Raw genomic sequence first — 106,078 nt, 5'->3', positions numbered from 1 at the left:
CTTAGAAGAACTTCAAAAAAAAAAAAAAGGACTTCAAAAAACAAATAAGAGACATTGGGGAGAAATTTTTTAAAAAATAAGAACAATCCAAGAAAGCCAAGAAGATTATGAAAAGAAAGTCAACCAACTGGAAAAGGAGATCCAGAATCTTAAGGAAGAAAACAACTCCTTGAAAACTAGAATTGAGGAAAGAAAAGCCAATGACATTATAAGAAACCAAGAAATAATAAAACAAAATAAAAAGAATGAACAAATAGAAGAGAATGTGAAACATCTCATAGGAAAAACAACTGATCTGGAGAACAGATCAAGAAAAGAAAATATAAGAATAATTGAACTACCTGAAAGCTATAATCAAAAAAAGGAATCTTGGTACAATAATACAAGAAATAATTAAGGGAAATTGCCCTGAAGTTTGAGAACAAGAGGGGACAGTAGAAATAGAAAAAATCCACCAATGTCAACCTGAAAGAGATCCCAGGATGAAAACCTATAGGAATATCACACCAAATTCTAAAACCCCCAGGTTAAGGAGAAAATATTACAACCAACAAGAAAAAAATAATTCAAATACTGCAGAGATACAATTAGAATTACACAAGACTTAGCAGCAGCTACACTAAAAGACCACAGGTCTTTGAACACCATAAACCAAAGAGCAAAAGAACTGGAGTTGTGGCCAAAAATAACATACCCAGCAAAGTTAACTATAATCCTGAACAGAAAAAAAAATTGACATTCAATAAATCAACAGACTTTCAGGATTTTGTTGAAAAAAGACTAGAACTTAATAGAAAATCTGACATACAAGATTCAGGAGTAATGTGGGGTAAACATCAAAGACCAATTACAAAGGACTAAATAAGGACATACTGTTTACTTTTTATACATAGAAATGTAAACCATATGCCTAAGATTGTCATTAGTAATTGGGTAGTTTGAATGAAAGACTGGGGTAGAGCTGAATATGATGTGATTCTAAAAAGCAAAATCATGTAGGAAAAGGCAAAAAGAGCAATTATCTCATACAAATGAGGTGAGAGAGGAAGAACTGATACAGAGGAATCAGATGGGGGAGGAGGCCTGGTAGTGCTGGAACCCTACTCACATCAGATCTGGATTAAAGAGAGAGTAACATATACATTTAGAAGAGTATAAAATTATTCTAAATTTATAAAGAAGAAAGTGAGGGAACAGGTTAAGGGAAGGGTGGTATAGAAGGGTACAGGTAGAGGAGGGTGGCGGAAGAAGAAAAAGGAGGGACCTTAGAGGAGTGAGTACAACATGGAAAAGGAGGGTAAAGGGAGAGTATAAGAGATTCTTTTAAAAGGTGTGGAATAGAGAGGTAGTAGAAGTAAACTAGAGGAGGATAAGCCAAAAGGAGAGGCTAAGAAGGACAATAGTGAGGAAAAACAGGATGGAGAGAAATACACAAATAGTCATGGTAACTTTGAATGTGAATGGGGTAAATTCACCCCGAAAACAGAAACTGATAGTAAAATGGGTTAAAATGCAGAATCTGATGATATGCTACTTACAAGAAACACATTTTTAAGATGAGAGATACACACAGAGTTAAAATAAAGGACTGGAGTAAAACGTATTATGCCTCAGTCAATGAAAAAAAAAGCAGAGGGAGCAATCATGATATTAGACAAAGTCAAAGCTAAAATACATTTAATTAAGAGATAAACAGGGAAACTACATTATGATAAAAGGTACCAGATAACAAAGCAGTATTAATAAACTTACATACACCAAACACCAATATTGCATCCAAATTTTTAAAAATTAAATGAAGTGCAGATGGAAATAAATAGCAATACAATAATAATGAAGTTTTTAATCTTCCCCTCTCAGAACTAGACAAATCTACCCAAAAAATAAATAAGAAGTTAAGGCAGTGAACAGAATTTTAGATAAGCTAGATATGATAGCTACCTGGAGAGAACTGAATGGAAATAGAAAGGGATCCTAGAGGTTAAAAAAAAAACCCACTAAAGTTAATTGAATAGAGGAATGACATGGTCAGACTCAAGCTTCAGGAAAATCACTTTGGCAGCTGTACAAAAGATGATAGAGAGGGGAGAACTGAGGCGGGGAGAACAATCAGAAAACTACCGCAATAGTCTAGTCAAGAGGGGATGATAGGGTAATGTTCATATGAGTTCATATGTGAGATGTGACAGATGTTATAGAGGTAGCATAAAGATTTAGCAATTATTTAGGTATGTGAGGTGAGGGAGGGTGGGGTATTGAACATGATACTAAAGTTGTGAAAGAACTCTCCATCACAACCAATCAATGCCTGCTCACCCTGAGAATCACTATCCCATCCAAAGCAGAAAAGGGGGAAGGATTATGAACTCTCACTCGGTAGTTACTGCCCTGGGGCCCCTCCAAAGAGCATATGGACACAAGGTAAGCGGGGAAAGGCTGGACAGGGCAGGGAGAGAAAATTGGAAGGAATGGAAATTTTGTCAATGCCACTGTTGTTTTGGGTACCCAGATATGGTTAGGTTATAACTATGCCTCAGACAGGAGAAGGCTGGGACTTTGCACATCTCAGCAAGTCACCAGAGGGAGGAGGAAGAGTGGGGGTGGGCGGGTTTGGGGAGACAAACTCTATGACTATTGTGGGGAGGGTTGGACAGATCCATCTTCCCATCCTATAGCTTGCTGGTCACATACTCCTTGTCCTGGACCAGGGGCCCCTTGTCATAAGGCTATGGTCACCCAGAGGATTCTGGTCCCCTTTTGGAAACCACTGTCCCATTAAATCTTCCTATAGTTCACTTCCTATTTTCTTTTTTAGGGAATAGCTAAAGCCCCTGCTGCTTTCCACATAACATTCCCTGACTGTTCCTGACCTCAGCAAACCCTCCTTCCTATTAACTCTTATTTGATTTACTCCATGACTGGCCTTTCTCTTCTATGTTGTATTAACTGCTCTCTCAACTGGGGTGTAGTTGAAAGAATGCTGATCTTGAGTAGACACATCTGTATTCAAAACTTAGTTCTGATACTTATCAATATCAGCTTTGCCAAGCCAGTCATTTGTCACCCTTCCCTAGACTCAACTTTTTCTAAAAAGGATATGATGATAATACCAATATTTCCTATTCCATGCGGTTGTTTAGAGTCAGGTTGTAAACTTAAAATATTTTTTTAAAGAGCTATTCCCATGTGTGTGTTCTATATTCTCAACTAGACCATAAATTCTCTGAGAGAATGCCACACAAGACACTGTCCCCGAAACACAATGCCCAGAAGACAATGGATGCTCATCAGATGCTGGCTGATCATCTGATGACAATAGTTCTTCAAGTTATTTTCCTCAATGGAAATGAGTCCCCTAGAAAGAGATAAAACTTTGAAAACAGTTCAACAAAAGAATAACAAGTGAATTTACTCAACAGTAAAAAAAAAAAAGTTAAAAAAAAAAGACTCTACCATCCATTTATCTTGCTCCATCTTTAGAGATTCCAAATGGCTCAGAACCAGTGGAAGTTTCTACTTACCCTGCAGTGCAGAATCTTTTGATCATTTATGTTAACAGCTTATCCCTGGGAAATCCGACATTAGTTCTTCCTCAGCTTAAGGATCTTGGAGTTGGAAGACCAGATTCCATTCCCCATACTGACAACTTCTAGATGGATAATTCTAGGTGATTTACTTCACCAATATAAGCTTCAATTTCTTCATCTGTAAAAGGAGTATATTACATGCTTCTTAAAATGATAGATAAATGTGAGTCATTATCACCAACATTTTTACTAAGTCTCCTCTCACCCCATGAAGGTTATATCCCAGGAGCACTGAAGTTTAAACCAGCCACAGAGAAACAGAAAGGGAAGCTCTGCTCAGACTAGGGGTTTTATATTTAAAAGCTGACACCATCTAGCCACAGAAGGCTAGAAGAACAAAAATAAAGGTGTTATAGGGAAGTCAGTGGAGTTGAGGAAGAGGAACAGATTTCTGGTGTTTTTTTCCCCTTGATCTTGACTGATTTCTTGATTGATTGGTTCGACTGAATTAAAATATTGATTGATTTCTTCCTGATCTGTCTCTTCATTATCTACTAGCCAGTTTTTTAAAAATCATACATCATATGAACTTAAATTTACGCATATAGAAGGCAAAATCCAAAATCTAAGGAAAATGCTGTGTGTTCTTCCATTTGTCATTGTCCATGTGGTGACTCTAACTGCCATACGCATTCAATACAACGAGCATTTACTAAATGCCTACTTGATGCAGAGCACCCCTAGCCCAGGGACACAAAAACAAACACTCAAGGCCCTTCTCTTACATTCCCCTGGGAGATGAGCCTTGCACCCAAGAAATTAACTCTAAATACAAAGTGTTTTCAAGAGGGAAAAATTACCAGGAGAATGAAAAAAATGCCTTAAGGAGCCAGGTGACATTTGAACTATGCTATGAAAGAGGCTAGGGATTTTGTGAGGCAGAGGTAAGACAAGAGCACATTTCAGACATGAAGAACCATCTGTGGAAAAGCACAGAGACAGGAAATGGAATGTCACATTAGGGGAATAGCCAGCAGGCCAGTTTGACTATAAAGAAGAGTAAACGAAGGAAAGTAATATGAAAGATGACAGGAAAAGGGGCCACATCACCAAAGACTGGGAAAGGTGCTAGTAAAATTGTTCAGTCATTTTAGTCACGTCTAACTCTTCATGACCCCATTTGGGATTTTCTTGGCAAAGATACTAGAGTGGTTTGCCATTTTCTTCTGCAGCTCATTTTACAGATGAGGAAACTGAGGCAAACAGGGTTATGTGCCATGCTCAGGGTCATACAATTAGTAAGTGTCTGAGGCCAGATTTGAACTCAGAAAGATGAGTTTTTCTGACTCCAGGCCCACCACTTCATCCACTGCGCCATCCACTAGCGGCCCCATGGTGAAAGAATAGGAGATATTAAATAGACAATTGTTTCAAGAAGTCTCTTTCTAGATATCAGATTTAGAAGAGACTTCAAGAGATCATCTGATCCAGCTCCCTTGCCTTCAGTAGGTAATGTATCCCCATTTTATTTTGTTAAGGCAAATTTTGACTAGTGCTGTATTATTAAATCATCAGGAAACAAGAACTTAACAATGACAAATATTTATGAAAGGAAGCAGTGTGATGTAGTGAAAAACACCCTGGATTTAAAATCCCAGGACCTATGTCCAAGTCTACATGGGACACTGGACAAGTCACTTCCCTTTATGGCCTCGTTCTCCTCATTTGTACAACAAGGTGGATGGATAGGTGTCCTCTCGGGTCATACTAAGCAGTACGAAAGTGTGGAAAGAGCACTTAGAAGGCCTGAGTTCAAATCTCACTTCTCTGATCTCCTTTAAGAGCAGGGACTGTTTTTAGCCATTCTATCTCCAATGCTTAGCACAGCGCCTGGTACAGGGACTTAATAAATGCTTGTTGCCTTGATTTAACTTCATCTGTAAAATGAGTGAGCTCACTAGACGGTCTTTGAAGTCCCTTTCAGCTCTACATCAAAGATCCTTTCAGCTACAAATCCCAAGGGACTCTATGATTCATATTCATATCCATACTGTATGACTACAAATATATGATGTTTTCAATATTGTATAATATGCCAAACTGAACGCAAACCTGTATCACATTCTACATGGCACTCCTATGTTGGTTCTTAACAGACCAACAAAAAAGGTGATGGAATACACATGGTAGATGCATGCATGTATGCATGCAAAGCCTATGTTGGGAAAATCACACTAACAATTACACAAGGCCTCTTGAAAACTACTGATTACAAAAACTGTATTTTGGAGTCAATACAGCTGTTCAAAATAATGTAGTTTGCTTTGACTTCAAATACCTGAAAGACTGCTGAGGCAAAGGAGGGGGAAATAGCAGCTCAATAATCCTAAGAAATTATATGACCATTCTTGCTCTGCCTTTATCTTACAGCACTTGCTAATTTCAGGGAGTTTCATTAGAAGGACGAGGGAGAAAATGCATAGAAAATGGTATTGGGAGCACAAAAAAAGTGTGGGAGATGAGAGAGAGAGAACACAGAGAGGAACACTCTCAAAATTTACAAATGGATGGTTTCTAGATTTGGTTTTAAATTATCATCTGGGGACAGTTAGTTGGCACAGTGCATAAAACACCAGTCCTGGAGTCAGGGGGACCCGAGTTCAAATCCGGCCTCAGATACTTAACACTTAGTAGCTGTGTGACCCTGGGCAAGTCACTTTAGCACACTGCCAAGCCAAAATAAAACAAAAAACATATACATATATGCACACACACATATATATATATATCTATATCTATATCATATGTATCTGTTGGAAGCCATCTAAGAACAGTGGGTTAAACTCAGCTGTGTGTTTAACAACAACCTAGAAGAGGGGGGAAGTACACAGGACACATTTTTAAGTTTAATCTTCTGTATTAACAGTTTCTCTATCTCTTTGTTAAATTTAAACAATCAAAAAACAATAAATCCAGTCCTGACTTGTAGCATTTGTTGATTTCTAAAGTATAAATGCTCACACCGAAAATTTAGCCCACTGCAGGTCAAAAGCAACAACTGAAATAAAAGATAATCTAACAATACGCCATGTTGGACAGTTTCAATTTCAGAAATCTTCGTAGGACTTACCAATCCCGAAACAAATCCCCTTTAAGTTCTCTCTTGCTTACAAATGATCCAAAAGAACACACCTATTCAATGACCAGGAAGGAAGGAAGGAGTGGAGGAAGAAGGGGAGGAAGGAGGAAGCAAAGAGAGGAAGGAGGGAGAGAAGAGAGAAAAAATGAAAGGAGGGGGAGGGAGGGAAAAGAAGAGAGAATGGGAGAGAGGGAATAAAGGAGGGAGGGAGGTAAGGAGACAGTCGAATACAAAAGATGAAGCAAGACAGTCTCTGCCCTCTGCCTTACAACCCAGTGGGAAGAGAGGAAGAATCATAAGATCTTTTACAGTTCAGGGGCAGCTAGGTGGCCCAGGGATAAAGCACCAGCCCTACATTCGGGAGGATCTGAGTTCAGATCCAGCTTCGGACACATAACACTTACCAGCTGTTTGACCCTGGTCAAGTCACTTAACCCCACTGGCTAACTAAAAAAAAAAAAGATATATAGAGTTCAAAGGGATTTAACGTCCCTCAAGTCCTACTTCCTCTTTTGAAAGACGAAACTGAAGCACAGAGAAGTTAAGAAGAAGCCCAGGATCACACAACTAGCAAGTTTTTGAAGCACTGTTTGAACCTAGGTCTTCCTGACTCCAAGTCCAGTATCCTATCCACCATAGGACATGCCTACAAATAACTATGATACAAGGCACAAAGTAATAAAGATGGAAGAGAGATCCAGACAAAAACCTCTAAGAAATCAAAGGAAGGGTAGACTATTTTTAGCTGGCCAGGGTCCCCAGGAGGCAGGGAGGAGGTGGGAGAGGGGCAAGTATAGGGGGAGCCACTGTGCTCTCCAAGAAGGAAGGACAGGAGCTCAGATTCCTTAAGAGTCTGGCAGACAGCATGGATTCTTAAAATCTCACCCAACCCAAACTGGTGTCCTAATAAACCTTGTCCTGGGCTGGGAAAGAAGGAAGAACAGGAGCTGCTAGGTGGTGTACAGCACTGGAGTCAGGAGCACCTGACTTCAAATCCAACCTGACACGTAACACTCACGAGCTGCGTCCCTGGGCGAATCACTTAACCCCACTGCCTAGCCAAAAAAAAACACAAAACAACCCATTAGCCTTGATTTCTCATTACTGCCTTTCCGCTCCTGCCAAAGGTCATCTATTCCCCCACACTTCCCCATCTATTCCCATTCCCAGTGTCTATGCCTAGGGTCACCAAACCACAAAGACGGCAGCCACGCTCATTTCCATTAACATATCACCTAGCCCTAACCCCTTTCCCGGACCAAGATTTGCGGCCATGCGCAGTCCTTCCCACCCCTCACGTCCCTCTAGTTTCCCAGCCAATAGGCCAATCGTCGCTCCAATCGTCGCTCTTACTCCTGGTACAGCACCGCCTTAGCGCGTCACTCCCAGACAGGCGGCCCATCCTTATCCCGCGACTTCTCATACTTCCTCCGTCTTCTAATGCCTGTTCTCCCCTTTGCCTACATCAATTAGTTTCTCCACGTCTGGAGATTTAAATCCCTTCTCCCCACAGCACCGCTTCCCCCCATCTTTTCCTTCCCCAGAAAAGGGTGATTGATGCCCGACGTTATATGATAAGGGACAAGGACACTTGGTAACCAACTTTTTGCAGTCGACTCACCACCAATCCACCAATCATCTCCGCTTCTCCAAGTGTTACCTCCCCAGTAAACGCCTCCCAGCAATAAGCAAAAAATAAGCCTGCAAGACTAGGGGGCTGGCGTGTTGAAGGTTCCCGCTCTATGATTGGTTCTGCCCGAGTCTCCGTCTCCAATGAGAAGCCCATGTTGTTGCCAGGCGGAAATGACGTATCACGTTAGGTTGAACAGTTAAAACCTGGAAAGTCGCTGGTCGATATAAGCCAGGACAGAGCGGACCTTTGCAGGGTGCAAAAGACAATTCTTTCTTCGGACCAAGCACCCCTGCCGTTCTTCATTGCAAAAGCCAATCCCTGTATTTTCCTGTTACTGTGAAACCAATGAATCCCGCGAACCCTTTTAGAACTCCTACTACGGCACCAATGAATCCCGCGAACCCTTTTAGAACTCCTACTAAGACACCAATGAATGCCGCGAACCCTTTTAGAACTCCTACTAAGACACCACGTCATACTATCTTTACAAAATGTACATAACAGTATAACCTGAAAAGAGAAAATGATTACAGAACTAAATTTTGCAACTAAGGAATCCAGCCCCAGAAGGAAATTCCTGGTTCAAGGTCACACAGTAAGTTAGCTCCAAATTCACCACCCCACCTAGTTGGAATTTGCTGGGCAGAGGCAAGAAAGTGATCCTAGGATCAAAACTGGAAGGGTCCTCAGAAGTCCAACCACTTTATTTTATAGAAGAGAAAACTGTGGGGGCAGCTAGGTGGCCCAGTGGATAGAGCACCAGTCCTGGAGTCACAGGGACCCAAGTTCACATCCAGCCTCAGATACTTAACACTTAGTAGCTGTGTGACCCTGGGCAAGTCACTTAAGCACACTGCCTAGCCAAAAATAAAAACCAAAACACATAAACATTTATATATGAGATATATAGATGTGTGTGTGTGTGTGTGTGTGTGTATATACATACATATATATATGTATGTATATACACACACATATATAGGAAGGGAGGAAGGGAAGGGAGGAAGGAGAGAAGAGAGACAAAATGAAAGGAGGGGGAGGGAAGGAAAAGAGAAAGGGAGAGTGGGAAGAAAGAAGGGAGGGTGGGAAAGGGAAGAAATATGGAAGGAAGAAGTAGGAAAAGGACGGAGGGAAAGCTATGGTAGTGATGCCATCCTGGTCTAGTACTTTGGAGTGCTCCTCTCCTTATACCATTTTGTATCTTTACCTTCAAGGACAGGCAGTGTGGTACAATGCAAGAAATCACTGGACACAGAAGTCATCACAAGGCTACTTCGGTCCCATCTCTAGTACTCACTGCTGTGCAAACCTTAGATAAATCATTTCACCCTTCTGAGCCTCACTTTTTCCATCTGTAAAATAGGAATAATAATACCTGTCCTGTCTAGCTCAAATGTAATAATGTATATGAACAATTACATAATGTAGGTTATTACATACTCCTTCTATCTAACTAAAGTCTCTCACTTTCATTTCTTTTATCATTACAAGTGAACCACAGAGGTAAAACTACCCATTTTTACTACCACCACCTTCCCCACCCAAATCCAGGAGTGCAAAATTCACTAAACTGTGCACTTCTCCCATCTCTACTCTGCCAACCCTCAAGATGAACTCTCCATTAAATTCTTATCCATTGTCCATAGGACATCTTCCTATTACCTACCTGTCTCAATTCCAAGACCCATTTCTCTGTCTTTGCCATGACTCTTTAAGGCCTCAGGAAACAAGAGGATCTGGTACTGCCATCTCTTTGAGGACTTGCCACATTTTGTTGGGACCCACACAGGTATATGTTTTTTCCTGCAACTCTCTTTTTTTCTCCATAACCCAGCAAATGTTGGCAATTTGGCCCAGCACATAGTAGATGCTTAATAATACTGACTGACTAACAAACATTTAATAAATACCTACCATATGAAAGGCACTTTGCCAAGACAGTGAGACAGTGAGACTCTTCCAGTGGCTTCTAAACTAACCAAAGTGCTCCTTTTTCAATTAAAAGGATCTATAAACCTCTCTCATATTCCCAGTCCCCAGGAACTATTCTCTTTACTTGACCTCTGAGTCACCTAAGAGTCCATTTTTCTTCAGTTATTTTTCTGGTACTTTGGCATTTTCACTTCCCCAAGGCTCTAAAGCCTCCATCACTGAAAGGAAGTAAATGCCTGGAAGGAAAAGATAAATGACATGGGCAGAAGCAGAATTCTTTTTTAGAAATATTAACAAATATTTTAGAAATATTAGCAAATACTGAGCCCTGCTACGTACAAGACATTGACCTAAGAGCTAAGGGGAATACAAAAGATGAAGCAAGACAGTCTCTGCCCTCTGCCTTACAACCCAATGGGAAGAGAGGAAGAATCATAACATATTTAGAGTTGAAAGGGACTTAATGTCCCTCAAGTCCTACTTCCTCTTTTGAAAGACGAAACTGAAGCACAGAGAAGTTAAGAAGAAGCCCAGGATCACACAACTAGCAAGTTTTTGAAGCACTGTTTGAACCTAGGTCTTCCTGACTCCAAGTCCAGTATCCTATCCACCATAGGACATGCCTACAAATAACTATGATACAAGGCACAAAGTAATAAAGATGGAAGAGAGATCCAGACAAAAACCTCTAAGAAATCAAAGGAAGGGTAGACTATTTTTAGCTGGCCAGGGTCCCCAGGAGGCAGGGAGGAGGTGGGAGAGGGGCAAGTATAGGGGGAGCCACTGTGCTCTCCAAGAAGGAAGGACAGGAGCTCAGATTCCTTAAGAGTCTGGCAGACAGCATGGATTCTTAAAATCTCACCCAACCCAAACTGGTGTCCTAATAAACCTTGTCCTGGGCTGGGAAAGAAGGAAGAACAGGAGCTGCTAGGTGGTGTACAGCACTGGAGTCAGGAGCACCTGACTTCAAATCCAACCTGACACGTAACACTCACGAGCTGCGTCCCTGGGCGAATCACTTAACCCCACTGCCTAGCCAAAAAAAAACAAAACAACCCATTAGCCTTGATTTCTCATTACTGCCTTTCCGCTCCTGCCAAAGGTCATCTATTCCCCCACACTTCCCATCTATTCCCATTCCCAGTGTCTATGCCTAGGGTCACCAAACCACAAAGACGGCAGCCACGCTCATTTCCATTAACATATCACCTAGTCCTAACCCCTTTCCCGGACCAAGATTTGCGGCCATGCGCAGTCCTTCCCACCCCTCACGTCCCTCTAGTTTCCCAGCCAATAGGCCAATCGTCGCTCCAATCGTCGCTCTTACTCCTGGTACAGCACCGCCTTAGCGCGTCACTCCCAGACAGGCGGCCCATCCTTATCCCGCGACTTCTCATACTTCCTCCGTCTTCTAATGCCTGTTCTCCCCTTTGCCTACATCAATTAGTTTCTCCACGTCTGGAGATTTAAATCCCTTCTCCCCACAGCACCGCTTCCCCCCATCTTTTCCTTCTCAGAAAAGGGTGATTGATGCCCGACGTTATATGATAAGGGACAAGGACACTTGGTAACCAACTTTTTGCAGTCGACTCACCACCAATCCACCAATCATCTCCGCTTCTCCAAGTGTTACCTCCCCAGTAAACGCCTCCCAGCAATAAGCAAAAAATAAGCCTGCAAGACTAGGGGGCTGGCGTGTTGAAGGTTCCCGCTCTATGATTGGTTCTGCCCGAGTCTCCGTCTCCAATGAGAAGCCCATGTTGTTGCCAGGCGGAAATGACGTATCACGTTAGGTTGAACAGTTAAAACCTGGAAAGTCGCTGGTCGATATAAGCCAGGACAGAGCGGACCTTTGCAGGGTGCAAAAGACAATTCTTTCTTCGGACCAAGTACCCCTGCCGTTCTTCATTGCAAAAGCCAATTCCTGTATTTTCCTGTTACTGTGAAACCAATGAATCCCGCGAACCCTTTTAGAACTCCTACTACGGCACCAATGAATCCCGCGAACCCTTTTAGAACTCCTACTAAGACACCAATGAATGCCGCGAACCCTTTTAGAACTCCTACTAAGACACCACGTCATACTATCTTTACAAAATGTACATAACAGTATAACCTGAAAAGAGAAAATGATTACAGAACTAAATTTTGCAACTAAGGAATCCAGCCCCAGAAGGAAATTCCTGGTTCAAGGTCACACAGTAAGTTAGCTCCAAATTCACCACCCTACCTAGTTGGAATTTGCTGGGCAGAGGCAAGAAAGTGATCCTAGGATCAAAACTGGAAGGGTCCTCAGAAGTCCAACCACTTTGTTTTATAGAAGAGAAAACTGGGGGCAGCTAGGTGGCCCAGTGGATAGAGCACTAGTCCCGCAGTCAGGTGGACCCAAGTTCACATCCAGCCTCAGATACTTAACACTTAGTAACTGTATAACCCTGGGAAAGTCACTTAACCCCCATTGCCTAGCCCAAAACTTCAAAAAAAAAAAAAAAAGAAAACTGAGGCCGATGTCAAGAGGGGAGATTTCAACCTAGGTCTTCCAGACCCTACACTATACCAACAATTCTTAAACTTTTGGGGATTAGGTCCCAGATACACTCTTAAACATTACTGAGCCCCACCCCACCCCAAGAGTTTTTGTTTATGTGGATTATATCAATATTTACCATTTTAGAAATTAGTATTATGAAGAGTTTTGATCCTTCAGGTCCCCTGAAAGAGATCTCTAGCGGCTCCCAGACCACACTTTGAGAAACACTGTAGTACACCATTGTGCATGTTAAAAATACAGAATATTTTCCAAAGCTCGACTGAAATTACTTTTTCATTACCCAGTTGATTTGACAAATATTTATTCAGCACTAGTAATGCAGTGTATCTAGCACTGTGGATATGCGAAACATGGCCCCTGCCCTCCATAGCTTACAGTCTAGTGGGGGGGGGAGAATATGTACACAGGAAATAATTAGTAATACAAGATACTACCAGAGAAGTGCCACCACATGGTACATACAAGAAATCACGTCAGGACAAAAGAAACGACAAAGTCACTGTGGGCAAGAGTAATTGAAAAAGACCTCTCAGAAGAGATGGGCTCTCAAAGACTTTGACAGGCAAAGGAAGGGAAAAGGACATTCCAGGCCTGGGGGACTACTGGATGGATTAGTAAATAGTGACTCTGGTGCTTCAGGAGGGTGCAGAGACATCAATTAGAGTAATTTGGCCGGAGCAGAGCTTGTTTGGGATCATTAAGTCATGATATTGGGTTGAATAAGCACAAGATTGCAGAAGACATGAATGTTAGATTAAGGAGCCAGGATTTTTCCCCCGAAGGAGGTAGCTAGCCATTTTCTTCCCTTCTCTTGCTGCAGAGAATGGAGATCTGATTGTGGACCTCTGAGGCACCTTGCCATCCTTCCCTTATCCCTTCTTAAGGAGAAGGGAAGGATCTGGACTGAAACTGCATGAGAGGGAACTAGCGGACAAAAAGTTAAGGCCTTATTGGAGGAGCTCAGAGTCAGGGTTGGAAAAGCACCAGAGACCAGGGGCATGTCTATATACAGGCAAAAACAGAGCACTGGCCTTTGAGGTGAGGTGGGATGCCAGACCCAGTCACAGGAATAAGAGACTCTGGGCTCAGTCACATACTCAAAAGAATAGATTCACAAAGGTGATTTATTGATCTTGATAATTTTCCCAAAGTCAAATGGGTCTATGTACACATCAGGACATCAGGACTTGAGGTCAGTACCTTGACAACCATTACGAACCTCACCTGCAAAGCCCAGGACCAGCACAGAGTATGAACTTGGGTCAGGACCTCACTCAAGGGCTTCACATAAATCAAAATGTAGTAAGAGAAATGGATCCCCACTAGCACCTGGGATCCATGGAGTCCCTTTCCCTTCTTCAGACATCTTAAGAGCCCCTCAGTCTGAAAGAAACCCTAGGGACTTTCCATTTTATTCCATACATCATATTTTCATTTACATTTTGAAGAAATTATCTCTTTACTACATGGAGGAAGGCTGACTGGGAGAGAGGTGGGGTTTAGAACCGAGGGATAAGAAGCAGCTAGCCAGTCAAGGGTAAGTGGTTATTATGGGAAAGGGGAGAAAGCACAGTACAGGAAACTAGAGAAATAGACTTTGCAAGACTCTTGGGTTTTATCATCAATATCACCTAGAACTCCAATGGCATTGGGAATGACTTTGGGGGAAGAGATATCGAACAAATGGAATTCATGGCTAGAGTCTTGGTGAAATTTATCACCTCATGGAGAATGGAGACCATCAGAAATGTCATAATTAGGACAGTTCAAGTTGTAGAACTAGCCCTGGTGAAAGTCTACATGGGGGCCATAGAAACTAAGGACATAAGGATTGGCAGTAGGCACAGAGACCCTCCTCTTTCTTACTCCTGATATCCCCCCTCAATGAATCATGTTCATTCCCAGGACTATTTGCCCCCCTGAAGGGGAACCAAAGCACTGAAGCAAGGGAGGGCCAGAGAGAGGATCTATGTATGTGTATCTCTTTCAGGGTTTCAGAACAAGACTTGTTCCTGGCCAATTTAGCCAAAAGAAGGGAACCAAACGCCTTGTAAAGGATGCCGAGAATGTGTAAATAAGTTCCTGTGATTCTGCATTAGTGAAGGTCACTGTACCCCCATCATAATCTAGAGCAATCCCTACTCTTCTGGGTCGCTGGGCAAGGAATAACTCTGCTTCGGGATTGGTGTTAACCCATACACCAGCAGCTGACAGACGCAGAGCCCATACCCCATCCTCAGGGCTTAGGCGGAGCTCCCCCTTCTTCCTCACACTGTCTCTGGCAATACCCACCAGACAGGACTCCTGAACAACGTCATCCTCTTCCAAATCATCTTCATCTTCATCTCCACCTGATTCATCATCCTCATCTGTCTCCCAGTCCTCCTCTCCTTCCCCATATCCATTTTCTTCTTCTTCTTCTTCCTCCTCTCCTTCTTCTTCTTCCTCCCCTTCCTCTTCCCCCCATCCTTCCCTCTCCACTACCACTTCCCAATAGACTTTGCCCCAAGTGAAGCCCTTACTACCCAGAACTGCAGGTTCAGGATCAAACTGCTGGGGGTGTTGGTATAGACTCTGATACATGTTGGTAAAGGACACACACTTCCAGTCCTCAGACAATATAAGGTACCCACTGGCGGTCTGGGGGTCCAAAGTGACGTTCACTGTGGAGATAAGAGGGAAAAATGGTAGGGAAGGGAAGAAAATAAGGAGAGGGGTCTGGGAGTAGCAGTTCCACAAGATTCAAGGCCATCCCAACAAGAACCCAGCAAAAGAGTCAGAGACAGAGATGGCATTTGGTATCTGGCCTTGGGCCAAACTGTCTCCCTTTTCCAGACATAATGATACCATGCAGATTATATGAAAGTCAGAAATGGGGAAAAAAATTAGGAAGGGAGAGGAACAGGAGACAAAAGTCTATGAAGAAAGAAGGGGACCTGAATAATTAAATATGAATAAAAGAATGCTGTGGGCAAAGGGAGATCAGGGTATAAGGGGAGAGCAAATTATGGTCTATATGTTTCTTGGGCAGCAGGATACAGAAGGCGGGATTCACTGATCCTCATCTCAGACTTTTTCAATGGGAGGGATTTAGTTTAAACGTGAATAATGGATTACACTTGTGTAATACTTTACCATTCATGTAATCTTTACATATATAATGTCATTTAATGATATATGTAAGGGCATTCTGAGGAAAGAACTGTTTGCCACAGAAAGGGATTACTAAGACTGGCTGTGGGAGCTTTGTGTAAGAAAAATTTTCTTTATTTGATGACATCCTGGACACTCACCTGTCTTATATTCCAGGACTCTTAGCAGCTTCCCTGGTGGAGAAGAAAGAGACAATGATGAGATTCTGATCCGAGAACTTGAGAATAAGGGAGGAATGAAGGTGGGGGAGGGAGAGGTTCTACAGCAGAGTAATAGAGCATTTAAAGTGGCATAGCCCAGGAACCACCAAAGAGAGCAGGGAAGACATCCTGAGTTTGATAACAAGGCCAGAGAGACTATGATGAGAATCAGAAATCGGTTAAATATCTGGGGGGAAGGGACACTATCTAAGTTTCCCTCCACATCCGACCTTTACCTTGGAATTCCCTCAGGCCTTTTCGCAAGGAATGAAGCTTATCAGAGAATTCTCCAGTTCTTTTCCTAACAGCTGGAGCAACAGGTTTCCCACTCCAGAACTTCTTCCGTGGATACCTAAGAAGAAGATGAACGTAAAACAAGTCATCCCCACTGCTGGTGGAAACTTTCCTGAGGGTTGGGACATTTCCCTCACATCAGGAGTAGTTGGAAAAGGCCTTCTGATGAAACTATTTCAGAAACGACAAGGCCAAATTTCTGCTTTGTGTGGCTCAGGATCCTGGAAGATAGCTTTCAGGGGGTTCTCAGTGCCAGAAGAGTCTTCTTTGTTCCCAGTCCACCAAGAATAAAGCCACAGAGACATGGGATGTAAGAGTAAGGGCCTCCCTTGCACCATCCATACTCTTGTGGCATTTCAAAGGCTTGTAGTTAGACAAGTGGCAAATGAAAATGAGTCAAAGACATAAGAAGGATGTGGGCACAGAGGAATGATGTACATTGTGGAAAATATGTCTTTTTACCTGTTTAGGAAGTCTCTGGTGTCCTAAAAAGAAAGGAGACACACAATGAGAGTTAACTCACAGACAAAGGGGAGAGGTTATGCATGGTTAAAAGAGCAGCCATTTAAAAACAAGAAATAGGGACAACTGACTAGAAGATAGCTCTAATCAACCAGTATTCATTACTGCCAGGTTAGAAGAGTTATGAAATAATCACTGACAACAGTGTGGTATAACAAGATTTAGAATATTCTTGGCTAGGAATTATCAAATTGCAAACTTCATGATAAAGATGGCTTTGGATCTGAATTCAAGTGGTTGGTCATAGCCAAAAAGGGATTTCCCATTCTAGGATACCTCCTTCCCTTGGAGTTTCCCCAGCTATCTCATCCATCCAGTGGTTTTCTTGTTCCATTCTCCCTCAGGCATCAGTAAATTTTGTTGTTGTTCAGTCATTTTCAGTCATGTCTGACTCCTCATAACCACATTTTGGGGGTTTTTTTGGCAATCCTTCATCAGCTCATTTTACAGATGAGGAAATTGAGGCCACAAAGAGTTAAGTAACTTGCCTAGAGTCACAAAGCTAGCAAATGTCTGAGGCCAGATTTAAACTCAGGTCTTCCTGACTTCAGGCTTGGTGCAGAGCTCTACCCACAGGACCACCTAGTTGCCCTTATATGCAAACTAACTCTTCCTAAAGGCGTTAGGGGATAAGAGTTAATAAGATCTCTTCCATGAAATATAAGATATTCCATGAGTCTCAAAGTAAGGTATAGTCAGGGGTTTAGAACCTGGGATCCATGAACATTGGTTTACTTGTATTAATGATAAGAACCTTGTTAAAACCACGTTACAGTGTGCCAGTACAAATTGCTAAAGTGAGTTTCCTCATCCAGAGGCTCCCTACACCAATAAAATCAGAGGTCCAGTCCCTAACCCTTGGCTGCCATTTTAATTTCAGCCCATGTCCTTCTACTCTATGGTCTGTAGACTGGAAACCAGTTGGCCCCACCCTCTACAGTCTGACTGCTCAAAGACAGAAATACAGTGAGCTAGTTTCTCCCTCAACCTTTTCTTCTCCTGACTAAATTATCCTTGTTCCCTTCCCCTTTCCCCTTTCCTCATACCCTTAGCCCTCTATATTATTTCTCTGTCTCTCTTCTGGCCTGGCTTCCCTCTCTCTAGATATGGGAGCAAGAGGTCACAAAAGCATCCTAACTCCTCTCACTACCTACTGAGTCAATTTCCTACTCCTTTGCCTGATATCTATGGCCCTCAACAATTTGGTGCCACCCTACCTTTCCAACTTTATCTCACAGTCTCAGCACACTCTAGATTCCAACCAAAGGGACCTACTCTACCCCCTGAATGGCCCATGCATTCTTCCATTTCCTACATTTTGCTCACATAGTTCCCCATGCATGGAACATCCTGCCTCATCCTCTTAGCTTCTTGAATTCCTACTTCCTCTTTAAAGGAATATCACCTCCTCCTCCATGAAGCCTTTCATGAACCCATTCTCTCAGTTCTATGAAGCCTGCCCTCCCCTGAAAAGCAAAAAAGAATGAATGGCCAAAAGATTCAGGGGACCTTCGTGCCATGGAATGTTAAGGGGAAAATGACACTGACATTTCTACAACAATTTTTGCTTTTTTGACATTAATAGTTACTGGTTTTCTAAAATATTATGCATTTCAAAGAGACTCTAAAATTGAGATTTTGACAATTTTTTGGCAAATCTTTAACTTGTGGATGAATAATTATGATGGTAAGTTTTCATGAGAAATACATACATTTACTCCAAGCAAATGGTTTAAATTCATGGGAACTGTTCCGTGAATACAAAGCCTATGATTTCTCAAAACAAAGAGCATAGTTAAGCAATGCCTACAATATTTTAGTTACACAAAATAAATACTTTCTCTCCCCCACAAGGTAACCCCAGTGCAGCTTCCTAACACAGGAACATGTCAGCTTACCTGGTTAATGACTGACAAAGGGTCGAAGGTAGACTCCTTGGCTATGGATAAGACCTAGTTTTCCACTAATCACAAATGAACAATTTTGGTAAGATGATACATACAAGTGTACTCTGTAACTATTAACAGGTAAAGCAGATGTTACTCACCCATTTTACAAACAGGGGAAACTGAGGTCCAAAAAGCTTAAAAAGATTTTCCAAAGGTCACAGACAAAAGTAGAGATCAGGCAGAACAAGTTTTGACCCAGAGTCTTGTCAATGATAACAATAATAACACCTCATACCTTACCTTTGTATAAAATGAAGTTTATATGCCTTATCTTATTTGCTCCTTACTATAATAACGCTATTATCCTCATTCTATATATAAGGAAACTAAGGCCCAGAAAAATGGAAAAGGAAGGGCTTGGTTTAGAACTCTTGACTCCTGGTCAAGCACTATTTCCATCAGAACAGACTATCTCTCAGGGAACTGAGGGGTCAGCTTTTCTTTAAGGAGTCTCTCACCTGCATGAGCTCTGCCGCTGGCTGCTGGGCCTTCTCCTCCAGTTCTGAGATCACATTCCCTAGCCTGGTGAGCTCCCCAGAGGCTCTGAGATTGTACTTCTCTCTCCCCTCGATAACCTCCCGCTCCAGTCCCTCAAGCCGTTCCAGGAGGTGCTGTTCACGTTCTCTCAGGAACTGATGCCCCTGGGCAAACTCTGAGGCAATGTTCTGCCTCTCCATCTGGAGTTTGGTCTACAGTGGATGAAAGTGCATACAAAGACACTGAGACAATATAAATATGAATGCCTTCCTAGGGATCATAGGATCAGAAATTTAGAGCTAGAAGAAATCTTTTATGGTCATCAAGCCCAACCCCCAATTTTACATATGAGGAAACTGAGGCCCAAACAAGTTATGTCACTTGCCTTGTTGTCATGGTTAGTGTCAGAGGCAAGATCTGAACTCAGATCTTCCTGACTCGAAGTCCAGCATTCCCACCATTATACCACAGTGCCCCACTGGTCTTGGAAAAAAGCTCAGCACAGTTCATGAGACCCTTTGTGCTTAGTCTGGTATTCTGCTTCTTCTGTCCCCACAACGGCTCAAGCCTTACTCACTTCTTTTCTCCTCATCCCAACTCAACAGAGGCAGTAGTGGGAAAAGGACCAATTCTCACATGAGAAGATAGAGGTTTGAATTCCATCTCTGCCACTTACTATCTACATGACCTTGGATATTATTCAACTTCTCCATGCCTCAGTTTCTTACTATTAAATGAGTGGACTGGATTAGATGATCTTCGAAGTCCCTAAAGTCTATGAATCACAAAACATGAGAGGTGAAAGGGGCCTTATGTAATCTCACCTAGCTATTATTATGCTGTTAGACAGAGGAGAAAACTGAAATCCAGAACCTGCCTAAAGTCAAGTAATACCGTTGATTAGTGGAAGAGCCAAGCCTAGAACTCAGGTTGCCTGACTCCTGAGTGCAATGTTCTTTCCATTAAATCTGAGTTCACTACTCTAACCAAACTAATACTCTCCTTGACTCAGATGACTGTCTCATAGCCACTGCACTCTGGCTACCACTGGGGATGCTCTCAAGGATGCCTTCCTTTAAATCAGTCCATGCCAACCTCCTTTCTAAGCAGTCCCACTCAGGTTTGCTCTCTCTCCTTGGCATTATTTCCATCATCACTTATGGCCTATTTGACTGAATTCCCATGCCTGGAATTCTTTTCCCTCCTCTTTTCCATTTCCTGGCTTCAGCCTGGCTTCCTTCAGGTCTAAAGTCCCACCTTTTGCAAGAAGCCTGTCCCAATCTCCCTTAATGCTAGTAACTGCCCTCTGTTGATTATCATCAATTTAGCCTGTAAATATCTTATTTGTATATAGTTGTCTTTACATTGTCTCCTCCATTGGCCTGTGAACTCTTTAAGATCAGAGATTGCCTTTCATCTTTCGATGTATCCCCAGCACTTACCACGGTGCTTGGCACGTAGTACGCACTTAATAAATGCAAGCTGACTGACTGAACTCACTAATCAAATTCATCTTTTCCTTCCTTTTCTTCTGAAATAATTTATTATAAATGTATATTATACATATATTAATCTGACATGTTTATTGTATCCTCTCAGCAGAAACCCAGTGAATGTGCCTAGATGTTTGGCCTGAAGACTTCACTCACCAGCAGGTGCTGAATCTCAGTTTGCCCCTTCATTTGGAAGCTCTGAACCCTCTCTTTGTCTCTCCTTAGGGTGCCCAGGTGACTCAGGATTTTTTCCTGTGGAAAAAATTAGCAGACAAAAGACAGTTGGGATCTAATTTGAGGCTTTAGGGCTAGTCTAGACTATCAAATCATTCTCATTCCAGGCTGCCTGAGTTATTTATGGTAGGGGTCCCCAATTCTAATTTGCTCAAATTCTCAAGGGGAAATACATTTTCTCATCACCCTCCAAGAGGTTGTTTGTGATCCTCCTTCTGGCTAGAAGTTAACTGAGCTAGGGACCACCAAGGCTTACCCGGTGGGGCTGGGCAGCCTTCTCAATGAGGATGGCTGTATGGTACTTGTGCTCCCTGGACTCCCGGCACATCACACAGAGGAACCGCCCATCATCCTCACAGTAATAGTGTAGCTTCTCCTTGTGCCGTTCACACTGCATCATTGTCATTGGCTCAGGTCGCTTCTCCTTAGCATCTCTCCCCTTTTCTACATTGAGTCTCTCAATATTCTGCACAAGGCTGGCCAGCTGCCAAACTGGACGAATATTATCCTTCTTAAATGTCTTTTTACAGAGTGGGCATGATGGGCGGCCACCTGGGGGTGCTCGGATATCTATGACACAGCTTCTGCAGAAGACATGGCCACAGTCGATGGTCACTGGGTCCCTCAGGTAGTCAAGGCAGATGGAGCATGTCACCTCCTCTTCCAAGGTTCTCAAGGGGGCAGAGGCAGCCATGGTGCCTGGTCCACAGGAATGATCTCTGCTCAATGGGTAGGCTCCTTTTTCCTGTATACCAGAGGATGGAATCAAGAGTATGCATGGGAACTTGTTATAGTGGCAAAGACCTACAGGGAGAAAAAGTGGGCCCACAGTGAACAGGGAAAAGCTAAACAAATGGTCATACAGGAATGTAATGAAATATTATCTGGCATAAAAAATTACAAAGATGAGAAATTCTGAAAAATATGATTAAACTTATATGAACCAATGAAGGATGAAAAAAGTAGAACCAAGAAAATAAGCAAGGTGATAACAACCAAACTTGGCCCAAGAAGACATGAGGAAATGTACCTTTCATTTGGAGATATGAGGGAATATGGAATGTTGTATAAGCTGTCAAAAGATTTTGTTCACCTGGTGTTTTTTTTCCTCCTTTGTTACAAGGGAAGGTTCATTGGGATGGGTGAGAAAAGGAGAAGTATGTTTGGAAATGACTGTGATGTAAAAATAAAAGTGTCATGTTTTAAAATTAAGGTTAACTGAGAGATAAAGTTCCAAGCATGATCAATTTGTTATAGTTAGACAAGCAGTCACCAATAAATTAGCTCAATGGCCTGTCTCAACAACCAAAGACTATAAGACAGAGCTTCACGTAGTTTTGGGAAGCAAAAGATAACAAAGAACAGGGAGTATCACAGATGGAAAACGGTAGGATTGGTCACAAAGCCCAAAGTGTGATAGTCAACAAAAACAATATGACTGACTAAACATTTGTGGCTAACAGCCCTTCAATCCTGCTATCAGGAAGGGTTGCTTGAAAGGATCTATCTGCTCATTAGCTGAACAAAGATAACAGACTTCTTGGCTCCCACCTTCATTCTGTAAGGCCTGTTAGTAGGATAACAGATCTCCTTTACTTATATTTTGGGGTGCAAGGTTTATTAGTTAGGTAACAGGCTGCCCTTACGGATACCTAGAAATAATATGTATTTCATGAAGTTAAATTAAATGGCATAAAAATGCCAACAGTTGTCCTAGGATTCCATCAGCATAGCTTAAGGGTCTAAAAGATAACAAGTTTCTTCTAATCAAAGTGACTTAGAGGGAAACTGAACTGTGAAACCTTAACTCAAGGGGCAGCTAGGTGATACAGTAGATACAGCCCTGGCCTTGGAGTCAAGAGGCCCCAAGTTCAAATCTAGCCTTAGATACCTGACAATTACTAGCTGTGTGACCCCAGGCATGTCACTTAACCCCCCTAACTGCCTCACCAAAAAAAACCAAACAAACCTTAACTCAGAATTGAAGGCTGAATTTTTAAACCTATGGATATATGAGCTAATTAAGAGACAAAGAAACTTGGTATAGAGTAGTTATACAAAATACAGAAAAGGCTTAATTACAGAATAAAAACAATTTTCAATTTCACAAAAGTTAGCAATAATTTATTTAAATTAATAAAAAACAATTTAAAATACTGTGCATAGGACTGATAGCTATCGGTCACACTCAAAGGCACCTACCTCTAAGAGTGACAAAAGGAACCAATCAATCAATAGACATATATTAAGTGACTAATATATGCCCAGCATTGTATTCATTTAAGGGTAAACTATATAATGTGTATACACATTGTATACACTTAAGGGTAAACTATATAATGTGTAGAACAGTGTCTTATACATTTAATAAATACTTATTATACACATTAATCAATTAAGAGAACTAAGTGCTAGATTATACAGTACAATCAGTAAGAGCTTCAGGGGTTTGGAAAATAGAATGAGCATTGTGAGCTGTTACAGTAGTCTAGAAAGACTCCACAGAAGAAGTAGGACCTAAGTTGGGCCTTAAAGGCTAGGAAAACTAAGACAGGAAGAAAACAGAGGGAAGGAAATCCTGGTCCTAACACTTCATTCAACATGTATGAATTCATGAAACAAACTTAAGTACTGTGTGCAAAACACCTACCATCTATGTGACTGACTCTAAGTGGATATTTTGTTTGTTTTTGTCCAAACTTGTCATTTTATCCACGTAGGAGTTCTCAGTAAGAAAATTTCCCTTAAATATTTTAATCTATTATTATTCAGTTGTTTCAGCTGTGTCCAACTATTGGTGATTCCATTTCGGATTTTCTCGGCAAAGGTACTGGAGTAGTTTGCCATTTCCTTCTCTAGCTCATTTTACAAATGAGGAAACTGAGGCAAACAGGGTTAAGTGACTTGCCCAGGGTCACACTGCTAGTATATCTGAGGCCACATTTAAACTCAAGAAGATGAATCTTCCTGACTCCACGCTTGGCATTCTATCCACTGTACCACCCAGCTACCTCTCTCCCACATCAAACAATTATAATATGTTTTAAAAAGCTCATAACAAATATGTATGATTAAACAAATTCTCTCATTGGCTATGTCTAAAAATTTACACCTATTCCTTTACTTTAAGTCCACCCCCCTCTCCGGCAGGAAGCAGACAGCATACTTCATCTTCTGTCCTCTGAAATCCTTATTTGTCACTGCATTGATCAGACTTCTTTTAAAGTTGTCCTTGTGTTTCTGTCACTGTATAAATGCTTCTCTTACTTCTGTTCACTTCATTCTGCATCAATTCACACAGGTCTTTCAAGTTTCTTCGGAGATTATTCATTTCATTATTTCACACCCCAAAATACTCCATTACATTCATATATCATGATGTATTTAGTCACTGCTCAATAAGTAAGCACCCCATTAGTATCCAGTATTTTGCTACTACGAAAGGCGATGCTATAAATATTTTTGTACAAATAGGTCCTTTTCCTTTTCCTGGTGTCTTTGGTATGCCTGGTGGTGATATCACTGGGTCAGTTTAGTGACTTGAGGGACACAATTCCAAATTGCTTTAGAAAATGGATAGACCAAGAAATGATGAACAGGCTAACTTCAGAAAAACCTGGAAAGACTTACATGGTCTGATGCTGAGTGAAGTGAGCAGAACCAAGAGAACTTTGTACACAATAACAGCCACATTATGCAACGACTAAGACTGTTAAACTGAACCCTTCTCAGCATTATGAGGATCTAAGACATCTCCAGAAGCCTCGGGATGGAAAATGCTGTCCACATCCAGAGAAAGAACTATGGAAGTCGAATCACTATCACTTATTTTTACCTTCTGTTGAGTTTTGTTTCATCTTTCTGATGGTTCCTCCTATTGGTTTTAATTTTTCCTTACAACTTCACTAATGTGAAAATATGTTTAATGGGTATGTAAATATAAAGCCTATATCAGATTGTGCACCATCTTGGGGAGGGTGGGGGGAGGAAGGGGGAGAAAAATTTTCAACTCAAAAGCATATGGAAGTGATTGTGGATAAATCAAAATAAATTAATAAATTTTTTTTAAAAAACGGATAGACCAACCAAAAAAGAAAAAAAAGAAAGAAAATGGATGGACTAATTCACAGTAAAAGTATGTTAGCATGTCTGCTTTCTCAGAAGCCCCTCCAACAGTTGTCAGTTTCCTCTTTTGTCATCTTTGCTAATCTAATGAGAGTGAAGTAGAACCTCACAGATGCATTAGTTTGTATTTCATTAATTACTGCAAATTATCAATGATAGCATCATGTAAATTAATTATAATTATTATTGCAAATCACTAATTACTAATAATTTGGAACATATTTTCAGCTTCGATTTCTTCCTCTGAAAACTACCTGCTCTTAGGGGCAGCTAGGTGGTACAGTGGATAGAGCACCAGCCCTGGAGTCAGGAGGACCTGAGTACAAATCCAGCCTCAGACACATAACACTCTAGCTGTGTGACTCTGGGCAAGTCACTTAACCCCAACTGCCTCACTAAAAAAAAAACAACAACAAAAAACCAAACTCCCCCCCGCCCCAAAAAAGGCCTGTTCTTACCCTCTGACCATTTATCTACTGGGAAATAGATCTTAAGTCTTATGGATCTGAATTAGTCCCTTATGTAGAAGGTATCTCAAAAGTCTTTTAAGTTAAGCTTTAACTTCTAAGTTTAAGCTTAAAATAGTTCATATGCTGAATCTGAGACCTTTCTCAGTGATACTTGCTACAAAGCCTTTTTTCCCCCTGCTACTTGTTTCTCTTCTAATTTTCACTGCATTTGGTTTTATTTGTGCAAAAACTTTAATTTCATAGTCAGAATTGTCCATTTTATGTAGTTACATAATGCATCATTTTCCAATATAACAAAATGAATCCTGCATAACAACAAAAACCAAGTGAGTCTATCAGCACTGGCAAAATTCCATAGTAATAGGCCTCAAAACTCTAGTGAGAAAAGTACACTTTATCCTCTCTTCTCTGGAACTATGATTGTTCATTGCAATTAATCTGAGTTCTGCTTCCTTTTAATGTTGTTTCTGTTTAGATCATTTTTGCCACTGTCTATATCACGCCCTTAGTTTTGATTTCTTTTCTGTGAATCAGTTCATTCAAGTATTCCAGTGTTTCTCTGAATTCCTCGTATTTGTCATTTTGTCAATAACACTGCATCACATTCATATTCCACCATTTGTTCAGTCACTCACCCAATCAATGGGCACTTGCTTTGTTCCCAGTTTTTTGCTACCATAAAAAGTGTTGGCTAGGAATATTTCTGTACATATGGGGTCTTTCTTCTGTCATTGACCTCCTTGGAGTATAAGTCCAATAGTGTATGAGCAGTTTAGTGACTTTTCTCATAATGAGTGACATAATTCTAAACTGCTTTTCAAGTGTTTGTACCAATTCATAGATCAACCAACAGAAATATTAATGTGCCTGAGTTCCCACATTACCTCCAACACAGAACACTCCATTATGATGGATAGGAGGTAAAAACCTCAAAGGTATTTAAATTTGCAATCTCTTCATTATTGGTGATTTGGAGGATTTTTTCATATGATTGTTATTTTTATTTCTTCTTCTGAAAACCGTTCACATCCTTTGACTGCTTATCTATTGGGGAATGAAATTTAGTATTTCAATTTCCTATATATCTTGGCTATCAGACTTTGTGCTGAGTCATTTTTCAGTCATGTCTGACTCTTCATAACCTCATTTGGGGTTTTCTCAGCAAAGATACCGTAGTGGTTTGCCATTTCCTTCTCAGTTCATTCTGAAGATGAGGAAACTGAAGCAAACAGGGTTAAATGACTTGCCCAGGAATATACAGCTAGTAAGTGTCGGAAGCCAGACTTGAACTCAAAAAGATGAGTCTTCCTGACTCCTGGCCCAGCACTAACTGTTCCCATCAGATTTTAATCATAAGTATTTGATGCAAAGCTTTTTCCCCCGCAACTGACAGTTTCTCTTCTTATCCCAGTTGTATTGATATTGTTTGTACAAAAGCTTTTTCAATTTTACCTAATCAACATTCTATATTTTCTCTTTCATGATCTTCTCTGATAGGCAGGCACTGTAGTGAGGAGGAAAGCAATTCAGACGTGCAGTTTGAAAAACTGAGAAATACAAAACTAGAATTATGCTTAATCAATGGAATCAGACTGATTTCTTGATAAGGCCTGCTATGATTTATTAAACTTAATCAAACTAGCTTGTATTAGTCAAGTTGTTAGAGCTTAACTTCCTTGTTCTCATGAACCTAAGCTCATAGTTTTATAAGACTTTGTCTTCTTTCTGTATGAGTTAAAGTTCTTCTTTTACTGTGAGTTAATTCCTCATTTTGACTCAAAAAAAGTTATAAACTTTCCACATAATGCCGATGTAGTCAACAGCCTATTAATCAATAAAATTCTGTAATGCCTATCCAATCAAAGGGATTCTAATTCCCCATCCCCAGAACCACAGATTTCCTTACTTTTGTCCTTACTCAAGGCACCTAAAGTCTGTTAAGTCTACCTTGTGGTAAACTGATACAATTAACAAACTCTGCACTGACCAATCAGAAATCAATAAACACTCATGTTACTCAAGTTTTGTAATTTGCTTTAGCTCCTCTTTACAGACTATAAGAAAGCCCTATAAACTCTCCAGTTTCCTTGGCTACTAAGAAGTCTTAGACCCCATTTATTGGAAATGCTAGCTTTGCTAATGAATTGATCGTGCTTGGAACTTTGATGCCTCAATTTCTCATTATCACGGATTTCTACCATGACAAAACCTTGATTCATTCTAACCATATGCAAGTCATTTAATCCCTCACTGGCCCCAAGATGTTCCTGGATTTATCAAATACTATGTTTGCTTCCGGTCTTGTTTATCTAGTCTGTTCCACTGATCTATTTTTCTAATTAGCATTACATAGTTTAATTTTTATTATTATCTCACAATACAGGGTGTTCCAAGTCTATTAAATCTTAAAACTGCACCAAGGCTTTTGGGACACCCAAAATGAGATTTGGTAGTGCTATGCCCCAGGCATTCTTATTTTCATAATTTCTCTTGAGTTCTAAGCTTTTTGTTCCTATAAGTGATCTTGTTATTTTGTCTACGTTTACAAAGCTAATCCAATCTCTCAGTGGTCAGATTGATATAAGTTCATTTAGGCAGTATCATCATTTTATATTATATTATATTTATATTATATTAGTAGGACACAATTATGACCAACCCACATTTCTCCAATGTTTAAGTCTTCCTTTATTTGTTTAAAGAGTATTTTGTACTTGTATTTATAAAAAGTCCTATGGTACTGGTACCCAAACATTAGCACCCAAACATTTCAGGCATTTTGTAGTAATTCTGAATGGATTTTAGCAGCATGATGTAATGGATAGAACTCACCTTGAAGCCAGGAAGACCTGGGTTCAAGCGCTGCCTCTGACATAAACTGGCTATATGACTCTGGAAAAATCACTTGGCACCTTCTCAGCAAGTACCCAAGACTACAAATTACTGAGAAGATGCCAAAGTGCATAGGTAAAGGAGGCATCCTCCCATGGGAAGTTTATTGTATCCACAGAATCACAAGTTAAACACCATTTCTTTCCCTTTAAGTAGATTTGTGCATTCTGTCAAACACACACACAGAAAAAGAGAAAATGCATTCAAAATAACTATAAAAAGCATGAACTGTCTGGTTATTTACCTATCAAGTTACCTAATGACTAACTCCTCATTAATAATGTGGGAGGTACCCCTAAATCAGCTGTTGGTGCACACTTTGACTTGTCAGAGAAAAAAGCTAAAATTTTAAGAAAATGATATGGTATACAACTGAAACAATCCTGAACTATTTAAACATGGCAGGGAAGTCAGGCTAGCAGAACCAGGTAGGCATCTTGAGGGTGAGACAGGAGTCAAACCCTCACCCCATCATCTTGACCATTATCTCCCCTCAGACTCTGATGGGGAAAGCCTAGGACCCTGAACCCAAAAACTCTGGGAACAGTGACATTACATAATAACATTAAAGCAATGGCATTAACTGCTTTGCCACTACACCCTAAGGACCACGGGACTTTTCTATCTGACTTGGAAGTAAAATGTCCCATGTGTTATTTCTCCTATTAGAATGTGAACTCCTTAAAGAGAAGGAATTGATTTCATTTTCTCTGTGTATCTCCAGCACTTACCACAGTGATTTGCACATCGAAAATGTTTAAACGCTTTATTTCATTCATTCATTCATTCATTCATTCTTTTGGATTATTTTATCTCATTATTTAGCACCATCATCTCTATGTGTGTATCTTTCACATTTATCTTATTGATTACAATATTTATAGCATTATAATCTTCAAGGGTTATATTTAACACTTCTGCCTTTCTGAATTTATTAATGATTTCTTTTTTTTCCCCAAACATGCGGTCAAATCTTATAAAGGTATTATACAGTGCAGAAATATATCTTCCTTAAGATTCCTATTCAGTAATTGCCAAAGGTCTATTGTCTCTATTTTTCCCAATATTCTGCTTAGATCTTTAACTTCTTTCCTGTTCATCTTTCTGTTAGATTTGACTAAGTCAGAAAGAGGAATAATGACATCTCCAACAATTATCAACTATCTAGATCTTCCTGTATTTCCATTAACTTATCCTTTAAGCACTTAGATGCTATACTAAGTACTTTGTGCCAAATATTTAATACTGATAGTTTCATTATTATTTGATGACTTTAAGCACATTCCCTTGCTTGACTCACTTAACTATATCTATTTTTATTTTGGCCTTGGCTGTGACTAACGTTGTTGTTCTTGTTTTTAAGAATCCTGCAGCTACTCCTTATAATATTCAAAATCCTTATTTTAACTATATGCATCTTGGTTTTGAGTGTGATTCTTATCAACAATGACTGGATTTTGCTTTCTAAGCCACTGTCACTTTCCTACTTTTTTTTTTTGCTTTTAGGCAATTGTGGTTAAGTGACTTGCCCAGGGTCACACAGCTAGTAAGTGTCAAGTGTTTTGTCTGAGGCCGAATTTGAACTCAGGTCCTCCTGACTTCAGGGCCGGTGCTCTATCCACTGCGCCACCTAGCTGCCCCACTCTCTTACATTTTTACCTGTTGACATTCGAAAATCAGTGTTTATTTATCTTTCCACCAAATCCTGTTAAAATATTTCTTCTCTTTCCCCTTTTCCTCTTTCTCTAGAGATTATCCCCACCCTATTTTAATCCTCCTTTCCAAATACCTCTTTCTCCCTTCCATAATCAAATTATCACAGGCCTAAGCAGGAAGGCATTCTAAGAGAGAGACAGGAGGAAAGATTGAGTAGGTGGGTCAAACCATCACTACCAGCTTGACAACTACCTCCCATCAGAACCTAGTATAAACAGTCCAACCCAGAACCCAAGAGCCCCAGGAATAGCAGTACCTCTCAGACTACCAAGGCTTCTTCCTGGATGGCCTCTGAAGTAATTTTAAAAGAAAACAACCCTTGTGTTGATGAAAACAATCATGATGATGACCAGCATTTATACAGCTTTAACATTTGCAAACTGCTTTACAAATATCACATTTTATCCTCACAACGACCATGGAAGGTAGCTGCTATTATCACCATTTTACAGATGAGAAAACTGAAGCAGACATTATCTTGCCCAGCTAATAAATGTCTGAGGTCAGAACTGAATTTTTCTTTTAACTCTGATTCCTTATGGCCACAGATACTAAAGACTAGGAAACAAATTCTCAGTTTGAGCTTGCAAAAATGGCTGGCTGTCCAAATGGCAACAGGCAGATCAGGTCCCCAACACCTACTCCAGTAAAACCCTAAAAACCACACCAGGTTGAATAATGATTAAGAAATCAGTAAGGATTTAAGACATCTCCAAAGCCTCATGATGGAAAATGCTATCCACATCCAAAGAAGAACTATAAAGTTTGAATGCAGATCAAAGCATACTATTTGCTATTTTTTTCTCTTCTGTTGTGTTTTGTTTCCTCTTTCTGGTGGTTTCTCCTATTAGTTCTAATTCTTACTTACAACATCACTAATGTGAAAATATGTTTAATAGGAACATATATGTATAGCCTATATTAGATTGCATGCCGTCTTGGGGAGGGAGGTAGGGAGGGGGAGAAAAATTTAAACATCAAAAGCTTATGGAAGTGATTGTTGACAATTCAAAATAAATTAATAAAACATTTTGGGAAAAAAAAGAAATCAGTAAGAAAGTACAGTAAATTATTACTTCCACACTAATACTATCCCCCTACACACACACACACACACACACACACACACACACACACACACACACACACACACGCCTACTGGCAAAAGGAAAGGGTGCTGCTACCAAAGCAAGCATCAGCCCAGACAAACTTGCCAATAGCCTTCCCACTTTACCAGAGACCACCCAGAGAAAGGTTTAGCTTTCAAGTTTTCAAGTATCCAAAAGCAGCAGGAAGTGAGGGCTTCTAAGAGAAAGACTCAGGCAGAGATCAGGAAACCACAGCGAAGAATTTGGGAGCCAGCAGGAATGGCAGCAACCACTGTAGGTGCACTCTGATCAGGACACCCCAGACCAGGACACAAGGGCTTCAAGGTCCCTAGATCTCTGTCCTGAGATGCCAAAGAGGGCCTGAAGATTCAACACTCTAAACGTCAACTAACCAATGGAAATAATCCTGGGACATAAAAGTTGGTATAGGAACCCAAGTGATACAAGCCCTGCAGGGGGAGGAGTATCACCCTGGCACAAAAACCCAGTTAGGAACTCTTTTTTTTTTTATTTTAATTTTAAAAAGGGAAAAGAAAAAAAATTTGCTTATGGTATCACCCTTTATATCTAAATCATGTACCCATTTTGACCTCAGTATAAGGGATCTACAACAATTCTTTATAGTGCTTGGTCTTCAGTTTGGTTTACTTTTTTTCTCCACTCCTAACTATGAAGGGAGATTTGTTTCTTCTCTCCTCCCCTCCCCCACTCAATTAGAATGTTAGCATTACATCACCATATAGACCTTTCAAATATGTCAAGGCAAGTCAGGCTAGCAGAACCAGGTAGGCATCTTGGTCAGGACTTCAGTAACTAGTGTTTTTCTCCATATTATCTTCTTCATACTTGGGGCACTCAGCACCATATTTCACTGTATAATCATCACAGATTTTATGCCAAATTTTTTTGTGAAACAGTGGGGTGTGACCATTATGTAAAGCTTCTTAAAAATTGTGCTGATATTACTTAAAAATCATTTTTACTAAACTGTCTTTGGAGCAAGATTAGGATGCCCAGAATACACATGAACATATGTTAAAATTGAACATTAACAATGCACTGAGAATGTGTATCTATATGCCACTGGTGAATGCACTGCTGCTCTGTTTACCTTTTAAGCAGCGTAATGAACAGAATTATTCCATGCCATGATTACACAACCAAATGTTATAAACCAATTTTCTGACTGAAAAAACAGGGTGTGGTGATTATGCTGCAGCCAACAATTATACAGTGAAATACACCAAAGTCCTCTTCAATACTCTTTGCTTCCTGTTCATCAGCTTCCTCAATTCACCACTTCACCTCAGCTACCTATAAAAATGGTCATATCTTCTGATATCATCATCACACATAACTGTGATACCTCCATAATCCAGAACCAAAGAGACAAAACGCCATTCTAATAGGACATTGGACTAGGAGTCGGGAAGACTAGGTTCAAATCTGGCCTCAGCTACTTATTAACCATATGATCTTAGGCAGGACACATAACCTCCTATGTTCCTCAGTTTCCTCATCTGTAAAATGAGAGGCGGGCTGGATTCAGGGGCTTCTGAGGTTTCTTCTAGCATGAAATCTATGACTTTTGTCAGCTTTGAAATCTCTTTCTGATTATGACACCCCTTTCCACTTTGCCTCAATGCTCCTAAGCTTAGACTTTGTCCTTATCATGACCTCCTTAACAAGACCTACCATAACTCCATGCCATGGAGTCAACATTGGCTTTTCCTTCTCCCTCACTGTCCACATCCTGTCAATTCTTTGTCCCCAGTATCTATCAATTTTAATCACCTTTATTCCACTCACATGGCAACTACCCTGGTTCAGGCTCTCATTATCTTTCACCTGAACTACCCAACCTCCTGATTGGTCTCATTATTTCCAGGGGTTCTCCTCTCCGATTCACCCTTTACATAGCTGCCAAATCAATGTTCCTAAGACACAGATCTAATCATGTCCCTCCCTCCATCCAAAAATTCTTAGTAGCTCCCTACTACCTCTGGTATAAAAAACAAACTTCTCACCTGGCATTTAAAGCTGTGTACCATCTGGTTCCAGCCAACCTTGACATATTCATTTCTTGTTATTTCCCTGCACATACACTACGTTCCAGCCAAGCTGTCCTAAGTTGTTCCCCAAACTCAAGATGGTATCTTCTTTGTATCTTTGCACTGGCTGTCCTCAATCCCTAGAATGTATACTCCTCACCTCAATTTTTTAGAATTCCCAGCATTCTTCAAGAATCAGCTTAGGTTCCATGCCTGGGGGAATCCTTTCCTGATCTCATTAGGGGTTAATGTTCTCTCCCTATCAAAATGGCTTTGTATTTACTTTTCTGTGTACATATTATATCCCAGAGATAGAATGTAATCGCCTGGAGATTGGGAATTGTTTCATTTCTGTCTGAATCCCCAGGGTCTGCCTAGCACAAAACCTTGTATACAGTAGGCACTTAACAAATATTAATTGAATCCAATTTCCCCCTCTCCCCCACAGGGAGTAAGAAGAGCTAGACTCTGGCCAAATGGATTAACCTAAAGCAGGTCACTTCTCCTCTTGGCCTCAATTTTCCTCATCTAGAAAATTAAGTCAGACTATCTTTACAGTCCCTTCTAACTCCAGCATCCATTCTGTGATTTTTAATTCTCCCTGGGCCTTCACTCACAGAAATTCCCAGTGGAAAGAAGATGATGATTAGTCATTAGTGGTTATGTTTCTTGCACCCTTCTCAGCATTTCATTCTTCCCAACCTGGTTAATGATCACAAATCTGAAAGAAGTCAAAAAGCTGTTTCTCATCAGGAAAAGTCAAAAGCAGGGCAGTAAAGTGGAAAGCATCTTGAATTTGGGTGTCAAGAGGCCTGGTTCTGAATTCTGCCTCTGACACTTAGCTATGCAACTGTGGGTACAACCTCTCATTTTCCTCACCTATAACTTGGGGGTAATAATATTTATACTATCTTCTTCAAGGGGCAGTTGTGAAGAAAGTGCTCTGTTGACCTTAAAGTACTGCAAAATGAGAGTTATTTAAATTGGCACAATGGATAGAATGCTGGATCTGGAGTCAGGAGGACCTGAATTCAAATCTAGCCTCACTCACTTAGCTGTGTGAACCTGAGTAAGTCACTCAACCACTTTTTGCCTCAGGTTTCTCATCTGTTAAAAGGTGGTAATAATATTACCTACCTCTCAGGGTTTCTATGAGGATAAAAAAATTTGTAAAGCACTTTGCAAACCTTAAAGCTTTATATAGATATTTATTACAATTATTAATCTTATTAATTAGGAATTTATTATATATAAATATCAATCCTGAAGAAAGGACTCCCAGACATCTATCATCTCACCAGATTTCTATAACAACAATAAATTATTATAGTGTTTTTAGCTAAACTGTTCCTTCACTAGGAACCTAGAAATTTGTATTTTTGTCCAACTTCTATATTTACTTGCTGCATAGCATTAGGCAAAATATTAAAGCTCTCTGGGCTCACATTTTTTTATGTGTAAAACAGAAAGAAAAAACCCTATCCTATATACTTTGTAGGCTTGTCATCAGGATAAAATTAGTTAACAGATTGGGAAATATTATCAAGTTATCAATATAAATAACTAACAACTCATATTTCCATAGCATTTTGGGGCTTTTCTCTCCCTGCAAGAGCCCAGTCATATTATAAGTATTAATTCTCCATTTTACTGATGAGCAAATTGATGCTCAGAAAAATCAGGAACAGAAGGGTGCTGCTGAAGCCACCTAGACCTGGAATCAGTGGGTGGAAACAAATCTCACTTGGTCTAATTAACACGAGAAATCATGAGGAAAACAATTTTAACCTCTTCTTCCTTCTTAAGGAAGAATAAAAGGGATCTCTTTTCACTTCCCAGATTATAGAATCTGATTCAGACTGGTTGTCCAATCAACTTTCATTAAATTTCATTTGCACAACCTCACAAATGGAGTGAATAAATTAAATGTTACCTAGAATCTGAGTTACTGAGAAAAAACACATTTCAACCACTCTCTCCCAGCACTGAAGGGAGCTAATCAGAACCACCATTTGTAGACTGCTCTCTGCTGCCCTCCCATCTTTCCCCTTCTCTCCTTTCCTCCTTTCTCCTCCCCTGTCTCCTCCCTTCCCCCACGGCTGAGCCCAGCTACCTCCTACCTAATCACTTTTGTCTGCCTATGCAGTGCAGAGAACGTTGGATTTGGAGCTAGAAGATCAAGGTTCAAACAAATTCTATCTGTTTAGATCTCCTCATCTGCAAAATTAGGTTAAATTAAATTATTTGTATGATCCCTTTCAGCTTCAAATTCTACGCATCCATCTTCTTTTTCTTAGGCTCCTCCCTCAAATTGCACCCTCTATCTCTATTCTAGCAGAAGGCACCAAAGGTTCTTCTCTGATTAGACAGCCTCAGCTTAATTTCCCATGGCATGCAGATTAAGTCTGACCACTCTGTTGCAACTAAATCAGCAAGTCCTAGTTTAACCTGGATACCACCCAAGTTAATTTTCTGCTTTCCAAAACCAACTTCTTTTCATTCTTTCTTTTCCTTATGTGGGTTTTAGTCACACCCAAAATCAAATTCAGACAATGTGTTTTGTGATGAAAAGGCCTTAGGCTGGGCAGCAGAAAACCTAGTGTTCATTCAGATTCTATCACTCCCATTCTGTAGGATCAACAGAAATATACCCTCTTTGGGCCTCAATTTCTATATCTACAAAATAAGAATCGTATCTATCTTGTTCAACTCATAGGATTTTTGTAAGAATCAAATGACAATAATTAATAGGGAAAAATGCTATAAAATTAAAAGGCACTTTATACATTCAAAGGATTAATAACAGTTAGGAAGGGGGGCGGGGAAGGAAGGACAAAGGGGCAAAAAAGAGTGGATAATTCAACTCTCTTTTTAAAGTACATAAATTCAGATCCATGGCATTACCTCAGCAGTGCATACAGTATGTGGAGTACAAAAAATATCAGTCTCTGAGTCAGAAGACCTGAGCTCAAGGCCCAAATCAGGGACAACCTCAATATCTGACTGGGCAAATCAATTACATCTCTAACTGCCTCAACTTCCTCCTCTTCAGGTCTGCATAAGGTTGTTACATCCCTTAACGCAATGCTTTATGAACCTTAAATGCCTTATAAATCAGACGTAGTAGTATTGTGTCTCATAATCAGGGCTATAAAAACAATAATGCTTACCATCCATCCCTTTGGTTCCCTGAAGCCCCAAAGAGAATAATTTACCCACCCTCTAAGAGGGGGATGGGGAAAAAGCATAGAGAATATTCATGGAATGACTGACATCAAGGATGCCATGGTTATTCGTATAATAAAATATTTCATATTTAATAGCATTTTACCATTTACAAAGTCCTCATTTTTGTTCTTTGGGACAAACCTGTGAGAGCAGGAGGCAGGGCAGATATTATCCGCAGTTTACGTGAAGCACAATGAGGTAAAATAACCTGACAAAACGAATATGTGGCACAGCCAGGGCTCAAACCCAGGTCTCCTCTTTTCCATTACAACACATCTACCCCCTAGAGCTACGCCTACATCAAAGGTCAGCAGTCCTGCTGGTTCTTTATGGTCGGCTAAACCAGGTCATTTTGGAAAAAAAAATGAATGCGTTTTAGGACCTGGATGGTCCACCTTCCCACAATCTCCTTTATAACTCCATGCTGTGATGCCTCTAAGCAATGGACCGAAGAAGCAAGGAGATAGACAACAAGGGGATAGATAGATCACCACCTGGAAAAGGAAAGGTTAAATGAACAGGGAGATTGCGCTGGAAAAAACCCAGAGAGCTGCCAGAGCTCTAAACCATCATCAGGAATCCATACGTAATACAGGCTGCCCACCCCCTCACCTCCCTCCCCAACCCCCGCACGGATGCCCGCATTTGGCCCCTCCGGATCCTGGGAATGGGGGTGGGGGAGTGGGGGGCTGGGGAAGACGGGCAGGGAATTATTGAAGCTTTAACCTTGATGGCCTCTACTCACCAGCCCCGAGCGCTAGTCCGCAACTAGATGTGGGAGAGGGAGAGGGCAAAAACGACTGTATGGCCCCCCAGCTCTCTCCAGCTGTGGCTCCGATCTTCCAGGAACAGACAGCTCAATAGAGAGTCCCCACCCACAGGACGCCGCACTCCAGCCAGCCGGGAGCGCAGATTTATTTTTTTTTAACAAGGCCAATCCCAGGATTGGCTGTATCCAGGTAACATCTTCCAATCACATTTTCAAATTCTTTGAAGTCACCGGTTACTGGGTAGGGAACTGAAGACAGCCTTGGCAGGAAAAGAAAACTGAAATTGGCTCCAGTGGGTATTGGAGTGGGAGGAGGTTGCTGTTTGCCTAAGGCCAGTTTTTGAAGCTAAAAAGACTTCCCACTTTTCAGCTTGTCTCTAGAAGAACATGACCCTTTGGACGGACCTTCGGGGGAAAACAACTTCTGATTCACACTTCAGTACCCTAGAGCTGGCTTTCAGTTCTTTCCTTCAGCAGGAAGTAAAAGAGAGGAGAGTGGCCAGGCCCCCACAGATATCTGAACCCAGATGGACAAGGGAAGGGCCACAGGTCCATAACAGCTCCTGTTAATAATTTGCCTTAATATAACGCTTGCAAAATGTTTTCCTCAAAACAACTCTTTGATAATAACAGTAATAACTAACATTTACAAAGTGCCACCTAGGTGCCCGGCACCCGTGCACAGCACTTTAATAATAATAGCTACAGAGCTTACTGTGTCCCAGGAACTTTACAAATATCATTTCATTTGATCTTCACAACAACCCTGGGAGGCAGGTGTTGTTTCCATTTTACAGATGAGGAAACTGAGGAAGACAAAAGCTAAGTGACTTGCCCAGGGTGATACAGCTAGTAATGTCTGAGGCTGGATTTAAACTCCAGTCTTCCTGACTCAAGAGCTCTGCCCACTTTGTCATTTAATCTTCAAGGTCTCTTCCAGCTCTGAAGGGCTCTGTTCCCCAGTATTAGTTCCCTAATTTTACCAGGAAAAAAACTGAGGGCCAGAGATATGGCATGACTTCCTCAGAATCACATATCCAGCACGCATCAAAGTGGAAATCTGAAGCCAGGTCTCTAGGAGAAAAGACCTCAAAAGGTTTTGTTGGTCACTTAAGGCAGTAATGAAAGTTTTGCAAATGAGAAACTGAAGGAACTGATGGGAGGGCTAGAGTATAGGTTAATTAGGTGCAATCTGCCTACCAGATTTTAACCAGGAATACTAAGGAATGATCCCCCTAACCTAGAGCCAGGTCTATGATGGAGCTACTGTAGCCCTGATCCCCAGGAAATGGAGTTCAAAAAATAGAACTAACCCTAAAGGCGTTATTTAATTGGGTGAGACCATGATCTGTACTAAGAAGAGCTAGGTACTTAAAGCAAAAATCTTCTGCAGATGAAAAGCCTTTTGTAGCAAATGCTCCTAAGTAAACACATTGTCCACTCCTAGAATAAAAAAAGGTAGGAAGGTTTCAGGGTTTTATGTCTAATAAATCCCTCTGCTTAAAAAAAAGTTTTGCATGGAGCGAGCCCATTCTTCTTATTAGCACCCCAGTTAAGTAGTCCAGCTGAATCTAAAAGCTGGAAGCTTTAACAACTACACACACCAAGGATCAGTACCTAGCAGTGGACAGCAATAACCCCAAGTCCAGTGGAGAAACATTCAACAAAGACAGAGCATCTGGCCAGAAAATATACATTCAGCAGAGATCATACACTCAGCCTAGAGAGGAGGCCCAGCAGGAGTGGAACAATAACAGCAGAAGACATTGGCAAGCACTGCAGTGTTGGAGTCGTGAATTGCCCTTCCCCACATTAGTCCTAGCTATGTGTGCTCCCTATATGTGTCCCTTCATCTGTGGCAAGCAACTCTTGTTCCCCAATGTATACCCTTTTCACATGTGCCCAGACCAAATCGCTTCTCTATGTTTGTGGGGGGGGTTTTTGTTGTTGTTTTCTTTTAGGCAATTGGGGATAAGTGACTTGCCCAGGGTCACACAGCTAGTAAGTATCAAGTGTTTGGTCTAAGGTCACATTTGAACTCAGGTCCTCCTGACTTCAGGGCCAGTGCTCTATTCACTGTGCCACCTAGCTGCCCCTATGTTTGTGTTTTTTCATAAGATATCCTTCGTCATACCTAAAGGACTTCCAGTTTTAAAAAATCTCATGATTTAAGGAATAACAAAATTGAGAATGCTGTATGTGATAATACAGATATTTTTGGCAGATGTAGAGTATTTACTAAACAATATGAAGGGGGAAAAAACCCTATTCTCATTTAGTTACCTGAACAAAGGATTCTATTCTAAAAGCTCTATGAAATTTATGGAGAATATTTGAAAACTGAAGATAAAGAGATAATGCATTGAGTCAAAACCCCTTTAATCAAAGAGGGAGTATTTAAAGACACATTGTCATTACTGACCCTGAAGAAAAAATATCTAAGGTCCATCAGTAGGGAAATGACTAAACAAATAGTAGTAGATGAAGGTAGTGCCATAAAAAGCAATGTCTATTAAAAAAAATTCACAAAAGCACTGGAAGAGACACAAATAGATGCAGAGCAAAGTAAGCAAACCAGGAAAACAATATACATAATAACTACACCAACGTAAATTTAAAAAAAAAACACAACAAACAACAAAAACCTGAATACTAGTTAATTACAGTGACCAAACTTGGCCCCAGAGAACAGATGAGAAAATGCACCTCCCTCCCTTTCTAGTAAAAGTAAGAGAATGATAGCTGTGAAATATTACATATATTGTTAGACTTAACCACAGGATCACAGCACTATGAAAAGTTAAAAATTAATATTACCTTTAGTTTCTACTGTATATATTGGTCCTACAATGTAATTGATTTTATGCTGTATTGATTTTTATAACTGAGTCTGCATCTGCCTAAAGCCACTTTTCCATGTCCTTGAGTTGAGCTCAGGCATTTAACTTTCCCTCTGAGTAAGCTTAAAGTTAGTTTAGTTAACGTGTTACCATGTCTTTTGTGCTTACCTACCTTTGTGTATTTAGGGGAGTTTCCAATCCTGTCCAAGAAGACAGCAAGTCTAGAAGTTGTGATCCCCTAGCAAAGACTACAAGATGCAGATAATTGTTAGGGCTTGATTAGCCTTACCTGAATGCCAGCCTGCCTTTCTTAGTACAGTCAGTCATAATGTTCCTGCCCCAACCCTACAACTTATCACCTTTTCTCCATACCTACCATACCTTCTTTGTTGTGTGTCAATAAAGCAGGTCCCCTCCCTCTTTTGAAGTTACTAGCTTTGCTGAAGTTGCCAGTTGGACCCTGTAAGTTTCACTGTTAATAACCTGATCTTGCTGGAAGTTAATAATCTGATCTTGCTGGAAGTCTATACCTCAGTCTACCTTTATTAAATTTTCTCAAGACAGCTAGAAGAGACCTCAGAGGTCATCTAATACAACCCAGTCATTTTACAGATAAGGAAACCGAGACCCAGGAGGTTAACTGACTTACCTAGTCAGTTAGATGGCACAGTAGATAGCGCACTAGACCTGGAATCCGGAAGACCTGAGTTCAAATTCAGCCTCAGACATTTACCAGCTGTGTGACCCTGGGCATGTCATTTAACCTTTGTCTCAGTTTCCTTACCTACCTCCCACATTTGTTGTGAGGATCAAATGAGATGTTTGTAAAGTGCTTTGCAAACTTTATAGAGTACTATATAAATGTTTATTATTATTGCTCAAGGTCAGAGTCAGTAAATAGAAGCAGGATATGAACCCAGGGCCTATGACTCCAGACTCAATGCTCTTTCCATGCTGTCCCCTGTGATCTCTTGGTTTGTTTTGCTCAACTGCTTTTCCCCCTCTTTTTTATTCTTTGTACAAGAAATTACTTGTAGGTAAGGAAAAGAGGGGGCATATAGTCAAACATAAAGGTGATATAGGTAAACAAACAATCGATAAAAATTTAACAGGACCAGGACCAGCTAAAGATGCTGATAGGCTTCTTGTGACAATAAAAAAAATTTCAGAGACATAGTTTCTGGGTTATTTAATCATTTTATTAATAAGGCCAACATGTTATTAATAAAAAGATGGTCATTTGGCTACCTCTCTTAGACCAAAGACCCCTAATGGTGATGGGCTCACAGTTTATTTGCCCTTCGAAGAGCAGGTATTCTTGAGAGGTGCCAATCAATTCTGACTAACACAATGGGAGGTGGGCTATTATCAAAATGAAGGTCTTGGGGTATGTGACTTAGGTCACCCAAATCCTGGTCAAAGAAACATCAATGTCCATATCACCTGTCTCCACTAAAGGGAGAATCAACATTTTCTCAAACCTGTCAGAACAAACACAAGGAGCAGGAATATATCCGTTAGTCCAGACTTAGAATTTCTTTTACTCTCTGATTCGATCTTGGCCTCAGTAAATCTTTAAGAGAGATTTCCCACACTGGTTGGTTTCTGGATGAGGAAGTAGAAAAGGGGAAAAACCATGGTCCTAATATAATAATTAGTTATTAAATACAAGAGAGAAATATTCATTTCACATACTCTGTCCTTCTCAGGGCATAGGCTTCACTAATCCAGGCTAAAAAGCTTCTCAGGAGAAGAACCAGATACCCCCTATGGAAGAATCATTTGAAATTCGAATTATCTAAACAATTTTCAGGCAACAGTTCTGAAAATTTTCAAGGTCCTTAGTAGCAACTGCACAAATAAGCTAGCACAGAATACAGGCAGGTAAACTGCAGTTTATTTATCCACTCAAGAGTGTGACACACACATCATTATTAGGTGACATATATTTGTGTCCCACAACTATAAGTCATCTGGGTAAGTCTTGGTAAGGTACTAGGCAAGAAAAGTTACTCATTAAGATACTTATATTGAAATTTATGTAGAGATCCCCATTCTGGTCTCCAGTCTGGCTTGTTTTCCAGATATGAGTTAATCAGCATTGGGGGAGGCTATTTTGAGGGAGGCATCACCTAATCTTCAGCTTTTGTATTACCTGCAATCCAGCACATATCATAGCAGGACATCCCCTACCTGTTAGCCAGCCCATAGAAGCCCATTCCCTTTATTAATAACATCATTTCTTTATGATTTGGAAATTAGGGAGGAGCTGAGATGAAAAGTCCACCCCCTTTTGCTGATGTGAACCTGTCCAAATTGTTTTTATCTCATTATGAAAGTTATCAATAAAAGCTGACTCCATCTTGAATCCCTAGCTGACTGCTAGTGATCAGAACCTCAACCTATGGCTACTTTGTTATATTTTTTAGTAAACTCCTTGTAATTCTCTTTTTTCCTGAGTTTTGCCTCCTTAGTTGGGGTGAAAACCCAAATAAAGAATTTTCCTTTTTAACACTTAAATTTTTAAAAAAAGCAAGAAATGTCCTCTACCATAGCCTTTTACATTAGACCAAAGAAAACAATATCTCTTTTATTAAGTTAGTTAATAAGAATTTACTAAGTTCCTACCTCCATGGAATAAGTTGCCCCTCCTAGGATTAGACAGACTAAAGTGGTTAGGGGGAAAGGATGCACCAAAGGGGACAGTGTCAAAGAGGCTTCAGAAAGAGAAAGAAATATAATAGCAAACATAAGACAAAATGGAGTAAATTATGTTCTCCCTAAAATCCACTGTCAACATAAATAATATAGAAAAGATATAAATTGGTATGTGTGAGCTGGATTGAAACAACTGTGGCAATAGAAATTAATACAGGTAGACTGAGGTTCAAAATTTCAAGTTTTATCAGTTTATCAAAACAGGTGTCTCATTTTAACCAAATGACCCCAAATGAGATCTAATGGGTCTTTTAAACCTGGATGTGTCTTCCTTCTGATTGGCCTAACAGTACATCATTTGGACCTCTCCTAACAAAGGTAAGACAACCCCCATGGATAGACATTTTAACCCCAAGGGTAGAGGAGGTAGAAGAGTCACCTCAATTCATCCCCTTTCATAAAATGAAAATAGTCCTCACATGATAGGATTTGACTACAGACAGTGAGACAGCTGGGCCTGAAGTCAGGAAGACTCCTCTTCTTGAGTTCAAATCTGACCTCAGTCACTTACTAGCTGTGTGACCCTGGGCAAGTCACTTGCCCCTGTTTGCCTCGGTTTCCTTATCTATAAAATGAGCTGGAGAAGGAAATGGCAAACCACTCCAAGATTTTTGCCAAGAAAACTCAAATAGGATCACAAAGAGTTGGACGTGACTGAAAAATGACTGAACGTGATCAGATCTGTATTTTAGGAAAATCACTTTAATGGCTGAAAGGAGAATGAATTGGAGTGGGGAGAGGCCTTGGCCAGATCTCCTTCCCTTTCCCCTTTGACTCAAGAAGGACCTTGTCAGCTTCAAGGTGTCTGGAGGATGTTGGACCTTCCCATCTTTCATTCAGTTCCCTAGCACTGCACTTAGAGATAGCAATAGCTCCCATCTTCCCAGCAGTGTCCCAAAAGACATCCCTAAATCAGCTGGCAGCAGTCCCTCCAAAAGTAGATTGGATCCATGCCTCTACAAGGAACCCAGCAAAGAGAATACACCATACCTAAAGAGAATTTCTTGAGTATCCTAAGAATGGAAGAAAAGGACTTCTAACAACCAGGGAATGTGAGTTACTCCTTGGCCACATGTGCTCTCAAAACCTGAATCCACTTTTCCCTAGCCTTTGTATGTGCAAGGGGTAGAGTGTGTCATGGATTTCAGGGGCAGGGAGAATATTTTGTACCAGCTATTTTTATTGTACAATCTTAGTAAATACCTCTTTCTAAATGCTCACATAGGACTAAATGATTCCCAACTGATAATTTCAGGGGAAAAATTGACCAGTGGGAGCTCAAGTCTATTGTGTTAGAGAATCACCCCTGATCCCTCAGAGGTACCCCTAGAAGCCCGAGGCAGAGATGTAGACGACCAGGCTCTGGGACTGATCAGCAGGAGTTGGGATAAAGATCCTCAGAGCTCCTGAGGACTACAGAGAGAACCTATTGGAGTTCTAGCCTTCACATGTGTGTAAGTCCTAAAAGCTGAAAATCTTAAAATCATACAGCAGGAAAGCTTATAAATGCAGGGGAGACAATCTGATGGCAACAGAGCTGTGCACCAAATGAATCCTACTTTTTTTGTTTGTTTGTTTGTTTTTTAATACCACTCAATGCAACAAAACGAAGTCTTTTGTCCTTGTATGTTAGTGCATGGTCTATTAAAGAGGCTAAAGAAGAAGCTAAAGCCTGAGGAAGCAAATAAGGTCAGACTGGAGAAATACAGATATGATAGCTTACAGTACCTGCAGCTGCATCTATTTTGGTCTTGCAGGAGAAGAACAGATAATTTATGGCAAGTTGCTAGACAAGAGCAAAAAAGTAAAACCCCTTGGCAAAAATGTGTGGGGCTGTAGTCTTGAGTGTGTTTCTCCCTGGCATGGAGTCAAGGGTATTGATTCAGACCTAGGACTGGAATTTTGCTGTCATTCAGTCATTTCAGTCACATACAACTCTTCGTGACCCAACTTGGGGTATTCTTGGCAAAGATACTGGAGTGATTTGCCATTTCCTTCTCCAGCTCATTTTACAAATGAGGAAACTGAAGCAAACAGGGTTCAGTGACTTGCCCAGGGTCACACAGCTATTGTCCGAGGCCAGATTTGAACTCAAGGAGTCTTCCTGACTCCAGGCTCTGAACTCTATTCATTGAGCCACCTAGCTGCCCCTGATGTTTGCAGGGATGCAACAAGGAGGAAAACCACATCAAGGTCAGGGACCAAACTGATGGTCAATTACTTAACTTGAAAAGGCTGCAACGCAAGATTAAAGTCAAGGGAGTGTTGATGCTCAACGTTTTATTCACAGATGATTGTGCACTCAGTGTAGCCTCTGAGGCTGAGATACAACACAGTACAGATCAGTTCTCTGCTGCCTGTTCTAATTTTGGCATGGCGATTAACACCAAGAAAACAGAGACTCTCCACCACCCAGCACTTCATCATCTCTATGTGGAACCATTACAACAAATGGATAAATTTTGAATACTGTGGATAAGCTCACTTACCTTGGCAGTATACTTTCCAAGTATGTACCTACAGATGATGAGGTTGACTCATGAATTGCCAGAGCCAGCTCAATGTTTGGGAGACTCCAAAGGAAAATGTATGAAAGAAGAGGTATTAGGCTGCCTACCACACTGAAGGTCTACAGAACTGTTGTACTGACCTCATTGTTCTATGCCTATGAAGCCTGGACAGTATACCAGCACCATGCCAGGAAACCGAATCTCTTCCATTTGAATTGTCTTAGGAAGATTTCGAAGATCACCTGGCAAGATACTGAGGCCCTTTCTTTAGCTGAACTGCCAATCATTCAAACCCTATTACAGAGACTGCAACTCCAATGGGCTGGCCACATTGTTCTAATGCCAAACATATATTTGCCTAAAAGATTATTTTACAGGAGACTCACGCAAAACAAGCACTCACACAGAGGTCAGAAGAAGTGATACAAGCACACTCTCAAGGCCTCTCTGAAAAATTTTGGAATCAACTGTGATACATGGGAGACACTGGCATAGGACTATCCAGCATGGTATGATCACATCAAAGAAGATGCTGTGCTCTATGAGCAAAGCAGAAGTGCAGTTGCTCAAAAGAAACATGAGATGCATAAATCTAGATACATGTCCATTCCAAATGTTCATATGGACTATTTGCGTCTAACCTGTGGTAGAGCCTTCTGAGGCCATACTGGTCTGATCAGCCATAATTGGACAAAATATGCCTTGACTCCGACACAATGGTGTCATTTTGGTTCTCTCTGATTACAAAGGACAGCAACCAAGTAGGAGTAGAATGTACTAACCTCTGCCTGACAACAATAGCTCATATTTCTATGGAACGTTTTTTTCTTGCAAAATCCTTTTCTTACCAAAAAAGGTAGATAGTATGAGAATGTCTCTCCTGTTTTGTAGATGAAGAAATTGAGGTTCATGAAAGGGAAACAATTTATTCAAGGTCACACAGCTATAAGTGGCATAGGCGCTGTAAAATGGAGAGGCTGGATTTGATCTCTAAAGTCTTTTCCAGCTCTAAAATCATGCTCTTTTCACTGCACTGCTGCTGCATCCTTCCAACCTCTCTACAATTATTTTATTTCCTTTGAGGATCTTCAGCCCTTTTCCCTTCTGATTGGTTCCAGGAGAAACTGGACCAAAGCAACCCGATTCCTGCAGGCATCCTCTCCACCCACTATGGAGCTATTTACAATGAACTACATTCTCCAGGAAGGAAGAGAGGAAGACTCAAATTCCCAGAGTGCTTTGTGGGGTTCTTTGCTAGAGACTGCTCTCAGTGCACAAGCTCAGCCAATCCTAGCCGTGAAAACAGCATTTGTAAGCATCCCCAGGGGTTCTGTTTCCTGCTTGCTTCAATGACCATTCATACACAATAGAGGCTGGGCACCGCTCCTGCTTCTTTGCTAGCAGATAAGATCTCTTTGTTTCGTTAGCCACGGCTTGAACAGAGCTTTCTCTACCACTCTTACCTCTTCCTGTGAATCTTGTACTACATTTCCAACTGGGTCTGTCTCTCTCTGGATTTGTTCCTCTCTATTTCTTTCTGAATAGCCTGCCATATCACAATTAGCCTCAGACACAGAAAGATCAAAATACAAGCCCCTACTCTGGCACATCCCTGGCTTCAAGAGCTGGGCGGAGTCAGTGTCTGGTGACTCTGTAAGACTGCAAAGTACTCTCTCCTGGCAGGAAGAATTTCCTTACCTGAGAATTCCCCTATAATTAAAATCACAGGTCTAGTTTTATTTTTTTTTATCTGTTTTCTCTCACTTATGGACTCTGGCACCCTTTGCACCATGAAGTTTGTCTCCTAGTTCGTATCTTGGTCTTCTTAGAACCTGACCTCTCCTCTCATTGGCTCTGGGCTCAACGTATCTAGGTTCAAATTTTCCCTCTGGCCTTACCTTTGTGACCTTGGGCAAGTCACTTAATTTTCCCTAGGCCTCATTTATCCCATCTTTAAAAAAAAATTTATAAAACACTTACTACATTCCAGGAACTGTGCTAAAGCACTTTACAATTATTATCTCAATGGATCCTCACAACAACTCTGAAAGGTAGGTGCTATGTATTTTAATTTTTAAATTTATTTTAAACTTAAATACAAAATAAGAAAAAAAAACATTGCCATGTACATAGCAGAACATAAGAGAGGATTCAATATAAAGCAATAAATTTCCATTTCAAGAAAATCTATTTAATGAATACTACATATTATTTTCAAAGCTGTCCATCTTTTCTTTGATCCCTTGTAAGTTTGTATGTTTTCTTTTGTCCTCTGTGTGTACTTTTTACTTTTTTTTTTCCTTCCTCTACCCCTGCCCCAAGAAGGCTACAATTAAGCACAGATACACACACACACACACACACACACACACGTAGATGTTCAGAAACAATAACACATATACACTCATATACATATACGTATGATTGTATTATGCTCATTTCCACTTGTCATCTGTTTCTCTGAAGGTGGATAGCAACTTCCTTCACAAGTCCAAGTCTTTTGATATTTTTTTAAATCCCCCAGCTCATCATTTCCTACGCCACAACAATATTCTGACTCAATCACATTCTATCTGGGAGATTGTCTATAAGAGGTTTTTTCCCCAAAAATTTTCTACTTTCCATCTATTATTGACTACATAAGTTTTATTTATATAGGAAATTTTTAATTTAAAATAATCAAAATTATCCATTTTACAATTCAACAGTAAAGTCCAATACTATTGAATCTAGTTTCTTCACATCTTTTTCCCCTGGTTTCCTTAAAGTTCCTGACCTTCTGCTCTTCCAAAGGAATCCTGTTATTATTTTTCCTAACTCAGTAAGATAATTTTTAGTAATTTAATTGGGACGGCATTACATAAACAGATTAGTTACTTAAAACCATTAGGGTTTTGGGGCAGCTAGGTGGCACAGTGGATAGAGCAACAACTTAGGCAGGAGGACCTGAGTTCAAATCCAGGTCTCAGACCAGACACTTGACACTTACTAGCTGTGTGACCCTGAGCAAGTCACTTAATCCCAATTGCCTTGAAAAACAAAACACAAAAAGTGTCAGGATTTTAAAAATTATATTAGCTATACCTACCTAGGCACAATAAATGTTACTTCAATTATTTAGATCTAATTTTGTATAAAAAGTGTTTAGTTCCTATGTCTATTTTGGCAGGTATACTCTCATATAGTTCCTATGTCTATTTTGGCAGGTATACTCTCATTTTTTTTATACTGTCTAGTTATTTTATATGGTCTAAAACTATTGACTAATATGGCTCAGACATGGTGTAGTTTCCCTATTATTCTCTTTTGATTAAATCTAATTTTAGCTTTAGCTTTGTCTGAGATCATGATTACTATCACTGCTTTTTTACATAATAAATTCTACTCCTGACCTTTATTTTATGTTTGTGTGTATCTCTCATTTTTATAGCATTTCCTGAAAGCCATATATTGTTGAATTCAAATTTTTAATCTGCTATCAGTTTCCATTTTATAGGTAAATTCATCCCATTCACATTCTAAACTATAATTACTTGCATATTTTCTTCCTTCTTATTTTTCTTCACTATTCTTCTCCCCCTATTCCTATGCCTCCTCACTCCTCTACTTCTACCTGATACCTTGTCCTACTGTTCCTTAATCTACCCTTCCAAGAATCCCTCCTTTATCCTCTCCCTCCACCCTATCCCCTTACCTTCTTATTTCTTTCTGAATTTAGAAGACTTTTATATTCTTCTAGATATATATGTATTGTTACCTCTTTAACCCATTCCTGATGAGAGTAGGGTTCCAGAACTACCTGCCCCCTCCCCCATCTAATTCCTCTGTATCAGTTCTTAGTAGGTGCTGTTATTAACCCCATTTTACAGATGAGTAATGGGAGGCAAACAGAGGTTGAATGACTTACCCAAGTGACTCACACAGTTAGTAAACTGAATTTGAACTCAGATCTTCCTGACCCCAGGCCTGGTGCTCTATCCACGGTGCCACCTAGTTGCCTCATCTGTAAAAAAGAGAGTTATTTACATGATGTCTTCCTCATTAGAATGTAAGCTCCTCCAGAACAAGAATTTTTTTTGCCTTTCTTTGCATCTACATCATGTAGCACAGTGCTGCAAAGTAAATTCTTAATAAATTGTTGACTGACTAATGGCTTCTCAGGTCCCTTCCCCCTCCAAATCTATGATCTGTTGCTCCTAGGAACCCATGAGAGAATACATTATATCCCTCACTGGTAATGGAAGGCTGGGTGGTGCACTGACAGAGAAGGAAGGACGGGTGTCATAAATACTTTGATGCCAAGAAAAAGGATTTGTTCTCTTCCTGGAGATAAGGCAAAATTTGAAGTTCCTAAATACCAATCAATCAGCCATCATCTATCAAGTGCCTACTATGTGTTAAGCACTGTGATAGGTACTGGTGATAGACAAAAATGAAACTAAGGATTACAAAAGGCAGGCAGGGGTGAGGAAAGAATGCATTCCATGCATCGGAGACAGCTTGTGTAAATGCACAAAAATGAGATTTGGAATATTGTGTAAGAGGAACAGAAATAAAGCCAGTTTGGTTGGACCACAGTGTTTGTGAAGGGGAAAGAAGGAAGGAAGGAAGAAAGGAAGGAAGGAAAGAAGGAAGGAAGGAAGGAATGGAGGGAAGGAAGAAAGGAGGGAGGGAGGAAGCTAGGAAAAAAGGAAAGAAGGGAAGGAGGGAGGAAGGAAAGAAATAACCATTTATTAAGCACCTACTATGTGCCAGGCATTGTGCTAAGTGCTAGGGATACAAATACAAACAAAAACAAAGATAGTCCCTGCTGTCATGATATTTATATTCTCATGAGGGAAGACCATACACACAAAAGAGGTAAGGTAAGGAAGGAATGAAAGTACCTGGTACTGGGTGTGGTTTTGAAGTCTCAGAAGTCAGGAACAGATTCTGGAAGGGATATAAGGCTGGCCAACCTAGGCCCCTCAATAAAATGAAGTCCCCAGGAGGAACTTACCAGTGGGAAAAGGAGGCCATCGTGGTAGAGAGATTTTCCAAGTTGAGAAAGCTTCATGTAGGGTTGGATGGTCCAGGGCAAGAAGGCTCCAGGTGCTGAGGGAAATTGCAGGATGAGAGATAAGCAGAGGTCTGGTTTTAAAGTCTGAAAAGTCAAGAGCACAACTGAGAGGGAAATAAAGGCTAGCCAGCCTGAACTCCTCTGAAAAATGGAGTCCCCAGGAAGAATTCACCAATGGGAGAAGGGGGCAAGCCTGACAAAAAGATATTCCAGAGTGAGAAGTCTACACAGATGGTTGGATGTTCAAAAGCAAGGAAACCCCAGTCACTAAATGAAGATCTCTGCAGGATAAGATAGCAACATAGAAAGGTAGGTGCGAGTCATGTCATGACAGGCTTTAAATAAAAACTGGAATACTACCCTCTTTGTAAAAAGTTTGAGGAGTTGGTGGGGACCTAGGTCTTAGCATTCATTTCTACACTAGTGCCTACAAAGAGGAGAAATGTCTTGGAGAGTAGAAAGAAAATATCTCTTTTGTTCTGGGGTGGGGATGGAAAGTCCTCTGACACTGCAGAGTATTAAGCTAGTGAAGAATTCCTGCCTTCCCTCTGCTCGCATCCACACCCCCCCGACCCCATGCTGGGAATGTATTTGGACTGGACTGGATTTGGCTAATTTGGAATTGTCTTTTGGACTTTCTGGATCTGGAAAAGGACCAGATGCTGAAACTCATTCTCTCTCTCTCTCTCTCTCTCTCTCTCTCTCTCTCTCTCTCTCTCTCTCTCTCTCTCTCTCTCTCTTATTTTATTGATGTATTTTGTTTTTACATTATAATTATTTACAGATTACCCATGCTGTGACAGGTGTCAAGTAACAAAGTAGAACAATTAAGTAAAACTAACAATATAGTGCCCTCTGAAATTGCATGCAACATTCCACATCTGTAGCACCCTTCCTCAACCCTTCTGTTAAAAAAAAATGAACAGAAATCCATTTTCTTTTCCTCCTATCCCATTGGAAAAAAAGATAGAAAGGAAAATTCCTTTTAACAAATATGCATAATCAAGAAAAACAAATTTCATTTTTGGCTGTATACACAAATATATATCTCATTCTACTCCCCAAATCAATCACCTCTTTTTCAGGAGGTGGACAGCATGTTTCATTTTCAATCCTTTGGAATCATAGGTCATTGTACTGATCATAGTTATAGGTGCTTTCAAAGTTGTTTGTCTACAATTTTGTTGTCATATAAATGGTTTTACTGGTCCTTTTCCTTTAATTCTTTATCAGTTTATAAAAGTCTTCCACATTATTCATGTTTATAATATTGATGTTATAGCACAAATTATTCTTCAAGTCTATTTACTTCACTCTGCACCAGTGCCTATAAGTTTTTCCACACCTCTTTGAGATCATCCATTTCCTCATTTCTCACCAAACAATAGTATTCCATCACATTCATATACCCCAACTTATTCAGCTACTCCTCAATTGATGGCTATAATTTTCAGTTTTTTGCCACCACAAAAAGAGCTGCTATATTTTTGTACATATAGAACCTAGGCCTTACAGTGGTATAACTGGGTTAAAGAGCATGCACTCTTTTTTTTTTTTCTATTTAACAGTATTTTTTTTTAAGGCAATTGGGATTAAGTGACTTGCCCAGGGTCGCACAGCTAGTAAGTGGCAAGTGTTTGATCTGAGGTCAGATTTGAACTCAGGTCCTCCTGACTTCAGGGCCAGTGCTCTATCCAGTGCGCCACCTGGCTCCTCCTAGTATTTTGTTTTTTCCAACTATATGTAAAGATAGTTTTCAACATTCACTTTTATAAGATTTTGAGTTCTAAATTTTTTTCTCCCTCCTTCCCTTCCCTCCCCCCTCCCCAAGACAGCAAGCTATCTGATAATAGGCTATACATGTACACTCATATTAAATATATTTCCATATTAGTCATGTTGTGAAAGAAGAACTGGAACAAAAGGGAAAAATCAAGAGAAAGAAAAAAAAAGAGAGAGAAAAGAGTATACTTCAATCTGCATTCTGACTCCGTAGTTCTTTCTCTGGATATGGATAGCATTTTTTATCATGAGTCTTTTGGAACTGTCTTAGATCATTATATTGCTGAGAAGAGCTAAGTCCATCAAAGTCAGTCATTGTACAGTGTTGCTGTTACTGTGTACAATATTCTCCTGGTCCTGCTCACTTCATTCGGCATCCGTTCATGTTAATCCTTCCAGGGTCTTCTGAAATCCACCTGTTCATCATTTCTTATAGCCCAACAGTATTTCATTACATTCATATACCACAGCTTGTTCAGCTATTCCCTGATTGATGGGCATCCCTTCAATTTCCAATTTTCTTGGCCACCACAAAAAGAGCTACTATAAATATTTTTGTACATGTGGGTCCTTTTCCCTTTTTTATGATCTCTATGGGATACAGACCTAGTAGTGGTATTGCTGGATCAAAAAGTATGTGTAGTTTTATAGCCCTTTGGGCATAGTTCCAAATTGGTCTCCAGAATAGCTAGATCAGTTCACAATTCCACTAACAATGGTATGTCATGTTTAGTAACTTTTAGTATATCATTACAAATCACTTTTCAGAATGGCTTTATCAGTTCAAAGGTGTTGGCATCTATGTGCCTATTTTCCTACAACTTCACCAACAATTATTATTTTTCTTTTTTGTCATCTTTGTCACTCTGATGGATATGAGGTGGAATCTCAAAACTGATTTAATTTGAATACTTCTAATTAGTAAGCTCTGAAGCATTTTCATATGTCTATAAATAGCCCTGTTTTTTTTTCTCCTAAGAACTGCCTTTTCATATCCTTAAGCCATTTATCAATTGGGGAATGGCTCTTGTTCTTGTATATTTGAATCAGAGCCCTATATATCTTAGGATATGAGATATTTATTCAAGAAATTGTATGCAAAGATTTTTTTTCCAAGTGAATTGTTTCCTTTTTAAAACCTTGGCTTTATTGATCTGTTTTGCAAAAAAAAAAAATTAATTTAATTTAAATTATCCACTTAATCTTGTGTTCCTCTCTACACTTGATTTGACAGCAACCTTTTCTTCTATCTATAGATCTGATAGTTAATTTTTTCCATGTTTCTGTAATTTGTTTACGATGTGACCATTTATATTTATTTCATATACTAATTGGAACTTATCTTGGTATAAGGTGTGAGGTGTTCATCTAAATCTAACTTCTTCAATATTGCTGTTCAATTTTCCATGCTATTTTCGTCAAATAGTGAGTTCTTATACCCATAGTCGGGGTCTTTGTATTTCTCAAGTAATAGATAATTTGCTTTTGTAGGTTTTGAATTCTCTATTTTTTAAACAATATGAAAATGTTTTGAAAATTATTGCTGAGTTTGAGATCTGGCATTGGTGGGCCCCTTCACTTCCATTTATTTTTATTATTTCCCATGAGACTCTTGACTTTTTAAGCCTCTATATGAATTTTATTATTATTTTTTCCAGTTCTGTAAAGTAATTCTCTGGTAGCTTGATTGCTATAGCATTGAATAAGTAAATTAACTTATATGGTATTGTTGTTTTTATTATATTGATTTGTCCTACCCATAAGAAATTAATATTTTGTTCAGTTCTTTGGATCTGTATTTCTGTAAACTACGGTTTGTAGTTATATTTATTTTGTTCTTCTGTATCTTGGTAGGTAGACTCCCAAGTATTTTATACATTATGTAGTTATTTTAAATGGAATTTCTTTTTCTATCTCTAACCTGCTGGGTCTTATACATATAGATATCTGGGTATTATCAATAAATGCTGATTTTTTGCATGGATTTATTTTATATCCTGCAAGTCTGTTGAAGTTATTACTTCTTTTAATGAACTTTTAATTGACTCTTTAGAATTCTTTAAGTAAACCATCATACCTGAAAAAATCAATAATTTTGCTTCTTTACCTATCCTTATTCCCTCAATCACTTTTTCGTATCTTATTGCTGTTACATGTGAAAATTAAAGTAAACTGAGAGACAAGTTTCCAAGCATGATTAATTTATTAGTTAATTATGTGATGAATAAAAAGTCTGAGAGTTATAATTTCTAGATAATTAATATCAATTTACTAATCACGGCTAGTTTAATAATAAATTAGATCAGTGGCACTCTCAAAAACAAAAGATGAACTTTGGGGGCCGCTGAATACTTATATACCCTTAGAAGAGTGTGTGTTCCTGACAGGCAGAAATCACCTCTGACTGGTCAACAATTAATGACAGAATGAATATTATAATGAAAGGTGGTCTTATTCTAATGGGGGTAAATGGAGGTGGGGGAGAGACATGATCTTGTCACTCTTGGATAAAGAAACTATCTCTACACCCAGACTACCCAATCTAAACCAAAGGGATCCACCCAGTCCTGCCTAAGTAGGACACAATGGGGTGAATTCACTTAGATTAGAGTCTCTTTGTTAGATCCTCTATTTGAGTGGGGCAAGAAGCATGTACCCAGAGGATTTGGGCAATCTCATCTATCAACAATGTCCTTCCTGAGGACTGGACTTTGAATAAGGAAATAAAAAGGGAAAAATACTGGCTCTCCCCAATATTAATTGGTTAATAATAATAACAATAATAATTTCTCTCAGGCACAGTAAGCAGTAGATTAGTTCAATGACCTCTCTCAATGTTCAAGGACCACGAGGTAGGGTTTAATAGCCTTCATATAGTTTTGGGAAATACAACAGAACAAAGAACAGAGTTGGGTAGGAGGGAAAGACAATGCTATTGGTTACAGGGTAAACTGCATAGTTGAAATGGGGACACCATGACTGGTTATATGGAGGAAAGTGGGCTAGCATCCACATGAGTCCAATACCCACCCCTCTCTGTCATTAAGGTATTCTTGATTTAAGGGACCCATCTGTATTGCTAATAAACCCTCCTTAACTGTACAAGGACAGGAACAGATGGTCAATATACCTTATGGAAATATACCATATCAGCTTAAAGGACTTTAAAGATAACAAAGAGATGTCCTGGAATTTTCTCCGGATCTGAATGTCTGGTAGATAATAGTTTTTCCCATTAATTATAACTCTGAACTAACTCAGAGGGAAATCTGAATTCCTGAGCTCAACCCAAGGACATAGAAAGGCAACTTAAGCAGATCCAGAACCAATTATAATATGAAATCAATACAATGTAGAATCAATTACAAAATAGAATTAATTTTAACTTCTCCTTGCTATATTACTATGTCAAATAGAAGTGGTGACAATGGACATCTTTGTTTCACCTCTGATTTTATTGGAAAAGATTCCAGTTTATCACCATTTATTTCTATGTTTTCTAGTGTTTTAAACACACATGGATTTTGTACTTTGTCAAAAAGCTTCCTGCATCAATTGATAAAATCATTTTTTATTTTGTTATTATGATAGTTAAGATTACACTTTTCCTAATATTAATCCAACCTTGCATTCCCAGTAGTATAAATCCAGCCTAGTAATAGTGTATAATTTTTTGATATGTTGTTTTTGTCTCTTTGATATTTTATTTAAAAATTTTGCATCAATATTCATTAGGAATATTGATCTATAGGGTTTTTTTTTCCCCTGTTTTAACTCTTCCTGGTTTATGCATTAAGTAATTTATACATTATTGAGTGGCTTCTAGTTTTGGGGCACCACAAATAGATTGCAAGGTAATTATGACTGAACAGTAGGCCTAGTTAACTTATCTTTAGGATCATCGCAGTTTTTAAAAGGCTTTCCATGTTTTCATCTCTTCTTCAGTCTGCAACTTAAATGTATTTATGAAGGAACAGTTACTGCTATTACATTTAACAAGGAACTTCATCCTGTTCAAAAACTCTAGATTTGAAAATATAAATCAAAGAGACAGGCAGCTGGAGGACCTCTTAAGAGTCTTAAATATCAACAAGATCTGGACAGGGAACTGTTCAAGCTTAAGCAGAGATAAGATAAAGCAAACATGAATATTTTCCCAACATTTATATTTGAAGAACCAAATCTGAAGGGGCACCCAAGCTTGAGGAGTAACAACAATGTACCTCATTGCTTGATTATTAGTCATGAATTAATTGAATGACCAATCAAGAGTAACAATAAATTTTAATTTCACTTTCACAAAAATAAATGAAAAATAAAAGATCGGATCTCTCTTGTAGAAGGAATTTGGCAGGATCCCTTCTTTTGCTCTTTTTGCAAACAATTTTGTAATATTGGAATTAATCATTCTGTGAATGCTTGATAGAATTCACCTGTAAATCCATTTGGTCTTAAAGTTTTCTTTAGAAGTTCATTTATGGATTGTTCAATTTCTTCCTCTGAATTTTGGTATTAAAGAAATTAAATAGATTCTGTATCATTTTATAATTAGTTCTGTTCTGTAATTAATCTTATTCTATATTACTGCCCCATTTTGTATGATTCCTCAAGCCATCTTGAGTTAAACTCAGGAATCCAGCTTTCCCTCCAAGTTAATTTAAAGATATAATTAAAAGAAAAACTGTTATCTACCATACCTTATCTTTAAAGGCCTATAAGTTGATCTGGTATATTTCCACAAAGCATATTGACCATCCTTGCCTGTCCTTTTACAATTAAGGAGGATCTTATCTCCCTAACAAATCCTCCTAGGAGCTAGGAAGCCTGCTATCTCTAGTCTACTAACAATGTCCTTTGGATACAGATAAGTCCCATAAATCAATCAAACATTCCTTAGTGACAGAGAGGGTAAATACTAGCCCCATGTGGGTGCAAGGCCACTTTTCTTGATGTAACCAATCATACTGTCCCTACCCCCTGATGCCGTCTACTCTATAACCAATCTCAGTGTCTTCCCCACCTACCCAACTCTGTACTCCTCAAAACCATATTTAGGCTGTTGAGCTCTATCTCAGGGTGTTCGGTTATTGAGAGAGGCCACTGACCCAATTTATTGGTTACTGCTAGCCTAACAAATTGATCATGCTCAGATCATTGTCTCTCAGTTTACCTTAATTTTCAAACATAACAGTATTTAAATTCTCTTGTTCTGTTAACATGGCTATTTTATATTTTTAAATATTCCTTTAATTGATTTAAGTTGTCAATTCTATTGATATATAATTGGGCAAAAGAGTTTCTAATAATATCTATTTCTTGTTCATTTATGCTGCATTCTCCTTTTTTCATTTTTGATACTAGCAATTTGATTTTATCATTTTAGTACCATCCATAAGATTTTCTTGGCAAAGACACTGGAGTGGTTTGCCATTTCCTTCTCCAGTGGATTCATCTTTTGCTGAATAAGTGCCAAGCTAGATGAATCAAAAGCTGGAATTAAGGTTGCCAGGAGAAATAGCAACAATCTCATATGTGCAGACGATACTGTTCTGATGGCAGAAAGTGAAGAAGAATGAAGAAGCCCTTTGATGAGGGTGAAAGAAGATAGTGGAAAAGCAAGCTTGAAGCTTATCATAAAAAAAAAAACTAAGATCTTGGCAACTGATTCCATCACTTCCTGGCAAATAAAGGGAGAAGAGATTGAAGGGGGCAGCTCTGTGGCACAGTAGATAGAGCTCTAGCCTTGAAGTCAGGAGGACCTGAGTTCAAATCAAACCTCAGATACTTGAAACTTACTAGCTGTGTGACTCTGGAAAAATCACTTAACCCTGACTGCCTCACCAAAAAAAAGAAAGAAAAAGAAATTGAAGCAGTGTCAGATTTTATATTCTTGGGTTCAAAAATCACTGCAAATGACGACTGCAACCATGAAATTAAAAGGCACTTGCTCCTTAGGAGGACAGCTATGGAAAATCTGGACAGCATACTAAAAAGCAGAGACATCATCTTGCCTACAGAGTCCATATAGTCAAAGCTATGGTTTTTCCAGTAGCAACGGATGGCTGTGAGAATTAGACTATAAGGCAAGCTAAGCACTGCAGAATTGACACTTTTAAATTATAGTGCTAGAGAAGACTTTTCAGAGTTCCTTGGACAGCAAGGACATCAAATCAGTCAATACTTAAAAAGTTAATTCAGGCTATTCACTGGAAGGTCAAATACTAAAGCTGAAGCTTAAATACTCTGGCCACATAATGAGAAGATGGGACTCATTGGAAAAGACCTTAATATTGAGAAAGATTGAAAGCAAAAGGAAAAGCAGACAGCAGAGGATGAGATAGATGGATTGTATCATGGAAACTATGAACACGAACTTGGACGGACTTCCAGAGATAGTGAAGGATAGAAGGGACTGGAGTGCTATGGTCCATGGGGTCATGAAGAGTCAGGCATGTCTGAATGATTGAACAACAACAATTTTATTTTCCTTTTCCTTCTTTTTAATCAGTTTAGCTAATGGTTTATCTATTTGATTTTTTCAATAGCTCAAACTTTTATTTATTATTTAGTGGCTTTTTTTGGTTTTGCTTTAAATATTTGGAACATTCGATGCACAAATGTTAAGTACCGAAATAAATTCACTGTCTATTACCTTTCATCTAAATGTAGTTTCTCTCTCTCTCTTTTAATTAATTTGTGTTATTGTTTTATTTGAAATTATAATGGCTGTCCCTAATTTTTAGTTTTCAGCTGATGCATATTAGTTTTTGCTCTGGTCTCTTATTTTAACTCTGCATAAATCTTTATGTTTCAAGTGTGTTTCTTGTAAACAAGATATTGTTGAATTTTGCATTTTAGTTTTTTGGGGGGAGGAGGGCTGAGTCATTTATTTATCTTCTGCATACAGAAAATTAGGAGGAAACATGAAGTGAAGCCAGCTTTATAGAATCCACTCTGCTAATCTCTTCCATTTTACAGGTGAGTTCATCCCATTCACACTCACAATTATAATAGTTAATTGCTTATTTCCCCCAATCTTATTTTCTTATACTTTTTTCTTCTCTATATTCTTTATTCCCTGTTTATTTCATGTTGTGACCCTTTCCTTTTAACCTTCTCTTCCCCCTCTCCAAGCTTAGGGTTTGTTTTCTTATGCTAATCCTTCCCAGAATCTACCCTTTTTCTATCTACTCCTCTATCCCTATTGAGTTAAATTTTTTTGCACACCAAATTCTTTGTGTGTATGTTCTGCCCTTTTTGACACATTTATATGTGACCGAGTTCAAGTGATGCCTGCTACCTCCATTCCTATGTTTATATATAGCTCTATTTGCAGACCAATTATGCATGTTAAAAGGTATCTTCATCTTTCCTACCATTTTCTCCTGTGTCCTTTTCTTTTTTCTTATACTATATTCAAAGCTATTTATAGATCTTCCCAAAAGACTCCCCAAAGAGCACCAATCCGGATTGTGGCCCTTTCTCTTTTGGGATTTTCCAGGGAGCCCTGTCTTTACCTCATAGCCTTTTCCAGTATCTCATTCTGAATTGCTAGCTCTTGCCTCCTGTCTAGAGCCTATCTTCTCTTGGCCTTCCCCTACCAGGTCATGCTTTTGTCTGCTTCTGCTTGCTGTAAGTTGGCCCTCCTGGGCTTTTCAAGATTCAACATCTTCACCTGCTACAAAGTTAGATCTCCAGAGAGGTCTTTGAACAGTTGAATCATGTGCCTTCCTCTATAGACCCTCTCTTCAGTCACTTATACTCTACCTGGATTCATTCCTTCATGGTTAGCATATTCTCATCCCATTATACTGTCCCCATCCCAATGATTCTGAACTTCTAGGTATCATTATATAACCCTCTTCACTATCCCTTACTGCCCACTCCCTTACTCCCAGCCCCCTCATCCTACCCTGCAAATGTCCCATGTCAGACCTACCTTCCTTCCACAATGCTCTTTGGAATGCCTGCTCCATAGTAAATAAATTTGCTTCCAACACAAAACTTTTCCTTTCCAACTCCCTCCATCTCCTGGCTCTCACTGAGACCTGGCTTCCTTTTGACGATATTACATCACTGGCCACCAGTAATTGTTTTACCTTTGAGGTACTGGAAGGAAGGGGAGCTGATACCCTGGTGGTGGTGGTGGAGTTAGAATACTTCTTGCTCCCCATTGCCTCTTCCAGACTGTCCCTCTATAACTATCTCTCAGTAACTTCTCTTCCTTTAAGGTTTATTTAATCCAGATTTTAACCCATTAAAAATTAAGGTAGTCATTATGTACCAACCCCCAGTCCATTCCTTTTCTTCCTCAGTGAGTTCAGTGCTAGGCTCACAGTCGTCCTCTCTGCACCTGCCCCTCCCTCTAACTCTTCCCTTCATACTAGGAGGTTTCAACATGCATATTGATACTCTCTCAAACACTCTAACTTTCTAGTTCCTTACTTACTCATTTCCTATTACCTATTCCTCTACTCTGGCTACACACAGTCATATGCTTGATCTTGTCATCACTCATAAGTGTTCTGTATCCATGTTAATGAACTCCAAAATTCCTTCATCTGATCATGATCTTTTATCATTCCATCTTTTCCTCTGTATTATAATCCCTAACCCTTTTATTCCTCCTTATCATGACCTCTATTACTTCTACCCCTCAGTTCTTTCCCACATCACAGTTCAGGGGTATGCCAACTCTCACTGGGTCCACTTTTGTTAAATTTTCAGTATGAGCATCTACACTTCAGAAATCAGCAGTCATTTCAAATCAGGGCTTGATTTATTTTTTTTTTTGTCAATTTCTGGATTTAATAAAATATTAATAACGCAGATTAAAGTTAACATTGTATGCATACTTTTTTTTCTCTGAGAGTCAGGTCATTAAACATTTGTCAGCATATCCCTGTATTGTTCTATAAACCTTTTTTTAGCTCAGCAGGAGTGCAGTAGAAGGCTATGGTAATGAAGTCATTACCTGACCTGAGGCTAATAGCGATAATAATAATAACTGGCATTTATATAGAACTAAATAATAGTGTCATAGGGGCAGCTGGGTGGTGCAATGGATAGAGCACCGGCCCTGGATTCAGGAAGACCTGAGTTCAAATCCACAAAACACTTACTATCTGTGTGACCCTGGGCAAGTCACTTAACCCCATTGCCTAGCCAAAATAATAATAATAATAATAATAATAATAATAATAATAATAGTGTCATAAAAATCCTGGGAAGAGAAAACGTCTTGGAAGAAGGGGTGGTGACATTTTCAGAGAGGTCAAAAAGGATAAGGACTGAGAGAAGACCAAAAGATATTACAATATAGAGAGTACTGAGTGATAAGGTTGGAAGCCAACTTGCAAGGGGCTGAGAAGTGAGCATGAAATGAGGAAGTGGAGGCAAGGAGTGTAAACAGCTTTTTCTAGGAGTTTGACTATGAAAGAAAGTAAAGATTTGGGGCAGCAAACAGAAAGGACCAAGTAAAGGTTTTGTTTTGTTTTTGTGTTTTCAAAGAATGAGAAGATGTAGGCACACTTGAAAGCACTTGGGAAGGAAGCAGTGAATAAAGAGACATTGAAAATTAGGGAAATCATGGGGATAACAGAAGGAACAATTCAAGGGCACAAGTGTACAAGGTAGAGAAAGTGGAGGGGGGAGATGTTGAGGTGATTTGGACTCATGAGAGATGGCCTCAAATTTTTCATTTAAGTATTTATCTTGGACTCAGGGATTCTTCATCTGGAGTCTTTGAACTAACTTTTAAAAAAATATTTTAAAAAAATTATTCCAACATAATTGGTTACCTTTGCAATCCTATGTTTTCCTTCATGCATTTAAAAACACTATTCCGAGAAGGGATCCATAGGTTTTATCCAAATGCCAAAGGGATCCATGACACAAAAAAAGTTAAAAACCTCTGCTCTAGGTCCTCTGCTGAGAGGAAGGGACAAACAGTGCTGTAGCTGGCTTGAAGGGAGAAGGAAAGGTTTCTAACAGATACTGAGAGAAGTGAGATAAAGAGTCAATCAGGCCAGAATCAAAGGACTCGCATGCAGCAGAGAGGGATGCTTTGCAGCGGACCCAGGCAGCACAGTTGCGTGACTTCCTCTTTCTGTGTTCAAAAGCCTCTCAAATTCAATATGTCCAAAAGAGAATTCATCATATGCCCCAATCCCAAAACTATCCCTTCTTCCAAACTTCCTTGTTTCTGTTAAGAGCACCAGCATCCTTCTAGTCACTCAGGGTCATAAATTTAGAGTCATTCTTGACCCTTCCCATCAGTCCCCTGAAGGTACCCTAAACTTCTCCCCCATATCTAATTAGTTACCAAGTCTTGTCAATTCTACTTCCAGTTACAGCTCTGATACCTATCTCCTTCTCTCCAACTCCCAAAGCCAACAGACTAACTCGGGCCCTTATCATCTCTTGCCTGGGCTATCAAAACAATCATCTAATTGACCTCCCTGTTTCCAGTCTCTCCCTATCCAATTCATTCTCCATACAGTTGCCAAAATCATATTCCTCCCAACACTGAACGTTTTCCTTGGCTATCCTCCCGTTTCTGGAATGCTCTCCCTCCTCCTCTCTGACTCCTGGCTCCCTTCCAGCTCCATTTAAAATCTTTCCTTCTGATCCCTCTTAATGCTAATGCCTTCCCTCAGTTGATTATTTCCAATTTATCCTGTTTATAGTTTATTTGGACATAATTGTTTGCATGTTGTCTCCTCCACTAGACTGTGAACTGCTTGAGAGCTGAGACTTTGACCTTCCTTTCTTACCCCCCAGCGTTTAGTACTGTGCCTGCCACGTAGTAGGCGCCTGGTAAATGTTTACTGACCCTACTGACTGACTGACACAGTTCTAAACTGGTCACTCCCCTACTCAAAGCTCTTCTGCGGCTCCCTTTTGCGTCTAGAAGAAAATACAAACTCCTCCTAGTGTTTAAAGCTCTCCATAATTCAGCCCCAACCTACCTTTCTAGATGCTTTCCAGATGTGTTCATTTAATCTTATTCTGCTACCCGTCCTCAACATCAAACTAATAATCTTGGAAGCCTAAAAGAACTGGCGACCAGGGTCTGGACTAGTTGATTGGAAGGGACACCAATAGGCTCTTCGGATTGGCCGATTATTGAAGGGGCGTCATCAATCTCTAGTCAGACCGAGTAGCCTGAGGCCGCAGCGGAAAAGGAAAAGTGAAAGTCGTAAAGATTTCCAAAGTCCCCCTTGGGTTGGGCAGTTTTTCTTTCCCGAGCCTGCAACCTCCTTCCGCTTCTCCAGCCATCGTCGGACGCCGTGGGGTCTCATTTCCCTCCGCCTGTCCCTGCTGCCCTCTCCATCTCCTGGGTCCGACAAGGTGAGATGTTCTCCAGCTGGGCCCAGAGGAGGTTGGTGTTGATGGGGTCGGGGCTTTACGGAAAGAACTCCGGTTTTGAAGTCAGGGAACCTGGGCTTGGACTCTAGACGTGCTACTTAGTTACCAGCAAAACGTTTTCCTTCTCTGGGACTCCTCAGACCAAAATTCCCTTCTCAGGCCACTGCCTCATAACACATACTATATGTACGTGTTACCTTTCCCGCTAGGTTGTAAACTCTTTGAGGGCAGGAATTGTCCTTTTTTGTATCTGTGCTAAGCCAGTGTTTAATAAATGCTTTTTCATTCATTATTCATATACTCAGTTTCCCCATCTGTAAAATGAGGGTTGGATCGGTCCACCTTCAGCTCTTAAAAACTTAATTCTAAAGCCCATTAACATAGTCCAGGTCTTGGGCAGGGCTGCTTGGTGTCAATCAGCATTTATTAAGTGCCAGCTCTGTGCTGAGCTGTGGGAGCACAAAAAAAGGCACAGTCCTCCCACTCACGGAGCCCACAATCTAATGGGGAAGACAGAGCACAAACAACTATGCACCAACAGAATAAAGACCAGATAAATTGAGGGTGGTCTCAGTTGGAAGGTATTGAGATTTTAAAAGACTGAAAAAGGATTCTTGCAGAATGTGTGCTTTTATTTGAGACTTGAAAGAAACCAGGAAAGCCAACAGGCAGAGAGGGGAGGGAGAGAGTTTCAGGCTTGGGGAACAGCCAATGAAAACGCTGTTACTTTGAGGGAAAAAAAATGGTTACCAGACTTATATAATAGGTGTCACGTGGGTTTGCTTGGCCTTAGCAAAGAACACAAGGAAATGCCTGCTCAGAGGCCTTAAATCAGCCTGACTTTTTGTGTGTAGGGTTGTTTTATTTTGTTTTGTTTTGTCAGCATCTCACACAGGGTGGGGGGATCCTGGAATGTACTGCACTGGATCTCCATGTCCTAGAACAGGGGTCTGGAACTTCAGACACATTTACAAAGTCCTGAGCTTTGGTGACATATAAGTTACATCTATACTAATTTTTAAAGTTGTATAACTAGTAATTTTAAAAATTGTATAACTAGTAATACTCAAAGTGATTAAATGCATTTCCTGGATTCTCTTGTATAGAGATTCTTAACCTGGAATCTACAACACACACACATACACACCTGTCAATAGATTTCAGGGAATCTGTGAATTTTGGTAGAAGGAAAAAAATTTATTTTTATTTTCACTAACTTCTAACTGAAATTTAGCATTTCATTTCCTTCAACGTTATCCTGAGGAGTCCTTGGGCTTCACCAGGCTGCCTAATGGGTCCATGACACAAAAAAAGTCACGAACCCTTACCCTAGTGGAAGCCCGAAAGTTCTCCTCAGCCTTCAACCTTGTGTGGTCTGCTGTCCTTCTTAGGAATCAGGAGCACCTGGCAAGACTTTGGAAGAATTTAAGACTACCTGAAAGAGTTGTTAAGTCTAAGGTGAGAACTCAGACCTCATTCCAGAATTCAAAATATAGTTGGATTTTCCCCTGTGAACCGCTAAAAATGATGTTTTTATATTAACTAATCATTCTATCATATCAACCCTCTTTAATTTCTTTTCTGTGCACGATATGTGACCTACCTATAGTAATGTTTTCACCCTTCCTCCCATCCAACACCACTCTTCTTCCTCCACTTTGAATAGAATCTTGCCCTCACACCTTCTAAGTCTTCAACCTGTTTAGACCTATCCACCATTCTAACTCCTATCCAAACATCTTCTCAAAATCCACTCTCCTAAACCCCTTTTGAGAAGGAAATGGACTAGATGTTTGGTATAATAGAAAGAGTCAGAGAATCTGAGTTCAAATCCCAGCTCTGTTACTTTCTTTCTACTCCCTGTATAACCCTGAAACAGTTGGAATAGATGACCTGAAAGATCCCTTCAAGTTCTAAATCTACTGCATGATCCTCATCTGAATACCTAGAAATGTGACTCCATGCTCAGTCTCATTTTGGGGAAAGTAGTGTGAGAGATGAACTCTCAGAAGTGAAGCCTGCTGAAAGGTCAATAATTCTTGATGATTACTTTCAAAATCCTCCCCCGCTCAGACCCTGCTTTTAAGCAAGTAACAGAAAGAATAAGCTCTGCCCCCAACCTGAACTGTTTGCCCTTAGCTTCCCGCCTTTCTCTTGTCTCTGGGATAAGGGAGAAGAGGATAGGAATAGACTATTTCCCGCCTAGAATGTAAGCCCACCTCCCAGTCAATGGGTATAAGGGATAGTGGTGGGTGGGGATTTGTTTGCATTAGGGTATGTAATCCTGTTTCCTCTCTCTCTCTCTCTCTCTCTCTCTCTATCCCTGCCTCCCCTGCTTGTACCTAGAGGACAGCCATCTCGTAACATTGTAATAAAGGTAACCTTTGCTTTCCACCTTGAGAAGTCTCTGAGTTTAATTTGGGTTAGGGTCGCTGTCCCACACAGCTTCAAAATGCTGAGATTAGCCAATCTTCACCCAAACTTTCCCCAACCATAATTTCAATCCCTATTCATTTTCAGAGTTTCTGTCTTTACCCTATTTACCTCATTACTCTGTCTAGGAAGCAGAATCCAGGTGAAGTAAAGTGGTCATGGCTGCCAGACCCCTACCAGAGAACCTCCTGGAAGAACTGACCTGCAGTATTTGTGTGGAGCACTTGAAGGACCCAGTCAGTATTCCCTGTGGTCACAGTTTCTGCCGAGTCTGTATCACTGAGCTATGTGACTATTATCAAACCCACGTCCAAGACTCAGTGTCCTGTCCAATTTGCAAGAAGCTTTTTCAAAAGGAAAACATCAGTCCCAATTGGGTGCTGGCACAATTAGTCCCCAACCTCCTCAACCTGGGACTCTCTGATAAGCAACCAGAAGATTCTAAACAGCCAGCAGATTATCAACTTTGCAAGCGGCATGGGGAAAAGACCTTTTTCTACTGTGAAACAGATGAGCAGTTCCTGTGCTTTGTGTGCAGGGAGCTCCGAGAGCACAGTACTCACGTTGTCCTACCGGTAGAGGATGCTGCCCAGCCTTACAAAGTAAGAAATTTGCCTTGCTCTTTTCTCTCCCTTGATATATTGATCTAGGAGGAAACTGGTGAATGTAGTAGTCATGGTACCTGCCATCAGCAATTAGTCAGCAGTTATTTGTTAAGCATTTACTGTGTGCCAGGCATTGTGCTAACCTGCAGAACTGTGGTTTGGTTATCGTGCACCCACCAGGATTGTCACTCTCAAAATCCTCTGCTGTCTCAAAATGCTGCCACCCTCCACACACAGATACATATCCTGGGCAGTGTGGTGCTGTGAAAAGAACTCTGGATTTGAAGTTAGGGTACCTGGGTTAATATCTTGGCTCTTTCACTTACTTCTTTTTTTTTTTTTAATTTATTTTTGGTTTTCAACAATCACTTACATACTCTTTTGAGTTTTAAATTTTACCCCCTCCCTCTACACCTCCCTCCCCAAGATGGCATGCAATCTGATATAGGCACTTACATATACATTCCTATTAAACATATTTTCATATTAGTCATATTTTAAGGAAGAATTAGAACCAATAGGAGGAACCACAAGAAAGAGGAAACAAAACAAAATAGAAGGGAAAAAAAGAGCAAATACTATGCTTCCTTTCACTTCTAGTGTGACCTTGCATGACTTATTTAACCTATGTGGCCTTCCTATTCCTGTACATGAGGGCACTGGACCCCATAGAGTCCCTTCTAGTTCTAAATTTATGATCCTATTACTATTACTATTACTATTACTATTCAGCTGGCCACCAGAAAGGGCGAAAGTGTGTAATGGTAATAGAAAGAATAGTGTCTGGGAAGTGGGTTGTCGAAACGGGGAGGAGGAGGAGTTTGGGAGGGGTACATGTAGGGTTTGCTTAAGATTTGTAGAGAACAAACCCCTGGAGAAGATTTATTCAATGAACAGCCATCTGCATTGACAGAAAGTAGAAATGAGCTAAAATTAGAGCTGAAGTGATTATAAAGAAAAGAGCTTATAAAGAAAAACATAGTAATTAAGCCCTAGAGCAGATATAGGTTTTCTTCATCCCTGGGCAATTTTTAGGAATAGTTTTGGGGCAGCTAGATGGCACAGTGGATAGAGCGCTGGCCCTGAAGTTGGAGGACCTGAGTTCAAATCTAGCCTCAGACGAAACACTTAACACTTACTAGCTGTGTGACCCTGGGCAAGTCACTTAACCCCAATTGTAAAAAAAAAAAAATGGGGCAGCTAGGTGGCACAGTGGATACAGCTCTGGCCTTGAAGTCAGGAGGACATGAATTCAAATCCAGTCTCAGACACATGACACGAGCTGTGTGACCCTGAGCAAGTCACTTACCCCCAATTGCCTCACCAAAAAAAAAAAAAAAGGAATAATCTCCAGTATTTTCCTTTTGTATCTAGAAAAATGGAATTTCTGGCTAAGGGTGGTTACTTTCTCAATGGGAGTGATGGGATCTGAAAGTTCTGTGGTGTTTTGAAGGAAAACCACTTTCTTGATGATGATCAAGTAATTTCCCTTAGAAAGAGTAGCCACAGTAAAAGGCCAGTTAGGAAGGACTTTGTCAGGAAAGACTTCATGGAGTAAGTGGAGCAGGGCCTCAAAGTGAATAGAGGGGAGAAAGGGAAGGAACATTCCAGGAGGGCTGAAAGAACATAAGGAAGAGCATATGTAATCTAAATAGTAGCTGTAATCTGGCCCCTCTTTGTATCACTAACTCTGAGTCTTATATCAAGCTTGAGGCTGTCCTAATCCTACTGCTAACTTTTTCACTTATCTTCTTCCTGTGATCTCCTGATTCTGATATTGAGTTTCAGTCCCTTTCTCCATGGAGAGTGCTGGAAGCATACTGATCAGTTTTTACTCAGACTCATAAAATGTCATTACTTTAAAGGTCCTCAGTCAGTAATTAGCCCAGTCCCCTTGATTTATTTTTTTTAATGTTTGTTCTTTATTCTGAACTTGATAAACACCAATAAGCATGAACATGTCTATATACAAAGAATAGAAAATGATTACATATGAAATGATGAATCTCTTTTATGTTCAGCTTATTTTTTAAAAGTCGTGTATAATAAATTCAGCAGGTTAGTTCCTAAGTCACCTTGCTTGCCCATGTTTCCCTCTGAACTTTCAGTTCTTGTCTGTGCATTTCTTTAAATGCTTCCTTGATGCTATTTTCTTTATTTTTCTTTTTTGGGCATCACTATCACTAGCCCCCTATGCATGATTTATATCAAAATTACTTTCTAGCTCTATATACTATGATCCTCTCATGAAGGGATGTTGAAATTGTATTTGTCAGTAGGAAAGTAACTCTCCTTTCTACAGGATGAAATTCAGAGACATCTGGAAAGTCTGAAGGAATCCAAAGAAAAAATTATGCATTTGAAGGGAAACAATACGTTCCAGGCACTGCTGGTAGGAGATGATTCCTTCCTCTGCCCCCCCCCCAAAAAAAAGTAATGCTCTATTTCAGGGGTCCAGTGTCCCTGGATTATTTGCTTAGAGGCCTGGAAAGAAGAATGTGACCCTACAGGGTATGAAACAAGTGTTCCCATGTTCCTAAGAGAATAATGGAGGGGTGAAGAAAGTGTGTCTTTATGCAAATTTTACTTTTATGTCTTTATGCAAATTCATGTCTTCTTAATTTTCATCTTTGTTAAATGGGAATGAGATCCTATTTGACACCCCTACCTATCTTATAGGATTGTTGTAAATTTAAATGAGGTAATAGATGTAAAAGTTATTTGAAAAATGCTATGCACATGTAAAGTTATTATTGATAAGAAAAAAATCTGGTCTATCAGGGACAGGTCCAAGGCAGTGAAGGGCTTGGGTGAGATGACAGGACTAGAGAATAATGAAAAGCCTAGGAGAGATAGATATGGGAATGTTCTTACAGTTTCTCACTTTCCCACTGATGTCATTCCTCCTACGTATTGCACTACTCCCTTCTGTACTGTACTTAGAGCCAATCTGGCCATTATTTTCCATCAGTTTCACATGATGGACAAGTAAGGAAAAGACCTGAGGATATATGGATCAGGAGGCACCATGTTAGTTTTATGCCATAGATCTATGTGACTCTATGCCATAGATTCTCAAGTCCTGAACCTGGGAGTCCAGGCAAGAAATGGGAGGAATGAAATTCTAATAATCATCCTGCTATCTTTTTTTTTTCCCTTTGGGTCAATGGTAGTGAGACCCTAGAGAGGGAGTTCTTAACTTTTTTGTGCCATGTACCCCTTTGGCACTGTGGTAAAGTATAATAATCCTTTGATTCATTACTTACATTCATAATTGAAGAAAATTCAGTAAGGAATTGGTGAAAATAAAGATGTAGGGGCTTTTTTTCCCATCCAAACTCATATCTGTCTGTTGAACTTCTGGGCATCCCATGGACCCCAGATTAAGAACTTCTGCCCTAGACCAAAGAGCATTTTCCACTTCATTTCTACAGAATCAGATCCAAACCAATAAACTGAGAATTATGTCTGAGTATCAGCAGTTCCGGGAGTTCCTTGATCTACAGGAACAACTGCTCTTGGTCCAAATGGAGGAGCTAGAGAAGGACATCACCTGTAAGAAAGAGCAACATGCCAACCAGGTCTCTCAAAAAATATCTCATCTTGAAAAATTAATAAGTAAAATGGAGGAGAGAGCTTCTCAGACCCCAAGTGAAATCCTTAAGGTGAGAAACAAGAGAACATACCATCTATGCTCCAAATGGTGAGTATAAGAGATGTGTTACAGAATAGAAACTGACATGAAAGAAGGCATGAATTGAAATGGAACCAGTGACAATATACAACTGGATGAATTTCCAGCTATCAGAAGCATGAGGTATTGGAACATAAAGGGAATTAATGATATTGAGAGCAGCTGGGATTTGTAGGTATGGAGTGAGCATCTGGAACAGCTGGGGTAAAAACAAAAGTTAATTTTGGCACTGTCTAGGAATTTATACCATATCCAGTGGGGAATGACTATAGAAAAACTGACCTTTTTTTTCCCTCCTCTCTTCCATAGATCAAGAAACAATTGGAAGAAAGGTAAGTGTTCTTAGCTGGGTTTTTCCCTCTGTATGTGTTCTGTGTCTCTCATTCATTTGTTGATATCTAATAAGCAAGTCAGTTTTTTTTCTCCTGTTAGCCTGATAGAATAACTTCAATACAAGGATTTATACTTCTGTTTAAAAAAATTTTCCCAAACATTTATTCAGTGTCTAACAGGTGTAGAACGCGGAGGGTAATTGCTGTAGGAAATCCCAGTCCCAATGGATTTATAATTTAATAAGATGTTAAGATGAAAAAATAATTTTTATACACAACATTATATAAGAACGTCAGAGACCTGTGCAAAGTGCCACGTAGTAATCCAGCCTTTGCTTGAAGATGCCCAATGACAGGAGACCCACTATATGCCAAGGTAACCCATTCCATTTCACATGCTTCTCTGATCTTCTCTTCCCCAAGGTTCTCTTTTCCACCAATTCCTTCAGCTGTTCTGCATGTGGCATGAACTTGAGGCCCTTTACCATACTAGTTGCCCTCTTCTAGACGCTGTCCAATTTATCAGTAGTTTTTGTAAAATGTGTTGCCCAGAACTGAATATGGTATTCCAGACATGTAGACTGACCAGGACAAAGTACAATGGGACTAACACTTCCTTCTTCCTGGGAGCTATTCCTCTTTGGCTCCATTAAAATCCAAGATTGCATTAGCTTTTGTTGCTGCTATGTAACATTGTTGAACCTTCATCTCCCCTGCCAGATCCATCTAAGTCCACATCTTTTCCATCTTTTTCACATACATAGCAGAAGAAACTTCATCAAATACTTTGATAAAAGTACCTTTAAACTATATAGATTCCCTCTGTCTACCAGTTTAGTAGCCTGTTGAAAAATAAAAATAAAATAAATTTCTTATGATTTGAGCTTGGTGAAGCCGTGCTGGTTGCTTGTTAACATCTTCTCCTTTTCTAGATGTTCACCAAGCATTACTTGAATCATACATTCTATAATTTGACCAGGAATCGAAATCAAATTAATTTGCCTGTAACTTGCAAGTTGCTTTCTCTTCCCTATTTTGAAAACTGGGGCATTTGCACTCTCCAATCCTACAGTATTTCTCCTGTTCGCTAAGATTTTTCAGATATTACTAATTGTTTCAGCATTCACATTTGCCAGGGTTTTCAGTATCTGAGGATGTAGTTCTTCTGAGCCAAGTAACATGCTGAGGTTGAGGGGCTGCTGTGACATCCAATTAGAGATATGTCCTTTAAGCAGTTGGAAATACCCACCTGGAGTTTGAGTGCCCATCAGAAGTAGAGATCAAGATTTTAGGATCATCTAAATAGAGATGGTAGTTGGAGCTGTGGGAATGAATACCAAGAGACTATCAGATAAGAAAAGACATGTGCGCGGGCGCGTGCCCAAGTTTCATTTTTGACTGATCAGTAGGTAAGCTCTCATACTCTTGTTCCATTTTTCTTTTAGTTCATCATAGAAACACAGTGCATCCATTCAACCTTATACTTTTCCCAATTTTCTAGTCTGGAGGAATAGAGACAAGGAGGAATGAGACAGTTTCTATAGATTCCTTCTTTCCATAGCATTCCTCTGAGGCTCTGTTTTGGTTTTTAGGGGGTTGGGGGAAGAGTGGCTTTTGTTTTGGTGAAATAGTTTAATTTTAGTGGTGGATTAGTGGATAATGAAAAAATAAAAGCATCAAATATTTTTAAAATGCACAAAAGAAAACAAAAATGCAGGAGACACAAACATCAATTTTATTACTACTTGGTTAAATGTTATATAATTTATGTATTTTTAAAACTATGCAACAGAAGTTCATATTTTCTTATACAATTCTTTTTTCTTTATTCCTACATTTATTCATTACTACACTTGAGATTCTAGGTCTTTTATTTTTCCAAATAAGTTTTGTTATTATTTGGTATATTTCTACAAAGTAATCCCTTGATAGATTGATTAGTATAGCATAAATTGTAAATCAGCTTATATGGTATAGTCATTTTTATTGTACTGGCCCAATTGATTATGAACAACAAATGCCTTTCCAACAAAACTTTCCAACAGTTCTTCTTTAATTTCTGTAGAGTGTGCTGCAGATGTATTTCTAAAAGGTCTACATCTGCCTTAGTAGATGAACATCCAAATATTATATGTATTTTGTAGATATTTTAAATGGAATTGTTATTTTTTTTCTTTTCTTTCTCGGTTTTGTTGTTTTATAGAAGGGTTGGTGATGTGTATTGGTTTATTTTCCATTCTGCTATTTTATTGTAACAGTTGTTTCAGTTAGCTCTTTTTCATTAACTTTCTAGGCTCTCCTATATCAACCATAATACTTATATAAGTAGAGATAATTTTGTCTCCTCAGTTTCTGTGTCCTGTCTAATTTCTATAGCTAGACTTCTAGCACTGTGTCAAATAATAGTAGAGACAAGTAACATGCTTTCATCCCTAATCTCATTGGGGAGAGCTTGTGGTATTTTTGTACTGTGAATAATGGATTTAGATAGATACTACTGATCATATACAAGATAGGTACATTTGTTTTTGTACTTATTAGTATTTTTAGCATTAGTTCCACATTTTGTTGAAGGCTTTCTCTGCATTTGTTGATATAATTGTGTGCTTTTTATTATTTTTGCTTTACTGTTGTCAAGCATTCTTTGTATTACTGTATTATTGTTACTAACCAGGCACTGTACTTAAACACTTTACAATTATTGTTTTATTTAATCCTCACAACAACCCTTGGAGATAAGGAGGTTCCATTATTATCCCCATTTTACAGATGAGGGAATGGAGGCAAACAGAGGTTAAGTGACTTGCCCAAAGTCACACAGCTAGTAAGTGTGTGAGACCAGAATACCTGGCTGCCCCCCTACCTAGTTATAGTGATTTTTTTTTCATATATTGCTGTAGTATCTGAAAATATTTTAGTGTTTTGGTGTCAGCATTCATTAAGAATAAACATTACTTTCTCTCTTCCTATTTCAGGTAGCATGATTAATATGTTTTCACTGATGTTGATAAAAGTGCCTTCTTTCTCTAGTTTGGAAACTTTGTATAGAATAATTATACATAAAATCTTATTTTTATTGATATTGTTTTGTTTTCACATCATTTTCGAATATATCTCTTTCTCTCTTTTATCCAGTAATCCATCATTTGGTCTCCCATTAATCTGAATATTTTGTATTTTTGTAAATATTTATTTCTCTTTTTTTAACATTTTAATTTTCTTTTAAATTCTGGACTCGAACATCAAATAAAGATTAGAATTTCCTTATAAATAGAAAAATATTGGACATAAACCTGCCAATCTGTACTATAGCTTGCTTTTCAAGTATGTAATAAATTCAACATGTTATTTTCAAAGTTGACCTGCTTTTCTGTTTCTTACTAATATTCCTTCTGTTCACTTCTGTACATTTTAAAAATTTCAAACTTAGGGGCAGCCAGGTGGATAGAGCACCAGCCATGAAGTCAGGAGGACCTGAGTTCAAATCCGGCCTCAAACCAAACATTTGACACTTACTAGCTGTGTGACCCTGGCCAAGTCACTTAACCCCAATTGCCTAAAAATAAAAAATACATTTTAAAAAAATTTCAAACTTAGATACCAAATAAAGTGAGCATTTCCATATACAAAATAAAACAGAAAAAAAGATCATACATGAAACTGCACATTTCTATTATATACATCTTGGTTTTTCCTTTTAAGTTTATAGTAAACTTTTTAAAAAAAATATTATCAACATGTAATTTTCAGATTGTATTTGCTTCTGGCCTTCCTTCTGATTTTGTTTTCTTTTGTTTTTTGCTTTTTGGTGAGGCAATTGGGGTTAAGTGACTTGCCCAGGGTCACACAGCATGCCTTCTGTTTTCTTCTGTGCATTTTGAAAGACTTTTTCAACAATGCTATTATCATTCTTTTTGTTTTATGATTTATAGCAGGCCTATTACTAGCTACCTCCTAACTCCATTAAAAAAGAAAAAAAAAACAACAATTATGTATAGTCAATCAAAACAAATTCTCACATTGGCAGTGTCCAAAAAAGTGCATCTTGTTCTGCACCTTAAGTCCATCATCTCATTGTCAGGGGATGGATAGCAGGCATCATCATTGAAATTTTTTGTTGATCATTCCATCTATTAGAGTTCTCAAGTGCTTCAAAGTTGTTTTCCTTAACATTGCTGTTGTTATTGTATAAATTGTTTTCCTGGTTCCACTCATTTTACTCTGCATCAGTTCAAACAAATCTTCCTAGGTTTCTCTAAAACCACTCTTACATCACTTCTTATAGCACAATAATATGCGGAAACAATCGTATACCATAATTCACCCCTTAATTTCCAATTCTTTTCCACTACAAAAAGAATTGCTCTAAATTTTTTTAAAACCCCTCCATCAAACACAATCAGGATAACACAAGATTTAGCAGCTTCTACATTAAAGGACCGCAGGGCATGAAATATAATATTCTGAAGGGCAAAGGAGATAGGATTACAACCAAGAATCACCTACCCAGCAAAACTGAGTATAATCCTTCAGGGAAAAAAATGGTTATTCAGTGAAATAGAGGACTTTCAAGCATTCCTGATGAAAAGACCAGAGCTGAATAGAAAATTTGACTTTCAAATACAGGACTCAAGTGGAACATGAAGAGGTAAACAGGAAAGAGAAATCATAAAAGACTTATTAATATTGAACTGTTTACATTCCTGCATGGAAAGATGATATTTATAACTCATGAGACCTTTGTCAGTATTAGGGTAGTTGAAGGAAAAAAATTATATGTATATATAGATAGATAGATAGAGGGCACAGGGTGAGTTGAAGATTAAGGGGTCATATCTGGAGAATAAAATTAAGGGATGAGGGAGGATTATACTTGGAGAAGAAGAAAGGGAGAGGTAGAATGGGGTAAATTATCTCACCAAAAAAAAAAAACAGAAAAGAAAAGGCTCTTACAGTGGAGGGGAAATGGGGGAACATAAGAGGGAATGAGTGAATCTTATTCTCATAGGATTTGGCTTAAGGAGGGAATAACATACACATTCAATTGGGTATGGAAATATGTCTTACCCTACAGGAAAATAGGGGGAGAAGGGGACAAGAGGGCAGGGGGGTGATAAAGAGGAGGACAGATTGGGAAAGGGGGTAATCAGAAGTAAATACTTCTGAGGAGGGACAGGATCAAAAGAAAGAATAGAATAAATGGGAGGGCTGGATAGGATTTAGGGAAATAGAGTTAGTTTTTCACAGCATGTCTACTATGGCAGTGTTTTGCATAACTGCACATGTATAACCTATATTGAGTTGCTTGCCTTTTCAATGAGGGTGGGTGGGGAGGGAGGAAGAGAGAAAATCTGAAACCTAAAGTTTTTAAAACATATGTTTAAAAAAAATGTTTTCACATGCTACTGGGAAATAAGAAAGACAGGAGATGGGGTACAGAAGTCTATCCTGCCCTACAGGAAAATAGAAGGGGAAGGGGATAAGAGAAGGGGGCGGGGGGAAGAGATAGAAGAGAGGACAGACTAGGGGAAGGGATATTCAGAATGCATGCCATCTTGGGGTGGGGGGAGGGGTGAAATGGGCTGAAAATTTGGAACTCAAAAACTTGTGGAAGTGAATGTTGAAAACTAAAATATATATATATATATATATATATATATATATATATATATATATATATATATATAAAAACAGGCATGTAGAATAGACACTTAAAAAAAACCCCTCCATCAATTTTCATTTTCCATTTCAATGAGGGTAAGATAGAACTTCAGAGTTGCTTTTACTTACATTCTCTAGTGATTCAGAACATTTTTTCATATGGTTGTTGATAGCTTAGATTTCTTCCTTTGAGAACTGCCTGGTTGATATCCACTGGCCATTTATCTAATGGAGAATGATTCTTGTTCTTATATACTTAAATCAGCTCCTTATATCTCTTGGGCTATGAGACCTTTCTTTAAAAAAACTTGCTGCAAAGATTTTCCCCCAGTTACCTATTTTGTTTCCAGTTTTAACTATATTAATTTTATTTTAAAATTTTCAATGCCATCAAACTAGTCCGTTTTATTTCTCTGACCTGCTCTATTCCTTATTTAGTCAACAATTCTCACACAGGTATAAAACACATTTCATTTCTTGCTGTAATTTTTTTATGATGTAACCTTTTACATTCCAATTCATTTACTTGGAACTTATATTGGTATATGTTGTGAGAAATTACTCAAAACTTAACTTCTGTCAGACTACTTTCCAGCTTTCAACCATTTTTATCATTTTATGAGTCCTTACCCCAGTAGTTGGGGTCTTTTGAATTTGTCAAACACTATGCTATTATGTTCATTTGCTTCTGTATATTTGTACCTAATCTTTTTCATGGATTAACATTTCTATTTTTTTTAACCAATGCTAGATAACCTTGCAGGATTACTGCTCTGTAGTATAATTTGAGATCAGACCCTGATGTTAGGCCCCCTTCCTTTCTATGTTTTTTTTCATTATTTCCCATGAGAGTCTCAACTTTTTGTTCTGCCAGATGAATTTTGATATTTTTTTTCCTATTTCTACAAAGTAATCCTTTGGTAGTTTGTTTGGTATTAACTGATTAAATAACTTAGATAGCAAATAAATAATTAAATAACTTAGTATTATTATAATGGCCTGATCAACCATTAGCAATTAATAGCTCCGTTTATCCATATCTACCTTTACTTCTATAATAAGAACATTTTGTAATTGTATTAATGTAGTTCCTATGTATGCATTGATAAGTAGACTACCAAATATGTTATATATTCTGTAGTTATTTTGGACAGAATTTCTCTTTCATCTTTTCCTACAGGATTTTGTTGTTAATATATAGAAAAACTGATGATTTGTGTGGGTTTATCTGTAAAAAGTAATGGTTTTGTTTCTTCTTTACCTTTGCATATTCCTTTAATTTTCTTTTATTATCTTATTGCTATTGCTAACATATCTAGCATGATATTTGATAACACTAGAGATAATGGACATCCTTGTTTATTCCTGATCTTATGGATATATTTTTAACTTATCCCTATTATATATAATGTCAGCTTTCGTTTTTATCTTTTTTTTTTTTTGTCTAGGCAGTGGGGTTAAGTGACTCTCCCAGGGTCACACAGCTAGTAAGTGTTATGTGTCTGAGGCCGGATTTGAACTCAGGTCCTTCTGACTCCAGGGCCAGTGCTCTATCCACTACGCCACCTCGTTGGCCTGGGGCTTTAGTTTTTAAATAGATGCTATTTACTATATTTTTAAAAGGCCCCTTTATTCCTATTTTGAGTTTTTTAAACAGAAATAGGTGTTACATTTTTGTCAAAAGCCTTTTCTGTATATATTGATATAATTTTAATTGTTTTTGTTATTAATATGCTCTATATCGCTTATACTTTTTCTAATATGAACCAACCGTGCTTTCCTGGTATAAATTAAAGAGTCATAGTATATAATCTTTTTTGATATGTTGCTGTAGCCTCTTTGTTAATGTCTTATTCAGATTTTTTTTGTTGATATGCATAGGAGATATTTGCTTAGAGTTTTCTTCCACTGTTTTATCTCTCCCTGAGTTAGGTATCAAAACAATATTTGTATCACATTTGGTAGGATTCCATATTTTCTTTTTTAAAAAAAAACCAGTTGATGTAATATTGGAAGTAATTATTCTTTGAATGTTTGATAGACCACTTGTGAGTCTATCTGGTCCCAGGTTTTCTGTTGCTGATATTATTGTTTTACCCGCCTTTGGAAGCCATTTGTGATTTGTTCAATTTCTTTTTCTGAGATTGGGTTATTTAAATTTAGTTTCTTTAACATATATATATATATATATATATATATATATATACATATACATATATATATGTGTGTGTGTATATATATATATATATGTGTATATATATATGTGTGTATGTGTATGTGTATATATATATGTGTGTATATATATATATAATATACATTTTCTATTTTTGTAAATATTCATCTATTTTGTTTAATTTGTCAGGTTTATTAGCATATGATTGGGCAGCTAGATGGCACAATGGATACAGTGCTTGGCCTGAAGAAAGACTCATCTTCCTGAGTTCAAATCTGGCCTCAAACACTTCCTAGCTGTGTGCCCCTGGGCAAGTCACTTAACCCTGTTTACCTCAGTTCCTCATCTGTAAAATGAGCTGGAGAAGGAAATGGCAAACCACTCCATTATCTTTGCCAATAAAACCCCAAGTGGGGTCACAAAGAGTCGGATATGACTGAACAACAACAGTTTTCTTTTATTCTTTTTAATCTGGTCCTTTTTTCATTTTTGATACTGGAAATGGTTTGATCTGAGGTGGTGGTAGGGGATCAGGCGGAATGTGGACCAGTAGTATATTTTTCTTTACTTTTTAAAAAAATTGTGGCTATTATTCTAGAGAAATTTTTATTTCTCGTTTGTTGTTCTTTTAATGCATTTTTTGTATTTCTAACTGTTTTTGAGTTGGATGGGAGGAGAACTGGATTTGGCCAGACCCTTTCATTCCTGTTCTTCCTGAAGTCCCTTCTAATGTTCTCTATTTCTATTGATGTTCTCTGTTTCTACCTAGGTGGGAGAAAGAACAGGTCCTGACCCCTTTGACCACCTCACAAGACCTAGAAGAGAGAGTGTGTGCATTCACTGGAAAGATAGATGCCTTGGAGGAATCCATGAGAAGTTTCAAAGGTAAGGAGAAGGGATCATAGCATCATAGGGACATTAGCATTCATCCAGTTCAATATCTGCATTTGACAAAAGAGGAAGCCTAGGCCAGAAGCCTGAAAGATTTATTTCCCAACTTCAGTAGGGTGGGGTGGCAGGTGAGCTTGAATTCATGGGCTGTTTTCTACAGCTGCTGAGCCCCCAAGAGGAAAATGGCTTGCAACAGATCAGACTGCTTTCTCTTTTCTCAGAGAGCCCTTCTATGTCCAGAAAAAGTCTTTTTTTTCCCTATCAATGAGATGGGCAAATAAATGATAGAAACCTGCAAGCTCAGTCTTCTTTCTCTCTCTCTCCTAGCTCCATGGCTACAGCTTCACCTTCAGAACAAGACAACTAAGAAAGAGGTCTGGCATACATTTTTGCAATTTTGTTATGTATTTATCAGTGTTCTAATGAGCCAATGTATCCAGCTTTGCAAAAGAGAATCATTGATTATGGGTGGAATAGAGACCACTTACCCAAATAAAAACTCAGAGGTATCTCCAGTTAGAAAACAGAAGGTTTTATTCTAGCAAGTCTCGCATGAGAGTTGGGCATCTCCTACCCAGCAGACTGGTGTAGAGAGGCGGGGCACAAACAACAGCAAGCAGTACATATAGTCTTAGACAAACCATTCCAAAAAGCCCCCTCCCCACCTATCTGTCTCAATCTCTTTATCCTCATTGACTGAGGCAAGAGACCTCACAGTCTATTTTCAGAACCCAAGAGATACATTTTACTCAAAACTAGCTTGGGAGCTAGAGGATTGCCTTATGTGGTAAAGTTAAGGCAAAAAAACAGAAGGGGTGGTTACAAAACAAGGGAGGGAGGGTAGGCAGCTGGTGCACAACCCCCTTCCCCAAAAACAAAAGTGAAACTTAGGCCCAGCTCATGTTGAAGCCTTACTACATTTATGGAGCATAGCTTACATCTTACATGAGAAACTTTCACTTGTCCCATACAGTTAGGAACCTAGCCCTCAAGTACAAATGACTGATGAGGATTCCACCAGTTACTACCCCATTCTCTTACCCTTACATCTTGGTTCTCTCCATCTGAAAGGAAAGTGCAACATTTTTTTGGGGGGGGGGTTAGGCAGTGGGGTTAAGTGACTCACCCAGGGTCACACAGCTAGTGTTATGTGTCTGAGGCTGTATTTGAACTGTGGTCCTCCTGAGTCCAGGGCCAGTGCTCTATCCACTGTGCCACCTAGCTGCCCAAAGTATAACATTATTGAGAAGCTATTTGGCACTCCTCCCCCCCCCCAAATATGGTCAACTCGTAGTTCTCCATTTTTTCCAAGGTAGAATTTCAAAAGTCATTTCTCATTCTTCTCTGTTTGAAATAGGGATAACCCTAGAAAAATTATGAACCCTTGGTTTAACGGGAGGCAGCATCTGAGCATGTGTGTATCTGACCACTACCAGGCCAAACAAGTTGCTTTTGGATTATCTGTACCCCACTTCTCTTCCAACAAAGAATTAAAGGTTAAATGTAAATGTAAAAATTATGAGTTTTTTAGAAATTGTGGAAGATTTGACTTTTTCTTCTCAGTAAATCCACCTCTCCTGTCCCTCTTCTTTTCCCGATGTGCCTAACTCAATCTCCATCCATAATGTCTCCTTTCTCCTAGATATGCTACACAATGGAGCAGATATTATACCAACTTGCCACTGAAATAATAACCCAGTCTAAGTTGAAAGATGGTCAAGGAGTCATTTCTGAAACAGACACGTCTGAAATACTAGAGATGCTGGTCCTGGGAAAATTAAAAGAAGTATCTTCCAAATTGAGAATGAAAATGAAGACTACCCCTTTGAGAGTAGCTGTGGTTGGAAATGCTTCCCTGAGTAATTCAGTGATTCGTTCTCTGCATGTATTTACTTCGCAGGCAAATATAGGAACTTTTGTTTTCCAAAATTATTCTGGCACTGTCCACTGTGTTGCAGAGTCGCTACCAGATATTGAGACATACGTGAAACCAGTAACAACTTACCTGAAGGAGATAGATTGTGCCCATTTTGATGCTGTCATCATTATTGTCTCTATCTGCATTAAATCTATTCATACCAGCTTAGCAATAGAGCTCCACAATATGGGGAAGAAGGTCTATTTCATCTCAATGGAAGCTCAGCCCATCCCAACATTCCACAAGTTCTCGTTTAACAGGGAAAATGTAAAGCTATGTGTATGGAACCTGGAAAGGATAGGTATAAGTAATCCTCAAGTATTCCTGATCTCTGTCATGAATGATGTATTTGACTTTGCAACTTTTTGTAATGCCTTGAGGGCATTTGAATATCAGAGGAGGGTCAACGCTCAGACTTTGATGAATTCCCTGTCTCATATTTGTGTAGATGCCATTGAGAGGAAGAAGACTGCCTTGCAGGGGATAATTGGAGTGGAATCTTTGATGATGGCCCTACAAGTCACTGCTAGTTCTGGGGTTTTAGTCCAGCTCAGGACCTGTCTGAATCATTATCGAAAGTTCTTTGGGGTGGATGATCTTTCCCTTACCAATCTGGCTCAGATGTTTGGTTGGAACATAAAGGAATTACAGGGCACCACCAAGTCCTGGAATTTGCAGGCACTCATAAAAGACAATCAAAAATTAGCTATTTTCACAGGCAGAAAGGTTGAGGTAGCAAAGCTTCCTCACCAACAGAGTTATCAAAAATTGTATAAGCAAGCTCATGATATACATAACTATTTTCTTGAAATAGTGACCAATGATGCAATGACGGTCTTTCAGAAAATATGGCTGGAGCTGTCTTAAGAAGCCAGCTGATCTTGTATGTCTCAGAAACTATGGCCAATCCCCTGCAATTTTATTTCCACCCAAAATCCTTCCTCTGTTCATCTTCCAAGTACTGCAACCAAAATGCTTCTTGGACTTCCATATCATTGTCATAGAAGACTGAAATAATTAGTAATTTTTGTCCACATGGCAAACTAACTACTTGGTTTCAAGGGCTGCTAACACTTTATTCTGTTCCAAAGTTGGTCTTCGTGTCCCACAATGAAGTTTCATGAGACTGCAGAACCTCTAACCCATACCATTACCACCTATATCTCTTGCAACAAGCTACCATACTGTGACCATTTAGTGTCAGAGATAGGTTTGGGCCAGTTCACCTGTCTCCCAAGCTAAGATTTTTTCCCCTGATCCATAGTTAGCTTTAATCCACAAATATTTATTAATGAACTCTAATTATGCCAGGCGATATGGGAGATATGGAGAACTGCAAGAACTTTCTGCCTTCTAAGACATTGTAATCTAATTAAGGAAATCATAGGACCTTATTTTTGAAGGAAACTTAGACATTATTTAGTCTAAGTCCCATTTTAAAATCTCCATTATAATATCCCCGATAAAAACATCAAGTCCAGTACAGGAACTGAGTACCTCACAAGGCAGCATTTTTGACTTTTGACTAACTTTGATTGTTTTTATGGAAGTGCATTTGTTCAAGGAGCAAAAGAATTGCCTTAAAGGTTCTCTTCCAAAAATAGCTTCGATCCACACATCAGAATCTTTCAAAATACTTCAAAAGATGTGACAATACAAAAATAGTTGTTATCAGTACTTTTTATTATAATTACTGGAAAAGAAAATGGGTACTCATCATTTGGTGATTGAATAAATTAGGGCACAGGATACAACAGAATATCACACTGTAAGAAATGATAAATATGATAGACTCAGAGAAACCTGGAAAGATTTTTCTAAACTGATATAAAGTGAAATGAGCAGGACACCAGGACAATTCACACAGTGATAATAGTGCAAAGGGAAATAATTTTAAAAGACATAAGAACTGTGATCAATGCAATTACCAATTATTACTCCATAAGACTGATGATGAAGTCTTGGCAGAAAAGTAATGAATAGAGATACAGAATGAGACATCCATTTTTCAGACCTAGCTAACGATTTGTTTTACTTAAGTATACTTATTTGTTATAATGGAGGACTCCTACAGGAAGGGGGGATTGGAGTTGGAAGAGGAGATAAGGGATGGTAATAGTAATGCAGAAAAAGGAAAAAAAATCCGTAAAATATCTTAAAATACAAAGAAGAAAGCAGTGAGAAGTTCAAAAGAGGACATAGATAAACTGGGAAGTTTTATTGTCATGTTAAATTTAACGTACACTTTAAAACTAACACTATGAAAGTTTAGAGCTGCATACACAATCTTTTATGTTCTTTGTTGCGTGGGTCCAGCTCAGTGGCTGTGAGAGTCTTAAACTCTCCTTCCCCAGGAATGCTAAGGCCAGCTTAGTTCCTGATACCCTGCGCCAAGCAGTGAGAGGCAGGGAGACAAGATGGTGAAGCTCCGTTTATTCAAGGCACAGGACAGCGTTTTATATCTTTGACTCATGGGAACATACCCCAATGTAACAGCGGACAAAGCAACAAAGTTTACATATCTTTACCAATAGGCAACACCAAGGATTTTTCTCATGCGAATACCAATCAAAGTATCAACAAGTACATTTCTTTGCAACATTATCCTGACTGTGTCCTTCTCCTGTGCCGTTCCCGTAAAAACACCATGTACTTCTTGTTCCCAGAATGTTCCCAATACTTGATACATAAGCTAGCAATACTTGATACATATTTGTGCTAGAGCTGACTGTGTTTGAGCTGGCAACATTGTTTATGGTTGACTTTGCCTAGCGTCAGAGTTCTGCTGACTGGGAGGTGCAGGGTCCGTGGACGGAGAACCGAGCCAGGATATTCTGCTCATGTACTAACACCCGAGGGGCCTTCTCCCATCAGTGAAGTCTCATGAACAGCCTGTGGACCTCAACGTCCTACAGATCCCTAACACTTTGTATATTGAAATGTTCATTTATTAATGTTTAAGTTTATAATAAAAAAATTTTTTTTTAAAAAAGATATGACAATAGAGAGAAACTTATTAGGTGGCCTTCAGATAATAAACATCAGGAGAGCCATAAAACAGGGAGATACATTTCACCAAAGGAATCCACTACTGTCATGGAGGAGGTCCAGTATAGCATACAAGTTGGAAAGTGTTTTCCTGTGGATGGGGAGGTCCTGCAGATTTTGTGGATTATATTGTGCTATTTATATGAAGCTCTATGATGTTACAGAATGTCCTAGAAGAAAGCTACAACCACTCAAAAATTTTAACCTGATAAACTATACCAGAAAGATTGTGTGGATGAAGATATCTATTGCCAAAGAAATTGAGGAAATACAGCGAAACAAGAAATAAAATTATTGTTATTTGCTGATATTTGGAGGCTCCTTGAGAGTCAACTAAAAGTTTTTGAAACAATAACTTCACTAAGATAATAAATATGAAATAGATCCATAAAAATCCTCAAACTTTCAGTGTATTAGCAACAAGCCTCTGTAGGAAAAGATAGAAAAAGAAATTTCATTAGAAATAACTACAGGGGCAGCTAGGTGGTACAGTAAATAGACCACAAGCCCTGGAGTCAAGAGGACTTGAGTTCAAATCTGGCCTTAGACACTTGATACTTACTAGCTGTGTGACCCTGGGCAAGTCACTTACCCCCATTGCCTAGCCCAAAATAATAATAATAATAATAACTACAAAATGTATAAAATGGCTGGAAGTTCACCTACCAAAACATACTCAGGATGCATATGATACTACAAAACGCTCTTTGTAGAAATAAAGGACTTAATTAAATGAAGAAAGATTAATTGTCATGGTTGGACTGTACTAACAATAAAAATGATAGTATCTAAATTAATTCATAGATTTAATTCTAAACCATTCAAAATAGCAAGGTATTGCTACATGGAATTTTTTTTTAATTCATCTGGAGAAACAAAAGGTAAAGGAAAATAATGGGATAAAAGTAAGAATGAAGGAGGCCTCAATACCAGATCTCAAGCTAAAAAACAAAAAAACCCAAAGGCTATATTAGGGAAGTGTAATCAAGATATTTTTGTATTTGTTAAAAAAAAAACAGAAAAGTTGGCCAGTGGAGTAGATTAAGTAAACAAGAAGCAAACAAAAATAGTAGCATACTGTTTGATAAACCCATGGATATCAACTATTGGGATAAGGACTCCTTTATTTGACAAAAACTTCTGGGAAAACTGGAAAGCAGTCTGGCAGAAATTAGATTTAGATCAGCAATTTACACCAGACACAACAATAAGCTTTAAATGGCTACATGATCTAAATACAAGCAATCATAAATTAGAAAAGAAGGGGAAAAGATACCTTTTACATCTATGAATAGGGGAAGGATTATTAACTGAAATGAAGTGAAGAAATAAGTGAAAATAAAGTGGGCAAATTTGCACAAAATCTAAAAGCTTTTGCAGAGCAAAATTGATGTAGTAATTAGAATGGAAAAAATAATTGGGCTAGAGCCTTTACAAGTAATATGGAGTTAAAATTAGAATGGAAATATATCCAGAAAAAAATAGAATCTTATGTGCAAGATACATAAGGAACTAATTGAAATTTATAAAAAATGAGAGCCACTCCTCAATAACTAGTCAAATAATATGAATAGGTAGTTTTCAAAGTAAGAAATCTAAGCTATCACAACCATATGAAAAAATGCTCTAAATCATTATTAATTAGAGAAATGAATATTAAAGCAACTCTGAGGCTCTACATCACACCCACAGACTGGCAAAGATGACAAAAAAAAATTCACAATTGTTAGATGGGCTTCAGGAAAATAGTCAAGTCAGCAAGTGTTTATAAGTGTCTATTATGCACTAATAACTGTGACAAATGCTAGAGATTTAAAAAAAAAAAGTCCTTGCCCTCTGGGAATTCACATTCACCCAAACAACTATGTACAAATAAGATATAGTCAGGATAAATTGAAGATATCAGACATAAGGCACTAAGAGTAAGAGGGACTTAAAAGCACTTCTTACAGAACATAGGACTTTAGTTGAAATTATAGGTAATGCAGAAAAGTGGAGATGAGCAGGGAGAGAGTTCTAGGCATGAAGGACAATCAGTGAAACTGCTCAGAGTTGGGAAGTAGAGTGTGAGGTACAGCAAGGCCAGTGTCAGTGAACCAAAGAAAACATGAATGGAATAAAGTACACTATACATTGTAGATGCATGAACTGGTCTACCCAGTCTAGAAAGTGATTTGGAGCTATAACCCCCCCAAATCACTAAACAGTGGTATACTCTTTGACTCAATTACCACTACCATTCCCCAAAAAAATGAAAGAGGAAAATGATGTATATATACAAAACACTTATAGCAGCTCTTTAGAAGCAAGGAACTGGAAACTAAGGAGATGACCATAAATTGGGGAATGGTTAGACGAATTACAGCATATGAATGAAATAGAATTGTGTTGTGAGAAATTGTGAAATGGATGTGTAGAGATAGAGACTGAGCCTTACCTATAGTGAGGCTCCATGTGTGGTGAGAGCTGTTCTTGTATGGCTTGAAGGGGGGGGGGGGGATGCAGAATAGACATTTCTAGTTTCTTCTCCTCCCAACCCTTCTCCAAGAAAGATTTTTATTTCTGCTAGGAATGGAAACAGGAAGTTGGGGCCAGAGGCCACTCTGCTCTCCTCAGAGAGAAGCGGTCCTGGGCTAGAAGTATATCTATCTGCTCCTTTAAACACTGTGCATCTAGGGACAGATGATCAGGTTTGAGCTGACTTGTGATTGCTTTGTCATTTTGGGGTGGGGAAAAAGGACTCCAAGCTCTATAGCCAGACTTGACCCCTTTCCCACCAAATATCAGTTTCACAAAGAACATACACAAGGAATAGCTAAGAAGCCCATTTATCCAAATCGATAGCAAAACAAAAATCAGATAAGGTACACACAGGAGAATATATACCAGACAATACAGCGTGAAGGAACTCTCCCTTTGGCAGTGAGATAACTCAGCTCAACCCAGCGAGAGTATTCTAGATCTCACCTAAGGGGAAACTCCCCAAAGGCTCTAAAGTAGCAAGCTGGAAACAGGGATATGATAGAGACTGCCAGCTCCTCTTTTGCCTTTTCACTTCAGCAACCTGAAGTGGAGTTTCCTTCTTACATCTCTCTTGAAGATGGAAGCCAGGAGCAACAGAAATGACTCAACCCTAAAAGAAGACCTGAAGCTTAACCAGTCCTAAAGGAGACAAGCCCTGAAGAATCCCAAATTAAGACTCACTTGGAGAGTCCATAAAGGAACTGGCAAAAGTTGAAGTTCTCTCGCCTCTCACCAACTCAGCCCTGCCCCTCAGGCTGGGCAAGGCATTCATCTTCACCAATAAGGAGAGTCCCATACCACTGGGCTTTAGGAAAAGGGTTACAAATGTTTTCTGAGATAACTGGGAAGACCTGTGTAAAATGATACAGAATGAAGTATGTATGTAAAACAAAGTAACTATTTATGCAATAACATTTTCTAAAAAATCAACTTTTAAAGATTTCAGAACTCTGATCAATGCATTAGCCAACTACAATTTCTGAGAAACTGTGAAGAAGCCAATTACCTACTGTGAGAAATGGGGTTCAGTCATTCCTTGGTGTTACTTAAGGGTTTAGCCCAAGCATGCAGTCACAACTCACTGCTCCCCTAGAAACATACCATGCGGAGTTTCATCCTCCCTTAAGAAACAAAACTTAAACTGAAGTGAGTGAAGGAGGTATTTATTTACAATTCTTGTAAGTGGGTGGGTGTGATACCCCAAAAAGACACACACACCGAAAGACGCCAGAGCAAGCCTTTTATGCAGTTAGTTTCTTCTTGTCCCTTCCTTCAGAGCCATGATTGGTCCTTGCTCTTCCAGGTTACAACCTTCCTGATACTTCCACTTCATATTACTTCTTAACATGTTCTTTCTCCTGCTAACATATGAAATGTGCCTAGTTTTGTGCTATTGCTCCCCTCTGGGGGGAGAAGTTAGTTTTAATGACCCCTTTACACATGCTGTACTCTAAGTAAAGCTTAACTTTTGTCCTACTTCCTGCCTCTTTAACCAAACAACCAGTTTTGTCCATCATTTTCAGCCGGTTCTAGAAACCTCTGACCTAGAGCTACCTTTTCTCTCAATTTCCTTACATGGAAATGTAATAGTTTTCTTACCTCTCACCCTACCATTCGACAAAGAGGTCATGGATTCAAGATATCGAAGAAGTAGTACGTTTTCAGATACAGTCAATGTAAGAAATTGTGAGAAGGGCAGGAAAGAAAGAAAGAAAAAAGAAAGAGAGAGAAAGAGGAAGGAAGGAAAAGGAAGGAAGGAAGGAAGGAAGGAAGGAAGGAAGGAAGGAAGGAAGAAGGAAGGAAGGAAGGAAGGAAGGAAGGAAGGAAGGAAGGAAGGAAGGAAGAAACGGACTATTGGGGTCCTTATGTGTAGATTTTTGCAAAATTGTCCAGTCTGAAAGAAAAAAAAACCCACTAAGGCAGAGCTCTGAGCCAATGGCACTTTATTAAAGGGTCCATTGCCCCTCCAATTAAGTGGACCCCAGATCTTCCTCATGATCTGAGATGCCCCCTTCCTCTAGGGCCTTAGTTTTATAGTGCTTGATACCTGGACAATACAGGTCGATCAGGCCAAAAACACAGAGTCTGATTGGTGGACAGACCTTGCCCTTGACCCTCCAGGAGGGTCTACACAAAATACAGAATCCCATTGGTTGACAGACAGGCTTGTGAGCATACCTTAACAGACCTATCTTAACCTTCCAGGAGGCCCTACCAAAATGGAGGAGCAGGCTCATGGCGTTGGGCTAATGAGCAGATGTCAAAACATCTGCATGAGCTGACAGGCCAGTAGAAGGGCAAGCCACAGGCCAGCAACTAGGGTCACTCATTGGCTACATGCTCACAGTCATCTCCCCAAGTTGGGATGACAAGAGACAGAAGGGCAACAAAGATAGCTGGAGGACTTTCCATATAACTGAGTCACCTCTGTCAAGTAAGGAAAAACAAGGGTGGAGGTCCTCTAGTTAGCATCCTATGATTAAGCAAGTGAATTTACAATCTGAAGTTCACAGCTCTAGGGCCCAATGTAAAGAACTTATCACCACCCCTATGGAATCATATCAAACTGATTAATACTGATCAGAATAAAATAGGGCTCCAATAAATCATCTATCACGCTTGATTAAGGGTCTATAAGCAGAAGGTAGAGGTGGTCCCATTTCCCTGCCACACAGTGTTAGTTTTAAACAATACAATAAAGTTTTCTCCCAATTCCCACAATTGAATAAAGTTTTCTCACAAGACAGAAGTTGGACTAAACCTGTAATTGAATAGGAACTAAGGTAGCTCCAGAATTGAGTCACATGATGTAATAAATGTGGTTCATTCAATTGCCACAATTAACCACTTGCCATCCTAATTCTCTCAATTCACTCACTGTGGAACTGGCATTTGGTGGGAAAGTAGTCAAGTCTTGAATACAGAACTTACAGTCCCCTCCAGAAACAACAAAGTGATGAGAAGTTAGTTCAAACTGATCATATCCCCTAGGTGAACAATATTTAAGAGAACAGATAGATATACACATAGCCCAGTACCCCCTCTCTTTGAAGAGAGCAGAGTAGTGGCCTCTGGCCTCAACTTCATGCTTCCCCTCCTAGCAGGAATTAAAGTCTCCCTTGGAGAAGGGTGGAGAGAGAAGAGGCTAGAGATGTTTATTCTGCTTTTTCTCAAGCCATACAAGTACAGCTCTCTACACATGTGGGGCCCACTCTCTCTACATAGGTCTTCTCTTCTATGTTAAAAAAAATTTTTTTAATGTTGCCATTTTTTTCCTATTCTTTTGTATCACTGTCACTAGGGGATACTAGTCACATACATTCAGTCAATAAACATTTATTAAGCACCTGCTATGTGCCAGGCACTGTGCTAAGTGTTAGGGATAAAGAGAAAGGCAAAAGACAATCCCTGTCCTTGAGGAGCTCACAGTTTAATGGTGCTTTTGAAGGCTTATACAAGGCTGTTGCTATCTGCATAGGCACAGCTTGAGAGGGTAGGTTAAGGCTGTGAATACATAGCCAAAGTGGGCTGGTGCAGCGTGGCTTTACAGTGCCACCTGGTGGCCCGCCCAGATGTTAACATCACCACCCACTCTGGCTACATATCCCCTGTTGTTCCTAATAGGACCCTCCCAATGCTCAGGGCCAGTGCTGACATATTTGAACTGAGTCTTACCATACAGGGAGGTTTGAAACGACCATGGACAAAGACAAAAGACATCAATAAAATGTGTTTATTTTTTAAATAAAGGCATTAGCAATAGACTTTTTAAAAGAAAAAGTATTTATCAGATGTAAATCATTAGGGCTAATATTATGGCTTCTGGCCTTTTTGGATGAACCAATTAATAGCAGGTAACATCCACTTGATTTTTCCAGTAGTGGGCTTAACATATAAAATGATTCTACCTCCACAGTTCATTATTTTGAGTCATAAGTAGCACATATGAAAAAATAGCCCCATTTTCCCCTTGCACCCAACCTCCCTTTAAGCCATTTGCTGATATGAAGGAGTTCAGGATAGCAATGCAGAATTTTTATATTCCTGGGTAAACAATACAAAGGCATTTTCACCTTCAAAGATACTGAGTCAGTGGATCAAATGTGGGACCAAGTCTTTTCCTTTGGTATGTGACCAACATCTCTTTCCTATTTTGCAATATATGCAAACGGACTTTCATCTGTTAATAAAAGGAGAAAGGACCCTTGATAAAAAAAAAAAAACAGCTTGGTTTTCCCAGCCCCTCAGTCTCCTAATTTTTTTTAGATTCTGAAAATAAAAGGAAATGTAGGTCTTAGACAACTCTTAGATTTTTTTTAAAACATAAATGGAGTTATTTGAGATTGTTCTAATATTACTCACTCTGTGAGTGGGACCTTTTAAAAAGAGAGCTGCCATGCTTGTAAGAGATGATACAAATAAGAAAAGTTCATCAAGAGAAGAAGGCAGAGGGGCAGCTAAGTGGAGCAGTGGATAGAGCACCAGCCCTGGATTCAGGAGGACCTGAGTTCAAATCTGGCCTCAGACACATAACACTTACTAGCTGTGTGACCCTGGGCAAGTCACTTAACCCCATTGCCTAGCAAAAACAAAAACAAAAAAAAAAGAAACAAAAAAAAAGAGAAGAAGGCAGAAATAGCACATGGTCAAGTGTTAAGCTGGTAATGAGAACCACTGAGAGGCATAGAAGCACCTTCCCCCTATGAGAAGATACTGAGACAACAGCTAGCCATAAACCTTCTATCAAGAGAAAGTGGCACAAAACAGATTAGCCTGGGTGAGATGACAATCGAGGAAGTGAGAGCCAATGGTGGTGAGTCAAAACAGTTTGCCCTATATTCTCTACTTTTGAGATCACAGGGGGTGATTTCCTACCAAGACAATATTTATCTCAATGGTGACAATAAAGATAGAGCACAAAGGAAATGGGGAAAAGTTGAAAAGTTCAGACTCTGCCATAAAGATCTATGGTTTACTTAAGCTGGTATGGGTTTCAATACTCTATTCTGATTTTTAATTTCATTTCAGTAAAAAAATGTTAATCTACATATGAGTGAATAGTCTTTTGGGGATAACAGTGAAATGAAAAGAGATTAGAGAACAGATTAGTTATGATTTTGAGGGAATTTATTACCATTAAGCTAGATAAGAATCTAGGAAAGGTGACTAGAGATGACTGTCTTCTGAGAGTGCTAAGTTGGTAATGAGTAGGTCACTCAAGACTAGAATAGACTGGGGGCAGGTAGGTGGTATATATTTCACATTGTTTTCTAATTTTTAATTCTTTTGGATTTGTTTTACAGGGTCTTGATTTCTCATAAAGTCACTGTCTTCCAATTGCTGTATTCTAATTTTTAAGGAAGTATTTTCTTCAGTAATCTTTTGGACTTCCTTTTCCATTTGGCCAATTTTTCTTTTTAGGGCATTTTTCTCCTCATTGGCTTTTTGGACCTCTTTTGCCATCTGGGTTAGGCTGTTTTTTAAGGTGTTATTTTCTTCAGTACATTTCTGGGTCTCCTTTAGCAAGCTGTTGACTTGTTTTTCATGATTTTCTTGCATCACTCTCATTTCTCTTCCCAGTTTTTCCTCTACTTCCCTTACTTGCTTCTCAAAATCTTTTTTGAGCTCTTCCAAGGCCTGGGACTGATTCATATTTTTCTTGGAGGCTTTGGATGTAGGAGCTTTGATTTTGTTGTCTTCTTCTGGTTGTATATTTTGATCTTCTTTTTCACCAAAGTAAGATAATATAGTCTGACTCTTTTTGCGCTGCTTGCTCATGATCCTGGCCAATTACTTGAGTTTTAAACTCTTTGTTAAGGTAAGAGTCTGCTTCCAATGTGGAGAGTGTACTGTCCCAAGCTTCAGGGGTTTGTGTAGCTGTTTTCAGAGATACTTGTAGGGACCTGTAAATTTTCAGTTTTTCCAAGGTGGTATGATAAGGGGCGAGGTATTTACTCCTTTCCTGGCCTGTGACCACAAGTATTCCTTTCTGTCCCGTAACTGTGAGGAGGGGTTTCTCTCCACAGGCACTACAAGCTCTACCACGCCAGCGTTCTACCTCACCCCAGCACTGCCGCCCAGAACTGTGACTCAGATCCACACACGGGCAAAGCAAGAGATTCCTGCCTCAGCACTGGCAAAGAGATCCCTGCAGTCCCTCTCTGATCAGCCACTGGATTCCCCCTCAGTCTGTGGGCCGGAAGCTCAGGAAGCAGCTGCTCCCCCCCCCCCCCCCCCCGCCATGCTTTTGGGGAATGGAGCTGACACCCTGCCTTCCTCTCTGACCACCGACAGAAAAAGACTTTTCCCACTAACCTTCTAAGTTGTCTTTGGCATTCATGGATTGAGGAGTCTGGAAACTGCAACAACTGCCTGTGATTCAGTCCTCTGAGGCCAGCTCTAGGTTCTCTGTGGCCTGCGCGCCCATGCTGCGCTCCCAGGCTGCGCTCCCAGCCCGGCGCAATACACCTTTCTGATCAATCATCCAGGTTGTCTTGGGCTGGAAATTTGTTTCACTCTGTCTTTTTGTGGGTTCTGCTGCTTCAGAATTTGTTCAGAGCCATTTTTTGTGAGTATTTGGAGGGGTTTGGGGGAGAGCTCAAGCAAGTCACTGCTTTCACTCCACCATCTTGGCTCCGCCAGCTAGGTGGTATAGTGGATAGAGTTCTGGCCTTTGAGTCAGCAGGACCTGAGTTCAAATGTGACCTCAGACAGCTGACACTAGCTGTGTGACCCTGGGCAAGTCACTTAACCCTACTGCCTATCCAAAAGCAAACAAAAAATCAAGACTAGAATAGACAGAAGCTATAAAAAAAATTAGCTTTAAAAGAGAAACACATACATTGTAAAAGTAAAATATAACAGAATGGATTATTTTAAAAAATAATAATCCTCCCTCTGTCCATATCTGTGCCTTTTTTGTGTGTGGGTGTGATATGACCTTTTATATTTAGGTAGAATATACATTTTGAGATTATTATGGTATGTGGTATAAGATGTTAATCTAAACTTAACTTCTCCATTTTTCCAGCATTTCTTTGGTAATATGCCAGAGGAAGTTTGGTGTTCTGGATCAAGGAGTTCAAACATTTATGGGTGATGGTGAGATCATGGGCATGACTATCCTGGTTTGGCTGGGGTTTTGTTAAGATGTAGAAAATAAGAACTGAGGACAGGTGCCAAATGATAGCTTTGTCACCCACTACCTAGTTCCAGGGCTAGGGTGGACTGAGAAAGGGAAACTATGTTCTCTACCCCTCCCTCCATCCCTCTCTCCACCCCAAGTTGTCCCAGATTCAGAAGCAAGCAGTAATGATGTGGCTCAGATCCTAGGAGTAGAGCAGGATCTCAGTTCCAGCTTCTAACCCAATCTGATGCCTCCAAAAGAATAACGAGGGCAGGAATTTCAGACCAAAGGGGAGGTTACAGTTCTGTGAATCTGAAAGAACAGTTTTCCATCTGGCTGACAGTGGCTGGGTCTAGAAGGAGTCTATTACTGCTAAGACCCAAACTTAGGTCAAGAATTTGCAGAGAGACCAGACCAGGGGGACAGCAATGAGATGTTACCCTGGATCAGATTACTTTGTGAGCACTGAAGACTCACGGGTCCCCAATCTAAGCTGTTCCTAAGATCCTGGAACAACACAACATTCAATACCCTAAGAAAATAGCAATGGGACCAGGCCAGACCTTTCATACAAAAGTACACAGAGTCTGGCCCTAATATAAAGTCTGAATTCAGGAAATAGGCTGGAAGAATAAGCAAACAAAATAAAAATTCCTCTATAAAAAGTTTTTATAGTGACAAGAATGCTCAAAACGCAAATCTAGAAGAGAAGGACTCCAAAACATCTACCAGCAAAGCCTCTAAGAAAAACACTGCAAAGGCACAAATGCAATTATAATTCCTGGAAGAAATGAAGCAAGTGTTTAAAAAGAAGTTAAAATTTTAGTTAATGAAATGAGAGCACTAAAAGGAAAAAATTAGAACAAAAATGAGGGCTATGGAAGAATGACTTGGAAAGGAAATTAATAGCTTGGAACAAGAGATACAAAGCCTTGCCCGAGCAACAAAATCTCTAAAAATTAGAGTGGACCAAATAGAAGCCAATGACAGTATGAGACAACAAGAAATATAAAAACAAAGTTGGACGACTTAAAAATATAAGAAAATGTAAGGTATCTTGTAGCAAAAAACAATTGATCTGGAAAACTGATTGAAAAGAAAAATTTTAAGAATCATTAGACTATCTGAATATCACAGCCAAAACAAGAGCCTAGACATTATATTTCAAGACAATTTAAAAGAAAACTGCCCAGATCACTCAGAACCAGAGGGCAAAGTGGTAAACAGAAGGAATCTACCTACCAGTCACTTTCTGAAAGAAATCTCCAAATGAAAACTCCTAGGAACATTGTAGGCAAAATTCTGAGCTTCCAGGTCAAAGAAAAAAAAATACTGCAAGCAGCTAGGAAGAAATAATTCAAATATCAAGAAGCCACAGTCAGGATTACACAGAATTTAGCATCCAACACTTTAAAGAAGCAAAGAGCTTGGAATAAAATTCCAGAAGGCAAAGAATATAGTTCAGGAATAACTTGCTCAGCAAAACCAAGTATAATCCTACAGGGGAAAAAAATAGATTTTTGATGAAACAGAGCATTCCTGCTGAAAAGACCAGAGCTGAGTAGAACTTTGAAACTCACAAAAGAGTTAAGAGAAATTTAAAAAGATAAACACAAATGAACAAAGATAAAAGACAAACTGCTAATATTTTAATATGCAGAAATAATAAATGTGTCCCAGTAAACCTTATCATCATAGACAGAAGACCTGGGATGGTTCTGTCTGGATGATCTTAAGAGAACAAGAGAAAGAAAGGAGAAGAGGAATACACTGGATAGGGTGGAGGAGAACAGAAAGGAAGGTTAGAGGAAATTATCTCACATAATCAGGATAAGTAAGTATGTATCTAAATGAACAAAGAGGAAGGAGTGAGAGAGGAGTGATTAGCCCTTTAACCACCTTCTGGTAAAAGGAAGGAAGAATAGACACTCTCACACATATACAACACATACACCTATTGTTGTGTACAAAAATCCATGTCACTCAATAGGGAAAGCAGAGAAGGGAAATGGGAGAATTAGTAAAAGGACAGATTAAGGGAGGAATCAGTCTTACATAAGCAAAACAATCTCTAATTTAGGATATACAAAAATATGTATAACTTTTTAAGGTGGCAAAAGATAGGAATCTGAGGGGGTGCCTATAAATTGGGGAATGGCTGAGCAAGTTGGATGTGATGGAATACTGCTGTGGTATAAAAAATAATGGAGACTGTTTCAGAGGAAACCGGAAGACTTATATGAACTAATGCAGAGTAAAGTGAGCAGAACCAGGAGAATAATTTATTTAACAAAAGGTAAAAACAAATAACTTTGAAATAATTAGGAATTCTGATTAGTATAATTACCAACCATGATTCCAGAGGACTAATGATGCTCCCCGCTTCTTGATAGAGAAGTGAAGGACTCAAGAGTGCAGAATTAGGCTTTTTTTGGGGGGGCATGGCCAATGAGGAAACACATCTTACTTGACTATACATGTTTGTTACAAGGGTTTTGTTTTTATTTTGTTCTCAATTGAGGGGGGGGAGGAAAAAAAGTGGATTTTTGCTGAATTTTTTAAAAGAAAAATGGAATTGGGAATGTCCAAATATATAAACAAAGAATTAATAGCTCTCAATGCAGGTATTTTTCTCTTTACATAGTTTGGGATAATACAAGCAGACATCCCAGCAAGATGTGGAAAAAAAAATGCTGAACTTGAAATCAGAAGTTGGAGTTCGAAATCCTTAACATTTACTAGCTATATGACCTGAGCAAATCATTTATCCTTTCTGCTAAGCCTCAGTTTTATCATCTGTAAAATGGGGGTATTAATAATTACACTATATATCTCAGAGGTTGATTTGAGGAAAGTACTCTATAAACCTTAAGGGGAATATGACCTGGACCTGTGGTTTCTTTTTTTTTTTTCCAGGAGAGTTGGTGGTTGAACATTTACCAGCACACCCCTAGCTGGGAGCCTCCTGTCAAGTGAAAGATGAGGGAGAGAAAGGACACCTGAGTCTGTAAGCTTCTGGAGGGCAAGGTTTGTCTCATTTCCACCCCACCTCCCAAGTTTTTCTTACTTCCCTAACAGTCCTATTGCCCACTGGAGTCGCCACAGGGAATGGAACAGATCTGGTCTAAAAGTGGGGCGGGGTTCCACATATCACCTTGCTGATTGGTCAAGGCCAGATCCAGCTGCTCCAATAAGAACCACAATCGGAGCTCCCCCTTCGGTCTCTAGGCAGAACAGCCTGACTGAATGAATAGGAGAAAACCGGAAACCCAGCCCCGACGGGAAGCAGTTTGGAGGAGCTAGCGGAGCCCACGGAGAAGATTGCCCTCTGCTCGGTCTCTCCTCTTCATGCAGGCATATCACTCACTCACACACACACACACACCCCTCCCCTCCTCCCTCCTTCCCTCTCTTCCTCCTTCCATCCCTTGAAGAGATGTCTTGGGTATTGCTGAGAAGCCAGGAGACTTCCTCTCCCCCAGGGCGGAGACCGAGACTCGGGGTAGGTGGAGGGGCTCTGGAGGGACCAAGGGCCACTGGCCTGGGACAGGTACCTGCAGCCTGAGGGGCGGGGCAGGGAGAAGGGGAAAGGCGGGGACTTGAGGGACAGCAGATTGTGCTGTTCTCTTCCTTCCTCCTCCTCTGCTGCTGCTGAGCATGCATCCCTCCGCTCTTGAGCTTCCTCTAGGATCCTCACAGGCCCTCCTTGCTACCCGATGAGCTCAAGCCCAGGGGCTGATCACGTGGGTCTCGTTCCGAAGACCATGTGCTTTGAGGAAACAGAAACAGGAGAGAAAAATATAAGGGGAAATTTACAAAGAGAGAAGGTAAGGCGGAAAGAACTCCCTCTAGGTTGTCAAGGAATCTGGTTTCTGGTCCAGGCTTTGCCACATCTGTGATCATGGGTAAATCCATTCACTGGACTTCACCTTCCTCATTTATAAAATGAGGGCTTTGGACTAGACCCAACTAAATAGATACTCGTTAAGGTCTTGCTTTGTGCAAGGCATTATGTTCTCCACTAGGAATACAAAGATTTTTAAAAGTGACACAATCTCTACCTTAAAAAGGAGCTTCTAGTCAACGTAAGGGGGGGTGGGAGTGGGAGACGTACAATTTGCACATACCTAAGTATAATAACAGGTAGACTGGAATGGAGGCAATGGAGGGATCAAGACAAAGTTTTCTAGGAAATTTCGAGCTGGGAGAGAACCCTGAGGGAGTGGGGCAGTGCAGAATGGGGAAAGGCTGTCTGCTTCTGGAAACAGATGGTGGTAGGAGTCACTGGTTGCTATTAGGGTTGTTATAGTCAGAGAGTTGACTAGAGGCAGTTTACACCATCTTCACTGGGTGAAGATGGGGGAGGGTTGGGGAAAGAATGTTGAGAGTCCAAGGAGGTCACGGTTTAAAGGCAGGATCCTTTTGGCATTGCCACGACAATTGGGAGGGAGGAAGAGACTGGAGTAAGTGCCCTACCTTAGAAGGGGTCAAACTCAGCTCAGAATTAGAGTTGTCAATTAACAAGTATGTATTAAGTATTTACTGTGTGCTAGGCACTGTGCTAGCTGCTGGGAATATAAAAGAATGTAACCATCCTTACTCTCAAGCTTACATTTTATCTTTTAGGTTTCCTAACATTACATGGATTTGGGCTGCACAGCTGCTTTTGTTCTTGCTACAGGGCTAGCCCACCTTCTTTTCCAGTAGGACATCTCTGTGATATTTTTTGCACCACATCTTGTGTGCAATTCTATCAGTAGTATGCTATGATCTATTCATTCCCACTATACATCTCTCCATTGCCCTTAGAATGATATGTGGTTTTGGTCTTTCAGAGATAATGCCGTTCCATGATTCAAATACTTAACATCACTGGAAGAATATTGATGTAAAAAGTTGGGTTTCTGTTTCAGAAATCACTATGTGATTTCCCAAATGTAATCCAGCCCTTTCTTTTCTTATTCAATTCTAAGCCTACTTCATTATCCATCTATGAGGCTTGGCTAAGATCTGTGTACTAATGGACCCGTTCTATAGGTCATGTGCATCCAACTACATACAGGGGCTGGTGATGATCTGTGAGCTAAATTCAGCTCACAGCCTGGTTTTTGTACAGCCTCCCCAGCTAAGAATGGTTTTTACATTTTTAAATAAAGCTTTATTGTATTTTAAAATATACGAACCATTCTTAGCTTGCAGGCATGGCCTGGATTTGACTCACATGGTTTGCTAACTCCTACCATAGTATATAAAATAAGTATTCCTCATTCACTTAGTTTTCCCAATGTATCTAGTTAAATCTAATTCTTTTGAATGATTACGGATCTCATTTAAGTAGCTGGGAACTGATGCAATCAGCACTGCCATCTGTAAACAGAAGTTATCTGGAAGACCTCAATAATTATAGGAGATCTATATTATCTTCCATTAGGCCTCTGCATTGGACATCCTTCATGACAGTGGTACATACCTTTGGCAAGTATATGTCTCCCTGTTTTATACCTTGCTTAATATTAAAAATTAGAGAATTACTGAACAATGTTATCAGTTTTGTTGAATCTTTCAAAGAGTCTTGCATGATTTTAACATATGCATGGAGGACACTTTGTTGGAGGAAAGGCTTTAAAGTGGCATTTTGCTTTATCAAATCAAATGCCTTTTTTCAGTCAACAAACAGTAAGCACAGTAAGATCATGTACTCTCTGTAGCTTCCATTCCGTGATATGACTATAAAGAAGTGGTCTGCTATGAAATACCATTGTTAGAGCCTACCTGTTCCTTTCTAGTACTTTCAAGGATAACTTTGATATATTTGTTAACTATTCTTATTTCGTAGATATGAGAAACTAGGTATTATCAATGTTTTCTTGATTACCATGTCCATTTTTTTAAATGTTTAGTGCCTTCACCTTTTTTGACATTTCAAGGATTAACCTCTCAAACTCCACCACCATCGCCCCAAATTGTGTCACCTTCAGCATGAACCTCCTTTCTGTATATTTAGTCTAGTCTAACTGCTCTTCCTAGCTATATTTTCTTTAATGTAACTTCTGCATCCTTTTGTAGCATGTTGGGGACTATGATGTTTGAATCCAAATGTGGAGGAAATAGTTTGTTATAGAAATCTTGACAGATCTTTTCCCTTTTTTTGTCTTTGTTGTCCTCTTTTTGGTTTCATCCTTAAGTGCTCTCAGGATGATCTTGGTTTAAATTGGGTCTCTCATCAAACTTTCTGTAAATTTATTTTTCCCCTCAGTTGCTTCTTACTGTTCTGAGATTATACGATTTATAACCTTCCCAGATCCAATAAAATTTCACAAATGAATTTATTATTTAAACTAGTGTTGACTTTAGCTGCCTGCTGAAGTGGTTTTTAAAAACTTTTTTGGCCTCTTTATTCTGGCAATTGATTTATATCACTTAAATTTCAATAGGAATTGGCTGTCCTTGATATCCACTTTCCATTTTTTCCCAGTGTTGATACTTTGTTTACACAAGTCAAATAGGAGCTGTTTTAAATTATGCTCCATGTCATCTTCTCATTCTTATTCTACTTTAGTGTTAATTTTGATCTTTGCTCTAAAAAATTGATAGCCTTACTATGCACAGACAGCTGACTTAGAAATGACTATGACATTGGTAACCAGGTATTTCATATCTATTAAGATATACTAAATTTCATTTTATTGTGCTGTTGGTAGATGCTTTCCATCTCCTGACTTCCTTCTGGAAGAAAGTATTCATGATACATAGACATAAGCCAAAAGTCATTTATCTACAAAACTTTGGTCTCCTTCATTTCTTAACTTTTGGCCATGTTTTTCCCATTCCCCAGTGTTCACCTTGTATTTGAAGTCACTAATTTATGTCCGTCTTATTTAGTTCTTTGAAGAATTTCCATACCTCTTCATCTTCTGCAACAAATGTTGATATATAAGCTAAAATTACCTTAATGGTAATTGGGGCTTTTCCCTCCAAAATACTTATTATGAGCATTTCTATATGAGATGAACAAGTATTCCATGAAATGATGTTTCTTGTTGCCTTTGGACCATCACACAACCAATTACACTGGCTCTTTTTTTTCCCCTTCTGCAAGGAGAAACTATAAGCCATCCCTCCATGTAGCTACAATTTCCTTGTAATTTTTGGTTTCAATTATAATAAAAATTTCAGTATTAATATGATTCAGTTCTTTCAGTATGTTGACCTATCACATTTTGGACAAGGATAACATATTTATGGTGCCAGTGTTATTGTTTATCAATTGTCTAAAAACTATGATTCTTTTTTTTTTTTTTTGGCTAGGCAGTGGGATTAAGTGACTTGCACAGGGTCACATAGCTAGTAAGTGTTATGTGTCTGAGGCCAGATTTGAACTCGGGTCCTCCTGAATCCAGGGCCACTGCTCTATCCACTGCACCACCTTGGTGTCCCCTCTGTTGACATAGTTTTAAATTAGTTCTGATTAACCCCAAAGGACAGAAGTAAGGGCAATGAGGTAGAAGTGACAGAAAGATTTAAGCTTGACAGAAAGAAGGATTTCTCAACAATTAAAATTATTCAGAAGTAGAAAGGGTTGCCTCAGGATATAGTGGGTTCCTCATCATTGGAAATCTTCAACCAAATACTGAATGACTATCATGTCAGAGTTGGCCTAGTCAAGGGTGGGGAATCTACAGCCTCAGGGCCACATGTGGCCTCTGGTGGTGGTCTCTGGGGTTTCTTCCAACTCTGAAATCCTGTGTGATTCTATGAGAACCAAGGATTTGTTGGATAAAACTGAGTCATCTCTGTGTCCAAGTGAGGTACTGGAGTAGGGCTTTTGTGAGCACTTGCTGGTGTATGACCCTTAATTGTATACTCGATAATTAGATTTTTTTTTTAACTAAAAATCTCAGGCAGACTGTGCTCCAAGGAAAGAACATTGGGGTAAAGGCCAGGAAGCATCATCATAGCAAACATCTGTTCCACACTTATTATTTGCTAACTGCATTCTAATCTTGGCATCACCTTATTATATAAATTAGAGAAAATCAGCCCTCTACTTATCTAAGACCCACCTGTCCTTCAAGTCATACCTCCTCTGTAAAGCCTAGCTCTCCTCTGATCCTCTATGGCATTTATTTTCTGTACTAGTCACTTATCACATTATTTGACTTCAAATCCAAAATTATCCACTATACTAAGCTACCTCACAATTATAATGAGCTCCTTCTCCTCTTATTCGGAAGGTTCATAAATCCAGGTGCATGGGATTTTAGACTCAGCAGCATCAGAGAACTTAGCTGTGACTTACATGTGTTGATACCAGCCTTTCCCTATGAAATATCACAGGGCTGTTACCCCACCCCTCCCCCCAGTGAGGAGTCATATGCCATTACTATTGGTTTGCAAATTCTTTGAAGACTAGGTCTGAAGAACCTTATCTCATTTCATCTTGTTATTGTTCTAGTGCCTAGCACAATCCTTTAGAGTAGCTGCTTTAAAAATATTATGTATTACACATAGGGTCACAGACTTAGAGACGGAAGGGATCTTGGCATTCTAGACCAATTTCTTCTTTTCAAAGATGAGGACACTTAAGGCCCCCAGACAGAGTGATCTGCCCAAGGTCATAGAGGTAGAAGAGCCAGAGCCAGAATTTGAACTCAACTCCTTTGACTTTAGAGTTAGTTCTCTTTCACCAGCACCATGGTGCCACTTCTCTTTGTAGCTCTTCACACAGGACACAAGGAAGGATGGAGCAAAGTAGGTAGAGCTGTTTTCAATTCATTTTAGCAAGGTTTTTAAGTTGATTATTTCCATGTAAGTAAATCAGTATCTTTTTCTCTCTGCATCAACCCCATCTTTCTCTCAGGCCTCCTCATCTTAGGTTCACTTTTTGTCCCCTCTCTTCTTACTGATTTACTCCTGGGGTACAAGTAATACTTGAAGAGCCTGAAGAAAATCTGGCCTTTTCTGCCCTCCTTTCCTAGCTTGGGTGTTCAGGGTTTAGGGTGTGCAGTGGATTGACTAAGGATCTGGCTTGCAACCATTTGCTCTCCACAAACATATCTTGGTGAGTTGTGAGGGTGTAGATAAGAGAATGAGTTGGCAATAGTTATAATTGGTTATGTGGGTTATAAAAAAGGAATCATCAAAATTTTCACAGAGAAAACCTGGTCTTATAATTGGAAAGGATTTTCTTTTCTTTTCTTTTTTTTTTGGTTAGGCAGTGGGGTTAAGTGACTTGCCCAGGGTCGCGCAGCTAGTTAAGTGTTATGTGTCTGAGGCCAGATTTGAACTCAGGTCCTCCTGAATCCAAGGCTGGTGCTCTATCCACTGCACCACCTAGCTGCCCCTGGAAAGGACTTTAAAGATCATTTATTCTACCATGTTCATTTTACAGGTGAGGAACTTGAAGCCCAAAGAAATTAAGAGACTTTCTCAAGTTCATACAGTATGTTACTGGCAGAGCTGAGACTAGAACCCAGGTTTCCTGATTCCTCATCTGTTGTTCTTTTCACTTCCTCAACTGATGCCTCCCCAATGTTCTCATTTGTTTACTGTTCACTATATAAATAAGTTCCTTTTCTTTGCCCTAACTTCTTAAACCCTAAGTAAAGCTATAATCCCATTTGCCATTGGCATCCATTCAATCAGTATTCGAAATTTATTTATTGAATACCTACTATGAATTCAACACATACTAGGCATTGAGAAGGATTCAAAAGAAACAAGAGAAAAGCTCTGTGTGTGTGTGTGTGTGTGTGTGTGTGTGTGTGTGTGTGTGTGTGTGTGTGTGAAAGAGAGAGAGATTAAGGGCTACAATAGGAGCTGTCTAGCTTCACAGAAGGGAGAGATCCATGTTGATTGAGGTGCCCTAGTGAAGAGAAGAACAAAGAGAAAAGTAGGAAGGATGAGAGAGAAATAAGGAGAAGAAAACCTAGCATAACAAATATAAGAACTGTCACACTGGGTCAGACCACTAGTGACTCTAATCCAAATCAAGCAATCAGTAAACACCACGCTGGTGCAAGCACCATGCTAGTCCAATATTCTTTCTCTGAGACAGCAAGGGATGGTTCATTGGAAAGTATAATGGCTATCTTCCATGACACCTTCCTCAGCTATGAGGAATTAATCCCTAAATACATTAATTTTAATATCCATTACTACTCTTGGGGTATAAAATTAGAGGCAGTAACCTCTAATAACCATGAGTGCTGACTGATAAGATATTGGAGACCTTTAAAAACTGCCTTGGGTAGCACTTGATAGTACTAGGGCTGTCAGTTATCTATGTCCTAAATCATTCCAATCCCATCTTGAATTCCTACCCATACCCCACAACCCCAACCCTATCCCTCTCACCAATCAAATAAGGAAGCAGAGTCCTTCATAGGAGGAATTTTCAAACACACCTCAGACAGCAGCAATGGTTTCTGAGCCTGTTCTGGAAAAGTTGCTTGAGCAAGTGACCTGTAGCATCTGCCTGGAATACATTTCGGACCCTGAGCATCCCATATGGCCCCAGCGTCTGCTGAACCTAAGGGCTGTGGCATTTCCAAATCCACAGACGGAACTACAACCTGAACTTTATGCCAGAAGCCTTTTCAAAAGAGAGACATCAGACCCAGTGGGATTTTAGCCAAGTTAATGCTCAGCCTTATTACTCTAGAGCCCTAGAGTGGGCAGCCACCAAGGGAGTATCAGTTTTGTGAGCAGTTTGGGGAAGGTGACATTTTCTACTTCAAGAGGATGAGTGCTTCCAATGTGGAGTTTACAAAGATCTGAAAAAGTACAAAGATTATTTTGAACTGCAGACGGAGGAGGATGCTCTACCATACAAGGTAGGAGAATCATCTTTCCTTTACAACATCCTAGTTACTATTATCTGCTAGTCCCCCCATGTTATTTTCCCTCCTTTTTTTAGTAGTTCAGTACCTGGTTTAAGCTTCCTCCCTACCCCACCCTCTTCCCTCAAACTCAGGGACTTCAGTATACATGTTGATTGTTCCCACACGTGACATATAAAGTAATGCTGGTCTCCTCAGCCTCCATGATCTGCGCCTCCGTTTTCCCTCATCCACACAGAGGGATCATCATGCTCTTGGTCCCACCATCACATCTAGCTCTTTGACCTTCATGATCCAGAACTCAGAGTTTCCTTTCTCAGATTGTAACTGCTTATCCTTCCCTCTTTTCCTCTAGCTCACTCCTAAACCTTTTCTTCATCTTCATCATTCTCCCTAGTCACTCTGCCCCTTTCTGCTTTCACAGTTCATCGTCCCTGTTCTGGCCCCATTTTCTTCCCTTCACAGTCTCGACCAGATTCAACTTTATACCCACGTCTTCTGTTGCCTTGTTATTATAACTGCTCCTACTTTTTCAAACCCTACCTCTGGGTTACTCCCGCCTTCTCTACTCTACTCCTGTTCACATAGGTCTGAATTCTGAAGTTACGCAACTGTGCTGACTAAATCCACTACAAAGTTACATTATCTAACCCCAATTGGGCTCTGACTGCTACAAGTCAATACTCTTACTCATCCCTGATTGATTCTAGATATACTCCTACCCACAGAGACCTTTCCAAACCTTCTCTCCTCAAGCCACCTACATAACCCCTTCCTCTTATTAAAAGACCTCACCTTGTACTTTTTTTCTAAAGGCCAACTGTGTAAGTATATATTCTTCTTAATTCTGTGCCTTAAATTCTGTGTAGGAGGAAGAGGTAGACCTTCAGGTAGACCTTATCCTTCTGAAGGCCAGTCCCTCCACTTGTGCCCTCGATCCTATCACTTCTGAACACTTGCTCTTTGATCATTCTCTTCTCTCCCCTGCCCCCAGTAACTTTTCTTCTGTTACTTATAAATATCCCTAGATCTCCCTCTTTAAGAAAAACCCTTCATTTGACCCTGCTATCCTCTCAAACTCTTCCCATAT

At 39.4% G+C, this 106,078-nt stretch overlaps 2 protein-coding genes and 1 long non-coding RNA gene across 11 annotated transcripts; 1 reads left to right on the top strand and 2 right to left on the bottom strand.

The window, feature by feature from the left end:
* Window positions 1-13,066: 13,066 nt before the first annotated feature.
* On the bottom strand, window positions 13,067-63,443 carry TRIM26 (tripartite motif containing 26). Of its 7 annotated transcripts, none has more exons than XM_078155512.1 (10): window positions 63,344-63,432; window positions 50,532-50,675; window positions 49,440-49,535; window positions 21,361-21,849; window positions 21,027-21,122; window positions 19,359-19,589; window positions 16,892-16,914; window positions 16,372-16,487; window positions 16,076-16,108; window positions 13,067-15,445 (listed from the first exon to the last, which is right to left on the bottom strand). In XM_078155512.1, the coding sequence occupies exons 4-10, from the start codon at window positions 21,796-21,798 to the stop codon at window positions 14,769-14,771; spliced, it is 1,614 nt and encodes a 537-aa protein (XP_078011638.1). In that variant the 5' UTR covers window positions 21,799-21,849; window positions 49,440-49,535; window positions 50,532-50,675; window positions 63,344-63,432; the 3' UTR covers window positions 13,067-14,768. The 7 variants fall into 7 exon arrangements, with proteins under 7 accessions (XP_078011638.1, XP_078011639.1, XP_078011637.1 ...); XM_078155513.1 differs by having other exon boundaries at window positions 21,361-21,908; window positions 50,532-50,626; XM_078155511.1 differs by having other exon boundaries at window positions 50,532-50,626.
* A 117-nt stretch (window positions 63,444-63,560) lies between these two features.
* On the top strand, window positions 63,561-84,444 carry LOC110199370 (uncharacterized). 3 transcript variants are annotated; one of them, XM_078155510.1, is made up of 10 exons: window positions 63,561-63,725; window positions 65,135-65,201; window positions 66,090-66,120; window positions 66,305-66,778; window positions 69,084-69,173; window positions 70,216-70,446; window positions 70,785-70,807; window positions 79,411-79,526; window positions 79,860-79,906; window positions 81,175-84,444. In XM_078155510.1, the coding sequence occupies exons 4-10, from the start codon at window positions 66,335-66,337 to the stop codon at window positions 82,315-82,317; spliced, it is 2,094 nt and encodes a 697-aa protein (XP_078011636.1). In that variant the 5' UTR covers window positions 63,561-63,725; window positions 65,135-65,201; window positions 66,090-66,120; window positions 66,305-66,334; the 3' UTR covers window positions 82,318-84,444. The 3 variants fall into 3 exon arrangements, with proteins under 3 accessions (XP_078011636.1, XP_078011635.1, XP_020829826.2); XM_078155509.1 differs by lacking the exon at window positions 66,090-66,120; XM_020974167.2 differs by lacking the exon at window positions 66,090-66,120 and having other exon boundaries at window positions 63,561-63,756.
* A 6,296-nt stretch (window positions 84,445-90,740) lies between these two features.
* Window positions 90,741-102,847, bottom strand: LOC144457626 (uncharacterized). Its single transcript, XR_013487089.1, has 2 exons — window positions 97,702-102,847; window positions 90,741-91,201 (listed from the first exon to the last, which is right to left on the bottom strand). It is a non-coding gene; the product is annotated as an uncharacterized LOC144457626 (long non-coding RNA).
* Between the last annotated feature and the right edge of the window lie 3,231 nt (window positions 102,848-106,078).

Source organism: Phascolarctos cinereus, unplaced genomic scaffold (assembly GCF_003287225.1).
Source record: "Phascolarctos cinereus isolate Bilbo 61053 unplaced genomic scaffold, phaCin_HiC Scaffold_5;HRSCAF=322, whole genome shotgun sequence".
In the NCBI taxonomy this organism is placed as follows: Eukaryota; Metazoa; Chordata; class Mammalia; order Diprotodontia; family Phascolarctidae; genus Phascolarctos; species Phascolarctos cinereus.
This window is presented reverse-complemented; position numbering and strand designations above follow the sequence as displayed.

Excerpts from the sequence above, each read along its gene's own strand:
- TRIM26 (XM_078155514.1), bottom strand. The coding sequence starts at position 21,798 with ATGGCTGCCTCTGCCCCCTTGAGAACCTTGGAAGAGGAGGTGACATGC. Across the intron at positions 16,915-19,358 it reads CAGCGGCAGAGCTCATGCAG|GACACCAGAGACTTCCTAAA; the intron begins GTGAGAGACTCC and ends CTTTCTTTTTAG. Across the intron at positions 15,446-16,075 it reads AGTCCTGGAATATAAGACAG|TGAACGTCACTTTGGACCCC; the intron begins GTGAGTGTCCAG and ends TTATCTCCACAG.
- LOC110199370 (XM_078155509.1), top strand. The coding sequence starts at position 66,335 with ATGGCTGCCAGACCCCTACCAGAGAACCTCCTGGAAGAACTGACCTGC. Across the intron at positions 70,808-79,410 it reads AAGAAACAATTGGAAGAAAG|GTGGGAGAAAGAACAGGTCC; the intron begins GTAAGTGTTCTT and ends GTTTCTACCTAG. Across the intron at positions 79,907-81,174 it reads ACAAGACAACTAAGAAAGAG|ATATGCTACACAATGGAGCA; the intron begins GTCTGGCATACA and ends CCTTTCTCCTAG.